Raw genomic sequence first — 129,031 nt, 5'->3', positions numbered from 1 at the left:
TACAGTAAGAGCAATTGGACGCAGGTTTGTAAAAATTAAAAACATTGCGTTTTTAAAAATATAAAAAAAAAAACATTTTAAAGGGGAGTGATTAAAACTTTAAGAAAATAACCACATTCATAATCACCGCATTCAGAAACATCCGATCAAAATATAAAATTAATAACTTACAAATACCCCTTTAATTAAATTGCTTTATTTAGTTAGCCAACATGAAAATAAGGAAGTTTGCAATTGACTTGCTTTTTCTAATTGCTGTCATTCTCCTGCAATGAAAGCTTTTATCTTTGATGGTGTACAGCTTGTTTCCATAGAGCAAGGCCACTAGTGTTTACCCCAGACCCTTGACCAAGAGTGCACAGTAGTTACATTCCAGGCGAGAGGTTAACTCTTAACATCCCAGTCAGCTCTCTCCAGCACATTGATTTCTCTAGAGAAGTTATCTGCTCACCTCTCTCAGCTCCTGACAAGCTGCTGTTATATATTTTGCTCTGAAAGCTGCTGGCTCCTGATTTATCAAGTCTCCTTATTACAACTCTTGGCTCTCACTGTCTGGAACTTATTCAAATCCCCTGTTATCTCTATTAGTGCTGAGCGCAAATGCTCACTACTAGAGTTTGCATCGGGTGCTCGGGTATGCACTGAGTATAACGGGGGCTTGAGTGACATGCTCGAGTCCCAGCCCTGCATTTTTGCTGCTGTTAGCCTAAAAACATGCAGGGATTGCCAGTTTTTAGCAGGCAATTCCTGCATGTTGTTGTTGTTTTTTTTTTTCTGTCTAACCGCTGCAAAACATGCGGGGCTGGGACTCAAGTATGTCACTCGAGCACCAGCGATACTCGGTGCATACCCGAGTACCCGATGCAAACCACAGATAGCTGAATGTGTTCTAGCAGAACTTGTGCCGAGCTTTATAGTTATATTAATACTTCACCAGAGCTGTCAATCAAGGAGGAGAGCCCTCTATGCCAGAAACTAGGAAGTAAGGAGACTGCATAGCTCTGAGCTCCTAAAGAAACAACTTTGAGAATGCTCTAACTTGATTGGTAAATGCCATAAAAAAAACAACAAAAAAACAAACAAACCTGCAAGTCTAGCATTTTGAATGTTGTTTGCTGGTTGCCACTCCTACAAAAACCAGCCTAATCCCAGCGCAGTCTATGGAAAAATAAGAATGTTACAGGCCTTGGAAAATGGTAACCCACACACTTTTTTTTTTACAACTTTCTGAATTTTTTTTTCTTAACTTAAATTTAAAAAAAAAAAAAATTATACAACTTTGGTGTTGCCATAATTGTACCATCCTGGAGAATCATGATTCAGTATAATTTTAACCACAGAAAGTGTGTTGTAAAAAAACAACCCCAAAAAACATAGTGGAATTGCATTTTTTTTCACAACTTGCATATATGTAATTTTTTATTCCCATTTTCCAAAATGTTAAAATGAATGAAGTCATTCAAAAGTTCAAACCGTCCTCCAAAGAAAACAAGCTCTCATACGGCTATGTTGAGTGAAAAATGAAAAAGTTATAACGCTTGAAAGAAATGGAGGAAAAAATGAAGGTGCATAAAACAAAAATTGGCTACAGACAGAAGGCGTTAAAGAACCATCTATTCCGTTCCATTACATTCGTTTTCTCACTGTTGAACAAAAAAAGGTGTCGAGTGATGTATTTGTGCTACACTTTTTAGGCTAAAGTGGAAAATAGGTCAGTCAACAGTGTGGGTTTTTCCCCCCTGATAAACCCAAATTTTATAACAGTGCATTAATGATCAAAGGACCAGTTTTTATTTTCTTTTTTTAACTTTTCATTAATCCCTTTGAAAAACCCTTTTGTCAGCATTAGAGATGAGCGTTGTTCGACTCGAACTGTTCGCCAATCTCAAATTCGAGCTGTTTTGGGCGGTGTTCGAGGCGTTCGGCGAACACGAACAATTTGAAAAAAATTCGGCTGTTCGAGGTTATGTTCGATAACTGTTCATGCACCAAAATCATAACTGGATTTTTTTCTCCGTAATGCTGAAAATTAATGTTAATACGCAGTTTGAGTGTACAGCGGGGTGGGGGGAGGGGCAGGGGATGGATCTCTGCAGGAATAATGAAGATCTCCATTTTTTTTTTCTCTTTCCCGCATTTGCAGTGCGGAGGGGCAATCTGTCAGCCTATCAGCAGCGCACACACGGAGCGAACTGCTTTTTTTCACACAAGCAAGGGCATGTGTGATTGGCAGTGTATGTCACATGTCCTTGCCCTATAAGATCCAGCCATTTTCTACGTAGCCACCATTTTCTCACTGCTGCAGCTGCGTGTTATATGGCACCGCTGTTGCTGTGTGCGCTATACCTTGTTAATTTGAAGCCAATTTTCGCACAAATCTACAGATAGCTTGGGAGTAGGGAATAGTTGTGATTGCAGTCCTTTTGAATGATGCTATTAGTCCATCTATACTAACCTCCACCAGGTTGTAAATTAAAAATAATTTTTATCTGCATCTAGCTCTGAAAAAATATTTGGGCTTGTAGCAGTGTATGGGACTTGTTCTATTAATCCATCTATACTAACCTCCACCAGGTTGCAAATTAAAAATAATTTTTATCTGCATCTAGCTCTGAAAAAATATTTGGGCTTGTAGCAGTGTGTGGGACTTGTTCTATTAGTCCATCTATACTAACCTCCACCAGGTTGCAAATTAAAAATAATTTTTATCTGCATCTAGCTCTTAAAAAATATTTGGGCTTGTAGCAGTGTGTGGGACTTGTTCTATTAGCCCATCTATACTAACCTCCACTACCTGTGTATGTAATAAAATTGTTTTACTGCATCTAACCCAGCCAATACTTTTGGGCTAATACCACAGTTTGGCCACTCAGCTCTGCTCGGTTACCATCCATTGTTTTTTGTGCAAACAACTCCAGAGTTGTGAATTAGTTAACCACCAAAATGAGTGGAAAAAGGCCTGCTGCTGGTGGAAAGGGGAATAGGCGTGTTGGGAAGGGAAAAAAAGGTTGTGTCTGTGGGGTAGGTGTTAAAGCAACAGTAACATCTGCAGAAGAAAGACCATCTTCCAGCCAAACTAAGATGTCTACTTCTTTTAGCGGACAATGTGATAAGATCCCTTTCTTACGGCCACGCCAATCGCTACAAATTCCAGATGAGGCACAAAAACAGCAGGTGCTTCAACGGATATCAAGTGCTCCTTCAAGTGGGCTCTCCTCCACCTCAACTTCAACATCACAAATACTCCAGTCCTCAGAGGTTACACCCCAATCGCACTTGCTTCCTCATAGCTCCCAAGTCTCCAGCTGCCCGTCCGAGTATGGGGTAGAACAGATGGTTGAGTCTGCAGAGCTGTTTACTCATACTATAGCATAGGAATCAGAGGTCGGCTCCAGAGCTTTTGTGAATCCAGACGAGGAAATGATCTGCACTGATGCCCAGAATCTTTGAGTCGGATCCAGGAACAGACGCAGAAGGTTCTGACCATAATGTAGACCCTCGTTCCCAAACTGTAATTCCTGTTGGTGGAGACAATGAGGAAGACGATGATGAGACTCAAATACCTGATTGGAGCTACAACTTTAGTTTTTTGTCAGGGCAGGAAGAGGTTGGCTCTGAGGACGACGGGTGTGATAACACAAAGGGTGATGATGACGAGGTTGGAGATCCCACTTACTGTCAACCCACAGTCAGCCAAGAGATGAGGTCAGCAGAGGAGGTGGAGGAGGATGCTAGTGACGACGAGGTCAGGTTGCGCCTTTCTGGACAGAGACGTAGTACTGTACACACGTCAACAACTGCATCCTCAAACACAACTCTGCCTCTGACCACAAGTCGTGGTGGCTCTTCAGGTCGCATGAGTGGTAAGCCTTGCATAGCCTGGGCATTTTTTCAGATCGATAAAGGTGACCCAACTTGTGTTACCTGTAACATTTGTCAGCAAAAGCTAAGTAGAGGCCAAAAAATACATAGTTTGAGTACTTCATCCATGAACCGGCACATGGATATGAAGCATAAGTTGCAGTGGGAAGCTCACTGTGCTACAATGCGGCCTAGCCGGCCGGGCCAACCACCGTCTGCCACATCTTGTGCATCCGCGGCCTCTTCATCCTCTGTGACTGGGGGGACAGCAGTCACACCTGGTTTGGGACGCAGACCTGCCACCTCTTTACCCGCAACAGCCAGCGTGATTGGCAGGTCATCATTTTCTTTGGAAGTGGAAACACCCATAGGCGGATTATAATGAGGGCAATCCGGGCTACCACCCGGGGCCTCTGGTCTCAATGGGGGCCCGGGGCTCCGAGGGGGCTATGGCCGGATTGCCCTCATTATATGTGTGGCCCCGCGGCACATACCGGCAGACAGTGGCGGGGGGGGCCCCCGGACCACTCCCCCAGCAGCGGTGCTCGGCCGCTGCTTCTTCGGCCGGGCCAGCACTGCAGCAGTTAACTTCCCTGTGTGCTGGCCCGGCCGCGTCACTGCTAGGAGACACGGCCCTGTGTGCGGCCGTGTCTCCTAGCTGTGACGTCACGCAGTGCGCGCCCGGCCTGCACTGCTACTTACCACCGGAGAGGAGCAGGAGCCAGGAGGACTGGAGCCGAGCCGGGGGATGGTGAGTGTGTGTGTGTGTGTGTGTGTGTGTGTGTGTGTATGTATGTATGTATGTATGTGTGTGCAGGCAGATATCATTGTGTGATGTCTGTTTATATGTATTTTTATGTTTCAAATGTGTTTATGCGTGTATGTGTATGTCTGTATATGTTTGTGTGTGCGTGACTGCATGCGTGACTGCATGCGGCCTCCTGCGGAGTATAGATGGCGCCGTGCGGCCTCCTGCTGTCTCTGGAGGGGGGGCCATGCGGCCTCCCGCTGTGTATAGATGGCACCGTGCGGCTCCCTGCTGTGTATAGATGGCACAGTGCGGCCTCCCGCTGTCTAGATGGCTCCGTGCGGGCTCCCTGCTGTGTCTAGATGGCACAGTGCGGCCTCCCGCTGTGTCTAGATGGCTCCGTGCGGCCTCCTGCTGTGTATAGATGGCTCCGTGCGGCCTCCCGCTGTGTATAGATGGCTCCGTGCGGCCTCCCGCTGTGTATAGATGGCTCCATGCGGCCTCCCATTGTGTATAGATGGCACCGTGCGGCTCCCTGCTGTGTATAGATGGCTACGTGCGGCCTCCCGCTGTGTATAGATGGCACCGTGCGGCTCCCTGCTGTGTATAGATGGCTCCGTGCGGCTCCCTGCTGTGTATAGATGGCTCCGTGCGGCTCCCTGCTGTGTATAGATGGCTACGTGTGCTCATTATTGAGTCATACAATTAATGTAAGGCTATGTGCCCACGATGCAGAAATGCTCCGGATTTTTTTTGAGCGTTTCTGCATCTCCCTGGCAGAAAAAACGCATGCGGATTGTACATGCGTTTTTCCTGCCAGGGACATGCGGATGTGAAGCGTTCTTCACATGCATTTCCGCATGCGGGTTGACAAGCGCTTTCCAAGCGATTTTAGCATCACTTGGAAAGTGCTTGACAACTTGGTCACACTATATAAATCCATGCAACCGGCATGGATTTATATAGTGTGACCGTAAAAGAATTGTAAAAAATAAATATATACTTACCTTCTGATGGCCTGCCGACGTCAGCGGTCGCGTGACCCGTCACATGACTAAATGACGTCACGGCAGGTCCTTTTCAGACCATCGCGAGCTGCCGGCAAGCCAGGACGCATCGGATAAAGACATCGGGGGCCATCAGAAGGTAAGTATAATATTTATTTTTTATTTTATTCTTTTTTTACAGGTTCTATCTCCTCTTCTCCAAACCCGGGTACCATCCGCACATTGAAACACATGGATTCTGCATGTACAGATTCAGTGATGCGGATTCCATGCGTTCCAATGCAAGTCAATGGCGGCGAAAGTGCCGCGCTTCCGCAAAATAATTGTTAGTGCTGCGGATTTTTCCGCAATGATAATCCGCAGCGGAAATTTCCGCAGCATGTGCACAGCACATGCGGATTATCATTGGGGAACATGGCAGACCTTCTACCAAGCGTTTTTTTAAGCGTTTCTGCAGCGGAATTGCCGCTGCGGAAACGCTTAAAAAACGCGTAGTGGGCACATAGCCTAAAAAAAAATTATTATAATTAATATTGTGCCAAATTAATTTCACGTGAACTATCACATGATCTATCACAGGGGATCATGTGACATGTCACGTGATACATCAGGTGTGTGTGTGTGGGGTGGGGGGCCCGCGCCTTCTAAACTGCCTGGGGCCCTTGCTACTCTTAATCCACCCCTGGAAACACCAGCTGGTGTTCAGCGCTGTCCGACATCGATAGCACCACCTTTGGATCAAGGCAACCTAACATGTCCGCCTGCATCTTACTCACAGAACGGCAGTTTGCCGGGGACACCCTTCTCAACCCCGTCTAAGCACAACAGCCAGCCCTCGGTCCCTCCGATGTGGACAAGTTAAAGACCATTTCCTCCTAGCCATGAGAAAGCTAAGAGGTTGAATTTCACCATCTGCAAGCTCTTGGCTACAGAAATGCTTCCTTTCCGCCTGGTGGACACAGAGGATTTTCGAGACCTTATGTCCGTCGCAGTGCCCCAGTACCAGATGCCCAGTCGGCACTACTTCTCAAAGAAAGGTGTGCCTGCGCTCCAACAGCATGTCGCACACAACATCACCGCTTCTTTGAGAAACTGTGTGTGACAGGGTGCATTTCACCACAGACACTTGGACGAGTAGGCATGGACAGGGCGTTACATGTCGCTGACTGGGCACTGGGTAACTATGGTGACAGCAGGACAAGGGACTGCTGTCCAAGTCTTGCCGTCCCCACGAGTTGTGCGTCAATCCTCTTTATCTCAAAGTTCCTCCACTGCTTCTGCCTCCTCAACCTCCTCTCGGTCCTCCACCTGCACCCAAAGCCTGTCTGGTCATGCCACAAGCTTTCTAACTGCGCAGAAGGGATCCTGCACACCTCCTTACTATGCTGGCAGCAGGGCTCAACGTCATCAGGCGGTTTTTACTTTCAAATGTCTGGGAAATGTGAGTCACACAGCTGAGGAGTTGTGGTCAGCTCTGGAGAACCAGTTTCATGAATGGTTGTCTCCACTGGACCTGAAACCAGGGAAGGCCGTGTGCGACAATGCTGCAAACCTCGGTGCGGCCCTTCGCCGGGGCAATGTCACACACGTGCCTTGTATGGCTCACGTGTTGAACCTGGTTGTCCAGCAATTTTTAGCCCACTATCCTGGACTAGATGGCCTTCTGCAGAGGGCACAGTCGCTGTGTGCTCACTTCCGCCGTTCGCATCCCGCAGCTCAGCGACTTACATCTCTACAGAAGTCGTTGGGCCTGCCACTTCACCGGCTAAAATGCGATGTGCCTACCCGGTGGAATTCAACTCTGCACATGTTGCAGCGACTGTGGCAGCATCGACAAGCCCTGGTGCAATACGTTCTGATGTATAGCCTGGGCCAACGAGATCCAGAGGTGGGGCAAATCACGCTGGAGGAGTGGTCTCAGATCAGGGACCTATGCACCCTTCTGCTCAGTTTTGAAATGGCGACGAAGATGTTTAGTGCTGACGATGCCATTATCAGCATGACTATTCCGGTGATTTACATGCTGGAGCACATGTTAAACAGAATTCGGAGTCAGGTGGTGGCACAAGAGGAGGTGGAGGAAGTAGAGGAGGAGGAGTTGTATGTGGAAGGGCTAACATCTGCAAGGTCCAGACGGTCGGCAGCACCAAGGCTGCAGGCATGTGAGGGTGGGGGGAGATGGTTTTACCAGGGGGCATGGTAGCAGCCAAACTAGTGAGGAAGGTGCAGGAGCCCAGGAAGAAGTGGAGGACGAACTGATGGAAGACTCATCAGATGAGGGAGACCTTGATCACAATTCTGTTGTGCGAGGTTGGGGGGAGAAGGCAGAGGAAGGAAGCATGATTGTTACCTCGCCACCAACACAACAGGGACTTGGTGCTCCTGGATGCGCAAGACACATGAGTGCCTTCTTGCTGCACTACCAGCAACATGACCCTCGAATTGTGAGAATTAGAAATAATCCTGACTACTGGGTTGCCACACTGTTAGATCCCCGGTACAAAAGTAAATTTGCAGAAATTATTCCTGCCATAGAAAGGGATGCACGCATGCAGGAGTATCAGAAGATACTGTTGCAGAATCTTGCATGTGCTTTTCCACAAAACACCAGTGGTGCACGTAGTGAATCTCACAGTTCCAACTTGCCAACCGTGGGACCGTCGAGTGTTCAGCACTCAAAACATAACTGAAACACAGTATCTGCTGGTAACATCAATTTTGCGGAATCATTTCACCACTTTTTTAGCCCATCCTTTGCAAGGCCACAGGAGACAAGAAGTCTGACACATAGTCAACGCCTAGAGACGATGGTACAGGAGTATCTCCAAGTAAATGACGCGCCCCCTGGGCCTGTGCTGTGCAGGGGATACCCGGAGCCGGATCGCTGGGGGTTGTAGTCCTCCGTGGCGGTGACCCGGTCCGTGCCCAGGCCTGTCAAACCAGTGGCAGTCTTAGGTAATAACAAATGTCCGACTACGCCACCCGTGGATTGCGATCAGTGGGGACCGCCGCTGCGCTGCAGACCGCTGAGGCTGATGTAATTTGCGCAGCCGAGTATGGGATAACTCCCCACGGGAGAAGTATTGCCTCAGGGAAGCTAGTGTGGAAGATGGGAGTGATGGTGTGAGTGTCCCAGGACTGATGGTGCTGGTGCGGCGATGAAACACAGAGACGTGTGGTGCAGTTCAGGGTCTTTACTGATGGTATAACGCAGACCCTCCCGGGAGTACTGGTTAGCAGTAGGGGCCTGGTCAGTCTGTAAGCAAGTAGGATCTCCCCTGGCCAGGTGGAGTTGTAGGCCTCCCCGACTATCTGCACTCTTTCCTGGCTACCTTGCTCTATGCGGGTAGAAGTAGCCCACGTCCCTGAGTATACCGTGTGGTGCTCACCCGTATGGCCGGTGACTTGGGGCCTTCCGTTAGCCTCCGCTTCACGATGGCGGTGCTGGTCCCTTGCTTGTGACCGTGCCTCCGGGCTTCTAAGGCCAGAGGACATGGAATCCCCTGCCGGTTGGATTCTGCTGCTGGACCTGGATGTCCCCACAGCCTCGGACTCCGTGTCCGGGTTTAGTGTCTTCAGCCAAGGCGAGCTTTCTAGCTTCCAGCCTCTGGCACTCGCTCCTGCTCCTACAGAGCTCCTGTTGTCACTTTCCCTGTGTCTGCTGTCCTCCAGACCTGACTGCGTCTCTGTCTGGGACTTCACTCTGACTCTGACTGCTCTGCTTGTTCTGCAGGCTCTGTCTCTCCTAATTCCGCCCCAGACCCAGTTTATAAGGGCAGATTCCTCCCCTCCCAGGTCTGGGTGGGCCGTGTTGCATGCTTAGGGCTCCTGACCAGAGAAACCTCCCACTTGCTCTCAGACATAATATTTCTATTACTGTGGCAACCAGACCCCTGGGGTGCCACATAAACATTGAAGCCATGACTGTGTCACTGGACCCTTGCTCTTTTTGGGCTTCCAATCTGGATAAATGGCCGGAGCTCGCCACTTACGCCTTGGAGATCTTGTCATGCCCCGCAGCCAGCGTTCTGTCTGAACGTGTGTTCAGCGCTTCTGGTGCTGTGCTGATAGATAAGCGCACGCGGCTCTCCACTGATAATGTAGACAGACTCGCGTTCATAAAGATGAACAAATCATGGATCCGAAAGGACTTTTCTACCCCTGTGTCATCCTGGGGAGAGTAAAAGCTTGATGATTTGTTAAAATTACCTCACCAACCGTTTTAAGCTTTCAAATTACTAATCATGTTTATCTGTATCTTGGCTGGAAAATAATTTGGGCCTTGTAGCAGTGTGCAGTACTGATTCTATTAGGCCATCTATACTAAACTCCACCAGATTTAAAATTACTAATCATATTTATCTGTATCTTGGCTGGAAAATAATTTGGGCCTTGTAGCAGTTTGCAGTACTGATTCTATTAGGCCATCTATACTAAGCTCCACCAGCTTTCAAATTAATAATAATTTTTAGCTGCATCTAGCCCGGAAAATAATTTTGGGGCTGCTAGATGCGCAACACACATGAGTGCCTTCTTGCTGCACTACCTGCAACATGACCCTCAGATTGTCAGAATTCGAAATAATTCTGACTACTGGGTTGCCACACTCTTAGATCCCCCACACTCTTCGATCAACCTTTTCATTTTATTAAAGAACAAAAAAATTGTCATTTTTGAAATTATAAGCATTAGCAGGTTATTAGAAACTGAAATCAAACCGTTTTCAACTCAAAACTTTATTGTAGGTGATGTTACATTTGCACATAGGACCCCTTGTTCGAAAGGAGCTTCTGAACTCTCTCGTCCATTGAATTTGTCAGGTTTTGGATGGTTTCTGCTTCAATTGTTTTGCATGAGGACAAAATACCCTCCCAGAGCTGTTGCTTAGATGTGAACTGCCTCCCGCCATCATAGACACTCCTTTTGATGATGCTCCAGAGGTTCTGAATGGGGTTGAGGTCAGGGGAACATGGGGGTCACACCATAAGTTTGTCCCCTTTTATGCCCATATCAGGCAGAGATGCAGATGTGTTATGTGCAGCATGAGACGGTGCATTATCATGCATGAAAATGATCTTGCTGCGGAATACACGGTTCTTCTTCTTGAACCATGGCAGGAAGTGCTGTTTGAGAAACTCCACATATATTATGGAGTTCATTTTTACCCCTTAAGGGATCCTAAAGGGGCTGACAATCTCTCTCCCCATGATTCCAGCCCAAAACATTACTTCACCTCCTCCTTGTTGGCGCCATAGCCGTGTTTGCATGGGGTGTCCATCAACCAGCCATCCTCCACTCCATCCATCTGGACCATCGAGCGCTGCACGGCACTCATCGGTGAACAAAACAGGTTTGAAGTCAGTCTTCATGTATTGTTTGGCCCACTGGAGCCGTTTCTGCTTGTGTACAGTGGATAGAGGAGGTCGACAGGATGGCTTACGCACAGCTGCAAACCTCTGAAGGACCCTGCATCTTGTTGTTCGGGGGACGTTGGAGGCACCAGCAGCTTCAAAAACTTGTCTGCTGCTATGACCAGGCTTTTTTGCCGCTGCTCTTTTAACCTGACGTAATTGCCTGCAGGAAAGAGTCCTCAATTTTCCCTCATCAGCACGCACACGTGTGTACTGTGAATCAGCTACATACTTCTTGATTGTGCGATGATCAGGATGAAGTGTCTTGGCAATGTTGATTGTAGTCATGCCTTGACCTAAACACTCCACAATTTGTTGCTTCTCAGCAGCCGACACATCCTTTTTCTTTCCCATTTTGGCAGAAAATGTAGGCTGCTTAATAATGTGGAACAGCTTTCTTAAGTAGTCTTGCCTTTCATTGGACACACCTGCCAAACTAATTAGCACAGGTGTCTGCAATTGCTTACAGTGATATAAAGAGCCCTGACACACATCACCATTAATGAGTTTAACTGACAAACAAAAAAATTCTTTCCTTATCACTCCTAAACACTTTTTGCATAATAATTTGGAACACAGTGTACATGTGCTTTTCCACAAAACACCAGTGGTTCACGTAGTGAATCTTACAGTTCTAACTTGCCAACCGTGGTCTGTATGGAGTTGTTCAATAAAGGGCCCAAAATTAAGATAACATAGACGGGAGAGGTCTCTATGAATACGAATTCCTAAGTATTTGATACCCTGTGAGGGCCAGGCAAAGGGAAAGTTGGACTGGATGGAATCCTGTATGGATTTGGGGAGGGAGACATCGAGGGCCTCAGACTTCGCTGCATTGATTTTAAAATTTGACCATGTAACAAAGTGATCTATTTCAGCCATAACAGCAGGGATGGATATATGTGATTGAGTGATATATACTAGGACATTATCAGCAAATGCAGAGCACTTGTACTCGGTGCCTCCCACCTCAATCCACCTAATATTGGGGTTATGGCGAATTGATGAGAGCAGGTGCTCCGTCACTAAGATGTATAAGAGAGGGGACAGAGGACATCCCTGTCTGGTCCCATTGGGGATTATGAATGGTGATGAAAATGTTCCATTTATCTTCAGCCTAGGAGACGTATTGCGATACAGGGCCGTGATTTTGGCTATAAAAGGGTCCCCTAGACCCCTACCACAAGCTTTTTAAGAGAATAGTATAGGGCGTGCCAGGAGACACTATGGAATGCTTTCTCAGCATCCAACGAGAGTATCTAATTACAAATTTTTAACTGCATCTAGCCCAGGAAATACTTTGTGCCTAGTAGCAGTGTCTGCTAGTCAGTGGATTATCCCAGCTGTTAAGCAAGCTACGCCACCTGTAGTTTGGACACTTCATTTTTTCAAAGGAAATGCTTCGGGCCCCCTGGATACTCGGTGAAGAGCATCGGGAGGCACCCCAAGGCACAGGGGCTGGGACTGGAGGTAGGACGCCTTGCGGTGGACCGCCAAGCTCGATCCTTATAAAAGCTTTTTAACTGCAGCAGCTTTAGTGGACACTGCTGGAACTGGAATTCCCGTAGCTGCTGGCATCAGACTTGCCCTCCAATAGATCCTTGTAAAAGGATTTAAAGTGTACTCATTCAAATTAGAGAGACAGTTCAAATTAAAAAGCTTAGAGCTGCCTCCACCGCAGTGGGGCTCGCTCGACCCACCAGCGGACAGGCACCAGTATTGGGAGAGGGGGGCTGGCCGTCAGGGTCCACCGCAGCTCTGGCACAAACCCGGCGTCACGGAGGTTGCACGGGCAGGAACGGACTGGCCGTTTTGGCTTCGCACTTTTTTGGTTTTAGAAGGGCATGACATGCCTATATCTGTGTCTGCCCCTCCTTTTACTCCTCCACCTCTTTTCTTTTCGCATGACTATATGTACTTGTCACTTTTCCATGTGGTAGTTGTGTCTTCTGAGCACTTTGTCAGCTTTTGGACATCTTTTGAAGTGTTTACTATGTGTTTTCTATGTGTTCCTATGTGTTTTTGTTTGCCTACCATTGGTTTTAACGGTGTTCGACGAACCGAACCGAACTCGAACACTACGGAGGTGGCTCAACACTAGTCAGCATTTCCCTAGACTGACCCGCTGTAAACTGGGAACAATAAATTACACTTGCATGTAAAGATAAGAAACTTTTTATCTTTCCTGTCTCTTGAAAGTTTTGCTGTGTTGTATATTGTTTGTTGGTCGCTGATTAAATTGTAATGTTGGTCCGAAAACCAAGCTGAGAGCGGAAGAGCTGCGTTACATAATGGAACATGGTGCAACTTTATATTTTGTAATGGAATAAAGTCTGCCATCTTGATAGTCTCTATGAGAAAGCCACCCCCAGAAATCTCTGCCAGATGCTTATGTCTGGGAGAAAAAACAATCTGAGTGTGTATTAGGACATGTCGAATCAACAACTTCCCCTGACGAATCAACAACTTCCCCTGACGATCAGTCGGCCAGCGCCCCACATACACATTAGTGTCAGTTGTGCCCTTTGATATTGGCAAGTCCCCCCAACATTAGTCTGTGTATGGTGGCCTTAAAGGGGTGGCCTGACACCTATAATGCCCTATTATAAATATCTGTCTTTAAGTCCTAACCACTTTTGTAATTTGCTTTATTATAAATTTCACTACAATGCTCCCTATGTGGCTAATCCCTATGTCTGTCATTTTCTTTACTTCCTGTAACAGTTAGTTTGAATGGAATCTCAAACCAGACATCACAGGAGGAAGGTTCTGCGCTCACTTACCACTGCTTTGTCACTGCCATTCCCTGACGACGTCCTGTTGCTGTAGGAGTGATGGAGAAGTGACCGCAGCTTCAGTGGCCACCGCCACACTTATGTCCTGGCAGTGCACATTTTCAATGGTCGCTGCCACAGTTCCTGCTTTGGACACTACAGTCTCTTTCCCTAAAATGAGAAATCTCAAGGGGTGGTGATAGAAGTAGTGTGAGTGACAGCCGTGCTGTCTCACAGCTTCTATCACCGCCCTCAAATGAATCATCAGGGGGGCAGTAATAGAAGCAGGGTGAATGACAGCAGCTATCACTGCACTCAAAAGAATTGTCATCATAGGGCGACACTGCTGTCACTCACCCTGCTTCTATTACCGCTAGGCCTCTTAGCCTTACTTCTATACCAGGAAAGATCTTTGAACAAATTATTAAACAACATGTATGCAAGTACCTTTATGAGAATGAAGTGATTAACCGGAGCCAGCATGGGTTTGTAACTAATAAGTGACGTCAGACTAACTTAATTTCCTTCTATGACAGAATCAATGACTGGGTGGATCAGGGAAACGCAGAAGATATAATATATCTTGACTTCAACAAAGCATTTGACAAAGTATCTCATACCATCCTTATTGAAAAAATGACCAACTATGGAATGGACAAGGCAACTGTTAGGTGGATTCATAACTGGCTTAGTGATCGGACCAAAAAAGTGGTCATAAATGGTTGCACATCCAGTTGGAAGAATGTCTCAAGTGGGGTACCACAAGGCTCTGTCCTGGGCCCTGTGTTGTTCAACATCTTTATTAATGATTTAGATGAAGGAATTGAGGATAAACCGATTAAATTTGCTGATGACACAAAGCTAGGAAGGATAGATAATAACAGAGAAGAGAGAAAGGATTCAAAAAGATCTAAACAAAATGGAACTGTTGGCAGCAACTAACAGAATGTTTTTTAACAAGGAGAAATGCAAAGTCCTTCATATGGGCAATAAAAATTAAAAAAGCATATACAGAATGGGAGGAATAGGGCTAAGCAACAGTGCATGTGAAAAAGACTTGGGTATGCTAATAGATCACAGACTAAACATGAGTCAACAGTGTGATGCAGCAGCAAAAAAGGCAAACACAATTCTCGGTTGCATTAACAGAAGTAGAGTCTAGATCACGTGAAGTAATAATCCCCCTCTACTCCTCTTTGGTCAGGCCTCATCTGGAATACTGTGTCCAGTTTTGGACACCACATTTTAAAAAAGATATAAAAAAACTGGAGCAAGTTCAGAGAAGAGCGACCAGAATGGTGACCGTCTGCAAACAATGTCCTATGAGGAACGGTTAGAGGATTTGGGAATGTTTAGCTTGCAAAAGAGAAGACTGAGAGGAGACTTAATAGCTGTCTACAAATATCTCAAGGGCTGTCACATTGTAGAGGGATCTGCTTTATTCTTTGCACAAAGAAAGACTAGAAACAATGGGATGAAACTGAAAGGGAGAAGATACAGATTAGATATTAGAAAAAACTTTTTGACAGTGAGGGTGATCAATGAGTGGAACAGGCGGCCACAAGAGGTGGTGAGTTCTTCAATAGAAGTCTTCAAACAGAGGCTGGACAGACATCTGTCTGAGATGGTTTAGTGAATCCTGCATTGAGCAGGGGGTTGGACCCGATGACCCTGGAGGTCACCTCCAAATCTACCATTCTATAAGCAGGAACTGTGGCTGCAACCATTGAAGAGGGCTGCTACTGAAGATGCTGGCGGTTATGTCTTCACCCCCAGTGACAGTATCTGTGGTAAGTGACCAAAGTGCTGCCCCCCTGGAGATGTCCTGTTTAAGGAAGGGGAGGGTTCATAGGAGCTGTGGGAATGTGACTGCAGAGCCAGCCTCATGTGATGTCCTGTGTGAGACTCCTCAATCGAAGCATCACAGGAAGTAAAGTAAAAATAACAGATGTAGGGATTAGTTGTATAGGGAGAAGTGTAGTGCAGTTTATAATAAGCGAATTACATAAGTGGTACTGGTTAGGACTTAAAAAGAAAGATTTTTATTAAGGGCATTTTAGGTATCGGACAATCACCGAGTAGGACCATCCGCTCAACTATAAAAAACTCCAAATCTATTGGTGACCAAGATGCAAAGCAGAAAAAGTAGACCTACAGGTGCATCTCACTAAATTATCATCAAAGTTCATTTTAACCCCTTTACAACCCAAGGTGGTTTGCACGTTAATGACCAGGCCAATTTTTACAATTCTGACCACTGTCACTTTATGAGGTAATTACTCTGGAACGCTTCAACGGATCCCCCTGATTCTGAGACTGTTTTTCGTGACATATTGTACTTCATGATTGTGGCAAAATTTCTTCGATATCACTTGCGTTTATTTGTGAAAAAAAAGTAAATTTGGCGAAAATTTTGAAAATTTTGCAATTTTCTAAATTTGAATTTTCATGCCCTTAAATCAGAGAGATATGTCAAACAAAATAGTTAATAAATAACATTTCCCACATGTTTACTTTACATCAGCACAATTTTGGAACGAATTTTTTTTGTTTGTTATGGAGCTGTAAGGGTTAAAAGTTGACCAGCGATTTCTAATTTTTCCAACAAAATTTACAAAACCATTTTTCTAGGGACCACATCACATTTGAAGTCACTTTGAGAGGTCTTTATGACAGAAAATACCCCAAAGTGACACCATTCTAAAAACTGCACCCCTCAAGGTGCTCAAAACCACATTCAAGGACTTTATTAACCCTTCAGGTGCTTCACAGGAATTTTTGGAATGTGGAAATAAAAAATGAACATTTAACTTTTTTCACAAAAATGTTACTTTAGACCCAATTTTTTTTATTTTCGCAGGGGTAACAGGAAAAAATGGACCCCAAAATTTGTTGTGCAATTTCCCCTGGGCATGCAGATACCACATACAGTACAGACCAAAAGTTTGGACACACCTTCTCATTTAAAATTTTTTCTGTATTTTCATGACTTTGAAAATTGTACATTCACACTGAAGGCATCAAAACTATGAATTAACACATGTGGAAATATATACTTAACAAGAAAGTGTGAAACAACTGAAGATATGTCTTATATTCTAGGTTCTTCAAAGTAGCCACCTTTTGCTTTGATGACTGCTTTGCACACTCTTGGCATTTTCTTGATGAGCTTCAAGAGGTAGTCACCAGAAATGGTCTTCCAACAATCTTGAAGGAGTTCCCAGAGATGCTTAGCACTTGTTGGCCCTTTTGCCATCACTTTGCGGTCCAGCTCACCCCATACCATCTCGATTGGGTTCAGGTCTGGTGACTGTGTAGGCCAAGTCATCTCGCATAGCACCATCACTCTCCTTCTTGGTCAAATAGCTCTTACACAGCCCGGAGGTATGTTTGGGGTCATTCTCCTGTTGAAAAATAAATGATGGTCCAACTAAACGAAACTGGATGGAATAGCATGCCGCTTCAAGATGCTGTGGTAGCCATGCTGGTTCAAAATTCCTTCAATTTTGAATAAATCCCCAACAGTTTGACCAGCAAAGCACCCCCACACCATCACACCTCCTCATCCATGCTTCACGGTGGGAACCAGGCATGTAGAGTCCATCCGTTCACCTTTTCGGCGTCGCACAAAGACACGGTGGTTGGAACCAAAGATCTCAAATTTGGACTCATCAGACCAAAGCACAGATTTCCACTGGTCTAATGTCCATTCTTTGTGTTCTTTAGCCCAAACAAGTCTCTTCTGCTTGTTGCCTGTCCTTAGCAGTGGTTTCCTAGCAGCTATTTTACCATGAAGGCCTGCTGCACAAAGTCTCCTCTTAACAGTTGTTGAAGAGATGTGTCTGCTGCTAGAACTCTGTGTGGCATTGACCTGGTCTCTAATCTGAGCTGCTGTTAACATGGGATTTCTGAGGCTGGTGACTCGGATAAACTTATCCTCAGAAGCAGAGGTGACTCTTGGTCTTCCTTTCCTGGGACGGTCCTCATGTGAGCCAGTTTCTTTGTAGCGCTTGATGGTTTTTGCAACTGCACTTGGGGACACTTTCAAAGTTTTCCCAATTTTTCGGACTGACTGACCTTCATTTCTTAAAGCAATGATGGCCACTCGTTCTTCTTTACTTAGTTGCCTTTTTCTTGCCATAATACAAATTCTAACACTCTATTCAATAGGACTATCAGCTGTGTATCCACCTGACTTCTGCACAACACAACTGATGGTCCCAACCCTATTTATAAGGCAAGAAATCCCACTTATTAAACCTGACAGGGCACACCTGTGAAGTGAAAACCATTTCCAGTGACTACCCCTTGAAGCTCATCAAGAGAATGCCAAGAGTGTGCAAAGCAGTCATTAAAGCAAAAGGTGGCTACTTTGAAGAACCTAGAATATAAGACATATTTTCAGTTGTTTCACACTTTTTTGTTAAGTATATAATTCCACATGTGTTAATTCATAGTTTTGATGCCTTCAGAGTGAATGTACAATTTTCATAGTCATGAAAATACAGAAAAATCTTTAAATGAGAAGGTGTGTCCAAACTTTTGGTCTGTACTGTATGTGGGGAAAAAACACTGCTTGGGTGCACGGCAGGGCTCGGAAGGGAAGGAGCGCCATTTGGATTTTCGATTGTAAAATTTGCTTGAATAATTAGCGGACGTCATGTTGCGTTTGGAGAGCCCCTGATGTGCCTAAACAGTGGAAACCCCCCACAAGTGACCCCATTTTGGAAACTAGACCCCCTGGGAACTTATCTAGATGGGTGGTGAGCATTTTGAACCCCCAGGTGCTTCACAAATTAATCCGTAAAAATGAAAGTTTTTTTTTTTTTTCCACTTTTTCATTTTTATGAATGAATTTGTGAAGCACCTGGGGGGGGGGGGTCCAAGTGCTCACTATGCATCTAGATAGGTGCCTTTGGGGGTCTAGTTTCCAAAATGGGGTCACTTGTGGGGGAGCTCCAATGTTTAGGCACACAGGGGCTCTCCAAACGCAACATGGTGTCCGCTAACAAATTGAATGGAAAATCGGCTCAAATTTTTAGCGGACACCATGTTGCGTTTGGAGAGCCCCTGTGTGCCTAAACATTGGAGCTCCCCCACAAGTGACCCCATTTTGGAAACTAGACCCCCAAAGGCACCCATCTAGACGCATAGTGAGCACTTAGAACCCCCAGGTGCTTCACAAATTGATTCGTAAAAATGAAAAAGTGAAAAAAAAAATACTTTTTTATTTTTACGGATTAATTTGTGAAGCACCTGGGGGTTCCAAGTGCTCACTATGCATCTAGATAGGTGCCTTGGGGGGTTTAGTTTCCAAAATGGGGTCACTTGTGGGGGAGCTCCAATGTTTAGGCACACAGGGGCTCTCCAAACGCGACATGGTGTCCGCTAACAAATTGGAACCATGTCGCGTTTGGAGAGCCCCTGTATGTCTAAACATTGGAGCTCCCCCACAAGTGACCCCATTTTGGAAACTAGACCCCCCCCCCCAAGGCACCTATCTAGATGCATAGTGAGCACTTGGAACCCTCAGGTGCTTCAAAAATTGATTCTTAAAAATGAAAAAGTATTTTTTTTTTCCACTTTTTCATTTTTACAAATCAATTTGTGAAGCACCTGGGGGTTCCAAGTGCTCACTATGCATCTAGATAGGTGCCTTGGGGGGGTCTAGTTTCCAAAATGGGGTCACTTGTGGGGGAGCTCCAATGTTTAGGCACACAGGGGCTCTCCAAACGCAACATGGTGTCCGCTAACAATTTGAGCCGATTTTCCATTCAATTTGTTAGCGGACACCATGTCGCGTTTGGAGAGCCCCTGTGTGCCTAAACAGTGGAAACCCCCCACAAGTGACCCCATGTTGGAAACTAGACCCTTCAAGGATTTTATCAAGGGGTATAGTGAACATTTTGAACCCAGAGGTACGACACAGAATTTGATAACATTAGGTCATCATATTGAATAAGTTGTCATTAGTCTTGAGCGCAAGTGCTCGCTACTTGAGTTTGCATCGGGTACTCGGGTATGCACCATGTACTGCGTGTGCTCGAGTGACATGCTCGAGTCCCTACCCCGCATGTTTCACGGTTATTAGACACCCAAAAAAAAACATACGGGGATCGCTCGTGCATGGCAGGCAATCCCCGCAAAGTTTTTTGGGCTGCGAAGCATTAGGGGCGGAGACTCGAGCATGTCACTCAAATACCCACGATACTCAATGCATACCAGAGCACGCGATGCATACACAAGTAGCAAGCACTTACGCTCAACACTAGTCACCATATCGTCATCTTTTTTTCTTACTTTTGAAAAAAATCCCAACCCCATCACAACCCTAACCCCAACCCCAGCCCTAACCCTAGCACAACCCTAACCCTAGCACAACCCTAACCCGAGAGATTATTTTTTACGCCGTTCCTCGTGCGGTATAAGTAATTAGACGACTTTATTCTTCGGGTTGGTGCAATTACAGCGATACCAGAATCATATGGGGTTTTTATGATTGACAGCTGTCACACACTAAAAGACGCATTTTTTGTAAAATCTAGTTTTTGCATCGCCATATTTTGAGAGCTATAATTTTTCCATATTTTGGCCGACAGAGTCATGTGACGGCTTGTTTTTTGCGGGATGAGTTGACGTTTTTATTGGTGCCATTTTCAGGCACGTGACTTTTTTGATCGCTTTCTATTCCGATTTTTGGGAGGCAGAATAAACAAAAAACACCAATTCAGGTATTGTTTTTTTTATTTTTTTATTCTGTTCCGCGTGTGGTAAAATTTGATAAGGTAGCTTTATTCTTTGGGTCAGTACGTTTACAGCGGTACCACATTTATATCGTTTTTCTATGTTTTGGCGCTTTTACATAATAAAAGATATTTTATAGAAAAAAAAAATTTTTTGGCATCGCTTTATTCTGAGAGCTATAACTTTTTGATTTTTCGGATGATGGAGCTGTATGGCAGCTTGTTTTTTGCGGGACAAGATGACGTTTTCAGTGGTACCATTTTTATTTATATTCGTTTTTTTGATTGCGTGTTATTCCATTTTTTGTTTGGCAGTATGATGATAAAGCATTGTTTTTTGCTTCTTTTTTTTTTTTACTGTGTTTAACTAGTGGGACAGTTTTATAGGTCAGGTCGTTCTGGACGCGGCGATACCAAATATGTGTACTTTTATTGTTTGTTTGCTTTTTTTTCATAATAATATTTATTTTTGGGTACATTTTATTTTTTGTGGATTATTTTTTTTATTTTTTTTTTAAATATTTTTACAATTTTTTTTTTTAATTTTTTTTTTCACTTTCTGACAGTTTTTACACTTTTTTACTTTGTCCTACTGTGAGACTTTCACTTTTTTAATTCTGATCGCCTGCATAGCATAGGGATGGAGCACCATCCCTGTGCCATGCAGGCAGTCAGCGCTGCACAGTATGAAGATTGTTTGGTGATGCACTGCGCATGACCAAACAATGTTCCTGCTGCCTGGTGACCCGGATGTTGTCATGACGACATCGGGTCGTCATGGCAACACCCGGGAAGCCCTGTCAGACAGCGCTGGAGGCCGGAAGAGGAGGTGAGTATTGCGATCACCTCCCCTTGCCACCGCAATGCTACGATCGACTTCGATCGCAGCATTGCGGGGGTTAATGTGCCGGGAGCGGTGCGGGACCGCTCCCTGCACATAGTACCGGGTGTCAGCTGTGACAATCAGCTGACACCCGGCGGCGATCGCGCCCGCACAGCCTGTGGTCAGGCTCTTAAGTCCCAGGGCACAGACGCGTATTAGTACGTCATGGGCTGTAAAGGGGTTAATTTACTGAGATAATGACTTTTGTGTTTTCAGTGGCCGTAAGCCATAATCATCAACATTAACAGAAATAAACACTTGAAATAGATCTCTCTGTTTGTAATGACTCTATATATGAGTTTCACTTTTTGTATTGAAGAACTGAAATAAACTTTTTGATGATATTCTAATTTAGTGAGATGCACCTGTATATAGTGGTGCACTTTGGTGTTACATTGACTGCAAAGACTTTCCTATGAGACCTTGCTAAGCGATCTTTTTGGTTCCTGAAAATCTAATGGTAGATGGCACAATCAGTTGGATTGCACTATAATAATCTCCTTTTTCTAGTTTGCACCTTGGTCACAATGTGCAAATAGATTTGTTTTCACAATTGCAAATGGTTTGGATCCTTGGTGGATTGAGATGTACTATTTTGCAGCAATTGTGAATTAACCCCTTAATGACCAGCCCAAATTTTTGAACTCTGACCAGTGTCACTTTTATGTGGTAATAACTCTGGAACGCTTCAATATATCCCATTGATTTTGAGATAGTTTTTTCGTGACATATTGTACTTTATGATAATGGTAAATTTAAGTTGATAGGTTTTGTGTTTATTTATAAATATATCAGAAATGTGACGAAAATTTCAAAACATTTGCAATTTACAAACTTTGAATGATTATCCCTTTAATACAGATAGTCATAGCACACAAAATAGTTAATAAAATTTCCCTCATGTCTGCCTTACATCAGCAGCATTTGTAAAATGTTTTACTTTGTTAACATTTTAGAAGGTTTAAAAATGTAGTAGCAATTTTTCATATTGTTTTTTTTTTTACAGGAAATTTACAAAACTTTATTTTTTTTTGGGACCTATTCAGTTTTGAAATGACTTTGGGGGTCCTATATATTGGAAACCGACAAAAGTCATACCATTTTAAGAACAGCGCCCCTCAACATATTTAAAATATTTTTAACGTATTTAAAATGGCTGTCAGGTAGTTTATTAACCCTTCAGGTGCGTTTCAGGAATTAATGCAAAATGACATGACCGGAATGAAAACATTTATTTATTCGGTCTCCCATGACAGCACCACGAGAGGATCCGCCCATCAAGGACAGGAAACCTACAGGTTAAAAAGGGCGGCCCTCTCTTCCCGCCTCAGTTTAGGTTTCCGGTCCATGATGGGAGACCTCGCAGGTTTACCTGCAGAAGTTGGACTCCTGTCCCAGAGAGGGCCACAGCATGTGGTTGGAGCCGGTCCGTCCCGGTCCTCTGGAGATGCCACGGTAGGGCTCAGTGGGGCGCCTCCATGAGTGTTGCGGCGGGCGCGACATCGCCTCACGGGGAGGTAGATGTCCGCCAGGTGTGGGGCCGCTAGCGGGCTTCCTTCCCCCACTACAATCGCAGGAGATCCAGGTCGCGCCAGCGGGGCACGTGACAGGCGCGGCCTAGTGATGTGACTTCCGGTGCGCCGGGCAGGAAGTCCCTGTGACGTCACCGGAAGGGGCCGGAGTTCGCGCGCATCCAGGAAGTGCGCGTGAGCAGCAGAACGCCGGGTGAGTAAAGGACCTGGCGATGAACCCACCTGGCAGGTTGAGGCCACCTGGGGAGGAAGACCAAGGAGCAGTTAACGCCCTCCTGGGTACAAAAAAACAAAAAAAAACAAAACAAAACAAAAAAAAACACCCACCCACACATGGTACCGGTATGGCCAGTATATAAAGGGTCTGGTAACATACAGAGGTGCTTCCCAGCCCATTACTACAGTGTAAGCTATGGGAGATTCACAAGAGCTGTCACCTAGGCAACAACATCTGCTGCAGGAGCAGCCCTCTGGGGAGCCCTTACAACTAGTGGCGCAGCGTCATTCCCGGGTCTGGTCGTTCAGCTAGAAAAGCTACCACTAAGAGCAGGAAGGACGGTCCGGTGCGGCGTGATTCCCCGCCAAGCATGTTGGATTCTTCTGCTTCTACGGTACCAAAGGTTCTGTGGGGTGAGTGGAATCTTCGTGAAAGTTCTACTAATGTTTCCTCCTTCTTTCTATCTATAACTTTCTTTTAGAGCAAGAAATGTTCCTCAAAATCCAAACACAGAGAATGTGCCTTATGTAGCTGTCCACTCCCTGATTCATATAGCAAGAGGTTATGCCAGCTTTGTTTTAGCAAGGTGATATCGGAGGAGACCCCATATTTTTCCCTAGGCCTAAGAACTTTAATAAGGGAAGAAATAGGCAAAGCCTTGCAGGGTTCAGAGTCTGGGCATATTCCTCAAGAAACCCAGCCGGGTTCAGACTCTGAACTATCGGTCGCCTCCTCCGCCTGCTCTTCTTCTGACAGTGAGCCAGATAGACAGTGCTTCCCCCTGAAGGAGGTCGATGCCCTAGTAAAAGCCGTCCGATCTACAATGGGGATAGTGGACTCGAGGGTAGAGAAGTCAGCTGAGGATGTTATGTTTGGTGGTCTGGGACTAAAGAAGAGAAGGGGCTTTCCGGTAAATTCAAAGGTGAAAGACCTCATTGATAAGGAGTGGAGAAAGCCTGACAAGAAGGGTAGTGTTCCTCCATCCTTTAAAAGAAGATATCCATTTGAGGATGCTATATGTTCCTCCTGGTTAAAAGCACCCAAACTGGATGTTGCTGTTACCAAAGCAGCGAGAACTTCCCTCCCGTTCGATGATATGGGTGCATTGAGAGACCCCCTGGACAGACGGGCTGATACTTTCTTGAAAGGGGCATGGGAGACAGCTGTGGGAGCACTGAGGCCAACAGTAGCAGCTACCTGCACGTCCACAGCTCTGATGGTTTGGCTTGAACAGCTAAACAGTCAGTTGAAGGATGGGACTTCTAGGAAAGACATTATTTCTTCCCTTCCACTGGTTCAGGGGGCGGCAGCCTTTCTTGCTGATGCATCTGCGGACTCAGTAAGGTTGGCAGCAAAATCAGCAGCACTGTCAAATGCGGCTCGGCGGGCCTTGTGGATTAAATGCTGGCCAGGGGATTTACAGACTAAATCCAGACTGTGCACAATCCCGTGCGAAGGAGAATACCTCTTTGGTCAGACCATGGATGACTTATTGGAGAAAGCTGGGGGCCCTAAGAGGGGGTTTCCATCAGTACCTCTACCCTCCTTTAAGAGATCGTTCCGGAAGAGGAAATTTTTCCGGAAAAGATATTTCAGGGAGCAAGACAAGTCTGACGAAAGGGGTCGAAAAGGTAGAGGTCTACTCTTTGGTCCGTCTCCAAAAATTGAGCAGAAGCCAGGGGATACACAATCAGCCTAGGTGGGAGGGAGATTGTCATTATTTGTCCCAGCTTGGGAACAGATTTCTCATAGCAATTGGATTTTAACCCTGATTAAGTATGGTCTTAAATTTCAATTTAAAGCATTGCCTCACAAAAGATTCATGGTTGTTCCCTCCAGTTCTTCCCCAGAACGCCAGGCTGCCCTCGTTTCGGAAATACAAGCCCTAATAAGAAAACACGTCCTGATTGAGGTTCCGGAGGCTGAAAAGGGTCTCGGTTTCTACTCCCCGCTCTTCTTGGTTCCGAAACCGGATGGAAGTCTCAGGACAATCATAAATCTGAAATCCCTGAATAATTTCCTTAAAATACACACCTTTAAAATGGAGTCTTTAAAATCCGTAATAAAGTTACTTTTTCCCCACTGTTATATGGTAGTGCTCGATCTCAAAGATGCGTATTACCATATCCCAATTCATAGTGACTATCAGAAATACTTGAGGCTGGCCATTGAAATTGACGGGGTGGTTAAACACTTTCAATACACTGCACTCCCCTTTGGTTTAGCTATAGCCCCGCGAGTTTTTACTAAAGTAATGGCGGAAGTTATGGCCCATGCAAGAGAAAGGGACATTCTAATTATCCCTTACCTGGATGATCTCCTGATAGTGGGGAACTCGTTTGTTCAGTGCGAGACCCACCATAAACTAAAGACGGGGGGGGGGGGGGGGAGGGACCAAGGAAATAGGTGGGATGTGAGGCAAGCAAGGGGGAAGGGGAGAAGTGAATATAATGAGGGTGGAGAGGGGGGTGGGGATAGTACAGTTAGATCGTTAGAGAAGAGTAGGATGCTAAATAACCCCAAAGTTTTATCTTGCATGCTGACCAACGCAAGAAGCCTGACCAATAAGGCGGATGAGCTGCAGGCACTTATATCGGAGGAGAGGTATGACATCGTAGGTATAAGAGAGACTTGGCTAGACGATAGCTACGACTGGGCGGTAAATTTATTAGATTATAGTTTATTTAGAAGGGACCGGAAACAGGGGAAAGGCGGAGGAGTCTGCTTATATGTAAAGTCATGTCTAAAACCCAGACTAAGGGAAGATATAGTAGAGGGAGAAGAGGGGGTCGAGTCCATGTGGGTAGAGATAGAGGGGGCAAAAAATAATAATAAAATATTACTAGGGGTCTGCTATAAGCCACCAAATATAACAGAGGAGAATGAGAATCTGCTATTAGGACAAATAGACAAAGTAGCAAAACATAATGAAGTGATTGTAATGGGGGATTTCAACTACCCGGATATTGACTGGGAAACAGAAACCTGTAGATCTCAGAAAGGAAAAAGGTTCTTGACAAATATTAAGGATAATTATCTCTCCCAACTAGTGCAGGAACCAACGAGAGGGAAGGCCGTGTTGGACTTAATATTGACTAATAGGCCTGATAGAATAACTGAGGTACAGATAGGGGGGCACCTAGGTAATAGCGACCATAATATTATCGACTTCAAAATGCCCTTCAGTAGGGTTATCAATAAGGGAACAACAAAAATATTAAACTTTAGGAGGGCGAAGTTTGATCAGCTGATAGAAAACCTTCAACTTATTGACTGGGACAAAGTTCTTAATCAAAGGAATACGAATAGTAAATGGGAAACCTTCAAAAGAATTCTGAATACTCAGTGCGAGAGGTATATACCGTATGGGAATAAAAGGGCCAGAAATAAGAGGAAACCAATATGGTTGAACAAGAAAGTAAAAGGGGCATTAAATAGCAAAAAAGAGGCATTCAAGAGATTAAAACAGGAAAACAGTAAGGAAGCACTAATGTGTTACAAGGAAAAAACGAGAACCTGTAAAAAACAAATAAAAATAGGAAACAGAGAAACGTATTGCTAGGGAAAGTAGATCAAATCCCAAACTGTTCTTTACGTATATAAATAGTAAAAGGATTAAATCGGATAATATTGGACCGATAAAAAGTGAGGAAGGCAAAATCATAGAGAAAGATGAGGATAAAGCTAATCTATTAAATAATTTTTTTTCGACAACTTACACAAAGGAAATCGAACTAACAGGAGAAATGAGAAGTGACAAGCTTAATCCTCCACTAAGTATGACTAATCTAACCCAAGCTGGGGTACAGAAACGCCTCAGTAAGATTAAAATAAACAAATCACCAGGACCTGATGGCATACACCCACGGGTACTAAGGGAACTAAGTAATGTGATAGACAGACCGTTATATCTTATATTTAAGGACTCTGTTGAGACTGGGTCTGTACCACTTGATTGGCGACAGGCGAATGTAGTGCCAATATTCAAAAAGGGAGCGAAAAGTGACGCCGGAAACTATCGGCCGGTGAGTCTGACGTCCGTTGTGGGCAAAATTTTTGAAAGCTTCATTAAAGAGGCAATTACGGAGCATCTTGATGCTAATAATCTTTTAATCCTGAACCAACATGGATTCATGAGGAATCGCTCCTGCCAAACAAACCTGATTGACTTCTACGAGGAGGTTAGCTCTCGAGTAGATCAGGGGGAACCAGTGGATGTCGTGTATCTCGACTTCTCAAAAGCGTTCGATAGCGTGCCACATAATAGGTTGGTATACAAAATGAGAATGATGGGGCTGGGGGAAAATGTCTGCAAGTGGGTAGCTAACTGGCTAAAGGATAGAAGGCAGAGGGTGGTTATAAATGGAATATACTCAGATTGGGTAAGCGTCACTAGTGGGGTACCACAGGGGTCTGTACTAGGCCCAATGTTATTTAATATCTTTATTAACGACATAGTCAACGGGATAAATAGTAAAATATCAATATTTGCAGATGACACAAAGTTATGTAAAACAATTAATACAAAAGAGGACAGTGCAGACCTACAGAGGGATTTGGATAAGCTGGGTAGGTGGAGCATTAAATGGCAAATGAGGTTTAACGAGGAGAAATGTAAGGTCATACATATGGGAAGGAAAAATGGAAGTCACCAGTACTCACTGAATGGGAAATCATTGGGGAATTCAGAGATGGAGAAGGACTTGGGCATCTTGATTGATAGCAAACTAAATTGGAGTGCCCAAAGTCAGGCCGCTGCTGTAAGGGCAAACAGGGTAATGGGATGTATCAGAAGAGGTATAGCTGCAATGGATGAGAACATTGTTCTTCCACTGTACAAAGCACTGGTCAGACCACACTTGGAATACTGTGCTCAGTTATGGGCCCCAATATATAGAAAGGATATAAATGAGCTTGAAAAGGTACAAAGGAGGGCAACAAAATTAATAAAGGGAATGGAGGGACTGCAATACCCAGAGAGGTTGGCAAAACTAGGACTATTCAGCCTGGAAAAGAGAAAGTTGAGGGGGGACATAATAAATGTGTACAAATATGTTAGGGGACAGTATAGAGAACTTGCCCGGGATTTGTTCAAAAGGAGGGATATTACAGTAACAAGAGGGCATTCACTAAGACTGGAAGAGAAAAGGTTTCAGCACCAGCATAGGAAGGGGTTCTTTACGGTAAGAGCAGTGAGAATATGGAATTCACTGAGTGAGGAGACGGTAATGTCGGATTCACTACACCAGTTCAAGCGGGGATTGGATGCATTTCTAGATACCAGGCAGATTTCAGCATATACTTAAAAATAAAATAGTAGGTTGATACAGGGATTTATTCTGACTGCTGGTTTCAGAGTCGGGAGGGAATTTTTCCTCAGGTGAAGATTGGCCAAATCATTTGGGGTTTTTGCCCTCCTCTGGATCAACTTTAGCAATTACAGAACTAACAGGTGGAACTTGATGGACGTAAGTCTTTATTCGGCTTTACAAACTATGTTATGTTACTATGCGGGAGACCATGTCGGTCTTAAAGAGCTTGGGGTGGTTTCTAAATTTAGAAAAGTCTAGCCTATCTCCACTCAAGGTACAACTATATCTGGGGGTCATATTAGATTATAGGAAACAGCTATGTTATCTTCCAGAAGAAAAAATTGATAGAATCCGGGGGTTGGTAGCACAGTGTATACGTAAACCTTCTATGTCACTCCGTAAGGCCATGTCACTGTTGGGAACCTTCACCTCCTTTTTTCCTGCGGTTCGTTGGTCACAATTACATTCAAGAGCCTTTCAGTGGGATGTGTTGTACAATAACGCAGCTTTGAGGGGCATCTAGACCGTGAGTTTACTCTAGGTCCTCGTGCCATACGGTCCCTTCGTTGGTGGTTACGACAAGACAATCTTGTTAGAGGGGTTCCCTGGGAATGTAGTCCAACTGCAGTCTTGTCCACTGATGCAAGTGCTGCAGGTTGGGGAGCTCACTTTGAAGGGAAATTAGTGCAGGGAACCTGGTCAAGCAGTGAGCGACAGTTGTCATCAAATGCTAAGGAGCAGCTTCTGGCGGTGAAGTATGCGTTCAACGAGTTCCTTATATATTTTCAGGGCCAGCATGTCCGTATACTCTCGGACAATCAAGTCACGGTAGCTTACATAAACCACCAAGGGGGAACCCGCTCAAGAGACTTGATGAGGGTAGCGAACACACTTCTGCAGAAAGCCGAAGATCATTGTTCCTCTCTTTCGGCTACTCATCTAAAAGGGAAGGAAAACATCACAGCGGATTTCCTCAGCCGTACTTCTGTAAAAGAGGGAGAGTGATCCCTAGATACGCAAATATTCTCCAGAATCGTAGAAATGTGGGGCCTTCCGACTGTGGACTTATTCGCAACAAGGGCCAATCGGAAAGTGGTACATTTTTGTTCCTTAGACCCCAGAGAGGGACCCCTGGCAGTGGACGCCTTCATGGTTCCCTGGAGATTCCCTCTGGCATATGCCTTCCCTCCCATGATCCTGCTCCCAACAATGATAAGAAAGATCAGGGCAGACCGGGCCAGAGTGATACTTATATGCCCCTTTCGGCCCAAAAGACCATGGTTCCCTTATCTCCGGAAGATGTCCATATCGGATCCCTGGGTTCTTCCGGAGATTCCGGACCTCCTCACTCAAGGGCCACTTTCCCATCCTCCAGCCTCGAGTCTACATTTGACGGCGTGGAATTTGAGAGGGTGTTATTGACCAACAAAGGATTCCCCGCAAATGTAGTGAATACTCTCCTGGCTAGCAGAAAACCTGTTACCACCCGTATTTATGCCAGGACCTGGAGAAAGTTTCTGTCCTTTGCAGAAGTTAAGGTGGAGGAGGCGCCCCCTATTGGGAAAATTCTGGAATTTCTGCAGCGGGGCTTGGAATTGGGTCTCACTACCAGTACCTTGAAAGTACAGGTGTCGGCGTTGGGAGCTTTATTTTCTTCCAATATTGCAGATAACTATTGGATAGCCCGTTTTATAAAAGCTTCCTTTAGGTGTAGACCCATTACCAAAGTAAAGATGTCTCTCTGGGATTTGAATTTTGTCTTGGATGCCTTGACCAGTCCTCCTTTTGAGCCACTAGATTTGGTCTCCCCCAAAATTATTTTCCTAAAGACGGTCCTGTTAGTAGCCCTAACTTCAGCCAGGAGAGTCAGTGACCTACAGGCCCTTTCAATATGCCCTCCATTTACGCAAATTCTGGATGATAGGATTATATTAAAACCTGATCCAGCCTTTCTTCCTAAAGTGGCCACTCGATTCCATAGAACCCAGGAGATAGTTCTCCCGACTTTTTGCTTCCCGCCCAAAAATCAAAAGGAGGAGAGGCTTCACACTTTGGACGTTAGGAGGTGCGTACTAAAGTACTTAGATGTATCACGTGGGTTTAGAAAGGATAAGTCCCTATTTATATGCTATCGGGGGGCTAGAAAGGGTTGTAAGGCCTCAAAGGCTACAATCGTTAGATGGATCAAGGAGGCCATTTCCCTTGCATACTCCTCGGGGGATAATGAGATACCACAGGGGTTGAGGGCGCATTCTACCAGAGCGGTATCAACCTCCTGGGCAGAGAAGACAGGGCTTTCCATTGAGGAAATTTGTAAGGCTGCCACTTGGTCTTCTCCCTCTACTTTCTATAGGCACTATAGATTGGATCTGGGTGGCTCTGCAGATCTCACTTTCGGGAGAAGGGTGCTTCAAGCTGTGGTCCCTCCCTAATTTCCTTCGTCTCTGTAATTCTCTCGTGGTGCTGTCATGGGAAACCGAATAAAGCCTTAGTTACTTACCGGTAACGGGATTTTTCAGAGCCCATGACAGCACCTTTATATTCCCTCCGTTCACTGGTGTTGTGCACTCCCGTAGAGTTGATTTCTTTTTGGGCACCCTTGCGGGAAATTGATGAAAAGTAATGTACTTAATGTGATTATGTTTTGTTATAACTAACCTTGGCGGTACTCTCATGCTCTGTTAACTAAACTGAGGTGGGAAGAGAGGGCCGCCCTTTTTAACCTGTAGGTTTCCTGTCCTTGATGGGCAGATCCTCTCTCTCGTGGTGCTGTCATGGGCTCCGAAAAATCCCGTTACAGGTAAGTAACTAAGGCTTTTTACCACCTAAATGTTTCTAACTTCTGAACAGGCCACTATACCTGGAAGACTTTAAGGTCGTTATGTGGCCATAAATCGCCATGGCAAACATCAGGAGACCACCATCAAGATCTCAGGCTGCCCATGGGGTTAAAGAGGGAGCCCCCGCACTCTGTTAACCATCTACATGCTGCAGTCACTATTGACAGAAGTATTTAAGGGTTAAATGGCCAGGGGTGTTGCCAACACTGATCACGGCTGATGCAGCAAGTTATCATCTCTAGTGTACAGCTGATCGCTGGTGGATTGTCACCCGTCAGAGGATGCTAGTCTCTTGTATCACAGGTCAGTTTTAAGTCGTATTGCGGTCATTAAGGAGTTGATAGAAGCACCTCCACTTTTACTTATTGCAGGAGGGGGGGGATAGAACATTATTGGAAGGTTTATTTTCCCTTATACTTCTCATATTATGGTATGGACATGCTTGATGAGCTCTTTGAAAAAGACCAAAAGGAAGTATTCTTGAGAGCATCCTCAAAGCCTCTGTTCATCATTTCATGCGGTTGTGTCTCCACCCTAGGAAACAGCATTTTAGAGGCCTGTGAGCAGCGTAACTAGATACATGTCATTGTGAAAGTAGAAACAGGAAGGGCAAGGGGCTTCTGATATTATGTGAACACTCAAAAGGCAAAAAAAAAACAAAACCCAAAAACTAGAGCGCTAGAGTGTACATTATTATACTGGCAGTTTAGGCCATGCATCATTTATAAACCATGTCTGACCATGCTATTCCTGTATTAAAATGATGACTGTACCTTTAAAGTAGTTGTTCCCTTTCAGCAAATGAATATCCCCTGCTGCAGGTTATCGTACAGAAGGTTTACTTTCTTTCACCACTGGCGAGTTGCCGCCACTCCTCCCGGTGACGCTGTGGCAGACACTGTGTGCTCAGCGGCTCTATGCACTCAGTGCGCTCTATTAGTGAAGAGTGCACTGAATGGCTGCACACGTGACGTCAGTGACGCAGTCATTGCCAGATACATAGAGCAGCGGCGGTGACTCGCTGTAGGACCTGATGAAGGTGAGTACGTTATTTCTTTATAATTACCTACAGCCAGGAACATTAATTTACTGAAAGGGAACAGCCTATTTAAGGATGACTTGTAAAAGTACATGTTATTTTAGAGTTATTAATGCCTGTCACATAAATCACTCAAAGACCAGATGTAAAAGCGCAGTACAATGAATAATGCGGGAACATGATGCCTACCAGTTGTTAGCACCTCTTTATGCAAAACTAAGAGGCACTAGAGCATACATGTCAAAGCTGGCCCGCAGGGTGAATTTATTTGGCCCTCAACAACAGAACCACCACCCCTATGTGGGGCCCGTTATTGTATATGGAGGACTAGGTGGGGCCATTATACTGTATACTGGTTGACCTGTGACTTTGTCCAAGTTTTTCATTTTGGCCTCTGTGTGTGTTTGAGTTTGACATCCCTGCCCTAGAGCCTTTTAAAGAGGTTACCCAGAATTTTTTTTTTTGCATAACTGCAAGAAAGCCTCCCAATGGTCTTTGGCTTGTGTCTGGGATTGCAGGGGGCTCTCTTGAAACGATATGGTCACCTTAATGGACAATTTTTTTTTTATTTGCATGCATGTACTTTTGGCTAAATTAAACATTTGCACTGTTTGCCTTCTATACACTCTGTTGCTGCTGCAGAATGAGTTAATGAATGATCCATCAGTGAGTTTGGCCTGAGAGGTGTTTTTTTTTGATGAGCTGATTTATGACCACATGTTGGGTTGTGGTTATAAGAGACAGATAAAAGTGTTGCAGACTCTACTTCAGAGCAAGCTCACTGATGGGTACCCTACTAGAGATGAGCAAAAGGACTCAAATTACTCCCGGTCTAATGTCCTGTTCAGACCTCCATGGTAGTGTTCACAATCCATTGCCTTGTATCCTGTGCCGCGTACTAGACCCCCAGATGTCGCATGAGGCAGAGTAAGCATTAGAGGCTCCCAGGATGCCAGGCAAAAAAGTGAGCGGTCATAGAGGGCTGAACTGGATGGCGGACCAGGGTAATGGAATCTTTTTGCTTATCTCTAATCCTTAGTTAATCTCTTTTTGCAGACAAATAGCCTTAAATGACAAATGGTACATATTTTTTTTTTTAATAAAACCCAACTGCATAAAATCAGAGTCTAAAATATATTCATTTATTGAAAAAAACAAAATGTCTCCTGAAGGTGTCCATATACTTTAAGGGAATGGAACGGAGTTTCAACACCATATCCGACCTGTGGTGCTGGCCGGCAGCAGCTACGCTTCTAATCAGCCCCATATTTCTTGCATAGGTGCACAATGACTTCATTGTAGCTCCTGCCACCCACCGGTGCCATCCTCTGACAGGTCAGCAGCTAGATCACCGCGTCACTACGTTTCTAGTAGATGTCCGTTATGTATTTATTCCGACCTCTCTCCAGGTTGTTGGTTTCCTGCCAGAGTCCGGTCACCAGAACACGCTCATGTGGGAAACCCATAGACTCTGATAAGAAATGGTATTTATGTTTCCACAGACTACAGCAGACCTCTGTTATCAGAGGAGACAGAGCCTGATAGGAAAACAATAGCAGAGAAGCAAGATAAGAGGGTCCTCTCATTAATGCTGGGGCCTGAACAAGAAGTTTCTAAAATCAATTAAGGCCCCGTCACACTTAGCGACGCTGCAAAGATCCCGACAACGATACGACCTGTCAGGGATCGTTGTTGCGTCGCTATGTGGTCGCTGGTGAGCTGTCAAACAGGCGGGCTCACCAATGATCAGGGGAGCGACATCGTGGAAAGAATCTTTCCACGATGTCCTGCTCCTGGTTACCAGCCTGCTGCAGAAGCAGGAGCAGGCTGGTAACCATGGTAAACATCTGGTTACTAGGGGCACACGCGCACCTAGTAACCCGTTGTTTATCATGGTGACCACTCTGCTACAGTGAGCGGGAGGTTACCGCTCACTTTAGCAGGCTCGTAACCATGATAAACAGCGGGTTACTAAGTGCGCGTGTGCCCCTAGTAACCCGATGTTTATCATGGTTACCAGCCTGATCGCTGCTCCCGCTGGTCACACACAGCGATGTGTGCTGACCAGCGGGAGGGCAACGACCAAAAAATGGTCCAGGACACTTTGCAGTGATCAGCGACCTCACAGCAGGGGCCTGATCGCTGCAAAGTGTCACACATAGCGACATCGCTGGTGAGGTCGCTGTTGCGTCACCAAAACCGTGACACAGCAGCAATCTCGCTATGTGAGACGGGGGCTTAATGGAAACTGCAGTATTTTATTAAATGTTTAATCTCACAAACATCCTGTATATGGTACAAGGAATGTTCAATAATTTATGTACCTGAATATCAAAAAGTTTTGAAAACACAACTATTTTTCAATGACTTCAACACTTATCCCCCTTTGCCTCCAGTGATCAGATGCCCTCAGAATAGAAGGAGACTTCTTGCTACTGCAAGAACCCTGTTACTTCCTCTTTGTCTGCATTATAATCAGGAAATCGTTCCCCACACAGACATTTCTTCAGGTTCTGAAATAGAAAGTAATGACTGGGAAATGGGTCTGGACTGTATTGTGGACGGTTGAGCCCCATGAAGTCGCAGTCCCTGATAGCAGCTTGTGCTTTGAGAGACTTGTGAGCTGGCGCATTGTTGTGAAGCAGCAACAACCTGCCGACAACTTCCCACGGCGTTTCTCACGTAATATTTTCACCGATGAAGCATAGGTGTCTCCAGTAAGTGTTGTCTTGTGTGGAATGAATTCTGGTAATAAATCTCCTCCTGTCCCTAGATATTAAATTTAGAACTTTTGGCTACACTTAGGGAATATGGTGTGTTGCTCTACCTACCGTAAGTTACAGTCTGATTTAACATTGGTGGAGGTAAAAAAAACGCAAGACGATCAATTTCTTCCACCTTCACATAAAATACCACAAAGGTTTCTTCTCTGAGTGTAATGGCTAGGGCGCACTAGAGAAGAAGCTCAGCAGGACATGTGTCGTTTCTGCAGTCTAAGGCTAATAAATTCATAATGAAAATATTTACAACCATAGTGTCAGCCCCAAAACTCCTTATACAGTCCTAGAGTAGACGTAGCCCCTTATAAGAAAAAAAAAATCCCTGCATTTGTTTTTACTTCCTTAGTTTGCAGAATAAGCATTTTATTACTTATGCAAGTAAGGGAGTGCCAGAGTGCTCTCATCCATCTCACTATATTAATATAAGGGTGTGGAGCAAGTGGCCTCTGCAGGAAGGAGAGAGGCATGGGAGCACACCCGCACTGGCACTGTATGCGCACACTCGCTCAGCTCCAGTGTCAGTGATTCAATTTGGGCAACGTTGGAAAGCAGGCGCTGTCAATCAACATAAGGGGGTTGAGGTGCATGGCATGGTAAGCAAGGGAGTACAATGGTGCACTGAGCCTTTGGTCATGCCAGAAATCCCAAATTTCTGAAATACTAAGGGCATAAAAACTATTACAAGGGTGATTTCTTTAGGGACCAAGTCCCTCACTTTAATTCTGTTTTTATAATGGCCGTTGTTTTAGTTCATACAGTTGCATGTAAAAGTTTGGCCACCCCTGGTCAAAATTACTGTTATTGTGAACAGTTTAGCAAGATGAAGATGAAATGATCTCTAAAAGGCCTTAAAAAGTTAAAGGGAATCTGTCACCACTTTGGAGTTATCAGATCCCTACTATGGGCATACAGGGTATAGAAAAGTAAATCTATACATACCTGTATGGCCCATGGTAGAGGTCTGCCTAGCACTCTGAAAATAGATGAGGCCCACAAAGCAGGAGAAGGTTATAGGAAGATGGCAAAGGATTTTCAAGTTGCCCTTTCCTCAGTTCAAAATGTAATTAAGAAATGGCAATTAATAGGAGAAGTGGAGGTCAAGATAAGGTCTGGAAGACCAAGCAAAATTTTCAGTGAGCTGCTCGTAGGATTGCTAGAGGCGTAAATCAGACCACCCGCTTGACTGCAAAAGACCTTCAGAAAGATGTAGCAGACTCTGCATTTGTGGTACATTGTTCTATTGTTCAGAGACACCTGCACAAATATGGCCTTCATGGAAGGGTCCTCACAAGAAAACCTCTCCGGCTTCCACACCATAAAATTCAGCATCAGAAGTATGCAAAAGAACATCTAAACAAGCCTGATGCATTTTGGAAACAAGTCCTGTGCACTGATGAGGTTAAAATATAACTCTTTGGCCACAATGATCAAAGGTATGTGTGGAGAAAAAAAAAAAAAAGTCACAGAATTTCAGGAAAAGAACATTTCACCAATTATTAAGCATGGGGGTGGACCAATCATGCTTTGGGGTTGTGTTGCAGCCAATAGCACGGGGAACATTTCACAGGTAGAGAGAAGAATGGATTCAATGAAATTACAACAAATTCTTGATGCAAACACAACACCATCTGTAAAAAAGCTGAAGTTGTAAAGAGGATGGCTTCTACAAATGGATAATGATCCTAAACACACATTAAAATCCACAATAGACTACCTCAAAAGGCGCAAGCTGAAGGTTTTACAATGCCCTCACAGTCCCCTGATCTGAACATCACCGAAAATCTGTGGCTCACAGAACTGGAAGAAGTTTCCAAGGAAGAATGGATGAAAATCCCTCAAACAAGAATTTGTAAGACTCTTTTCTGGCTACAAAAAGCATTTACAAGCTGAGATACTTCAAAGGGGGTGTTACTAGGAACTAACCATGCAGGGTGCCCAAACTTTTGCATCAGCCTACTTTCCTTTTTGTAATTTTTAAAAAGAAAAAATGTCAATTTTTTTTTTGCCCAAAATACAAAGGAAATGTGTCATCTTTAACTTTAGGCCTTTCAGAGATCATTTCATCTTCAACTTGCTCAACTGTTCACAATAACAGTAACTTTTACATGCTACTGTAAATATAAAATTACTTGAATCAATGATGGGGAAAGCGGGCTATTAACCTCCAAGTGAAAAATTGTTTTCCCATGTGAAGCATTTTTCAACAGGAGGAGGCTGATAGACAGATCTGTTCACTTGCTTCCTCCATGTGCAGTCATTTTGTGGACAGAACTATGCAATCTGTGAGGAAGGAGAAGAACTTGTAATAGTTATATATGTAATTGCTACACAATCCTGTTCCTTTTTTTTTTTTAAAAGCGCAAAAAGTAACAAATGACAAATTATACACAAAACACTTAAAGATCAAAAAGCTTACAAAAGTGTGACATGTGAGAACGTCCGTGAGAGGCACCATTTTACAGCTGTACTTCAATACAGTCATCTGAATGAAGCCTAAATATTTAGGTCTTAAATGTTAATATATTCAGAAATCTGTTACAGATCCGCTTTAAAAAGGACTCCGTTTGAACAGTCATCCTGTGCTGACAAAATCCCGCTGCTCGGTGCTTCACGGCGGGGCCAATCATTAAATACACCTTCCCACCTGCTTGTTTTCTATCGTTACCCCCCATCTTTGACAGCTGCGGCTTCATATGGCCAGAGAAGGTGGAGATAGATGGAAAACAGGCAGGTGGGAAGGTGTACTTAGATGTTTGGCCCCGCTTTGAAGAACTGAGCACCTGTACTTTGTCAGCACAGAATGACCGTTAAAACAGAATCCCTTTAATAGATCTTAGACCTGGTGTGCATACTTTGATAATCCATGCCAGGATGGCTGTACAATCTGCTCTGAAAGTGTAACCTCAATTTCTGGCCATCTAGCTTCTCAGTGTCTCTCCTCCCTTCTGCTGAATCTCCACCTACCTAGCCAATTGAGTTTCTCAGTGTCCCTCCTCCCTGCTGAGCGCTCTCTACTTAGTACAAGTTGCAGCTGTCAGGCTGGGTGGGCAGAGACTGAATACACTGACTCAGAGAGATCTCTTACTATATCGAGTCTCATAAAATGATTATCTCAAAGGGAACCTGTCACTCGATTCAAGTAGGCAAACCACGGGCAGCATGAACGAGACTGGCTACATGATTGCAACTCCAGTGTTTCAGAGAAAACAGTTTGAAGAGCATGCCAGAGACCATAGGACTAGACTAGTTTGGCGCCACACCCGGCTGGTTTCTCCCAGCACCGCTCCAGTTGATTGACAGCTCTCTCACATGCATGTACATAGGCTCTTTGAAAAACTCCAACCTTTCGGAAAAAAATTCTGTTTTAAGTGCCCATGTACATACATGTGAGAGATGTGTAGATCATTTGGAGCAGTGCTGGGAGAAACCAGCCGGGTGTGGCGCCAGACTACTCTTTAAACTGTTTTCTCTGAAACACTGGAGCTGCAATCGTGTAGTCGGTGTCATTTATGCTGCCCGTGATTTGGGTAGCAATAATCTAGTGGCAATTTCCCTTTAATATCAGGGATTATAAAGCCATTCTGACATGGATTATCAATGTATGTACACCCATCTCATCAGGTCTGAGATCTATTTTTAGAATACATAGTTTATTTTTATGAACTCTGAGGCCAGATTTGCTTTAACCGGGTCCTGGATCAGTCCAGCGGGAGGTAAAAGTCAATCATTATCATGAAAAAAATCTTCACATCAGACTGAAAATCAGGAGTTTAAACAAATTTATTTGAGAGTAAAATAAACAATACAAGGAAAGAAGAAAAAGAAAAAAAAAAAATACATGACCTTTTTGGAAAAAAGTATTGATACATTACCATACTAAACTGTGACACAAAGACCTGGAATTCAAATCATTGAAATGTAAAAAGTTTTGTTTAGAAAAAAATATTTAAAAATTGTGTGTCAAATCAGAATACTAAAATGGGAATAAATTTGTGGGCACAAATGATTAGTAGCCGGAGGTCCCCCATCATGTAGTCGGTGATGGTAGGTGGGGAGTTGTGCATTGCTTACACACTGAGATCATCTGTTGAGTAAAGCGAATGGATCCAGTAATACGATTCATCAAAGTGCAATATCCTTCACATTGGTTTAATACGAGAGGAACACGTTAGTAATTATCAATATCCAGTTAAAGTGTTTACAGCATTATGTTCAAAGCCTAAAACCAGAAAACAGGCAGCAGTCGTTCCCCCCCGACCTCGCGAAGCTGGGATACAAGTAGCCGTTAGGAAGGATTGGCCAAAAAAACAAACAAACGAAGAAGATCACTGCATGTTTCCGATATGGATCAAAAGGTCAAGTGAACTTCGCCTCCACCAAATATCTCATCTGAGAGTCACGGGAAGCCAGGAACTAAGTCAACTGCAATCAGTTTTTGGTTTTGAATGAAAAAAGGAGATTAATTTTCTTTTAAAAAAAGCAACATAAGAGGTGTCTGTAACAGCTAATACATAAACACAGCGGCCATTACATATCAGGGCGCGTGGTACATTGCCAGGGGCACTTTAATAACGTCATATTCCAGGCTGTTCTAGGTGACAATCCCTGTAATTTGCTTCATTCACAGTTGCTAAATTTTTGAGATTTTGGGGGTCAGTAGAGATGAGAACAAGGAGATGTTACATTTCCAATAAAACAGAGATGAATTACTTCTTTAGCGTGGAAGACTCAAAAGGTTTGCAAACATGGATTTCTACATCCAATCAATTCATGGATAGGAAACTTTAAGGATCACACGAGAGACTGCAGCACATTGATTGGCTATACAATACAAATGTGTGGCGGACAGGTCCCAGTCGCTGCGTGACCCCCAACGGTATAATGGGGGAATCTCAGCTTTGTGAAATTAGAAAAAACATTCCAGGTTGTCAAAAACAAATGGTACCTAAAAAAAACAAGTTACAGACTATATCCGTCAACTCAACTCTGAAACCAGGATTATGCCAAAAATGTGTACCTGTGGCCTACAAATAGCTCAAGCAATCCAGTCTGTGGGGGAAGGGGTCAATTCCAGCAGCCTATTAATGTGCTCAGTGGTGGCACTAGGCCAGTGATATCACCATTCTGTCATGGCACCAGTGCAGTGATATCACTAGCTCAGTGGTGGAACTAGTCCACTGGTGTGGTGGCACCAGCCCAGTGGTGTGGTGGCACCAGCCCAGTGGTGTGGTGGCACCAAGTGAAGTCATTGGCCCAGTTAGTCTACAACCCATGGCTCTCCAGCTGTTATGACACTAAAACACCCAATGTGCCTATAAGACCATTGACTGATCTGGTCTAACCCTTAGTATGGCTGCCATCAGCAAATATGTAGGTGACAGGAACAAGCTTTAAAATAAAACTGGCCGTTAGTAAATGCAATAGTCTATTGTCGTTTGCATTAAAGTGGATTATGACTGAAGGTGCATTCAGATTTTGGTTATTAAGACAAAGTCACGCAGTCTTCTTCCTAGTGTAGCTGCTTTACTTCCAAAGGAATGTATACGTCTTAATGATTATGGTTTACTATGTGGATTAGGAAGGAGGGGGTGATAGCCCCCCAAACAGGAAAGGGCTGGATTAGGGAGAAGGGGGCGATAGCCCCACCATAGTTGGTTATTCTCTGATGTTAGCAGTCATATAACGTGTGCACTGTTCTGTATGAAGTGAATGCACCTTTGACTAAAAAGTTCATATTCGTCCTTTAGAACAGGAAAGGGAATGGAAAAAGCTGTGCAGACAGATGGACAAAGGAGAAAGAATGGTCTGGGTATTCATTCCATGTCTTTAAGGCAGCAGCAGTTCCTAGTGATATAAAAAAAAGAACACAATTATGCCAGCAAATAGCCGTATTTAGATATAATCTGTGAGCGAGAACCGAATGGACTCTGGGAAAGCACTCGTTAGCGGGCTGGCTAGGAAAGGTTTACGGTCAACACTTGGAATCGGAAGCAGCTCAGTGCATAGGAATGGGAAGGGCTGCCGGGTAAAAGGGACCGCAATGGGGTTTCGTCATTCCTCTGCGCAGTGCAGAAGCCCGTTATTTACAAGAGACATGCGGAGGGAAGCCATCTTCAAGGGAGGGAGCGCAATAAGCAATGTACAAGCAAAATAACCATAAAAACAGAAAGAACAGGAAAGGTGACAGAAGTGACAAGGAACATCTACATGTGAACGGTTCGGAGTGACGAGCTGCTGGACACACAGGTTAGCACCTTACATGGAAGGAAACGTTCCTGGGTTAACCTTTTCACAGTCAAGCTACAACTAGTGGGTTCAGTTATTGTGGGTTCTTGCATTCCTTTATATAAAGAAAAAAAAATGATAAACAAAATACGATGGGGTACATTCTAGTGGTTACTGAACTGACTCTTAGAAACATGACAGTGTTCCAGCAGCGCTTTAGGACTCGCTCTTTTTCTTGTTCTTCTTCAGGAAGGAAGGAGTGCGGAATTTCTTCTTCTTTTTAGAGGGAGATTTTCCTGGAGACTCATCGCTGCCGGCATCTGCCGGTGCAGCATCTGCGGCTTGGCCGGCCTCCGCCTGTGCTGCGTCCTCCGCTGCCGGCATTGCAGGAGGAGGAGGCTCAATGTTCTGAGGTTCGGGATCTTTAGCCTCTTCGGGAGGAGAGGTGGTGGCCTCTGCGTGGACCTGAGGGAGGGCTTCCGCAGAAGCCTTTTCTTCTTCATTTGGTTTTGCAGATGCTGGGAAGCAGAAGGATTCGGATGGCTCGTCTGGAGTCAGGTCGGGAAGAGTCTGCTTAAGGGTTGCGGCGTCACTGTCGTCTCGGTAAGTCGGTTCATGCTGAGATTCTGGAGAAGGACCAAAATGCACACAAATCAGTAACAGCCGGCGCGTCGTAGGCTCGACACAGGAGAAGACAGAAGCTCAGGAACGTTATTACACACTCGCAGACATTTATATCTCATTACCAGGGTGCAGCATCACCACCAGGTAACAAAAAAGGATTTTATTATTAATATAAAGTCCATTTCCTTTTTTTGTTATGTCAATTTAATCAGGAAGTGTGTAATACATTCACTATATGTATTTCAGAAAAAAAAAGGGAAGAAGCCGACAACTCCCACCTTGGTGTATGTTAAAAGCCGGTTATGCTGTCATATATGGAGAGAAAATCATTTAGGCGTGTCTTAGATTTACTAATCCGATATTAGATATTAGGGGTGACTAATAATTGGACGCGTGATGAGATTGAATCACTGATGTAGGATTGTGTTAGTTCTCGGTCCCCCTCCATCAGTTAGGGAATAGATGGGGGGGCGTTAGAAATCACTGCATATTCTATGTGGTCCTTAGCTGCCCCTATATAAAATTTAAAAAAAATAAATAGAAGTGGTCTCCTTTATACCAAGCACCATGCCTGATAAATTATACTCAAATCATGTTGCAGTTGTGCCTTTAGCGACGATCTGATAAGCTGTACGCCCCAAAAACTCCTCCTACAGCAGTGCAAGCAATGACCAGATTTCCATGCAAAACGCCACTATAAGGGTAGTCAATCAGCACAAGATGACTGTACAAACAAAGCACAGGTGCTCCTTGCAGCCTTGGTGTGGATAAACATTTCAGTGCACCTTCCCACCTGCTTGTTTTCCATCTCTCTATTAAGTAGTTGGGATGAATTACTCAGCCGAACCTAGCCCGAGCTTTGTTTGTACAGTCATTTTTTGAGCGGACAGACTGCCTTCTAGGGTAAATCCCCATGGGACGTTAACACTGTGGACCATCTGTAGCGGATTTATCGCAGGGAAAATTGCAGCGTTGTGTCAAAGGTCATCATCACACCTAGTACCGATACAGGGTGGTGAGTAGGGGGTTCTGTTACCTATATTGGCTATATTGAGGGACCCCCATTTCTAAAAACCTTTAAAAAAAATGTAATTTTCTAATATACATTGTGTGATTTCCTCACTATTTTTAAGATCTCTGCTTGCAGTCAGTGAATACAAGCGTCATAACTAGGGCGGCATAGAGGCTCTTTGTAGAGCTGCAGATTTTGGCTATGACGCTATATCTGTAGATATCACTCCAGCAATGTACAGACCAGTCTCCGCGAGATTTATAGATACAGCCGAGGATGAGAAGAACCTGTCCTGACCGTGACAAGCTGACAGACCAGCCCCACAGAGCTCGATACACGGCCGTGATAACTCTACTTCTGCCAGTTGGACAAGACAGGATTTCTGGATGCAAAGAAAAGTTTTTCACAGACAGAAAGCAGAGATCTTGAACATGGAACTGATACAAAAGTACAGTAGGAAAAAAACCAAAACCTCTTCACTGACATCTGCGGCCAAAATGGCTCTACATATTAAAGCACCCAAAGCAGGTAAATGGTAAGACCTGAGATCCAGTCATACCGACGACTGGTAGAACTGTACGTCTGATCCGCTCAGTCAGCCGCATACAGACTAAAGGAGATCCTGCGGGGTCATAAAAGCCCAAAACCCAGGGATCTCCACCATAGACCCTGACTAGTATATCCCGTGCCTCCTCCACGATAGGCAAAAATGCTATTCTTACTCAATGAAGAGGAAGTTTGCATATTTAATTTCCCAGAGGAGCATGCATGGTGTATAAGTCTCCTCACTCTGGCATGCTAGGCCTGGCTTGTCATTCTCCACAAGGAGAAACGTTACCCCTTACCCCTACAACAATGGGAATAAACAGGACACCCTTTCAAGAATTTGTCAGACAAAAAAAGAAGAAAAAAAAAAAAAAAAAAAAAAAAAGAGCAGCAGTGGACTTAAAGGGGTTGTCCGGTCCAAATTGATAAGTCTGCAGTCACTCTGTGAATTCATAAGTCTGCAGTCACACACAGTAACTTATCAGTTTGGACTGCACAACCCCTTTAAGAGGTGAGTAAGGCTCTCTAGATTTCACCATGTTGGCACACAATTTTTTTTTCCTTCACATTCTTACAGGAAAGCAGAAAGCTCTTTTCTGTACAGTGGAGCCTTCCATCAAATCAGGCTGCCCAAACAGCAGGCAGCATGAATCCGGCCCCTTATCCTGAAACGCTCCGGCATTTCAGAGAAAACAGTTTGAAGATCTGGCTGGGAACCATAGTTGGAGTTGAGACCAGTCCAGCGCCACCAGTGGCTCCTGCAGATTAGACAGATTGATTATTTTTGGTCAGAGTTCTCTCCGACGAACATAGAATCGCACCAGGACCAATGTATGGGGCCGTGCACATATCCAATTTTTTCCTCGGACAGTCTCTCCAAGAAAAAGTAAATAAAAAAATCACGAATGCATCTGATATTTGGCTTGACTCAGCAATGCAAGCGAGTCCATGATAAAAAAACAAACAAACAAAAAAAAAACAGACTACACTCGGATGACATCTGATTGTGGTCTGATTTTCATGGACTGACACAGTGGAGAAGATGGAAAGAAATGTCTCCATCTTCTCCATTGTGTCAGTCCATGAAAATCAGACCACAATCAGATGTCATCCGAGTGCAGTCTGATTTTTTTTTTTCCCATGGACTCTTTTTCCATATTCTCTTCATCTGAGAAAATCAGATCACACTATGATCAAACTCTGATAAGAGTGTGATTAGCATAATTGGATTGATTTTCTCGGGTGAGAGAAAACACGGTTGTGTGACCCTAGCCTGAGATTGACCTGCAGCACCAGACACATACATCTCCTGTGAACAATTACAGGTGGAATGCAGCTGTAAGCCATGTTCACACTCTGCGGGAAATTTCCGCTGCAGATTTGGTCATGAACAGACAACACACAACTGCACGTGTTTCTTACGGATTTCACCCTACTCTATTATAAAGCACTGAACAGGGAGTAAACCATCAAATATCAATGGACTATCCTACGTCATCAATATTAAAATCTCAGAAAAATCACCTTATAAACTAAATCCTTGATTTATTGGCAGGTAGTTAATTGAAATTAAAAACAGAGATGCGATAGAATGAAGCAAAGCACATAAGGATATTGTGGGGAAGAAGTAGGGGCGAGCGGGAGTAGGGCTGAAAGAATGAGATGATACTTACTATGGTAACAGGTATTCTTTAGCATATCCATCTCCTGTTTGTTTGGCAGCCACAAGAAAAAATAAAAATAAAAAAGAAGCACAAGTAGGAAAAAAAAAAAAAAACTAATGCATTCATCGAAGATGTTTTATAGTCAAATGAATAGCTGACGACAACAATCTTGAGATGATGTAGGCGAGAAGTGCAGAGGTGAATGCAGATAACTCACAGACATATGACCTCGATATGACGAGGGGGCAGGGTGCACACACAACAGTGCCGACTGCACAGACAGGGGGCCGCCCGAGGGGATGGCGGGCTTTTATAGAATATACATATTGCTCTAATCTTCGTCTAGGTTCACTCCACCCTTGTGCATTAGGTCTGTTCAGCCATTGACTGGTATGTCAGGCAGTCTACACCACAGTAGCCTACAGATTTTTTATCTAAAATTTGGTATTGGTTGAGTATGGGTACGTTTGATATAAATTAGGAGGTTTTTGCAGCATATAAACTTATTGTAGAGGCACTTAAAGGGGACTTCCCTAAAACCTTCCATCAAAGATTGTACTTTAAATAAGTGTAAGTGGTTTTAAATGGTTTATACCCCTTTAAATACATGCAATAAAAAAAGCAAACAAAAACAAACTAAAAACCTACTAATGCAAAAATAGTCAAGAATCTCACATCAGTCTTATATAGTGTGAGCAGTGGGTAAGTGCACAAAGTAACCGTCTCATTTCCGCCTATTAGTATGACTGATGCACTACAAGCGTTGTGTGTGACCGGCATGTCTGGCTATGTAATGTAGTAGGAGCAGAGGGAACTGCCGGATAGGATCTGTACCGCCTCACTGCCGCTGTGGACACATTGCAGAGCAGGTGTAAGAAATGTATACACATCATAACCTAAAGGGGACATAGGTGAAGCTCTCAAAACCCAGACAGACGTGATCAATAGTAACATCCGGAGGTCTGACAAGATTACACTGGGGGCCGTCTCTTCATAGGACAATCCTGATTCATTATAGCAGTTTCAGTCTCTAGAAAATAACGCTGTGACCCCCTCATATACCGGGAGCGGCAGACATACCTTCCTCTTGCTTGATGGGAGTGCTGGGGGGTGTGCGGATTAGGGAATGGTCAAGAGGAATATCCTTCTGTTCCGTCAACTCTTCTGGGGGTCCTAAAGACAGAAAATTTTGTATTATAGAATATATGATATCAGCACTCTGTATAACGAAGAAAACTGCACATTAAAGCTAAAAGATGACAGATTTCCAGACCCCAAAATCCTCCAGGAAAAAAAAAGAGCAAATATATCATATTTATATAGAGGCACTATAGTTATTGACAGCAGAAAATAGGAAAAATGCATTTCCAAATACATAAAACTTCCCTGTTCATGTAAAGAAGGGATCAATATCATTAATTTTAATGCAGTGGGGTTGAAAATAAAGGTAATATTTATGGTGTTTCTCTGCAGCATATGGATAAAACACAGAGCTTTACTGCACCCTCCGATGCGGCTTGCACACACTCCCGCGCCCCCTCCGATGCGGCACGTGCACACTCCCGCGACCCCTGCGATGCGGCACGTGCACACTCCCGCGCCCCCTCCGATGTGGCGCATACACATTCCTGCGCCCCCTCCGATGTGGCGCACACACACTGCCGCGCCCCCTCCGATGTGGCGCATACACACTCCAGCGCCCCCTCCGATGGGGCGCGCACACACTCCAGCACCCCCTCCGATGTGGCGCACACACTCCCGCACCCCCTCCGATGTGGCGCATACATATTCCTGCGCCCCCTCCGATGTGGCGCACGTGCACACTCCCGCGCCCCCCTCCGATGCGGCACGCGCACACTCCCGCGCCCCCTCCGATGCGGCACGCGCACACTCCCGCGCCCCCTCCGATGCGGCACGCGCACACTCCCGCGCCCCCTCCGATGCGGCACGCGCACACTCCCGCGCCCCCTCCGATGCGGCACGCGCACACTCCCGCGCCCCCTCCGATGCGGCACGCGCACACTCCCGCGCCCCCTCCGATGCGGCACGCGCACACTCCCGCGCCCCCTCCGATGCGGCGCACACACTCCAGCACCCCCTCCGATGTGGCGCATACACATTCCTGCGCCCCCTCCGATGTGGCGCACACATACTCCCGCGCCCCCTCCGATGCGGCGCAAACTTCGGGCCTGTGACCTGCAGCAGGACAATCAGCAGGGTACGCAATTTATATATACAGTACATTTTTTTTCTCAAGATAAAGGAAAACTTTAATTCCGATATTACCAATTGTGACCTGGTGTCTTGCCATCAGGAATTTTTTTTTTTTTACATGGAAATTTTGGGGTCTGGAACAAAACAAGAATGAACAAAACATGACAAGTTACTTAATTAACCTTCACCAGGATTAGAAGATCTAACTGCTTCGCCAGAACCAGGATCCACGATGTGTGGACACCTTATGACAGATACAGTGTAGATGGATGATTCATTTTGCAAATCACATGAGAAAATCTTATCAAAAAGGAGATTTAGTAGATTGTAGAAGAAATCTAGAAGATTTTGGCAACTGCCAGAGATTCCCCACACCAGATTCCCAGAGGTGTAATCAGCAACAAAAGATATATTGGTGGCACGTGGGCCCTTGGTGAATATACCTGCAGTCTCAGGCCCAGGATTAGAGCTGATGTTTAGAGCTCGGATGACGGCCGTGTGAAATTCTCTGTGTGGAGACTCCAGATTGTGGGTCTTTTCTAGAGAACCATCCATATCCTCCCCTAACCCTTGAGTAGACACCTCAATCACAGGGAAATTGTCACGTTGTTTCAGCACTTCTTGTGGTACACTAGTTGTCCGAACCGTGGCCTGATCTTGATTTTGGGCCAGTTCTACTTGACGCTCTGTAGACCTTGTATGGGGACCTCTCAAGTCCATACATAGAGCTTGTTCCTCCATAATGCCGCTACTTGGGGTGGAAGCAGCTAGGATGTATATAAATAAGGTAAACTCTGATAAGAGCCAAAAATCAAATCTACTCACTACAACTGGTAAACAGCACTTAACGGGTTAATCCTATCTCGTATATTCATGGCTTATCTGCATCAATCTCGATAACTGAGCCCAGTCATGTGCAACTGTCACTGGGGAGGAGGTCATGCAGAGTGCGTGACTATCCATTCATTTTCGGAGTTCTGAAAATTGCCAAGCAAGATGGGAAAGCCCCCTTCCAAAATAGGACCACCTGTTTAAAAGGGGTTCTCCAGGAATGTACTAAACAAACGGCAGCCCATCCTAGTAATGAGTCAGGACGGGCAGCAGTATGAATTAGTACAGCTCCCGAGATCGGTGTCTCAACTGACAGAAGCGGTATCGCAAGCACACATACCAGTGAGCTGCAGAAGTGTCTGATGGGAGAGGTAATAAATCTTGACTGAGAATAAAAGATTTTTTTCTCAAACCCTCAGTGCAGAGTCAGCCAAGGAGAAGATTAATTTCTTCTCCAGTCTGTGTGTGCTTACGATACAGTTCCTCTGTCAGTTGAGACAGAGGTCTCAGGAGCAGTGTTTCTTCAGACTACCTGTCCTGACATGTGACTAGGACATGCTGCTGTTTGAACACGTACAGTGGGTACAGAAAGTATTCAGACCCCTTTAAATTTTTAACTTTGTTTCATTGCAGCCATTTGGTAAATTATAAAAAGTTCTTTTTTTCTCATTAAAAAGTATACTCTGCATCTTATCTTGACTGAAAAAAAAAACAGAAAAAGTAGAAATTTTTGCAAATTTATTAAAAAAGAAAAACTGAAATATCACATGGTCATAAGTATTCAGACCCTTTGCTCAGTATTGAGTAGACGCCCCCTTTTGAGCTAGTACAGCCATCAGTCTTCTTGGGAATGATGCAATAAGTTTTTCACACCTGGATTTGCGGATCCTCTGCCATTCTTCCTTGCAGATTCTCTCCAGTTCCGTCAGGTTGGATGGTGAACGTTGGTGGACAGCCATTTTCAGGTCTCTCCAGAGATGCTCAATTGGGTTTAGGTGAGGGCTCTGGCTGGGCCAGTGAAGAATGATCACAGAGTTGTTCTGAAGCCACTCCTTTGTTATTTTAGCTGTGAGCTTAGGGTCATTGTCTTGTTGGAAGATGAACCTGCGGCCAAGTCTGAGGTCCAGAGCACTCTGGAAGAGGTCGTCATCCAGGATATCTGTACTTGGCCGCGTTCATGTTTCCTTCAATTGCAACAAGGCGTCCTGTCCCTGCAGCTGAAAAACACCCCCATAGCATGATGCTGCCACCACCATGTTTCACTGTTGGGATTGTATTGGGCAGGTGATGAGGAGTACCTGATTTTTTCCACACATACCGCTTAGCATTATCACCAAAAAGTTCTATCTTTGTCTCATCAGACCAGAGATTCTTATTTCTCATAGTCTGGGAATCCTTCATGTGTTTTTGAGCAAATTCTAGGCGGGCTTTCATATGTCTTGCACTGAGGAGAGGCTTCCATCGGGCCACTCTGCCATAAAGGCCCGACTGGTGGAGGGTTGCAGTGATAGTTGACTTTGTGGAACTTTCTCCCATCTCCCTACTGCATCTCTGGAGCTCAGCCACAGTGATCTTGGGGTTCTTCTTTACCTCTCTCAACAAGGCTCTTCTCCCACGATTGCTCAGTTTGGCTGGACGGCCTGGTCTAGGAAGACTTCTGGTGGTCCCAAACTTCTTCCATTTAAGGATTATGGAGGCCACTGTGCTCTTAGGAACCTTGAGTAATGCAGAAATTCTTTTGTAACCTTGGCCAGATCTGTGCTTTGCCACAATTCTGTCTCCGAGCTCCTTGGGCAGTTCCTTTGTGCTCATGATTCTCATTTGGTCTGACATGTACTGTGAGCTGTGAGGTCTTATATAGACAGGTGTGTGCCTTTCCAAATAAAGTCCTATCAGTTTATATAAACACAGCTGGACTCCAATGAAGGAGTAGAACCATCTCAAGGAGGATCACAAGGAAATGGACAGCATGTGACTTAAATATGAGTGTCTGAGGAAAGGGTCTGAATACTTCTGACCATGTGATATTTCAGTTTTTCTTTTTTAATACATTTGCAAAAATTTCTACATTTGTTTTTTATTTTCAGTCAAGATGGGGTGCAGAGTGTACTTTAATCAGAAAAAAAAGAACTTTTTAGAATTTACCAATTGACTGCAATGAAACAGTGAAAAATAAAAAAGGGGTCTGAATATTTTCCGTACCCACTGTAATTCAGGGCTATTACATTACATTCTTGGAGAACCTCTTTAGTGTAGATTATGGTGTAGATTAACCAAGCCATGTACAATGCATTTTAAATGTTTTTTTTTTCCCCTACAGTAGCAGTGCTTGACCCTGATAAATGTGCTTTCAATGACAGGCAAACAATTTGCCCATGCCTATGGTATACTGGGAGCATTTGATAGGTGCCAAAACACCACTGAAAACACATAAGCAACCCACAATTGCATGGCGAGAAGCCAGTGGACTCTCAGAGATAACTGTTCATGGACACTCCAACAAGATGTCGGCTGTATACTACTACTGGTGTAGCTTCTGATGGCATGGGCACAGCTCCTGTGTCATCCACAAAACATACCATTGTATTTAGTAGGTGCTATAACCGAGGTTGTGTTTTGGCCCTTTCCCATCAGGAGAAGACTACACTACAAAATGTTAAAAGAAAAAACCAAAACAAACTTTAGGAAATGTCTGTATATGCCTTCCCATAGCACACTGTATTTTAGGCTATGTGCCCACGATGCAGAAATGAAGCAGAAAATTTCTGCAGCATTTCAGCATCTCCCTGGCAGAAAAAACGCATGCAGATTGTGCATGCGTTTTTCCTGCCAAATACATGCGGATTTGAAGCGTTACTCACATGCGTTTCTGCATGCGGATTGACAAGCGCTTTCCAGGCGATTTTAGCATCACTTGGAAAGTGCTTGACAACTAGGTCACACTATATAAATCCATGCAAACAGCATGGATTTATATAGTGTGACCGTAAAAGAAGGTTTAAAAATAAAAAAATAAACCTATACTTACCCTCTGATGGCCCGGCGTGTGTTGCTGCGCTCATTCCTGGCTGCCAGCTGATCGTGGGACACTACACTGAAGGGCCAACGGTCACATGACTGACGTCACCGCAGGTCCTTCAGTCCTGCCCGCAAGCACAGGGAAGGAGACCGGGGGCCATCGGAAGGTGAATATAATCTTTATTTTTTATTCTTTTTTTTACAGGTACAATGGTACCCAGGTCTGGATGAGAGAGTCTCCTCTCCTCCAGACTTGGGTACCATCCGCACATTGAAAAGCATATAATCCGTGAGTACAAATGTACTGACACGGATTATGTGTGTCTCAATGCAAGTCAATGGCGGCGATTACGCTGCGCTTCCGCAAAATTAATGGACATGCTGCGGATGTTTGAGCGCAGCATAAACGCTGCGGAAAAATCCGCAGCATGGGCATTGACCGTGCGGCTTGTCATTGGGGACCATGGGGGGCGGATTACCATGCGTTTTTGAAGCGTTTACGCTGCGGAAATTCCGCAGTATAAACACTTGAAAAATGCATCGTGGGCACACAGCCTTAGAGTGTCAGTATTACAATCAGGGGGCTTTTCTGTACTTTATACACTGTCTGCAAGAACCCACCTTCAGCATCTCTCTGCTTGCGCTCCACTTCCTTGCGATACTCTTCTAGCTCTCGGTCCGTCAGTTTGTTGAAGGGGTTTGGCCCAGCCATGCCGACTATAACCCTTGGCTGGTACTCCTTCTCGATAATTGCCTTTGAAGCAGTTATCAGCTCTCCCTGGAAAAGTATTAAATCACAAGGTTAAGAACATATGGTACAATTAATCAGGAGATAGAAATCATTTTCAGCATTACTATAAAAGCAGTATTCATACAAGTGTATATAATAGTAATCTATCTATCTATCTATATATCTATCTATATCCCCAAATCCCAAAAATACAAAACAAAAACATTTTGATTTTGCATTATTCTCAACTAAGCATGTGGCTGAATGAAAGGCGGACTGTTCAGTAGATCATAGGCAGCCACTATCTGGTGCCGAAACCCGGGATTGTCACATTGTTATTGGTGAATATTTCAGACACTCTAGGACAATACACTGTTGGTTCCACGTTGATTCTGCTGCAGTAAAGCATCAGCAGTTCTATATTACAGAGATGAAAAACATCTGAACAACTGCTTCTTAAAATTATAAATTGGTAATTATCTAAATCTCTGCCCTCTTGGGCGAAGTAGAAGACCCACGTACAAGAACAGTTCTTGGGCCCTTTGCTCTCCATGGGCACACAGCATCCAACTATGCCTCAAGGATATCGCAAATAGGTAAATCCCTTACGTGGCGTGCTGTCATGGTGCTGCCGACAATAAGCAAACAAAGCTTTCTCCTTCATGATACTACAAATATTCACGAGTGTGCATTCACCAAGTCCGAACAGTATATATTGGGGTAAATACTAACAGATGAACAGAAGGCTCCAACAAGTGCCATGCAAGAGCGACAGGGCATGTCTAGAAGCATGCAGCTTTAAGACGGGTGGCTTCACTTTCACGATGATGCGTGAAATGAGCAACAGTGAATGTACAGAGGAAGAAGTGGTATTTATGCGACTGTCGGTGCAGTGTACGGTCATCGTGTAAAGAGTCACAGACTCCAATTCTATAGAAAAACCATTATAGTGCAGGAGGGAGCACTGCGTAGATGACCAGACACTGGGAGACAACACCTCACTGTATGATCACATTACATCCCACACTGTAAAAGCACCTAGATATGAGCAGCGTGGGTCACGTCTGGTCTGTGCCGCTATGCCATGTATTTAATAAAATTTCCACCGACCCTGCAATTCCCTACAGTGGTCACGTGCTGTCTACCCACATTATCGCTGAATCCCTGGCAGCAGGGTGTTGTTGCCCTATACAGCATCACTGCAGAGTGGCTGCAGCAGTCGTGTCCGCTGCAGCAGTCGTGTCCGCTGCAGGGAAGCAAAGGATGGCAGCGCCAGCAGGATCAAGAGAATACTTCTTACTCTAAGCCATCTCCTCCTTTAATACTAGGAATTATTTTCGCTTATGAGCTGCGTATTTTTGTGTCTTTTTTTTAACATTACCCACATCACAGAGCTAGAGCTTGTCAAATGAGTCAGACATATCTCATCTCCGTCTACCGATGAATACGTACTTCTGTAACTTCCATCAATTAACCCTGAACAAGCGTAGATACGCCATGCCAGCGTTACACAGATAGTTAGGATAATTCCACATACACTATAAACAATTGGTGTTAATTTAACGTGAAATGTCATTATTAAAGGTCTCCAATGTCCTCCCATTCTAGTCTCCGCAGCTCTTCAATGTCCTTCCTATTCTAGTCTCCGCAGGTCTCCAATGTCCTCCCATTCTAGTCTCCGCTGGTCTCCAATGTCCTTCCTATTCTAGTCTCCGCAGGTCTCCAATGTCCTCCCATTCTAGTCTCCGCAGCTCTCCAATGTCCTTCCTATTCTAGTCTCCGCAGGTCTACAATGTCCTCCCATTCTAGTCTCCGCAGCTCTCCAATGTCCTTCCTATTCTAGTCTCCGCAGGTCTACAATGTCCTCCCATTCTAGTCTCTGCAGCTCTCCAATGTCCTTCCTATTCTAGTCTCCGCTGGTCTCCAATGTCCTCCCATTCTAGTCTCCGCAGCTCTCCAATGTCCTTCCTATTCTAGTGTCCGCAGGTCTCCAATGTCCTCCCATTCTAGTCTTTCCATGTCTACAGTGTCCTCCTATTCTACTCTTCGCAGGTCTCCAATGTCCTTCCTATTCTAGTTTTGACACGTGTCCACCGAGCTGTATTCACACAGCAATCCTTTCTGCGATCGTCAAATATTGAACGTTTTTTTCCACAGGTGAAACATGTTAACCGTGCAGCCAAAAAGGTTCTGGAGAAATCAGATAACCTAAGAGATCCCTAGAAATAACCTATCTTGTGACAATAAAAGGGCGTTACCAAGATTAAAAGTGGTCTAATAAGTTACTGATTTCTGGGGGGGTCAGACTGCTGGGAATGGTCTTTGTAGAGCCCCCTCTGATTGGAGTGAAGGTCGAGCATGCGCCCTTCCACTCCATTCATGCTCTATAGGACTGCTGGAGACAGTACAGTGGTCAATCGAGTACAGGTGTTTGGCTATTGCAGACTAAGCCCGATGCTCCAGACCCCCGACGGCCCCCCAGCAATCAGTAACTGCTAAACCTGATAAAATTTGCAGTCTAGGAAAGCAATGGAACCTGAGGTCCAGATTCTGAAGATGGAACCGTTGATCCAAGGATTTTTTCTGGAGCCATGATGGAATTTTTTTGGGGCAAGTAGAATCCACCTCATAGGGGTTTTTTTGCCTCTCTTTTGGATCAACATAGTAAGATCAGATGAACTTGATTGACTGAAGCTTTTTTTTTGCTCGTTTTAAACCCAATCAACCCGGGAATCATGAAATGCATCCATTAAGCTTGAAATGGAGTTGAAAGGTTTACTAAGGGTGCAACCGCACTGCAGACATGTACAGTGGTGGTGGTGCTACGCCACTAGCTTATCCCATGCTGAAAGGTTTATAAGGGGTTTTCCACTTTCAGGAAATGCTCTAAAATAATATGCAGATCAGGTATTCACCCTCCCCAGTTCTCCGGGGATATAACTGTATTATTGAGTTATAACTGTAGAGGTAATATTACGTTGATTTGTGCCGTCTATCTCTGCTTGGCCGCTAAGCTCAGTGATGATGTGCGCTACTGACGGGGTGTCACCGCTGCAGTCAGAACACGGAGACCCCAGCAGCGGACAGCGTATGCTTGACACAGGGAGCATGCAATGGGGAAGAGGAAAAAAAATCCCCCAAAAATAAAACTACTCTTTTAAATACCCATCATGTAAGAATAAATGATACAAATGGGTGTGCATATACCCCTCCAAGAAGAAGCACAAATAAGGGCTGTATATACCTTTCTAACTGAGTGGATTTTAGCTGGACTAAAGGTCTGCTCTGACAGATCGAACCCATCAATAGTTTCCGAACAGTCGGAGAGAGGAGCATCCTGAAACAGCAAATTGAGGAGACACAGCAGACCAGAGCTGATATACAGCGTATAACACGAGCGAGGACATGCAAGACGACATGGCGGGAATGGGGGGTGGAACATGCGCGTAGCAGACAAAATGTGAACTGATGACTGCAAAAGGTTCAGACATGGCTGATGAGGGAAGGGGGCGAGGACTGGACTGCATCCAACACACGGCCTAGTCCTGTATGCGCCAATACTCTGAACTAGCCGACAAACAGATTGCATATCACGTTTCAGGACGAGTGATTGCACTTTATGGCGGATAGCTCTGCAGCTGCAGTAAATGTTATATTGCCTCCTGTCATCTTATCGGACGGCAGTCTGCACAAAATGAACTTTTCTAATTATGGATGGTTAATGGAAAAAAAAAAAAAAAAACCCACAACGGATGAGATCAATATCCTAAGGAGATGGTAAATGATACAATGGAGGATTGTGCGGAGTAGTTCAGGTTTGCAGGGATCTATAGCTCTCTGTACTACATATTTGCCAGTAATGCCCGGGGTTGACAACGTCACATTTTTCTGGTCATCTGGGGGTGCAGACAACGGCTGGCAAATATGTCACATGTCAATATTTAAAAGCATGAAACCTGCCGATGGGTGCAAAAAACAGAAGTATATAGAGACCTTTGCAAACACAAGTGTTTTTTTCAGATGACATCGGTGGAGTCCATGAGCCGATTGCAAAACTAAAAGTGCTTCCTAACTTCCCAGTACAGGCCATGATTGTGCGGGTGGTCTCACCCCTTCATCACCTGGCACAGCCTTTTTTTTGTGCTTTCGTTTTTTCCTCCCCTCTTCTTCCAAGAACCATAACTTTTTTCTATTTTTCTATCAACATTAGGACTAGTGTTTTGTGGGATCAGTTGTAGTTTTTAATGACGCTATTCACGTTACCATACTGAAAAAAAAATTCTAAAAAGTGGGATGAAATGATGAAACAATCAATAAAGTCTACTTTTATTTGGGGCTTTGTTTTTACAGAGTTCATTGTGTGCTAAAAATGACCTGCAAAACATGATTCTCCGGGTCAGTACAATTATGGCAATACCAAACAACCCCCAAAAATATATATTTATTTTTTACCATTCTAGTGGCTAAAATAAAATTCAGGACTTTGTAAAAATAAATAAATCTCATCATTTTCAGAGACCTGTAGAAGCTTACATTTTTTTGTCTGCTGAGCTATACTTTTATTGATCGCATTTTGTAGGTACACGTGATGCTTTTTGGTGGAAGTCCAGCAACCAAAAATGACAACTCTGATATTTTGCTCATTTTTTGAGTGTTTCATATACAGTTTAAATTTTATATTGTGAAAGATTGGACTAATACAGACAGTGATGCCCAATACTTTAACATTTTATTTTATTTAACTAAGAAAGAAAGAAAAAAAAAACGATGGGCAATTTATTTTTCGGTCTCTCTTGGGAGACCTGAACCTGTAGCTGTTCCATTTCTTATACTACGCACTTCAATAACTCAGCGCAGCTGTACATAGCGCAAGTGACATTCTCCAATGAAGTCCAGCCACAGATTACATGTCATAAGAGAATTAATATGACCGCCATGGGGCCTTCAGCAGATAACCTATTGGTTCTCTTTGATCATGTGGTGGGGGAAAATGGGGCCACAATCTGTACATTAAAATGATTGACAGCGGCATTTAAATGGCTGAGCAGAAGCCGACGTCTGCCCGGTATGTCCCTGTACACGACTTGATATATTTTTGTCAAGTGGTTAAAGGGCTTGGCCCAGCATATCAACAGAACAGGCAAAAAGTTGATGTGTTGGGGCCCCGATTGTTCCCGAGAATATGACCAAGTCCTGTAAACCATGGATGGAGCTGCACCCAACCGCCGCTGCACCAAAAAGAGGGATATCCTGCTGCTGGGATCAGTGGGGGTCCCAGCGCTAGATTTCCTCAGAAATCAGCACCTTTTTACTGCAACAGTTATTGCCTTAGATTGTGTGCTTTTTTTTTTTTTTTTTTACACTGAAATAATGGCGTCCTCGAGGGCCTGAATCAAGGGACACTTCTCTACATAATGCTGCAGAAAAGGTCCAAGCTGATGGACTTTCCCGATGTAATCATGTGCCATCCCAGGTTGGCCACATTTCTCCGCTAAAGCCATTTTAATTCTTAAATCTTTCCTTCACTGGTGAAGTTAGAAGAGTGATTGATTAGTGAGCACAGTTAAGAGGAAAAAAAAATACAGATCTTTGTTATTATTCAGGGTCACATAATCTACCCCCCCATTTCTAGCCACCAGCAGGGAAGGTCATTAAGAAGCTCCATCATGCATGGCATTCAGCGATGGTGCCAGAAGCCTCCGTCGTCGCGGCCATGCTTGTACCACACACCAAAGCCACTGGTGACTATTGTTATTCACTACGCAGGTTTGCAAAGTAAAGAAGCCGCCTGGTGCACTTACCTTGTACACAGATAGTCTCTGTTAATTAAAAAATACCATTAGAGTGATGGAAGAAGACGACTAGTTACATCGCACATATGTAAAAGGTTAGAAACTCACCTGTGCAACGCTTCTGTCCACCACCACGCCACAGAGGACCTGGGACTGAGGGCCGGCTGTTTTGATGTCTTGCAAATTCTGCTCTCTTATCTGAGAGGAGATAAAAGAGGCAAAAATCAATATAATGAGTGCAAGAAAGATCCAAAACCTAGCACTCCTCTAAAAGGGATTGCTCAGCAAAAAGCCCACTTTCACCATCCATTACATTCTCGGTTTGCTTATGGAAAATTTTTGACCCTTGTTTGAAGAAGTTTTATAGGAATATACAGCCTCCCCCCTGCCATCCCCCCACCTCATGTACATGAGACTCTGCACACTGAGCCCTATTACTTCAGTGCACTGACATACTGGCGTTGCCTGAGTGCAGACCTAAAGGCATGAAAGATTTTTTCCATTTCTCTTTTCTTAGTCCTTGTAGCGGTGTCCAACTAAGAGTGGGTTCTTTACTAGGAGGACTAGCTCTGTGATCACTTTATAGGAATTTGAGAGCTGCACCAAAGGCCTGTGCTTAGTGACAGGGCTGTGGAGTTGGTAAGCCAAAACTTTGACTCAGACTCCTCAATTTCCATGACACCGACTCCACGACTCCGACTCCCTCATACACGGCTCATGTTTAAGTGATAAATTTACTGTACCACAGATTCATCTCAGCTAAAAGTCTAGACCCTTAGATCAGGGATAGGACAGACATTTATAGGACATTTCATAACTTTCCCAAATTCTTCTGAAAAAATATTCCCCACAAACTGCACTGAACTACTGTACCCAATTTATTATATATTTTAGGAGTTGGAGTCAGTCAATTTTATACTGACTGACAAAATGGGCCCCGACTCCAACTCCACAGCCCTGCTTAGTGATCTAACTGTGAACTGCGCCAAAGGGCTGCGCTCAGTGACCTAACTGTGAGCTGCACCAAAGGCCTGCGCTCCGTGACCTAACCGTGGGCTCCACCAAAGGCCTGCGCTCAATGACCTAACCGTGGGCTCCACCAAAGGCCTGCGCTCAGTGACCCAACAGTGAGCTGCGCCAAAGGCCTGCGCTCAGTGACCCAACAGTGAGCTGCGCCAAAGGCCTGCGCTTAGTGACCTAACCGTGAGCTGCGCCAAAGGCCTGCGCTCAGTGACCTAACAGCGGGCTCCACCAAAGGCCTGCGCTCAGTGACCCAACAGTGAGCTGCACCAAAGTTGTGGTGTTCCCCTCTGTACACTACGTACTTATGTCAGAGCTGATAACAGCTGGTGCGGAGTGTCAGATGATCTGATACTGCTGACCTATCCTAGGAGTAGGCTGTCAATATAAAAGTAGTGAACAAGCCTTTTAAGGCCACAGTATGTCAATTTAAGCTAAGGAAATCAGCCTTTGCAAAGCATAGGGTAAAATCTGACAAATCTGCAACAAATTAACATTTGAAACATGTGGATTTTGATGTGGATTTGCCACAGATCTGTGACAAAACTATGCACAATGCACTTAAAAACCTTTGCATTTGATATTGCAGAAACTAGACGAAATAACGGGCTGAGCACCATCCAATGCAGCAATGTAGAATGGTGGAAGACGATATTTACCTTGTTCCTCATTTCTTGCACTTCTTTGGGGTCTGTGTTCAATGGGACAAACAGGCTAGGGACAGCAGAGGTGGCAGATCTAAGCCCTTCCTCTTTAGTCCACTGTAAGATGAAGAACAGTTAGGTGGTCAGGAGCGGCTCGTGTCCGCAGACGTACACAGCTCAGTCATGCATTTCACAAGTCAGATAGGAAAGTGAACCAATGATCATGCTGCTGGAGAACTCAGCGGGAGATCTGGCAAAACAGGAAACAGAAAGCCCCGATATTTACACTGGGCGGTGCTGACCGCTGCGAGTGATCACACCGCGACCTCCGAGCGCTGGGTGGGGACTTCAAAAACAGAATTTGGACGGATATCATCCTTTTATTATTATTAGGTCTGACTTTAACCCCTTACTGCTACACAACATTTTCTGACTGTACAGCTGAAGGTTCGCAGTGATACTCAGGGCAAATATTCATAATTAGTAAAATGGAGCTTTGTACAGTCATTTAATATATCACGACGGTAAGTTATCTTCATCCGGTCTCTCAAATGCAAATTTCTAATATGTTCTGCAAACGATATGTTCTTAGAAATACGTTCGGGTGAATACAACCCAATTCTGCTCAGTTAAAGGGGGGTACTTCACAAATTACCTGGAACCTACAGGGTTCTGATTAAAGGTGGCTTGACTTCATCTGACTCCATAGTTCCCATAGAAGTGAATGGAGAGTGCCACGTCTGAGCATGGTCACCTTTCCATTCATCCACCACTTGGTTATGGCAGCTGCTGGCTGCTCCACCTTTATCCTGGAGTCAGATCTGAGAAATTAAGACCGACATTATTTCCAGACTTGTAGTCCTCATACCCCTGTTGACCTGGGAGTCGCCACATCCAGGTGCAGATCAACAAGGGTTGCAACATGTCCCATAGGATGTAACATTGTATCAGTGCTAGGGATGTGGTTGGACAAGGAGGCAGGAAGCCAGCTGTCATGGAGTGATCATCTCCTGATAAAACGCTGATTGTAATTGAAACAGCAAAATATAATCTATCAAGGAACCTATCGCTGTAATGAGGCTCCACTACATCACGTTGCTCTCAAATTACACTGCAAAACCCTGCCGACAGATTCCATTTAATCATCCCCTCCCCCAAATAAAAACGTATCCCCTATCGGATGGATAGGGACTAACCCTTTAAGCATCTATAGCATATATAACAATTTGGAAATTTCCATTTGAGAAACAAGAAAAAATGAATTAACTAGTATGTTTGTTAATTATGACATTGGAGAATCACTTAAAAACTTCAAGCAAACTAACGACAATTGTCTAAACTACAGGAGGCGCCTGAGGTTTCCTTTTTATTGGCGAATCATTTTTTCAATAGCAATTAGCGCAACTTCTGCGACTTGTCTGGAGGCTCATGGGATTAGATGAACACTACCAACAGATCATTGATTCAGTTTCCCTACGAACAACAAAAAAAAAAACAACCAAAAACAAAACAGTAAAGCAATGTGGGAAGCAGAAAATAAAAAGACTGCAGAACACAATACAAGTCATTCACCGGGCTCCATCCTTTTGCACGGCCCGTCCAGAGAGATATCTGGATCCAGAATCTCGTAGGACCACTTGGTGCAAAGGGGATTTATACTGTGATTGTGTTTAGCGAGAGGGCAGCACCAACAATTTGCATAAAAAATAAAGAGAACAAATACAAAGAAGCTACAAAAAAAAAGCAAAAAAAAAAAAAAGGAGAAAATCGGGGGATTTTAATTTTGAAATCAGCCAAATCGGCGCAACTAATAAGCCCGAGCTTGTTTTCTAATAGTGGAGATACAGATAGGAGGAGACATGAGAAGTGAGGTTGTAAAAGAAAAAGCAGCGACGGTCCATGGAGCTTAAAAGGAAACCTGTCGCATCCCCAAACCGCTATTAATCTGCAGGTTGCAATGCTATATAGCCACCTTACTGAAAGGGCAACTATCGGGAGGAAATAAACTGTATATGTTATGTCACGCCTCCATGACTGGAAGCAGGCAGCAACTTGGAGGAATAAAGTTAATTTTCTGCCCCTGGTCGCACTTTAAAGGGGTATTCCCATCTCCAAGATCCTATCCCAATATGTAGTAATATTATTATTATTAGCAAATACCTCCAATCAGAAATGTATATTTCTTCTGATTTGCCATGTTGCTTACCCCATGTGCAGGGCATTGCAGTAGCTTAGGTATCCATGGTTACGACCACTAACAACTAGCTCAGTATTGAGTGGTTGTAATCATGGATACCTAAGCTACTGCAATGACCTGCACATGGGGTAAGCAATATAGTGAATCAGAAGAACTATACTACATTTCTAATTGGAGGTATTTGCTAATACTATTATTACACCTACTACATATTGAGATAGGATCTTGGAGATGGCAATACCTATTTAATTATGGCAGCCAGACAGCACAGGGATGCTTTTAACCTGTGAATTGACTATATATCTACTAGTTTATAACCAGAGATGGGTCCAAGAAGATGGGCCTGCTTCTATCAGACATTTATGACACAGCCTATCCTCTGTTAGACAATCCCTTTAAGGATTTACTAAAAACAGCCATGACAGTTCCTAGTGGGTATTCCAGTTGTAAAAAGTATTCACCTATACAAGGAATCAGTTCATCAGCTGGGACCCCCAGCAAATGACAGAACGGTGGGTCCCAAATTCCCTGTATGAATGGTGGCTCCATTCACTGCCCATGGGACTGTTGGAGATAAATGAGCACTATACTCCGCTATCTTTGGCAGTCCCAAAGACAATGATCAGAGCGGTGCTGGACATGTTTCACCTCTCTCCATTCAGGACCTGAGTCCTGGAGATCCGTGGAGGTCCCTCCAGTGAAACCCCCACTGATCTACCAATTATCACCAATCCATCATATTGTTGGAAAATTTTAAAAAAGTTTTCACATCCAGAATACCTCACCAAAATGGTACAACAACAACTTCTCCCAGACAGGACACCCCTAGAGGAAACGTCTACTCTCGATCGACAGATTATAAAACATGATCCATTCCAAATTAATTGTAGGTCCAGCCATTTATAGCAATGGATTCTTTTGGGACACTATATAAAACTTGTGGTTATTCTTAGCTAGAAACCAGAAATAATCTGGATTTCAGGTAGCGTTGATTTGCATTAATGATGAGCTGATCCAAGACAAAAACAAAAAACCCAAACAGCTATATAAAAGGGAAAATGGGGAGGGGAAATAATAGCAACATTTCAATAATAAAGAAAATGATGAAAAATGGAGTCAGGTCATACTCACTTTCATATCTTCATAAACCATTACTGCGCCTTATTTTTTTTTTCATATAAAATGGTAAACACATAAATGAACCGATAAAGAAATGGCACATTGTGGTCACTGGCTCCTGCTCCATGTAAATAGGAGAGCCGGACTGGGAGATGACCATTCAAGGATTTCTTTTTATAGGTGTTTACACCCCTCCCCTTCCTCATCTGCCAATCAGAGCTCAGCAGTGTCAGACTGCGAGTGCTGTGATTGGCCGTGTCGGGGAGGTGTGAGAGCACACGCCCCCAAAGACGAATCTGAAGAAACGCACAGCTGGACTGCAAGGAAGAGATTTCACATACTGCGCTCCAGAACAAATGTGAATATTGATGCAATGGAGCGACACAGTGTAACATGGAAAAAAGTGTTAGAATTGGTGGAGCTCTGGGATTTTTACAATTTTTTTTTTTTTTTAACAAGTGACATGTCATCTAAGTGAACTTAGAGCACCATCTAACACTATGGTGACCTTCCAGGTATGTGGATTGACAGCTGCAGCTGTAATATGGTTGATTAAAGGCACCCTGCCAAAAAACAGTCTGAAGAGTATAAATTAATATATTGGGAGGGATGGCTTCTGGTCAAAAATTGCCAAAACTATAGTGGGCGAGACTAATCTAAATATTAGAAGCAAACTCAAAACCAGGGCACCCCATGATACTACAGCTGCAGCTTATGCACCAACATGGAAATCCTTTTGATGATAGGCGTATGCTCCGGTTGATTCTTAGCCCTCTTGTATCGCTTGAATGGACATTCCCTTTAATTACACAAGAGAAAATGCGACTCATGGACAACTTCTGACACAGGACATACAACAGAACGTCAGCAAGACGGAAAAAACATTAGCGTGTGACATACAGAAGAGCAATAGTCTCATTGGTTTCGGAAAATATTCAAAGATAAAAGAACATGAACAGCAGGGAACGAGAAGCCATTAGATGTCCTCTGGTATAGAGTACGTCTAAGTAATGACAAATGCCAGCAAGGGAATCCATGTACACAGCTTTCACCAAGGTTATGAGCATTCATTTCTGTTTTCAAATTATAGGGCAGAAAATATTAGAACATTAGTTGGTTAGTTTTTTTTAACCTTGCCCTCTCCTAAAAAATATAAAAAAATAAAAGTGTATAAATATAAAATTATAGATTATAATTATATATACAAGCAACCAGATTATAGCAGGACAGGCCACCATATACAAGCAACCAGATTATAGTGTGGCGCCCCTGAGGGTTCAGTCGCCACAGAGGTACTGCATCTCACCCAGAGGTGTGGTATCTCACTCAGGTAAGGATAGAGTGCTGCCGGGACCCTAACACCTGCATCCAACACTACACTACTCCAGACCAGCAGGAGGGGCAAGATGCGTCGCTTTCCTGCTGAGCCCTGTCCCTGGCTGGAGTGAGGGGAACCAAAGTAGGGGGAACCATGTAGTGGGTGTGGGTGGAGGAAGTAAATCAGGGGAGCACTTGTTGGGAATAGTATAAAGTGGGAAGCCATCTTGGGAGTGAGAGCAGTCAGTGAGATCAGTCTGAGAGGAGAAGTAGTGGGAGCAGGAGTTCTGTAGGAGCTAAGGAGATAAGGTAGGGTTGGCCATGTTGGATTTCAACATGCTTGATCTTTGTGAGGACAGTACATAAAAATACACAACTGAACCCAACGGCACAAAAAGAAAAAAAAACAAGATGCCATATATTTGGACCATTTTCATACTTCTAAAAATATCCAAAGCTGCATGTGTAAAAAAATTCTACATTTTTTTAACATTTTGTGATGAAAATATATACTACTACTTGTGCACGTGTTGTTATCCTAGCATTTGAGCTCCTTATCATGCACGGATTTGTGCAAAATAACAAGAGTCTGATTGTAGCTTTCTAAATGGAAAATAAATGATAACATTTATAATTCGAGTAAATTACACTGATGTACTTACTAATATTAAACGTTTTACAATGTGGACTGTAGCAGATGCATTGTGCAAAAAGCAGCACTAAACTTTCAATATAGAGCAAAATTTGGTGTTTCTTATAGGAAAAATACATCCAGTCAAAACTCTACTGCAGTTTCTTAAATGAAACCATCCGCATAGCCACCATCTGCTACTGCAGCTTTGCTCGCCGTACAGTCCACCTCTGAACTACAGTTCAGCAAAAAGATTAGCAGGACCGTGGTCCAGCGGCCACGCCAGTAGTTGGTGACTGCTGCACCAGAGCCCTGCAATCCTCTTCCTAACGGCCGGCATCCTCGGCGCCTCTTCTGATTCTTGGGCCCGGCACTGTTGTGTCAGATTGCGGCACACATGACATCATACAGCATGAAGTATCAGGTCACTGCAATGAGGGCTTAAAACCTGTGCCGTTATAAGGGCGAGTTTCAGTTCAGGAAAATTATACTACAAAAGGAAATAATAATCTGACTTCTCACGTTCAATTGTAGAAATGATGCCTTAAAAGGGAAAAAGATAAATAAATTTTAAAAATTATAAATTTCCCTTCTCCGTTGTCAGACTTGTTGCTAGGTACACAATGGGGTTGCTATACAGTTTTCCTTACCATCAGCCTTTCTTAGATTAGTCAGGTCTTTAGTTTGTCTAGTTTTCTGTCTTTTATCATATTAGATTAATTCGTGACTGCTAATTTTACCACTTAGATGTATAAGAGCCTGAGAGGCAAGTAGCCCTTCATCTTGGTAGTGAACCCCAATGGGGACAGTGATGATAAAGGTCTGTAAAGTGCTGTGGAATTAATGGCGCTGTATAAGCAAGTAAAAGAAATAAATCTTAAAGGCAACCTGAGTCGATTTGTGCTGTCTAAACCCCGGGCAGCATGAATTAAGAGTTTAATAGCAATCTGACATTTCAGAGAAAAAGATCTCTCCCCCCCCCCCCACGCCGCTCTAGGTGATTTACAGGTTTTCGGTCGTGCGAGTTAACACGAAGAAAGATCTGTCAATCATCTTGGGTGGAGTGGGGAGAAGCCGTAGTAGTCTCGTGTCTATGGTCCTGGCCGGATCTGTAAACTAGGAGCAGCCAGGCTCCGACTCATGCCGCCTGTGGGTCTCTAACAAAAGCCAGAACCCCTTCGTCCATCTCTTAAAAACAAAAAACCTTATCTAAGAATTTTCCTTAAGGTGGTATCTATAATGAAGTGTTGGCTGCACTTCAGTTATGGCGCCCCAACGTCTACTGCCAGTTGTCATTGTCGGCCATCTACTGACATGCAACGTTTCATGCAGAAGGAGGCGGCTGGCGTCAGGGACTTGAAAGCTTTGGGAAAATGCACCAGAAAGGGAAGAAGGGAAAGTGACAGACATTAGACCACAGGTTAGCAATTAAACTGCTTAAGAAGTTAACCCATCACAAAAAGCATAAGAAAGCGTCATATATTTGCGAGGTTGTATATTCTGTTAGTAGCAATTAATGGTCTTGCAGACAAGACAGAAAGAAGATGGCGATCTATAGTCTTAAGCAGTTTCGAGCAGACTACAATAAAGGTTTTTCTACAGACTATTCCACTGTAGGAAGGTTACGAGGAGGAAATAGAGGAGTGGGAAGGAATCCCACTAAGGTATTCCAAAAGCTTCCAAGTGCCAGTCACCTCAGGTTGCTCTATATCAACTATGAACAGTAAGGTAGGCACAGACCAAGCAGTTGGTTATACAGCTTGGCACGCAGACACCGGACGAGAGAGACTGCAGCAAGGGTTTCACGTGATCGTGTGTAATGTTCGTCCACACCTTAGTCTTCGACTTGGGGCTGCCTCCGTTCTGCCCTTCATCTGGGGCTTCGTCTGCTCTACCAGAGTTCAGCCACTTTGTCTTCTCACGCTGCTGTTTCTGAAAACTGTGTCTGAGAGGAGAACATGTGCCTGAGTCACCATCACTGCCGAACGAATAGCCGGTGACGCTGGCTGGGATCTCAACGTCACTGTATTTTTTGGCCTTGTCTCGCAGGGCAGGACATCTATAGGGGTAGCCAGTTCTGTATCCCTATGGGAGAAGCAAGACAAAGAAAACTGTAAAACATAGTAGATAAAAGGTGCTTCCTATAAACAGGTAAGGTCGGTCAATACTCCCTCACCCAGCTCCTGCCTATAGTGTCATCTTCTTACACCCTAATATTTTGTCCCCCACTTTTATCAGAAAGAGCAGTCTGCTGTGTTCTCCATACAGTATAAAACATATACCATATGATATACAAATATTTACTTTTTTTTTACAACGGCAGTCAAGGATGTATGGCCATATAGTGATGCACATGTCAGGAGACTTTGTAGGTGAGCACTCTTGAGGGAAGAGTAAATCAAGATTACGGAAAAAATTGCACTTTTTTTTTAACTTTTTCTTTTAAGAGCCATATCTTGGCTCATAAGTAAACAAAAATTACATCAAAAATTAGTGTGCAATGGTGACATTCTCCCCACAATTCCACTTGTCAGTGATTGAGGCTTCCCAATCTCTGGGCAGCATGTATCAGAGCCTGGCAGCACGACTGCAGCAGTGGAGGTTTTTTTCCTGAAATGCCAATGAAGCAACAAAGTTTGAGGATCCGGCCAGTGACCTCAGACGTGAGAGAAATGACTAGCCCAGAGCCTCCCCTTCCTGGCTTCTCTGCCTCCCCCACTTTAGTTGATTGACAGGTCTTTCCTATACACAGGGAGAGACCTGTCAGTCATGGGAACAGAGACACGAAAACAGACTAGTCACATCTATGTAAATGGTTCCCAACAAGCCCTTCAACTATGAATCGACTGGCAGGTTCCCTTTATTAAAAATAAATAATTGATCGGAGGCCCGTAATTTTTTTATTTATATTTATATTTATATTTATATATATATATATTTATATATATATATATATATATATATATATATATATATATATATATATATATATATATATATATATATATATATATATATTTTTTACCTCTTTGTGAAGACTTTTATTGATACAATATTAGGGTACAATTTTTGTTGAAATTCTGGGATTTCATTTTTTTTTCCTATTAGTGTTTACCGTATAAATTTATTAATTTTATATTTCCATAGATCAGACTTTACAGACATAATACCAAATGTCTTCTTTGTACACAGCATCGGACATGTGATATACATGTACACCACATGTAGAGAAGTGGTTTAAAAAAAAAAAAAAAAAAAAATTCAAAATGGCAAATGTTTTTTTTTTCCCCTTTGTTAACATGTGTCTTAAAATGCTATCAAAATTGTTGAAATTTGCCTCTTTTTGTAACACTTTGCTTACTAGATTATCCAGCATTCGCATGAGGGCTTCAAATTCTTGCTCTCCAACAAGCCATTTTGGATGTGCGACAGAGTCGCCAGACGGTGACTCAGGTGAACGAGACTTTTTGTATTTGCTAGGATCTAATAGTACCAAGTTGTCTGGTCCCCCTGCACTTGCGAGAGTGCGAACCTAAGGCAGGAAAATACTTTGTTAGGATCTAATGCAATATACAAATAAAACAAACAATCTCCATCGTCATTGCATCATCTGGTATATAAGAATTTTCAGTATGCTCCCACTTGTTTAGCTGTGTGCCCACTATGCGTTTAAGCATTTCAGCAGCGGCAATTCCGCGGAAGAAACGCTTAAAAAAAAGCTTGGTAGAAGATCTGCCATGTTCCCCAATGAGAATCCGCATGTGCTGTGCACATGCTGTGGAAATTTCCGCTGTGGATTATAATTGCAGAAAAATCCGAAACACTACCAATTATTTTGCGGAAGCGCTGCGTTTCACTGCATCTGTACATGCGGAATCCATGCGTTTCAATGTGAGGATGGTACCCAGGTTTGGAGAAGAGAAGAGGAGACTCTCATCCAGACCCGGGTACCATAGTACCTGTAAAAAAAAGAATAAAATAAAAAATAAATAGTATACTCACTCACCTTCTGACGTCCGGTGTCCTTGTCTCGGCTTGCCGGCAGCTAGCAGTGGACTCAAGGACCTGCGGTGACGTCATTTAGTCAAGCGACTGCTGACGTCGGCAGGTCCTTTAGTCTACCGCGAGCTGCCGGCAAGCCGAGACAAGGACATTGGGGGCCATCAGAATGTAAGTATAATATTTTTTACTCTTCTTTTACGGTCACCCTATATAAATCCATGCTGTTTGCATGGATTTATATAGTGTGACCAAGTTGCCAAGCACTTTCCAAGTGATGCTAAAATTGTTTGGAAAGTGCTTGACAACCCGCATGCGGAAATGCATGTGAAGAACGCTTCACATCCGTATGTCCCTGGCAGGAAAACGCATGTACAATCCGCATGTACAATCCGCATGTACAATAAGCATGTACAATCCGCATGCGTTTTTTCTGCCAGGGAGATGCAGAAACGCCCAGGAAAAATCCGGAGCATTTCTGCATCGTGGGCACATAGCCTTTGTCTCATGTACAGCACAACACGTCATTATCTAAGAAAATCAGATATCAGACCTATAAGCGTTACAAGAATTACCTGGATCTCACAGGCAGACACAAGGTTGTGGATATAATAAAAAGCCTCTTCTACAGTTTCTCCCATAGTTACGAGTCCGTGGTTTCGGAGAATAAGTACCTTTAAAAAAATATGTTATATATAGATATAAATATAAACGGAACGGGCAATTCTATGGTACAATCAAATTATAAGAAATATTCACTTTGCTTCTGGGACCCAAGTTCTTCTGTATTAGCGTCTTCTCCTCCTCATCGACCAGTATGCCATGATAGTCATGATAGGCCACCTCTCCGAGGCACAGGGACTCCGGAGACAGCGGCAGTAAGCCACATTTCATTGCAGACACCTTGGAGGGAAAGTTACAACTTTCACATATCAGCTCCAAAAACAGAGCAGATATTCACAACTGGAAGCTATGGTTTCTGTGAATTTTTGTTAGACCTCACAAATATGGCAGCAGAAAGTGCATGGAGCCTGTACAGAGGCATGTAGCCATGGCCGTGTGCGCTGCTCACATCTGCGCAAAAGGGACTACACTTCCTATATAAAGGATGGCATATTGCTAGGAAATGCAGCCACTTTATGACCTCTGGGACCCCCAACAATCCTGACAATGAAGGGGCTATAGCGCTAACTTGGCACCATGTCTCCTCCTCCATTGCCCCTGTACAGTAGTGGCCCAGGTGCTTACACACAAAAAAAAGACACTAGTATAAAAACACAACTAAAGAGGTAGAAGAGCGCTGCTCTCCATACTTACTGCAGCCCCCGCAGGGGTATGGATATGGACAATGCACTTCACATCAGGGCGGGCGGCATAAATAGCAGAATGCAGTGTGAACCCGGCCTTATTCACTCCTAGGTTTGTACTGCCACGGTCCACTATGTCACCTTGAAGGTTGACTTTTACCTAAAACATTGAACAGAAAAAAAAAAAATATATATATATTGATGTCATCTGTTTTGTAACACATCTGTTATGCATACATATGCACACCAAACAAAATATGCACACAGTGTATATATTACACACAAACATTATATATACACACATATGCATATATAAGCACACTAACCAAAATATATACAGTGCATACATTACACATACATATATGCACACCATGTATATATCATACACACACCTATACACGCTATGTATTTAGATATTACACACATATATACAGCTGTGCTCAAAAGTTGACATACCCCGGCAGAATTTTTCCTTTCTTGGCCTTGTTTCAGAGAATATGAATGATAACAAAAAAACTTTTTCTCCACTCATGATTATTGGTTGGGTGAAGCCATTTATTGTCAAACTACTGTGCTTTCTCTTTTTAAATCTTAATGACAACCAAAAACACCCAAATGACCCTGATCAAAAGTTCACATACCCCAGTTAATACAGTGTATTACCCCCTCTAACATCAATGACAGCTTGAAGTCTTTTGTGGTAGTTGTGGATGAGGTTCTTTATTTTCTCAGATGGTAAAGCTGCCCATTCTTCTTGGCAAAAAGCCTCCAGTTCCTGTAAATTCCTGGGCTGTCTAGCATGAACTGCGCGCTTGAGATCTCCCCAGAGTGGCTCAATGATATTGAGGTCAGGAGACTGAGATGGCCACTCCAGAACCTTCACTTTGTTCTGCTGTAGCCAATAACAGGTCAACTTGGCCTTATGTTTTGGATCGTTGTCATGTTGGAACGTCCAAGTACGTCCCATGCGCAGCTTCCGGGCTGATGAGTGCAAATTTGCCTCCAGTATTTGCCGATAAGGTGCTGCATTCACCTTTCCTTTAACTTTTACCAAGCTTCCTGTGCCTTTGTAGCTCACACGTCCCCAAAATATCAGCGATCCACCTCCGTGATTTACTGTAGGAATGGTGTTCCTTTCATCATAGGCCTTGTTGACCTCGCTCCAAATGTAACGTTTATGGTTGTGGCCAAAAAGTTAAATTTTGGTCTCATCACTCCAAATTACCTTGTTCCAGAAGTTTTGAGGCTTGTCTCTGTGCTGTTTGGCGTATTGTAGGCAAGATACTTTGTGGCATTTGCACAGTAATGGCTTTCTTCTGGGAATCGACCATGCAGCCCATTTTTCTTCTAGTGCCTCCTTATTGTGCATCCTGAAACAGCCACACCGCTAGTTTTCAGAGAGTCCTGAATTTCAGCTGATGTTATTTGTGGGTTTTTCTTTGCATCCCTAACAAATTTTCCTGGCAGTTGTGGCCAAAATTTTTGCTGGTCTACCTGACCATGGTTTGGTTGTTACAGATTTCCTGATTTTCCATTTGTTAATCACAGTTTGAACACTGCTGACTGGCATTATCAATTCCTTGGATATTTTTTTGTATCCCTTTCCTGTGTTATACAGTTCAACTTCCTTTTACTGTAGATCCATTGACAATTCTTTTGCTTTCCCCATGACTCACAATCCAGAAATGTCAGTGGCTGGATGAAAGATGCAAGAGTCTGTCTGGATCCCAGAAACTCACTCAGCTTTTATGTACACACACCGATTACAAGCAAACAGGTCACAGGTGAGAATGTTACCTTTAGCAGCCATTAAAACCAATGTGTGTCAAATTCTGTGCATGTTATCAGGCCAAAATCACCAGGGTATGTGAACTTTTGATCAGGGTCATTTGGAAGTTTTTGGTTGTCATTAAGATTTAAAAAGAGAAAACACAGTAGTTTGACAATAAATGGCTTCCCCCAACCAATAACCATGAGTGGAGAAAGTTTTTTTGTTATCATTCATATTCTCTGAAACAACGCCAAGAAAGGAAAAATTCTGCCGGGGTATGTCAACTTTTGAGCACAACTGTATATACACACACACACACACATAAAAATAAATAGACAGTGTATATTTTACACACACACACACACACACACACACACACACACACACCTTCCCATGCAAATATATATTATATAATAAATTTAAATTATATATATATCTATCTATCTATATATTTTTTTTCTTGACTATGAAAAGTGTACATTCACACTGAAGGCATCAAAACTATGAACACATGTGGAATTACATAATTAACAAAAAAGAGTGAAACAACTGAAAATATGTCTTATATTCTAGGTTCTTCAAAGTAGCCACCTTTTGCTTTGATGACTGCTTTGCACACTCTTGGCATTCTCTTGATGAGCTTCAAGAGGTAGTCACCGGAAATGGTCTTCCAACAATCTTGAAGGAGTTCCCAGAGATGCTTAGCACTTGTTGGCCCTTTTGCCTTCACTCTGCGGTCCAGCTCACCCCAAACCATCTCGATTGGGTTCAGGTCTGGTGACTGTGGAGGCCAGGTCATCTGGAGTAGCACCCCATCACTCTCCTTGGTCAAATAGCCCTTACACAGCCTGGAGGTGTGTTTGGGGTCATTGAAAAATAAATGATGGTCCAACTAAACGTAAAACGGATGCTGCAAGATGCTGTAGTGGCCATGCTGGTTCAGTATGCCTTCAATTTTGAATAAATGCCCAACAGTGTCACCAGCAAAGCACCCCCACACCATCACACCTCCTCCTCCATGCTTCACAGTGGGAACCAGGCATGTAGAGTCCATCCGTTCACCTTTTCTGCGTCTCACAAAAGACACGGTGGTTGGAACCAAAGATCTCAAATTTGGACTCATCAGACCAAACCACAGATTTCCACTGGTCTAATGTCCATTCCTTGTGTTCTTTAGCCCAAACAAGTCTCTTCTGCTTGTTGCCTGTCCTTAGCAGTGGTTTCCTAGCAGCTATTTCACCATGAAGGCCTGCTGCACAAAGTCTCCTCTTAACAGTTGTTGTAGAGATGTGTCTGCTGCTAGAACTCTGTGTGGCATTGACCTGGTCTCTAATCTGAGCTGCTGTTAACCTGCGATTTCTGAGGCTGGTGACTCGGATAAACTTATCCTCAGAAGCAGAGGTGACTCTTGGTCTTCCTTTCCTGGGGTGGTCCTCATGTGAGCCAGTTTCTTTGTAGCGCTTGATGGTTTTTGCAACTGCACTTGGGGACACATTCAAAGTTTGCCCAATTTTTCGGACTGACTGACCTTCATTTCTTAAAGTAATGATGGCCACTCGTTTTTCTTTACTTAGCTGCTTTTTTCTTGCCATAATACAAATTCTAACAGTCTATTCAGTAGGACTTCTGCACAACACAACTGATGGTCCCAACCCCATTTATAAGGCAAGAAATCCCACTTATTAAACCTGACAGGGCACGCCTGTGAAGTGAAAACCTCTTCCGGTGACTACCTCTTGAAGCTGATCAAGAGAATGCCAAGAGTGTGCAAAGCAGTCATCAAAGCAAAAGGTGGCTACTTTGAAGAACCTAGAATATAAGACATATTTTCAGTTGTTTCACACTTTTTTATTAAGTATATAATTCCACATGTGTTAATTCATAGTTTTGATGCCTTCAGTGTGACTGTGCAATTTTCATAGAAATGAAAATACAGAAAAATATTTAAAATGAGGCGTGTCCAAACTTTTGGTCTGTACTGTATATACACACACACACAGGGTGGCCCAAAAGTAGGTGGCCAGAAAATAATAACATTTATTTTGATTTATATATAAAATTATATTTACTAACACAAGCATAACAGACAATTAAATTTTATTCTGAACAATAATACAAAAGGCCTTAAATTTTATCAACGCCGGTGCTCAAACTGTTTTCCATTACAATTTGCACAGCTTTGAAGTCTGCCTCTTATGTTTCGACAAACTTTTTTGCACAAGTCTCTTTGGGTATTCATTTCTTATGTAATTTTTCAAATCACTGACACTTTTTGGTTTTCGACTATAAACTTTGTCCTTGAGTACTCCCCAAAAGAAAAAATCCATTGGGGTCAAGTCTGGTGAACGTGCCGGGCAATCAAGTGGGCCTCTTCAGCCAATCCATTTATTAGGAAAGGTTTCATCAAGATACTCGCGGACTACTCTTGAATAATGTGGAGGGGCCCCATCTTGTTGGAAATAAAGGTCATTTGAATTAGGCTGTTGCTGTAACTGGGGAACAACTTGATTCATTAGAATTTCGAGATACTTGTCTCCTGTGACTGTTCCATCAAAAAATATTGGTCCTAAAACACCAAAACTTGAAATAAACACCACAAACATTGACACCAGGCTCATTTAGTTGTTGCTCTAATGTTAAATGCATGTTCTCATTATACCAGTAAATACAATTATGTCTGTTAATATGGCCGGAGAATTTGAAAGAAGCTTCATCACTCCACATAATGTTATCTAAAATTACTGGATTTTCTTCTATTTCGTTAAGCATAATCTCACTAAATTGCAGCTGCCTGTCTGGATCATCCTCCAATAAACCATGAATTAGACGTGGACGATAAGCTTTCCACCCAATAGATTTCAGGATTCGCAAGATAGAAGCTTGTGAAATTCCCAATTCCATAGAGGCTCTTCTGGTGGACTGTTTTGGACTCTAAACAAATGTTTCAGCAACAAGTTGTTTATTATCTTCTGTACAAACTGTTTTGGGTCGACCAGTTTCACTTTACACCATGTTTGATAAATCTCCCCCTTCACAATCTTATTACACTTTCTGTCCACCCACATGTATGTATGTATGTATGTATGTATGTATGTATGCCAATTATATAGTCTCCATAACAGATTTATTGTTATAGAGCAGGCATTGAAGAGCCAGCTAAGCGCAGCCTGGATTTGGACAGCTTCAGCTTATTGCAAAGTTAATGGACTTCAAAGAGAAAACTTACCAAACTGGAGGCGGTAACTTCACTGTAAAGGAGCCCGAAGGGAACAATAAGGAAGTGTTCTTGCTCTGAACTCACTCTGACCTGCAGAAGACACAGGACACGGGGTCACAAACATTTTCTTAGCCGCAGGAATCTGATTGCAGTTTACAACGTGTCTAGAATAGTTTGTGCTTAAGTAATTTTAATTTTCTTCTTTAAAAGTGTAATTCCAGTAAAATCATCATCTTACAAAGTCCAAGTGCCATGACTGACATTGCCATGGATGGGTGTACAGAAGGTTAAAAAAAAAAATAATTTAGATTAAAGGGCTTATCCAGCACTGCTCACAGCACAGAGAGACAAGAGGTGCTACTGACACGGCGGCAGTCACACACCTGCCTGGTCTCACACACCTGTCCATTAATTACATTAGGATCTGTGCACAATTGGATCAGACTGCCCCAAATTATCAGACGATTAGAAGGTGGAAGTTCCTGTCATGTAAACATTACCAAAAGAGAGGAGGAGACACAGAATAACACCATGAAAGAAAAACCTAACACTATAAATCCAGCTTAAATTCCCAAAGGAAGGAGGAGAGTGTTATAGAGGTTTTCCCATCTCAAAGTGAAGGCTTATCGCCAGAATATGCCACCATCACATTATTATTTTTGGGCGTCCTCTGGCACCCCTCCAATTAGTGCTACATTCTCTTCATTCTGAGAATCAAGAGGGTCCTTGGGGTGGGACCCAAATTGTTCCTATAGTGATGGGATATCCTTGATGTATTTTATCACTTCATGAAAAGGGAGTAGAGATATGCTCTTCACCAAGAGGGCGTGGCTCATAGGGTAATGAGAGGCCGCCGCGAGACACGCCCCCAGAGGCCGCCGCGAGACACGCCCCCAGAGGCCGCCGCGAGACACGCCCCCAGAGGCCGCCGCGAGACACGCCCCCAGAGGCCGCCGCGAGACACGCCCCCAGAGGCCGCCGCGAGACACGCCCCCAGAGGCCGCCGCGAGACACGCCCCCAGAGGCCGCCGCGAGACACGCCCCCAGAGGCCGCCGCGAGACACGCCCCCAGAGGCCGCCGCGAGACACGCCCCCAGAGGCCGCCGCGAGACACGCCCCCAGAGGCCGCCGCGAGACACGCCCCCAGAGGCCGCCGCGAGACACGCCCCCAGTAAAGAGCAAAAAAATTAGCACTAAATAAGAAAGCCCATATCACAGGAAGGATGGAGGATTTAACTCTCACAAACGGTATACTTAGGAGAGCAGTGGTAATAAAACGAGAGCAAAAAATTGCACACTTGATTTGTGACAAATCCTCCAAGTTGCATTGAACAGATATTTTCGACTTTTAGGGATCATGCAGCAGCTATCATTTTCTGGCTTTGACAAATAGTAATGGACTATACTAGGTGAGAATCTCACAGCAGCCTCCCTGTAAGAAAATAAGAGGCACTGCAGAACCCCTTTAAGAATAGCGGCTGAAAAGAAGTAACAACTTTTTTAAAGTGTATATTTATTAATATTATATTTCTCTAAATCCTGGCTCGTAAAAAGTAATAGGTCTTACTAATTAGGGGAAAGACAATGAAGTAAATGTAAAAAAAAAAAAAAAAGAAAAAAAAAGTGAAATAAATCAGAGTGATGGCAGAATAGACAGCACAGCCGTAGTTTGGTTCTCCTGTGACTGAGGAATGAAGTGGAGCGACTTCTTACAACGACCTTCGTGTTTTCATTTGACTTTCTCTAGATTTGCAACGAGGACTTTGCTTTACAGCCTTAAAAGCAGTGTTGGCTGCACTCCATGATATAAAACATGGACATTTCTAAAACTATCATTATCAATGTATTCACTTATCGAATGATAAAGCATGTGTCTTCATCGAAAGGTGTAACAAGGTCAAAAGGAAAGGGGCAGAACGTTTTTTTTTTTTTATTTTAGCTATAAAAAGTTTCCGTCGTAACTTGGAGCACACTGTGCACTTTATAGTATAATTTCACGGTCTGAAAACTTTTGACGCCTCATGGAGACATGTCAGAAGTTTTGATCAGTGGAGGTCCAGGTCCTAAGACCCTCCATCGATTGCTAAAATGGAAAGACAGAAGCACTTACTATATGAGGGCTGCTCCCCTCCGAGGATAAATGCGATAGAAAGTCTATGAGCCCACCTTCAGTCTTGGAGGAGAGCAGCCCTAGTCTGGGGGCTGCAGTAATGGAAAGAAGCACCCAGATCCCCAGCAGTTTCTGACATGTTAAAAGCGGTGAAATCATTACATCTATGTCTGCAAAAGGGGAAAAAAAAAAGAGTGCAGTCGGCAGTGACAGATATGTTAATATTCTGATACTTACAGTAATGTGATTGTAGATCAGTTGAGACCACCCAAACAGATCAGCTAATCGATAAAATGCCGCCAGCTTACATCTAAGCAGTTTCTCTCCCTTTTCATAAGCGATAGAGTCGGACCCTCTCAGATCGTTCACGGGGGTCACCATACCCAAGCCTGCAATCAGACACACCGGGGGGTTACACACCTTCTTGAGCAGGAAATATACAAGCAGCATCGCAGAGGAGAGAAGCCAGTCAGTATCGAAGCTTTCACGGGCTAGAAAATGTGTTTGTAATTTGGTCTTGCAATTTTTAATTTTACTGAATAGACAGACCTGCATAATTTATACCAGCAGCCTCTCATTACCCACAGTTATAGATCTCGTGAAGTGACCTTGCTTTATCTGTGTCTGTCAATACTGCAAAATGAAAAATGTGCTACGCAGGAAATGGATCTGAAAAATATGGACCCCCCCCCCCAATCTAACTTAGCTCTAATGCACTTGATAAAAGCATGCTGGATCTATATAAAGAACCCTCGCAAATCGCACGTGGAGTATTTTCTTGGCAAGATTAGTATAAAAATTTACTAGAACTGAGTGAACACCCGTGAGACACCATGTTCATGGACAAAGTGCTCCTCTACCCTGCGTAATAACGTTGTGTGTGCCATCACATATTAGAAAGCTCCAGAACTGCAGTTTCCCACGAACATAAAGAAATTAAAAGGGAACCAGTCTCCTCGGAAAATGCCATTTACCTACAGATACAGGGTTAATTTGCAAGTTAATAGCGTTTCAATCCTATCCGGCATCTCAAATTGCGGCTACAAGGACGACATGAACTTCTTTCTTCCGGGGAGCCGCCGGCTTTCAGTCATGGGCTGTAGACACGCCCCCGCACTTTGATTGACAGTTCACTATAACAGCTGGCACTGCATTGTAAAGTGCCTGGGTGTGTTTACAGCCCATGAATGAAATCCAGCTGTCAATCAAAATGCCAGGGGTGTGCTTACAGCTTTGACTAAAAGCCGGAGGATCCAGGGAGGAAAGAAGATTATTTTCTCCTGATTGCCGCACTTTCAGGAAGAAATTAGTGCAACACTATTTACCTGCAAATAAAGCCTATATCTGTAGGTAAATAGCGTTTTCTGAGGACACTTAATTCTGATAACCCCTTCACGACATACATGTACATCATGCCGTTTCCCTGCCTTTTTAGCATGCAAGCCGCATCTTTCCCCGAAGATGGCCGATTTAACAGTAGCAGGTGGAGCAGAGTGGCTGTTAATCTGCCAAATGCCGATATCAATAAAAGGCGATCAAAGCATCGTATCTATCTCAAAATGGTATAAGTAAAAACGTCAACTAGGGGAGCAGAAAAATAAGCCCTTACACTGCCCCATATCCCCCCCCCCCCCCCAAAAAAAAAAATGAAAAAGTTACAGGTCTCGGAAAATGGGGACAAAAGCTAATTTTTTTTTTCTTCTTACAAATGTCTTAAATAAAAGGACCCAAAAACCAATTGTGTTATTGAACTTTTTTACTATTTCAACACACTTGGAATTTGTTTCCCATTTTCCAGTACACTATGTGGTAGAATGAATGGTGTCATTCAAAAAATACAACTCGTCCTGGACAAAACAAGCCCTCTTATCTCTATGTAGACTGGAGAAAAGGAAAAAAAAAAAGAGTTATGGCTCTTGGAAGAATGAGAGCAAAAAAAGAAGAAAAAAAAACAAAAAAACGACAAGCAATTAAATTCACAGCATATTGCAGAAGTTATGGAGGTTAGGACTATCTTTTGGTGAGGCCATCTACATCTTTGGAGCCCACCAGAATCAGAGGATTTAAGGGGCCACTTGAATTGGGAACAAAGTCGCACAGTTGCTGTGCAAAACAGATCAATGTAGATTTATGAAAATGAATCAGAAATTTGGCCCCCACTGGTCTGATATTGATGGCCAATCCAACAAATTTTTAACTTTTAGGTTTTGTTCCCAAGTTTGTGAGCAAAAGCAGTTGTTCCCAATGTATTTCATAACCCAAATTCATGCAGCTCCCCAACACTGACTATTTACATAAAGAAGGTAAAATCCGGTGCCACATGCGATAAATCCTTTTATTCCAAAATTAAAAGTCACAACATGTCCCTAGGAGGGGAACAACTGGACGCGTTTCGAGGACACAGCCCCTTATTCGTCAGTATACAAATGAATTAAAAAACAACACATTTATAATAAAAACTGTGACCACCCCTAAACATGTGTGATAGATTAGTATACAAATTAGGATATTAACTCCTACTTAGACAAGATTTGCGTGCAGCGAATTCTCATAAAATATTCAGATATAAACTTAAAAACAAAAAAAAAACAGAAAATAAATATGTAATAGATTTGCCTTATAAATGCACAGAACAGAACATGCATATAATATTGTAAATGCAAGCATATATGTATAATTTAATAAAAAATCATTAGATCTGATCTATAATTCATACCTTGCGGTATCTGTGCATTTAATTTCAATATCCATAATTTTTCTTTGTTATGGAGCATTTTTTCCCCAATTACCGCCACGATGGGGACGTGGTACTCTCTCTATGCCTCTAATATTTAATGTGCTTATATTGCCCGCATGTACCTCCCTGAAATGTTTGGAGAGACCTGATAACCTGATGGATTTTGAGGCAGGATTTGCTCCTGTAATATGTTCTGATATTCTTGCTTTAAGGGCTCTGGTAGTACGGCCTATACAATATTTTGAACAGCTGACAAGTTGCCATATAGACAACATGGGAGGTGTTACAGTCTATATAAGACTCTGTCATATTTTCTACCCGTGTGTAGATCAGAGAAACTTGAACCCATAGCGACATACTTGCACATACAGCATCTATTTTCACCACACTTATACATACCGACATATTTCAGCCAGGTGGGACTTTGTACTTTATTATCCAAAAATACGCTGGGTGACAAGATATTGCGTAGATCCTCACCTTTCCTTGAAACCACCCTACAGCCTGCTTCCAATATATTAGACAATTTGTCATCCTGATATAATATGGCTGTGTCCTCGAAACACATCCAGTTGTTCCGCTCCTAGGGACATGTTGTGACTTTTAATTTTGGAATAAAAGGATTTATCGCATGTGGCACCGGATTTTACTTTCTTTATATATCCTTGCAAGTGTATGCTGGACACTAATCCGTGAGCCTGGGATTTCTGAGAGTATCAGGTGATATGAGCTAATTATCTTTCTTCAGTCTATTATTTACATCCACCCCTCTTTCTTTTTCAGGGTAACATTATCACGCACTCACTTAAGTTTAATGCCGCCATCCCGCCTTGCGGAGCTGATGGGTACACACTTGGTACCGTCGTGGTCATGAAGTCCGCTATCTGTTGTAGGGCCAGCAGACCAGTGGGGTTTTTTCCTTTCTTCAGCTGGTCTTGGATCATGGTTTCCAGTTCATCACAAAATGCCTGAAAAACAAATAAAAAGGTGTAAAAAAAACAAACAAAAAAAAAAAAACCACTAAGCAAAAACAAATTCTTCCTTTCTAGAGATTAGGATTCTCTGCATAGACTCCTATGGATATGGAATATCTTGTGTCTAATGTACCCCTTGGCTTTATACCACGGCCACAACCCCTGCGCTCCTCCAATACTGAATTACTCTAGGTTTCTACCTACGCGCTAAATGGCTTTTGCCCAACAGTTCTGGTTCTTTTCTATCCGGTTTCCGCTGCTCATAACTTCATGTAATTTCCATACAGGTGAGGCAGGGGAAGGATCATAATGGATGACGACAGGTTATGGACCCTGCAAAAGCGGACACTAATGTGAACAGAACATCTGTAGAGAGCTACTGAGGCATAGGTAGTGGACAACAAAAGTGGTTTGGTTTTTTTTTTTTGCTTACTGGATCCAGTAACTGATCCGTTGATTAGCCTTCCAGTACTGGATCCAGTACGCAAGAAACAGATCCGTTACAATGAAAGAAAAACAGATTCATGGATCAGTTTTCCATAGACTTCAATATTTAAAAAAAAACAGATCCAGCGGAGATTATTTTTTTTTCAAAATAGACTAAATAGTTGTGTCTGTACAACTTTTTTGCAAGTGGATTACTGCTGGATCCATTCTAATGGATCACTACCGGCCATGTGACCATTGCCTAACTTTCATTGGACAACCTCCGGAGAAAAGAAGTGGATTTATCTGCTTAACTACATAACATAACACTATCAGAATTTTTTTTGTCGATCGTTCACTTTCAAAGGTAATTTCACACATGGCGTTTTTTGAAGCGTTCTTTCCCAGCGTATTTTGCGCAGCGTACTCTGAATGAAATATGCAGTGTTTTACCATACGAGCATAATTAATGAGATCTGTGAAGTCTCATGCACACGCTGCGGTTTTGTTTCCACGCTTATTTCGAACCCAGCTGCGCTTTTGCCAAGACGTAGTGCGTCAATTCTTCCAGCGCTTTTCATCCTCCATTCGAATGAATGAGTAAAAAGCACAAGTAAAAACGGTGCAAGGAAAGAAAAAAAACCACGTAAAAATCACAAAAAAACCCACAGATTTTAATGCAATGACCTTTTTTTTTTTTTTTTTTTTTTTTAATGGAGTAAAGAAAGGAAAAAAAAAAAATATCAATATAAACCGACGTCACCAGCCCCTCTCACCTGCTGATGCAGAAGATAGCGGAGCTGAAATATCCCTTTAGAGGGTCATTCCCGAAATTGAGCTATTACCTACTCACATCCATAGCTTGCAGATCTGTTGATGTGCGACTGCAAAGAACAGCGCTCTGAAATGCCTCCTCCGTGCTGCACATGCACAGCACCTTTCCATTCATTCCCTATGGGACGGCCTGTGAAAGCCCAGTTTGGCCAATAAGCCATTTCTAGGGATCCCACAAAGAATAAATGGAATGGTGGTCCGCACGTGCAGCCCCCGCCGTATTCAGTGAGAGCTTTGTTCTCTAGCAATCCATATTTTAAGGTTAGGAATAACCCTTTGAGCGGAGTTCACATGATAAAAGTTGTGTGCCTCGAAACAAAACCACGTGTTTTATTGTGAAATGCTGTGGAGTTGCAATGGTTAATTGTTGCACTTTCGACGTACAGATTTTTTTTTTTTTTAAAAACAAAACATTTTTTAAAGGTACGGTCACATGTTGCAAAAAAATGAAATCTGCGGCTTCTGATACCATTTTTTTGTATTAATATTCGCAGCAGTTTGTGAAAATGTAGATTTTGCTGCAGAAATGCAAAGTTGGGCCTATATGGTTAACCTGTATATAAACCAAAACATCCAATAATCGCATCACAATTTAGAGAATTGAAAACTGTAAATTGAAAAGCAAGACGTGAGTCCTCCCTGCGCTGATTTCTGCACAGATCGGCCTTTATGCACCAACATTTAATGAGAAGTAAGGGTATGTGCACACGATGCAGAAATGCTCAGGATTTTTTCCTGAGCGTTTCTGCATCTCTCTGGCAGGAAAAAACGCATGCGGATTGTACATGCGGTTTCCTGCCAGGGACATGCGGAAATGAAGCGGTCTTCACTTTCATTTCCGCATGCGGGTTGACAAGCGCTTCCCAAGCGATTTTAGCATCACTTGGAAAGTGCTTGTCAACTTCACACTATATAAATCCATGCAACCGGCATGGATTTATATAGTGTGTGAATGTCAAAAAATAAATCTATACTTTACCCTCTGATGGCCCCCGGTGTCCTGCTTCATCGGTCCCGGCTGCCGGCAGTGAAGACTTTAGGACCTTCCGACGTCAGCGTCACGTGACCCGTCACATGACTCTGACGTCAGCGAAGGTCCTTCTTCATTCAACCGCGAAGTGCCCGGGAAGCCGGCAGGACGCAGCGTGGGCCGTCAGAAGGTGAGAATATATATATTTTTTATTTTATTCTTTTTTTTTTAATGGTACCTGGGTCTGGATGAGAGTCCTCTCATCCACACCCGGGTACCATCCGCACATTAGACCGCATGAAAAGCGCATCAACATATACAGTGATGCGGATTCCATGCGGTCTAATGCAAGTCAATGGCGGCAAAAGAGCAGCGTTTCCGCAAAATTAATTGACATGCTGCGGATTTTTGACCGCAGCGTTTACGCTGCGGAAAAATCCGCATCATGGGCACAGCACATGCGGATTTCCATTGGGGAACATTGCTGCCCTTCTACCATGCGTTTCCGCGGCGTTTACGCAACTGCAAAAATGCCGCGGAAACGCATGAAAAACGCATCGTGTGAACTCAGCCTAAAAGTCACGCTGCTGCCGGGACCTGCAGGAGATCAATCACTTTAATTAAGATGCTTCAGATTCCAGATTTATTCTCGGCTATACAGTGTCCAGGCGACAGTAATGTCAATTAAATTCTTCAAAATGACGCGACTCATGCCTATGGCTTCCGCCCCAACCGTGTCTATGCCGATATTCACTGAAAGTATATTATTTTGCCGTTACCCTCATTCTTTGCTCTACAGACTGTAGATCGAATTCCAGAAGGCGTCTTACTCACCGGGCTCTGAAGTATCATGGAGACCCTCTTCTTCTGCTCCATCATGTTGAAGTCCTGACGAAGGTCCGGCGCCATGTTTCTCTCCCTCAAATATTCTGGGTTGTTCTCGTCCACGCGGTCAAAATACTTCTCTTTATGGGGGGCATTTGTTGGGGGTGGTGAAGTCACCACCCCTGCATCGGAATCACCATTCATAGTTTAACTTTATCCGACCCTGGATGAAGACAGAAGAAAAAAAACATATCTATATAAATAAAAATGTAAATGTTCGTTTGTTCAAAATCTTAAATCTCCGATTGCTTTGAAATTTTGACACAACGTTGCATTCGCATACAAGCATGTTTTTATATACCTACTATGTTTTTATATACCAGCTGTTGGACGTAAAAGCAACACAAAGAGGGAGTGTTATGAGCTCAGTCCCAGGCTGACTCTCCCCGGCCGCCCAGCATTCTCCCCCACTTAATGACATCTCATTCATAAACCCTTCTCCCTCTCCTTCATTCGCCCCAGCTGATGCTTCTTTTTTTTGCCCCCCTTGGGGATTGGGGGAGATGGGGACATGAAGCTTGCCAAAATTAATTTAATAAAAAGCGAATTACAAAGCGAGTAGACCTCTAATATGGGCCATACAGGTAAGTATAGATTCACATTTCTATCACCTGTATGCCCATATTAGAGGTCTGATAGGTCCCAGGGGGTAACAGATTCTCTTTAAATATTTTAGAAATGTGCGCTCTTTTCTTTCTTTTCCATTTAACCAAACTGAGCCACAGTAACGCGTGGCCGGGTACAGCTAGTATTTGCATAATTAAAAAAAAAAATTATCTTTATAAGATTTGATTATATGCATACAAAAATTGCATGCTTCAGGTACAAGTACAGCTGGTAATACATGATATATAAGTGGGCTGAACTTTGGTTCAACAGACGTCCTCATACACTCCAGCTCGGCCAAATGTATATTTATTTTCAATATGGAGAAGAGAAAGACGCTGACGGACATTTTATCTCCCCTGAAAACAAAAGAATCAATACTGAAATTACAACACCCCAATAATATCTGTCGGAGTGTCAGGAGCACCATGCACACACATCAGATCGGCCGGTCCCACCAATGTGTACAGAAACCTGAAGGCCACATTCAGAGGGCAATTTACAGTAGATATAAGACAATGGAGTTTTTATTTTTGTTTTTTATTTTTTAGAGTGTCTGTTCTCATAGGGTGCACTTAGTACTGGACGGCCCGCCTAATCTAATAGTAGGGGCGTAACTTATAGGCTGTAAGCCAAATACTGCTCACTGCCCAGGTGTGAACAGCGCCCTATACAAGCCTCTTTGTGTGCAATTCTAATACTAAGCAATCACCCCCTCCATGAAATTGTAGGTTGTGAGTTATTGTCTCATCAGTATTTTGCACCTGTATAGCCACCATCTTTGTTATATGGGTTTGCTGCACCCTGGTAGTGCATTAAGTCTGAAGAACTGAGCAGGCAAATACTACTGCTTTTTTTGCGTCGTTTTTTTCTTGAACCTTGGGGGAATTTTAATTCTTCTTATTGTGGATTTGCCTTTCTGTGTCCATCTGCAGCAAAACTCAAGATGAAAACGCTCCACCGCCATCCTGAGGACACATCGTATATACACAAGGGGTGAACCCATTAGGTGACTTGCACGTTTCGATGGGTGATACTGATTGCAACCTCTTACCACTTTTGAAAAAATGTGGGAGTGAAAAAGTTCTGAAGACACAACAGTGCACTGGGCTACGATGTTTGGCTACTGCTCCAAGTTTGGCACTTATGTTACAGATCTCGGCATTTCGAGCATTTTTGTTTTTTCTAAAAGGTTGAACAAGTAGTGACGCCATAATGGAAGGAAGTGAACCGTCAAATGTTCATTTTACATAACACTGTGACTCCACTCTTTGACAAGAGTGTCCATGAACATATGCCCCGAGCTTGGCAAAGAGGTGCCTATGTCTGCCAAGAACTTCCCCTGGGAGGTAAAAAAAATAATATAAAAATATATATTTTATGTATATGATCCACTGCTTTTTGTGGAATCCAATTTTAGAATTTTCTCTGTACAATGCCCTGCTGTCATCCACCCGGAGCTGTCTACACTGACTATAGACACTGAGCGTGATGTGAACACAGCACAAGGCCCATTTTTTTGGTTTGCACATCGCTGACTCAGCCGGCACTGAGGCACATCTCCACCTCCGCCATCACAATCCATGAAGGCAGAGTAACGAACACGCTCCATGGTAACTTAAAAGGATTATCTTTAAAAGGAGAAGATAATGGTACTCAATTACAACAGCATTTTATTAAATATAAATTGAAGCAATTAAAGGGCTTTCTCATGCAGAACACACACTTTACTGGAACGATCGGGAAAATTGCATTACAGCCACGAGATAAAGGTCAAGTCAGACGAGAAGCTGAACACTCTGGGTTACCACATTAATACAGCACTTAGGGGAGGGGAAAAAGCAAAAATATTCTACTGATTTGGGGGATATCCAGTGATATTACAGCTGTAGTGGGTGCACGGATGTATAACGCTTTCTTAAATTTGGCTATACACCTTCAGCCAATCGCCCGTTTTGCAGATTTTTGCAGGGAATGAACCACGGTCGGACACCAATCCTGGCGTTTCCAAGCCTCCCCTTCCTGGTCCTCTGGACTTCTCAGCCTCCTGTGATGACTGTGTCCAATGTGACTGTCCCAAAAGATGAGAAATCATTGCAAAAAGGCCAGCGAGAGATCGGCACAGGAATAGTCATGCATTTGCCAGGGGAGGACAGTATAGTATTTTTTACTTTATATGCAGCACCAAAAGCGTCGAAAAATCTGCACTGAAATCCATATGATTTGGTTTGCTAGAGCGGTTATTGATGGAAATATTTCACAGAATTTTGGTCGTGTCTCAAAGTGACCACAATATGGTAATCCGTGGTCCCCCCTTAACAAATGGATGCTCACCCCTGCAAAAAACGCTGCTCCGAGGCTTCATTAGTGATGATGACTGATCAATGGAGCTAACAGCTTACTCTTAGGACTAGTTCACATCAGAACCGTGTTGTTACGATATTGTCGTAGTACTGCTGGAAACCAGTAGCCAAAGGAGCACAAGCAGGAACAACAAGCGGTAGTAAAAGTTCTTGGAGATAGCAAGGAGTTTGTAGGAAACAATCATTAGATGAACAGAACAGCCTGGGTAAGAATGTTCAAGGGCTGGAGACTGAAAGCAGGCCAATAGCTAGACACAATACTCAAGCAATGAGTGAGAGGTCTATGCGGCTTTAAGTAGGCCCAAACAAAAAACCAAGATGGATTCCATAGTTTCAGAACCCGCCATCTTAGTCAACGGCATTTGCAAAACACAACAGCAGCCTCCAGTGGTAAGGAGTGAAACTGCAGCACAATATTAAAGTGAACAATAGCGGCCACTAGTGGTCAGACTGTAGAAGGGCAACAGGAATCCTGACGCGTGTACATTTTGGGTGAAATCACATCTGCATTTCTTAAGGCCCCCCATACACATTAGATGAAAATGGGCCAAAGAACGGTTGGCGGTCAGTCGGAAGAACAATCGTTTGGCTGCCCAAAATACATCTCGGACTGCGTTGGCCAGTACATTTTTTTTATGCTGTGTTTATCAAAATATACATGTCCAAAACAGTTGTTGGTCACCATGAGTCAAAAGTAAAGATCATTCATTCCATTGCAATCGCCGATTGGTTGTTACGCTCAAAATCGGTCATTTCGGATGACTCCTCTCAAGGATGGACATATTGTTGGTGCAGCCTGTGCATCCGCACAGGGGTCCAAGAGGTAAGGGGGCCCATTTCCACCTCCAAAACCTGTTGAAGTGTGCATTATGATGAACTACTGGACTGTAAAGGGCCCACATACTGTTCTTGCACAGGGGCCTCGTCTGTCTGAGCCCGCCAGTGACTCCTCTAATGTGGTCCTGCTCTGTCAAAGTTAAAAGCAGTGCCGCCACCGAGTCTCCGAAAGCAGAAGTGGTCCTTGCCTTAATGCATGGCATTTATAATGAAAAAGACACGCCATTAAAATGCAATACAATACTCTGGCCTCCTGCAGACAAACCGCAAAAAAATGTCAATATTCTTCAGCCATTATGTCATTGGGTTTCTTCTACAAAGCAATCATTTTGCAATTTTCTCATTTTTAGGGAAAAATGGAAACAGATGTTCTGGATAAAAGTGGTAAAAAGTGCAGAATATTCCAGAAAAAAATGCTGGCAGATATTCACAAAATGTAAAAAGATTCGACTTGCTGATTGCGGTGGATGTGGTTACAAGTCAAGAGGCTTTCCTATACCAGCAATAGTGAAATCTGCGGCTTAAGTAGAGTGTCCTGCAGTAGAGGGAAGGTTTCTCTCTGCAAAACACTGCAAGAGGCAGCACGGTAGGCCTCACTAACCCAGTGGAAACCTCCTCTACATAGGCAAAAGGGTGCAGTCTAACCGGCCCAAACTTCACGTGTACCGAAAAAAAACAACGCACCATTCCCATAAGATCATCAGGGAATGAGGTGCCAACGTGAGACCTTCTTCTGCCACGGTGCATGTGGCTTTATGCCTCCTACTCTCATGGATATATTATATACGTAGGGATGAGGAAGCAGCGCTGCAGATTCCAGGCCTCAGAAACGACAACCCCATGGCTCTCACTCATTAGGGACACTGGGAGAGCCAAGCAAAACGTGCTGCCATTCTGCCTCAATTTCTGCAAAAGAAAGGTCGTCGTACCTACCACACAACATATACTTTATGGAACAGTTTGGCCAAAATGTGCCAAATGTATCATTGGCGGGTATCGTTATTCTACTAAAACATATTGGCATGAAGGTAGGCCAATCAAGAGGTGGAATAGATAGCAAAACAAAAAAGGCTAAGAAAACCAACAAAAAGTGACAGTTTTCTGAGCCAAAGTCAGAAGTGAATCCAAAAGGTGAAAAAAATAAAAATAAAAAAAGAAGGATGTATAACTTCTCTTTACAGCTGGATCCATTTCTGGCTTCCAACAATGTTGATGCCGCTGTTCCCAATGGGTGATGCGATGTTGTTGTGTCAAGTAACCGCTGCAGCCAATCACAATGTCATGTCACCCAGCGGCATGCTCATTGCTGGAACAGCGCAAGTATACACAGGGTTCATTTTCTGTAAGGCACATACACAGGGTTCATTTTCTGTAAGGCACATACACAGGGTTCATTTTCTGTAAGGCACTGGGCTGATTAAGCAGGGGATGTCCAGTAATAAGTGCCGCAGACCGTAATGGACACATTCTCCAGATAGCAGACTGATTAATAAGAGATCCACACATCTCCTTACACAGCTCCTCCAACTTCCCAAACATCTCCTTAATCTTCTCACGTGTACTTACTGCCTCCCACAGCAAACAGCGCACGTAAGCTCCGAACTCTGACCCGCTAAATACCAAGCGAAAAGTCAGAAAGCCTCGTCCCCAGCCTGAACGTCATCCACTTCACCTCTTCTGTGGGTGACACAATAATGGGCGAACTAAACTATTCACAGAAATACAAAAGTGATCAATACATACATACATTATATATTTTACTCATTTATATAGCACTATCAATTCCACAGCACTTTACATATATACACAAATATATATGTGTGTATTGTATATAAATTATGTGTGTACATAGATTAGTATGTAGTGTGTATAATATATACATTTTTTTTATTTTTTTACACATACATACTATATCTATAGATACAGACATCTCTATCTCAGCAAATTTTTAAAGAAAAAAAAGAATAAAAAGTCTAGACTGCAAGATCCGTCCGGCCGCTGTAAAGTGCATCTCTGAAATGCTGTAAAGAAGCCTAGTTAATATTGCTGCCCTCAAATCATGCACACAAACAGGAAAATAAACCCAGAACAACACAGATTAGAAAGAGGGCTACGTCCCACAATTCCCTTTAATGAGTTGCTGAACGGCAGACAACTTTTTCTGATCTGGAACAAACCTTCGGTGAAAACTGTAGAGTAAGGCTATGTTCACACATCACATTTCAGTGTTTTTTGATGCTTTTTTAATGCAAATTTTCAGCAGCGCTTTGCAGTACCAACAAAATCTATTAAATTCCAGAAATCTCATGCACACATCAGCTTTTTATTGTTCAGGATTTTGTGCTTTGCCTGTTTTTTGCAAAATAGAGCATGTCACTTCTTTCAGCGTTTTTTCACCCATCGGAAGTAATGGGTGGTGAAGAAAAAACAAAAAAAAAAACGCACCAAGAACACGTGTCAAGTTTTCAACCAGAATAAGATTTTTTTTTTTTTTCCCACTGAACGTTATGCACATGCAAAGCAGAGACAAAAAGGACAGTAAAAAACACACCAAAAAAGGGAAAACAGCAACAAAAATCCTGAACAACCTCCTGGCAAGAGATCAGGATTTGCTGCAGAAAATGAACGCTGAAAAAAAACCATGATGTGTGAACATAGCCTAACAGGGAACAGATGGAGAGATTAATGTAATGCGCAGAGATCTCCATATAGGATATCATCTTTGCCGGCTTATATCCAAGGTAATGCCGTACACCGCGGCCATCACTTCATCTCATCACTGGTGGCGGTTTTTCTGTGATACCCAATAAGAAGGCGGCACGTTCTGTTCTGTGACCTCAGGGGGGGGACAATTACTAGGTTACAGATAGAAGAGGCTTTAGTCATGGTGCAGTCATTTTAGTAGCAGATTTCCTAATTTCACGATGCACTTTGAAAATCTGCAGTACGCCCCTCTTTTTGTACAGTAAAACAAATTCCAGTTTATTTACCACTTTCTACAAACTTTTTGTTCCCCTGGATTTCCTTGCATGCTCCTGTGGCACCGGCTTACGTGGTCACTGTCCCCTGTGCAGTGACAGCTGCGGCCTGGATCACATCACAAGGGATTTCAGCTATTTTTGCTATGTGGCCAGTAAATAGATGCCGCAGCACTGTGCGCAGAACAAATAAGATAGGAACTCCATTCAGGGAGCCGTAACCACTTCAGCTTCTACAGTCTCATTAATACCTGACCTCGGGTAATGCAGAGCTCTGGGAGGGGGTCAGGATTTGGCAGCGCTGGATTAATGGGGGACTGGAGGACTTTTACTTCCCTCAGTGATAACCCATCCTAAACTCTGCTCAGCTCATTCTCCTCCCTCCATTCCTTCACAAGTATCCATACACCTCCCTTATGTAACCCCAGCGTTACACATGACCCTCCTATATACTACTATACACATGGCTCACATATCACTGACATTCCCTTCGTCATGCCATTCTTGCATCTCTGGCCTCCAGTTGAGACCTCAGTGATATTTAACCTCTGTTCAGACTGCATTCCCCCGTCAGAGATAGGCGATGACCCCCACTGCCCTGAAGAGGACTAAGCATTTCTTTTTTTAACCGAACGGCGGGTGAAAAAGTATTGAACACCAATTTTCAAAGTAAATCTATTTCTAAAGGTGCTATAGACATGAAGTTCTCACCAGATGTCGGTAACAACCCATCCAATCCACACAGGTAAAGAAGTCAAACTATAGATGTCCATACATTATGTGTAATAAGAAATGACAGGGGAAAAAAGTATTGAACACATGAATAAAGTAAGGTGCAAAAAGCAATGGAAAGTCATGACACCAGCTGAAATCTATCAGTCATTAGAAAGCAATCCTGCCACTTAGTAAAAAATAATATCAGCTGGTTCTACTGATGGCCTATAAAAAGGTCTCATTTCCAAGGTGCCACACAAGAAACACCTCATGATGGATAAAAACAGTGAGCTGTCTCAAGACCTTCACAACCTTGTTGTTGCAAAACATACTGATGGCATTCGTTACAGAAGAATTTCTAAACTACTGAAAGTTCCAGTGAGCACTGTTGGGATCATAATCCAGAAGTGGAAAGAACATAATTTCACCATAAACTGGCCATAAAAGGTTTCAGATAAAGGAGTGAAAAGAATTATCAGAATTACCATAAGAGTTGTCCAAGAGCCAATGGCAACTTTTTGAGAGCTACAGAAAGACCTGGAATCAGCAGGTACAATTGTTACAAAGAAAACTATAAGTAATGCACTTAATCTCTATGGTCTGTATGGATGCTCACCATTGCTGAACAAAAAGCATGTTCAAGCGCGTTTAAAGTTTGTTCAACAACACTTAAACAAACCTGTGAAATATTGGGAGAATACAGTCTGGTCAGATGAGACCAAAATTGAACTCTTTGGATGCTATAATACACACCATGTTTGGAGGCCAAAAGGCACTCCATATCACACCAAAAACACCATACCAACAGTGAAGTTTGGAGGTAGGAACACCATGGTTTGAGGCGGTTTTTCAGCATACCGCACTGGCAAACTTCCTGCCATCTACCAGGATGATGAAAGGAGGGTGGACATTTCAGTAAGACAATGATAAACACACAGTCAAGGAAACTGTCAGTAGGTTTCAGAGAAACAAAATAAAGCTGGTAGAATGGCTCAGCCAATCACCTGACCTAAATTCAATAGAAAATGAATGGAAGTAACTAAAGTTCAAAGTTCATAGAAGGAGCCCACGCAAGCTTCAGGATTTAAGGGGTTTGTGTGGAAGAATGGGACAAAAATCACACCTAAGCAATGCCTGCAGCTTGTTTCTCTATACAAGAGGCGCCTTGAAGCGGTCAGAACCAACAAAGGCTTTTGTACGAAGCATTAAATAAATTTTAGTAAGGCTGTGTGCCCACTATGCATTTTTTAAGTGTTTCCGCTTGGTAGAAGGTCTGCAAGGTTCCCCAAAGATAATCCACAGGTGCTGTGCACATGCTGCGGAAATTTCCGCTGCGGATTATTGCGGAAAAATCTGCAGCACTACCATTTATTTTGCGGAATCGCTGTGTTTTAGCCGCCATTGACTTGCATTGGAACGCATAACATCCGCATAACTACACGTGCACATGCGGATATTATGCGACTCAATGCGTGGATGGTACCCGGGTCTGGAGAAGAGGAGACTCTCCTCCAGACCTGGGTACCTTAGTACCTGTAGTTAAAAAAGAATTAAAATAATAAAAAAAAAATAATAAAAAAAAAACCTTACACTCACTTTTCCAGCGCCCCCTGGTCTCCTCTGAGTGGCGCTGCTGTCTCCTTGGCTTCCGGCGGTGGTCTGCAAGGACCTTCCGTGACGTCATTTAGTCATGTGACGGTCACGCGACCGCTGACGTCAGCGGTCAGGTGATGGTCGCGTGACCATCACATGACTAAATTACATCATGGAAGGTCCTTTTTAGAGCACCGGGAGCCGCCGAAGACCCCGGACGCATCGCTAAGGAGGCTGGGGGCCATCTGAAGGGGAGTATAATGGTTTTTTTTTTTTTTTTTTTTTTTTTTTTTTTACTATTGATGCTGCATTTGCAGCATTGCAACTTGGTCACACTATGCCGGTTGCATGGATTTATATAGTGTGACCAAGTTGTCAAGCACTTTCCAAGTGATGCTAAAAATCTCTTGGAAAAGCGATTGACAACCCGCATGCGGAAATGCATGTGAAGAAAGCTTCACTTCCGCTTGTCCCTGGCAGGAAAAACGCATCTACAATCCGCATGCGTTTTTTCTGCTAGGGAGATGCAGAAACGCTCAGGAAAAATCTGGAGCATTTCTGCATCGTGGGCACATAGCCTAAGTGTGTTCAATTCTTTTTCCCTGTGTCATTTCTCATTACACATAATTTATGGTTTCTTTGCCTGTGTGGATTGGATGTGTTGTTACAGACATCTGGTGATAATTTCATGTCAATAGCACCTTTACAAATATATTTATTTAGAAATAGAAAATAGCACCAGACATGCAGGACACGCTTTTGGTGCACGAACAGTTATCGAACATAACCTCGAACAGCCGAATTTTTCTCAAATCGTTCGGGTTCGTCGAACAACTCGAACACCGCCCAAAACAGCTCGAATTTGAGATTGGCGAACAGTTCTAGTCGAACACCGCTCATCTCTAGTTAAGAGGTAGTGATTTTGCTAAAATATGTCATTTTGACTCAATTTTGCAAAATGCACAAAGCTGCCAAGTGTACATTGTACACGCTCCCAATAATAAATTACAAAAATTGCATTCGTCGCACCCCGCAATCACACACTGCTTACTAATGAGACATGTATGGTCAACTCCAAGTGTGTTTGAGTGCAGGTAATATCGTGGGACCCCCTAAACAAACATTAAAATAAACAACTTTTGAGCAAGGTGTCCTTTTAAATTAAAGCTCAGCCTCCTTTTCTCGCTCTATCCATCTATCTATTCAACCAAAATTAAAGCAGTTCCCATTAATGCAGACTATGAGAGCTCACACCGAACACTGACGCTGTGTAATCCTAGAAGAAAGGCCAGTCAGTGAGTATGTCAGGCAACCAATAAGATCAGCAATGGAGGTTTACGACTAGAAGCGTGACAGTAAATTCTTACAGACAAGTACATATGTAGACAAGGTACATCTCCGCTCCTGGGAACCACTTGTCTGGGCGGCTCCACTATTCAGATGGCCCTGGCAGGTTTTCATGGCCGGCTACTCGTCTATGACGGCTGGCAGTCTGAGAGGACTGGTTTTCAGAAGATCACTTTGTACAATGCATTGTTCAGCTCCTCACTCCGACTCCTAAGATACGGAATTCTCTCGGCCTGCCCTACTTTTCCACTTTCTGTGCAGCTGCAGATTATTAGTCAGAGACTGAATTTCTTTGCAGAAAACAAAAATAAGAGACTTTTGCAATGCAGCATGGAAGAGCCGGGCAAAAGGCCAGACCCACTACATCACCGGGCACGGGAGACCGACTGAAGCCCAAGGGAGCGGGATTGGAAAGGTTACATGTCTCATCCGAATATTCTCACCAGCTCAACACAGTGCTACAGACAACACAAGTCTGTGCTGGTACACACTCTTCCAGCTAAGGGGAAATCAGCAGAAAGTCACCTATTGGTTATATTAGGTTTTTACTGTGAAATGTATTTTATTTTTCAAATGAATATTAAAAAAAAAAAAAGATAGAAATCTTGCAGTTATTTTCACACTGGCCACTTTATATAGAAGTATGAATTGGGATTCTCTAATCTGGGCAAAGGTCATAGTGAAGAAGAGGAGGAGGTGAGCTGTGACATCACCTATTGTGAATGGTGGATCCTGTGTTATCTGCTGTATATAGAGGTGTTCTCGGAGGAGGAGGAGGTGACCTGTGGTGGACCTGTGTTTTCTGCTGTATATAGAGGTTATCAGTCATTGTACAGGAGGAGGGGAGCTGTGACATCCCTTATTGTGACTGGTGGATCCTGTGATTATAATATATATATGTATATATATTATATACATATATATATTATATATATATTATATATGTATATATACACACATATATACATATACATACACACACAGTTGTCATTTTAATCCTGTCCGTGATAATGAAACTGCTGAAAAGTCTTCTGTACAGAACATGGAGCACGAATAAGTAAGCCTTGAAGCCAATGTGAAAATTTCAGATTGTTCTTTAAATTGACAAGGATATGTAAAGTTGTAAAAAAGTAAAAAAAAAAAAAATCTAAAAAGAAAAAACACTTTAAAGAAAAAAATGTATTTAGCGTAAAAACCTGATTTACACAATAGGTCATTTTGTAATGACGCATTCCCTTTAAGATCTTCTGATATTTGTTTCAGTAAATTACAGCGTGTAATATCCATTAAATTAGCTCTGAGCACCTTTCTCACAATCCTGATCTTTACAGTTCCTCTATTATTTCTCCAGGAAACATACAAATAAATTGACACAAGATGTCAATCATGGGAAGGACTTATACTTAGTCTGACATTGGCCAATCAGTCCTGGCAGTGTATTACTGAAGGTAAACATGGTGTAACACAATGCTCAATACATTCAGTCATTTACAGCTGCTGCTCTCCTGTGCTTCAAAAGGAGATCGGGACGCCGCGCCTGCAGAGCGCTCAGTGGTCAAGAGATCAATCTGGTCTGACGAAAACACACTGAGCCAGGCAGCGGGAACCTTCTCTGTGGGCGTTTACTTCTTCACACTGTGACGTGGACGCGTTTTGATTGGCCAAGGTCATAAAAGGGGGGAGAAAAGCAAACGCCCACAAGAATCTTTTTTTTTTTTTTTTTTTTCATAAATGAACAGAACACATGAAAATAAATGTAATACATCTTAGACAAATCTACTTTTTCTTTCTGGACTGAGCTTTCTCAATTCCCAGGTAAAAAGTAATCTTTAGTGATTACAGTTTTTCCTATTCCGGAGAGAGATGACAGATAAAGCTCATAAAGTTACAGTACATGGAACTTGCAGTAGAATGTCTGTCGGCCTCTAGCTCCTCCCTTCTCCATTGAACTTTAAAAGCACTAGTTGCTTCTTATCTCAATAATGAGAAAATCTGTTTTCACTGAATACAGATTTTACACATGAATCAAGAATTAATCATTAATCAAGGAGGAGAAAGAAGCAGATTTCAGCCATATTATAAAGTTGCTTATTCCCACGTGTGCTACTGATTTATGAAATAAAAATTAAAAAGACGGTTACTCTTTAAACAACAGACAACTTACTATTTTTCCATTATTCTATAGAACCAGTGAAGTGGATTTTTGAGGGCAATGAAATATTCATACGCTTATTTTATTCTGGAGGTTATGAATAGTTTATTGGGATGTACATGACTGAACAAGCCAGCCAGCAGGAACAGAAATCGCAGGCCTGATGTTTTGTTCCTGGGAACAAGTTTTTCTCATTCACACACTGCGACATTTTCAGTACATGCTGTATCCTTTAAAATGACATTACCAAGACAGCGGCAAACAGAAAATGACTAACATGGAAAAACATTAAATTTTACATCACATTGTTGACTAAAACTAATGGTGCTTACAACTAAAATCCAGGCTCGGAGTGTGGGAGGGAAGCGGGGCATTTGAAGGAAACCCACACAAAACATTTAAACACCACAATTCTGCTCAATTTTGGTGCATCACAATTTTACATTTTTATACTGAACACATTGCTCACGTTGGCCAGGTCCGCCCTTCTTAAGGTCACAACAGAATATCGTGATGATAGAGCGGTAGCATTACTGTTCCAGGTGACCTCAAAGAACCACAGATTAGGTAATGTGATAGACCTACTTTTGCAAAAGCTTCTTAAAAATACACATTCCACTTGCAATTTATTTGTAATGATGCAGTGGAAATCAGTTCAGACTTCTAGGAAGGGGCTTCTTAAGACGGACAGAATACTACATGGGACCCCAATGTAAAGGATGAGGGGAGATGAATAAATCGATCATTATAGGGGGTTGTATGATATAGTGACAGTAGTGGGAGCTTAGTAATGCAGCTCAGGCATATCATATTTTTTATAGTCACAACAGCTTGTCTTTGGCTGGAGAGTTGCAGATTGTACAATGTTCGGGCACGTGCAACACTTACTGATTATTGCAATTTAATTTTTTTTTGGGGTGGGGAAGTGTATTAAAAAAATAAATAAAAATAAATAAATCCTGCCCGTGATTATTTTTTTCTTTACAACGTTTATACTTTGGTATTGCCATGTCCATAAAGGTCTGATCTTTCAAACATGCTTATTTTTTTTCCTTTTTTGAGTATTTGTTTTTTGCTCCCCTTCTCCCTAGAGCCACAACTTTTTTTTATTTTTCCCTCAATATGGCCGTGTGAAGGTTCGTTTTTTCACAAGACGAGTTGTAGTTTTGAACGTCACCATTGGTTTTACCATATAGTGTACTGGAAAACGTGAAGAAAATTTTTTTTTACCATGTTCACTAAATTATATATCTGCCATTATGAGTTTGCAGATACCAATAGTGTGTATAGGTTCTATTTAAGTAGTGAAAGAAAAATTGAAAATTAGTAAAAAAAAAAAAAATTAAATAAAGGCGTTATTTTCCGAGACCCGTAGCGTCTCCATTTTTCGGGATCTGGGGCCAGGTGAGGGCTTATTTTTTTGCACCCTGAACTGATGTTTTTATTGATACCATTTTGGGGTAGATCTGATGTTTTGATTGCCTGTTATTGCATTTTACGGCAATGTTGCAGCAACCAAAAAACTAATTCTGGAGTTTTGATTATTTTTCTCGTTACGCCGTTTAACAATTGGATTAATTTATTTTATGTTTTGATACATCGGGCGATTCTGAATGTGGCGATATCAAATATGTATATTTTTGATTTATTTATTTTTTTATTTTGAATGGGGCGATTTGAAGAGAGATAAGATATATATATATATATATATATAGATATATATATATATATATATATATATATATATAGATATAAATAAAGAGACTTGAAGCTGCGATCTCCTGATCGCTTGTGCTACACATAGCAAGGCTAGAAAAAATCATCATCTCCTGTAAACGCTGGCCACAGGGCGGCACTCATAGCAGATCTGCAAAGACAAGCACAGGGGTCTTCTGCAGATCCCCATCTGTCATGCCAACCCATTGGCGCCCTGCGATGATGTGACGGGGAACTGATGGGCGAGGTTTGTGACGCGCTTCCTGTAAGCATGAGTTAAATGCCGCTGTCCGAGATTGACAGCGGCATTTAAACATGGCAACAGCCGCGGGTGGATGGCGATTCCATCCGTGGCTGTTAGGGCCACATGTCAGCTGATCAAGTCAGCTGTCATGTGCCAGAAAAGTTGCGGGCTCAGCGCCGGAGCTTGCATCAAATGCCAGGACACAACCTATGACATACTTATATAGGTCTTAGGTCATAAAGAGGATACATTTCAACTTTTAGGTGGAAAAAAAAATATTTTTTTAAAGGCCCATGTTGAATTTTTGATGCTGCACCAAAAACACAGCATCTCACAGGTCCAGCAACGCAGATGGGATTTAGAGAAATGTCCTGCCCACTGTGCTTTTCCTTAATGCAGCATAAACTGGCATGCAGTACGTGTTTCAAATCCACAACATGTCAATTTCTCTTACAAGTAACAGAAGGATATACGGACAGAGCTCATCTTGATGAGACCAACCCCTTTGAGTAAATAGTCATGGACAAGTTCTTCTGTATATGTCCAAAGACACACTGATAGGGAATTTAGATTGTGAGCCCAGATGGGGACAGTGACGATAATGTCTGTAAAGCGCTGTGGAATTAATGGCGCCATATAAGCGAGCAAAATAAAATAAATAAAAAATAAATGAGAAAACAGACAAATAATTTAGGACAATTGAAAAGCCATCATTATTGTGGCTTGTTTTTTTCTTTGGTCGGGTCAAAGAATTCAAAGGTAAGTTTGCAGGGTTTTTTGCAGAGTTTATGCAGCAGAAACGCTCAAAATTTTTTTTTTTTTTTTTACAAGTTTTGATTGAACTCTTGGTTCTTGAAGAGTTTCTGCTACACTTCTAATAGAAAACAAATTAATTTTAGAATTAGTTAAATGGGTTGTCCAGGCTTGGGGCTTAAGTCTTGTGAATTCTCTCAGTATGCACTGTCAGGATGCTCCAGGCAGGAGCGTGACTGCAAGTATGTGATCTGCATACAAGCGGTCATGTACCGACTAGACGTGTGCAACCTGACTCAGTACAAAATAGTATAATATACACCAATCATGAGTGGGTAGTATAGATCACACAATGTGTGTAGATATAGGTATGTGTACCTCCTATTTATTACTACCCTATATGGACTATATGCGACTCCATCGCCAAAATATAGAACAACTACCAGAGAAAAGGAGCGAAAACGGAATCCACAATTCTATAGCAAAAAATAGTCAATATTTATTATGATAAAAAGATCAGACATACACAGAGATCAGTGCAGCAACACAAAAGGGCAATAAAATCAACAACAACCCTCTCCACATGTAACCCCAATAAAGGACCCATTAAGAAAGTTATCCAAAGCTTACACAGATCCTATATATTTATTACATCGTATATGATGTGTAGATTACCATTTAGGGGAGGCACATGTTGAGAGAGGCGCCCCTCTCAACATGTGCCTCCCCTAAATGGACCCCTAGCAGCCTCACTGCCCTTTGTGGATCGTATGTGGAAATTGGAGAGTTGTGGTAAGCATACAGTGGTGACATCTATGCTCCCTGTATTTATTTAGCGCACCGCACGTGGTAAATAGTAGTGTGATATGGTGGATGATTCATATATGCATCCATCATACATCAGTGAGGGTAGTCTGCTTATATAGTGATTTACTTCAATGCTGCACTTGTAATCTACACATCATATACGATGTAATAAATATATAGGATCTGTGTAAGCTTTGGATAACTTTCTTAATGGGTCCTTTATTGGGGTTACATGTGGAGAGGGTTGTTGATTTTATTGCCCTTTTGTGTTGCTGCACTGATCTCTGTGTATGTCTGATCTTTTTATCATAATAAATATTGACTATTTTTTGCTATAGAATTGTGGATTCCGTTTTCGCTCCTTTTCTCTGGTAGTTGTTCAGTACAAAATAGGCCCGATAGGTCTAGTCAGAATGTGGCTTGTAGTTACATCATCACCCGCTGCTGGAAAATCCTAATTGCACGCACTGAGGATTCACAAGCTTGTAGTCACAGAGACTGCAGACTTGAGCCCCAAGCTTAGACAACCTTAAAGGGAACCCGTCACATCCCAGTTGCTATGTACACGGCCTCCATAGTGTTGTTAGTGATGCAATGTGCATCACTAACAAGCTTTTTTCATTAAAATCGGTGGTAGCATAATGATTTTATAACATTATATATACTTAGATCCTACCTGTTATATTCAGTCATAGGGGTGTGATCCTGCTATTCAGTCATGGGCAGAACTGCATCCAGTCACTGCTGGCATCGCCCATGTATTTGAATACTGCTCCGGCAAGGTTGCCTCTAGATCGGAGGGGATTTTTTGAGGCCCTCACTCCAGCAACTACGATCTAGTCTCCTCAGCAGTGAAGCGTCTAGATCAGAGGTTAAAGTGAGGCGCACAAAAAAATCACCTCTGATCTAGACACTTCACTGCTGGGGAGACTAGATCGTAGTTGCTGGAGTGAGGGCCTCAAAAAATCCCCTCCGATCTAGACGCAACCTTGCCAGGAGCAGTATTCAAATACAGGGACGGTGCCAGCAGTGAGTGAATGTGGTGCTGCCCATGACTGAATGAGAGAATCACACCCCTATGACTGAATACAGGCAGGTAGGACAAAGTGTATATAATGTTATAACATCATTATACTACCACCGATTTTAATGAAAAAAACCTAGTTAGTGATGCACATTGCATCACTAACAAAGCAATAGGGGCAGTGAACATAGCAACTAGGACGTGACAGGTTCCCTTTAAAGGGAACCTGTCACCAGAAGTAACACTGTAAATCTGGTGATACGCGGTTAATAGCATCATTATGCTGCCCAGAACCTACAGGCAGCAGAATGCAGCAGGGAGAAAATGTACTTTATTCTCCCTGCCAGCATTCGGTTTCAGTCATGGGGGCAGCACAAGTTCAGTCACCACTCTGTGTATACAGAACATCGGCTGTAACCGTGCCCCTGAACCTGACCGACAGCCGCCGATCTGTATACTCAGAGCAATGACTGAACCGGCGCTGCCTCTGCCCCCATGACTGAAACAGAATGCTGGTGGGGAGAATAAAGTTAATTTTCTCCCTGGATCATTCGGCTGCGTGCAGCATAATAACGCTGTTAACCGCAGATAAACCGCATATTACCAGGTTAAAAGTGTTACTTCTGGTGACAGGTTCCCTTTAATGTCCAAGCTTATGGAGTGTGTGGCCTGCATTGGGCAAGTTTTCCCTGTAATATCACAGTAATCAGTGGTACAACTTAACTACTTACTAACATTATCCCCCACCTGCACATCAGCTGTAAAAAGCAAGAAATACCATTATGGAATGGAAAGTATCCATCATGTGTCAGCGGAGGCGACAGGTTAATGGTCCTCGGTGTTTAACCCAGTCTAGAGTAATCTATATATACAGCACATATATCATTCCGGTACTGCCTGACACCGCTCTGAACCCAGAGTATAAGCCATACGTCAGCTTTTCTGTTAAAATATGTACGATTATTCCTGAGCCAAGTGCACGAAACACCATACAGATCGCAGCTGTGCGCACAATCAAATCCACCAAATAAAGTTACTAATACAAGCAGGTAATAAATCCCTATAAATGACAGGAGACTGCCATTGATTGTGTGGGGACATTTATTGTGTTTGCACCCAAAATTTTGAGCAATTTGCAACATTTCCAAGTTGTAAATCTGACCACAATGGTGCAGTGTAAAGAACATGACTAACACAAACAAAGAATTTCCTGAAATGGTTTCCATTTGGAAAACCTTTTAATTTTTTGAATGCCTCAAAAAGCAAAGCTGTGTATGAACGTAGCCGTAGGGGTTTATTAACACTGGGTCGTATGGCATGAAATCCCATTCACAGCACCATTACCAAGATGTGTTTTTATAAGAGGAAGAAAAAGAAAAATCAAAACAGAAAATCCTTCTAACTAAACTACATGGCAGCCAGCCCATGATTTATAAGCTATGTATCCGTACTGGAAATTAACCATTTGTTTGCGTGATGGGGAAAAGAAGAGGAAGGAAGCATCAATCATGTCCTCTGTAGTGATCTCAGTTTTCCAAGCCTCCATTTCCTTCCCAGTGAAACTATAAAGGAAGGCAATAAATGGACATACAATTATACTTTTTTTTTTGGCAAAGATTCAAGCATCACCTGATTTCCTACTACCCCCCTATTCATCTGTAGGAACACAAGTATTAATTAATACATGCAAGGATGGGCAAACTGCCGAACACATTATGAGCTGGTTTGATAACTCTTTAATCACTATATTATTAGTGACCTAACAAACTTTTCTTTTTTTTTAGATGTTCAGATTTCTCAAAAAAGCCTATATACAAGCTCTTGTTTATAGCCCATGTTCACAAGGGGTCCTTTAAAAAAAAATTATATAAATATACAGTACAGACCAAAAGTTTGGACACACCTTTTCATTTAAAGATTTTTCTGTATTTTCATGACTATGAAAATTGTACATTCACACTGAAGGCATCAAAACTATGAATTACCACATGTGGAATTATATACTTAACAAAAAAGTGTGAAACAACTGAAAATATGTCTTATATTCTAGGTTCTTCAAAGTAGCCACCTTTTGCTTTGATGACTGCTTTGCACACTCTTGGCATTCTCTTGATGAGCTTCAAGAGGTAGTCACCAGAAATGGTTTTCACTTCACAGGTGTGCCCTGTCAGGTTTAATAAGTGGGATATCTTGCCTTATAAATGGGGTTGGGACCATCAGTTGTGTTGTGCAGAAATCAGGTGGATACACAGCTGATAGTCCTACTGAATAGAGTGTTAGAATTTGTATTATGGCAAGAAAAAAGCAGCTAAGTAAAGAAAAACGAGTGGCCATCATTACTTTAAGAAATGAAGGTCAGTCAGTCCGAAAAATTGGGCAAACTTTGAAAGTGTCCCCAAGTGCAGTTGCAAAAACCATCAAGCGCTACAAAGAAACTGGCTCACATGAGGACCGCCCCAGGAAAGGAAGACCAAGAGTCACCTCTGCTTCTGAGGATAAGTTTATCCGAGTCACCAGCCTCAGAAATCGCAGGTTAACAGCAGCTCAGATTAGAGACCAGGTCAATGCCACACAGAGTTCTAGCAGCAGACACATCTCTTCAACAACTGTTAAGAGGAGACTTTGTGGAGCAGGCCTTCATAGTAAAATAGCTGCTAGGAAACCACTGCTAAGGACAGGCAACAAGCAGAAGAGACTTGTTTGGGCTAAAGAACACAAGGAATGGACATCAGACCAGTGGAAATCTGTGCTTTGGTCTGATGAGTCCAAATTTGAGATCTTTGGTTCCAAGCACCGTGTGTTTGTGCGACTCAGAAAAGGTGAATGGATGGACTCTACATGTCTGGTTCCCACTGTGAAGCATGGAGGAGGAGGTCTGATGGTGTGGGGGTGCTTTGCTGGTGACCCTGTTGGGGATTTATTCAAAATTGAAGGCATACTGAACCAGCATGGCTACCACAGCATCTTGCAGTGGCATGCTGTTCCATCCGGTTTGCGTTTAGTTGGACCATCATTTATTTTTCAACAGGACAATGACCCCAAACACACCTCCAGGCTGTGTAAGGGCTATTTGACCAAGAAGGAGAGTGATGGGGTGCTACGCCAGATGACCTGGCCTCCACAGTCACCAGACCTGAACCCAATCGAGATGGTTTGGGGTGAGCTGGACCGCAGAGTGAAGGCAAAAGGGCCAACAAGTGCTAAGCATCTCTGGGAACTCCTTCAAGATTGTTGGAAGACCATTTCCGGTGACTACCTCTTGAAGCTCATCAAGAGAATACCAAGAGTGTGCAAAGCAGTCAAAGCAAAAGGTGGCTACTTTGAAGAACCTAGAATATAAGACATATTTTCAGTTGTTTCAAACTTTTTTGTTAAGTATATAATTCCACATGTGTTAATTCATAGTTTTGATGCCTTCAGTGTGAATGTACAATTTTCATAGTCATGAAAATACAGAAAAATCTTTAAATGATAAGGTGTGTCCAAACTTTTGGTCTGTACTGTACATACATATAATACATGAAGGACAATCATACATCCAGTATAGATGGAGAAATGTGCTGCCAACTTCAATGATACAATGATCCACATGAAAGAGCAGCTGATGGGCGGCGTGTTTCCATAGGCCGATGAAGAACAAGACTTCTTTATGTGCCTGTAGACCAGACCTGAGGGCCACATCCGGCCTTCTGGCTGTTGCAGGCCAGCCCGTGGACCGAGACAGCCGAAGAGCTGAGAACACTGGCCAAAGAGCCAAACCATGCGGCCGCCCTTCCCTGCCCCGATTTCACCACTATCTGCATCCTCAGGATGCAAACAGCAGTGAATATAATGGTGGAGGAGGGAGCCGCCAACCCTTTCTGCCACTATTCAGCGTGTGCGACTGATCCGGCAGACATGATGACGGCACCATCTACAGCACGTTTAGGTAAAATAACATTATGTGTATTGACAGCAAGGCGAATCTTTTTTTTTTTTTCCTTTTATGTATGGAATCTGTGTCTGTGCTCATACGGTATATAGGGGGCTATGTGAGGACTTATACTGTTTGGGGGGGGAAGGTGGGGGACTCGCTGTATACAGGGAGGCTATGTAGGGCTCATACTGTATATGGGAGCTCCTACTGTATATAGGGAGCTGTGTGTGGGCTCATACGGTATATAGGGTGATGTCAGCATACTTCATTCTGCTCAATATTGTGATAACATTAATTATTTTATATTAATTGTAATAATAATAAACAGAATTTATTTCAGCCTATTGGTTCGGCCCTCCACAACAGTCACGGCCCCTCAGGAAAATTAATTGCCCACCCCTGCTGTAAACACTAATGTCTCATATGTACCTTCTTATAAAGTGCTGCAGAGCAATAACAATTAATAATTTTTTTATTTATTTATATAGCGCCAACATATTCCGCAGCACTTTACAATTAAGCGGGGACATGTAGACAATAAATTCAATGAAGGTAAGACAGTTTAAACAGTTACATCAGTAGTGAGGTCCCTGCTCGCAAGCTTACATTCTACAAGGAAATGGGGGGACACAATAGGTGGAAAGTGCTTGTTATTTCAGGTCTAGCAATTGTAAGAGATTTTCATATAAAACTGCATGATCCCGTCATGAGCTCGTATGTTTAAGCGCAATAATCAAGTATTGAGTGCAGTTATCTGGTGCATGGAGGGTGTGGAGACAGATGAATAGTAGGGAGCAGCTCCTGAATAATATTTAGAAGGAGGGAACAGGGGAAAGTTACTTTACTGAGTTGAGGTGGTAGGCTTGTTTAAAGACATAGGTTTTTAAAGCGTGCTTGAAGATGTGGTGGCTAGGCATCAGTCGGATCGTCTGGGGTAGAGCATTCCAGAGAACTGGTGCAGCACGAGAGAAGTCTTGGAGACGGAGGTGCGAGGTGTGGATTATGGGGGTTGTCAGTCTTAGGTCATTTGTAGAACGGAGGGCACGTGTAGGGCGATAGAGATGAGATATAAGGCGGTGCAGAACTGTGGAGAGCTTTGTGGGTGAGAGCGATGAGTTTATATTGGACCCTGTAGCAAATGGGTAACCAGTGTAATAACTGGCACAAGATGGAGGCATCGGTGATGCGGCTGGACAGAAATATGACCCTGGCTGCCGCATTCAGGACGGATTGGAGAGGAGAAAGTTTGGTAAGAGGGAGACCGATCAGAAGAGAGTTGCAGCAGTCTAGATGACAGTGAATAAGAGCGACAGTCAGAGTTTTATCAGTTTCAAAGGTGAGAAAAGGTCGGATTCTGGAGATGTTTTTAAGATGCAGGTGACAGGAACGGGTGAGTTATCTGATATAGGGAGTAAAGGAAAGTTTAGTGTCGAATATGACCCCAAAGTAGCGGGCGTGCTGCTTGGGAGTTATGGTTGAAACCTCCAAGGTCATTTCAATGTTAGGTAGAGTTGGGTTAGTAAAGGGGAGAAACACAAGAAGTTCAGTAAAATGATGTTTGGCGTATATCTGCTTTTCTATGTCCCGGTCATTACACGTCAGATAACACTCCGTATTCCTGGCTGGGCAGACTGGTCTTGCAGCAATCTATGCAGGCTGTCACTCAAAGACAAATGTGTCCTGGTGAGAACGGATGAGTCTATACCAGGTCCTCAGTTATATCAATAGCACTATACACAGGTTTACTCGTGATCTGAAGAAGCCGGGGCAGCTCAGTCCTGTTTGTGTGAACGCTGGAAACCAATCCTTGGTATGGAGCCAAGTAGCATTATCAGGAAAAGTTCACAAGAAACATTAGAAAAATATTTTTCTAGCTTCCAGCACTTTAAATTCCTAGAGTTGTGTAAAAACATAGAAAAGAAAGCTAAAAAGTAGAGCAAAAGCCACAGCCCTTATTTTCCAACGTGCCTGCGACAATTTTCTCAATCATCGCTGCCTCTGGGCGACGCTGGCATCGCCTGCTACAAGCTTGGCACGTTGGACAAGTTTAGCTCAGAGCGAGCACTTCTCAATATGTATAGGGCATAGGAGTGAACAAAAAAAAAATATATATATGCAACCATGTGTAGCATAGTGAGAAAGCAGGGCTGTGGAGTCAGTAAGCCAAACCTCCGACTCCTCAATTTCCCTGACCCCACAGCACTGGTCACTACTCAGCGTGTATATAAAGCGCAGCACAGATTCATCTCAACTAAAAGCAGAGATACTTCGATCAGGAACAGAACAGACAATTATAGGACATGTCATAACTTTCCCTAATTCTTATGAAAACATTTACAGCACATCCTGCATTGTACTACTGAACCCAATTTGATATATATTTTAGGAGTCAGTCCATTTTATACCCACTCCACCTCCACAGCCCTGTGAGAAAGGTTTACCAAAACCTCACTAGCTCCTAAACCCAAGATGCAGCACTAAAGGATATTCCTGGAGAAATGTTATCACACATGATAGACCCCAAATGATTTAGAGGTTAACGCCTAATAGCAGAGATCCCCACAGATCTCCAAAACAGTTGAATGTAAGCGGGTAAATAGATGGATGATAGAGGAGTACTTAAGAGCTGAATGTTTACATGGCCCAGATGTTACACAGATTTTGGCGCAGTTGATTTAAAGCCGAAAAGAAGTGTGGAATCCAACGACAATCCACATACTGACCCGGATCTCGGGTAAATCCTCTGAAATGGTAATGGGGCTAATCCTCATTTAGATCTGCAAACTGAGAATTTTATATCACTGTGTGGGCATAACCTAGGGAACTCGTCAGTAACCCTAGCCCAGAGTAAGCGATAAAACACTGCACTGGACTTGTAGTCCATGGCTCCTGTTTGCTTGTTCACGTCCCTGCTTTTTGACTGAAAGTGGAGAGCAGAGGTGTTGTTGTCAATCAAGAAGGATGGGAGGCAAGGAGTAAAAAAGAGCCATTGACTGCAAGTGCACCGATATCCCCAACTGTGCACTTGTGAACCTAATTTGCCCATCAATACCAGTCCAGTTGGTGCTCTGGCACTGTAATCACCATCTCTCAATGTTTTGCAATGCCCTATGCCTCTACCTCTGGTTGAGCAGGAGTACTGTTACTGACCATTTTTTTTACTTAAAGGGAACTTAATAACCGCAGCTTTCATACTCCTGGTCACCCAGGACAGGGAGCGTATGTACATTACATTATTATGTGACTATGTGTCATATAAATGTATTGGTTAATATGTTCTCCCACTAAATACACTTACTACGTCTCCAGGGGATGGTAAATGGATGATGGCAGGGGGCCCTACTAATCATAAGGGCTCACAGTCCCCTATATGAGTGGAGTGGTAGTGAGCATGAGCAGCTGCCTCTGTATTAAAGGGGACCTGTCAACAGGTTTTTGCTAGGTAATCAGAGCAATATAATGGAAGGGCAGAGACCCTAATTCCAGCGATGTGTCACTTGCTGTAGTTTCAATACAATCAGTGTTTTATCAGCAGATTATCACTGCAGGACTAGGTGTTGTGTGCCAGACAGTCCAGTTTATCTGTAACCCCTGCCCTCACCACTGATTGGCAGCTTGATGACAGTGTACACAGAAAGCTGCCAATTAGGGCAGTGGGCGGGGTTATACACTGCTCAGCATTCATAGCACTGCTACATCTACAGCACAGATAACAGGAATTGCACCAAGCAGCCCAGAAATTGAAACATTGCTGGAATCAAGTTATCTTTCCCTACATCGTGCTACTGTCAGATTTCATAGCAAAAACCTGCTGACTGATTCTTTTAACAGTATATTCACTGAGAACAATAATTGACAATTTCCACCAGTGTCAAAGAAAGTATAGAGAGTGGTAATCGCATATAATCACAAACCCTTCATTCACACAAGGGACTCGGACGCCCCTACTCTCCTGATTAGTGGGGGTCCCAGTGGTCAGACCTCCAGCTAGTACACATTTTACACCTCTCCTGTGGATTAGTGATAGATGTAATTAGTGAGAAAACCCTTTGTAACATTACTGTGTGTGCCGAGTGTCTATACAGACGCATCCTCTAAACCAGGGTTCCCCAACTCCAGTCCTCAAGGCCCACCAACAGGTCATGTTTTCAGGATTTCCTTAGTATTACACAGGTCATAATTGCATCACCTGCACAGGCAATAATTCCATCACCTGTGCAATACTAAGGAAATCCTGAAAACATGACCTGTTGGTGGGCCTTGAGGACTGGAGTTGGGGAACCCTGCTCTAAACTACGATGACTTCTCAGACTTCATAGAAGTTGTGTTTCTCTACAATGCGTATACCTCAATAATATGGAGTCCTGCAGAGACAACATAAGGCTATGTGCACACAAAGCATTTTTGATGCTTTTTTTTTCACGGCGGTTTTTCCACCGCGAAAACGCTTGTTAATAGGTCTGCCAGCTATAGCAATGGTAATCCTGATGTGCTGTGCACATGATGCAGAAATCTCCGCTCAGGATTGCCACTGCGGCAAAAACTACAGCATGACCATTGTGATGGGCGTTTCCGCCGCAAATTCACGCCCATTGACTATAATTGAACCGCATCAAATCAACAGATATAATATTTATACCTACGGATTTGATGCGTTTCAATTAAAGCCAATGACCGCCACTCCCGCTGATAACCCCACTCGCCACCACTACAGGGCAGTGGGAAGAGCGGAGGCTAAGCGCCAGATGTCACATCTTATGGATGCGCCATTTCTGGGACTGCTGAGGGGTGATATTAGCCGCGGAGGGGGCTAGTATTTATGAACCCTTCCCTGGCTATTAATATCAGCCCGCAGTTGTCTGTTTAGCCTTTTCTGGTTAGATTTTATAGGGGGACCCCACGTCAATTTTTTTCTGGGGTCCCCCTGTAATCTAGCCAGTAAAGGCTAAACAGACAGCTATGGGCTGATATTAATAGCCAAGGAACATTGTTGGCTAATGGCCCCTTCCCCGGCTACTAATATCAGACCCAGCAGTCGGCTTTCCCTCTGCTGGTTATAAAAGTGACGCGGGAGCCCACGCCATTTTCAAAATTTTATTTTAGGCTCTTTGCGCCCAATTCAGACTTACCAGCGCTTTGGACGCATATTTTTTTGCTGCGCCCAAAACTATGAATTCTATTGAACGCAGGTAAGTCCACGTGTTCACTGAACCATGAATCTTTACTGCATTCAATACTTTCTAGTGGTTAAATTTCTGTTGTGGAGACTAGCGACTCCACAAGAGAATTTGACATGCTGCGGTCCTGAAAGACGTGCTGCATGTCAGTGTCCACAGGTGGTCCACAGCCTCTGATGCACGCATAGTGGACATGGGATTTCTAGAGATCCCATTCACTATGCTGTAACATCTGGACGCTGTGGGTTTGACACTGTATAAACACGCAGCGGCTCCTAATCATGGCCATGTACCCAAACTCACCCACAGCATGTCAATTTCTGTAGCGGACACGATAGTCTCCGCTGCAGATTTGGACTGATTGAAGTGTCATTATATGCGGTGGATTCACATGTACAAACAACAAAAGTGCGGCATTAGAACACCGCGTTTTGGACACAGCAAAAATATGCTGCCTGCAAATCGCTGCCGAGTGCTGCTCGTGGGGACATAGCGGCTAACGAAACAGCTGTGAGCTGTAAATAATAGCCAGGGACCGTGTTTGCAAAAGGCACCTTCCTAGGCTAAAAATAGCAGCTCACAACTGCCGCATAAATTACATGAATAGAAATGCTAATTAAGATTGGGTTTTCGGGATCAGCTGACACCTAGCTCTTTCGCTTGGTGATGACAAGGTGTCAATCAGACCTTTTCATGACCAAACCTAATTAAAGAGTTAAACAAACACACAGACACAGAGCAAACACATTATTTTAAATACAACAGACACATTCTTTAATCGTTTAAATTAACCAATATACTCACCCCAGTTCTGACAGTAATCCAAGGGTTTAAGCAATGTCCCACCAAATAACGTTATTTAGCTCCAAAAAGCATTCATTTATGTACAAAAACACTTCAAAAAACGCATAAAAAACGAGCGCCATTTCCGCAGAGTTTTTCCTGCCAAGGAGATGCAGAAACGCTCAGGAAAATTCTGCTTCAAATCCTGACTGTGCGCACATAGTCTAAGGCAGAACTTTTGCCCTGTGCCACATTTTATGCTCCATGTAGGATGCTTTACCAAGGAGCCCTAAACAGACAATGGAAGGGTCGGTAGGACCAATACAGGATGTCAGGCGGATGGCAGAATGCTGCCTGCTGAGCGAGGCTCATCCGCACCTCACTACAGGTCAGTTCCTGTAAGTATCCAATCTTGGTTCTCGTTTACAGCACCAAAGTTTGGAGGAAACACTTTTTTTTTTTTTTTTTTTTTTTTTTGGATTTAAAGACATTTTTATTCACAAAGCTAAATCCCAACTCCATGGTCATGGTTTTCTGCACCTTATTGCATTGGGCAAATAATTGACAAACTATGGAATGTGTAAATGACGGCACATTATTCTGATCTTCTCCTTAAGTTTCCTGAGGCATAATGGCAAGCACATTCTACACATCGTCCAGACGGACCCTTAATAAGAAGTAATTTGTTGTTTGCCTTTTATTGTAAGTAAACCATTAACTCTGGACACAATGGAACTGGAACCTTGTAGTTTGGTTTAATGGGTTTGCCCTTGGAGATATTTGTAGCAGCTTCATGAACTGACAATCACTGGTGAAACACTATGGACATTTACAATATCTTCTTCTGCATACATCTCCTGGCATATTAATAGAAGAATGCTACATGTGTGACCTATACTCTTGATCCTCTCTTGTAGATGCATGCCGGCTCTATAGCCAACTTCTCCAATACATTTAGGCCGTCGTGCAACAATGAGGGACGGACACACTGTTTATAGCAAATACGCTGTGGTCAGATGTTACTTTTAAAAAAGGGACTGGTCATTATTTTTTGGCTAAGCCACCAGCAGGATGTTATGTAGCCGGGGGCATGCAGTGCACTGTTTTGAGCTACAGCTGCACAATGTACATGTGCCTGACACAGCTGGGTCATCTCTAGTAACTTATAGGTTCTTCTACACCATAATGCGAAAACCATCCAGTTTTAACATGGACATGTTTGGGACACTAAGGTACAAAAGCAACTTTGCTCACAACACAAGTTGATCAGCCAGCGACAGCCTGCAACACACTGCAAGTAAATGTGGTCATGCTGCGATCTGCAAGGTACTGCAAACAAGATGCAAAAACCAAACAAACAAAATCTAAAGGTTTCCGACTTGCTTGTCGTTGTACCTTGCGGACTGCAATGCAACCCCAAATACTCGCACTAAGCTGCAATGTAGAAATGGCATAGGGACATCTTTGGTCACATGACCTGCGTCACAACCAAAGTCACCGTGCAGCCCCAGCCTAAAACTCAGCTGCATAACTACATGCTGGCATCTTAGCCACCCAAAAACTGATGAGGTTTAAAAAGGGTATGAAACTAATTGTAACCAGTTGATATGCCTCCATTACCTGGTGTGAAGACTATGCTACTTGTACATTTGTACCACAATGCAATGCAATGGCTCTAGGGTTCATACAACATGGCCCACCTTGCACGGACTGCAACACGCGGCCGGCTTCATATATATATTTCTATGAGATTTGAAGATGCACAGCCAGTCTGCACGAGCCCTTGGACATATTTCCTCCATTGTGACAACATGCTGCAGCCGCCACATAACATCAAGTCACAATATTTTAGTCATCACTTAGGATGGACAGACACCAACAGGCAATACGGGCGATTTTCAACAGCATAATGAAGGCTTTTTCACCCCTAGGTCATTGCCTTTAAGAGGAAAAAAAAAAAAAAAAAAAAAAAGCTAAGCTAATCCTCTTCAATCCCTGCACCTGCATTACTAATCAAACTGAAATATCTCTAAAGATATACAACCCACACGTATACAGCTCAGAATCCATCCCACACTCAACTCCTATTGATTCACACAAATCAACACACACCATGAAATGACAGGTTTTTGCAGATCCCAGTGACAGTCCACAACAGAGGTCTACAGTTCTCTACTTCCGACAGGCCGCTGTACACACACTGCTGTATAAACACTAACTACAGGCATCTTCAGAAACATCTCAGTCTTAACTCTCTATATACACAACTCAAGTACACAGGGACTTATGAAATGTAAATCCATTAACAACTTTATTTCTTCTATCTGTTGCTGCACTCCTAAGAAATTAGTATTTTCAATCATATGCAAATGAGGTCTTAAAGGGGTTGTTCCCTTTAAGACAATTTGTTCTGCTCAGCTGCAATTTGTTAAAAATTATCAAACTGCACAGTACTCACCTTCCCTAGGTCCACCGGTGAGTCTCCACCACTACTCCTGGTTCCTGTCATTGGCTCAGCCCAGAAGTCAAGAGCACAGCAGCTTTACAGGGGGTGTTCAGTCATATTAATTTTAATTTCATAAAACAATAGTACACATGAAAATAAGCAATATCTATGTAGATTGGAGGAGAAGCTAGAGGCAGAAGCCTCCTCCCTTCTACATAGAACTTTATGAGCACCAGCTGTCATCTCCTACCTCACTAATTTAGAAATCTGTCTTCACTGAATACAAATTTTACAAGTGAACTGAGAATGAAAGATCAGTCCAGGAAGAGAAATAATGGATTTCTCTGATAAGACATATTACAAAGTTGCTTATTTTGACCTATGAAATGAAAATTAACACCTTCTAACACTTCATATTTGTGTACGAATGAAAAATGCTAAGTATTCAGGAATGCATTAACAGATAAAAGATATAAAGGTGTTGATGGATTTACACTGCAAAGACGTTACTGACAGATTCCCTGTAAAAATTGAGACTTCTAACCAGGGGTGGATTAAGAGTAGCAAGGGCCCCGGGCACATAGCCTTACATTAATTGTATGACTCAATATTGAGCACACGTAGCCATCTACACACGGCGGGAGGCCGCACGGCGCCATCTACACACAGCGGGAGGCCGCACGGCGCCCCCCCAGAGACAGCAGGAGGCCGCATGCAGTCACGCACACACAAACATATACATACACGCATAAAACACATTTGAAACACAAAAATATATATAAACAGACATCACACAATGATATCTGCCTGCCTACACACACACACTCAATCACACATACACTGTGTGCAGAATTATTAGGCAAGTTGTATTTTAGAGGATTATTTTTTATTATTGATCAACAACTATGTTCTCAATCAACCCAAAAGACTCAAATATCCAAGCTTAATATTTTTGGAAGTTGGAGTGGGATTTTTTTTAGATTTGGCTATTTTAGGAGGATATCTGTTTGTGCAGGTAACTATTACTGTGCAGAATTATTAGGCAACTTAATAAAAACCAAATATAATCCCATCTCACTTGCTTATTTTCACCAGGTAAACCAATATCAGTGCACAAAATTTAGAAATAAACATTTCTGACATGCAAAAACAAAAAAATTAGTGATCAGTATAGCCACCTTTCTTTATGAGGACACTCAACAGCCTTCCATCCATAGATTCTGTCAGTTGCTTGATCGGTTTTCAATCAACATTGCGTGCAGCAGCCACCACAGCCTCCCAGACACTGTTCCGAGAGGTGTACTGTTTTTCCTCCCTGTAGATCTCACATTTTATGATGGACCACAGGTTCTCTATGGGGTTCAGATCAGGTGAACAAGGGGGCCATGTCATTATTTTTTCTTCTTTTAGACCTTTACTGACCAGCCATGCTGTGGAGTAGTTGGATGCATGTGATGGAGCATTGTCCTGCATGAAAATCATGTTTTTCTTGAACGATACCGACTTCTTCCTGTACCACTGCTTGAAGTTGTCTTCCAGAAACTGGCAGTAGGTCTGGGAGTTGAGCTTCACTCCATCCTCAACCCGAAAAGGTCCCACAAGTTCATCTTTGATGATACCAGCCCATACCAGTACCCCACCTCCACCTTGCTGGCGTCTGAGTCGGAGTGGAGCTCTCTGCCCTTTACTGATCGAGCCTCTGGCCCATCCACCTAGCCCATCAAGAGTCACTCTCATTTCATCAGTCCATAAAACCTTTGAAAAATCAGTCTTAAGATATTTCTTGGCCCATTCTTGACATTTTATCTTATGTTTCTTGTTCAAAGGTGGTCGTTTTTCAGCCTTCCTTACATTGGCCATGTCCCTGAGTATCGCACACCTTGTGCTTTTTGATACTCCAGTAACGTTACAGCTCTGAAATATGGGAAAACTGGTGGCGAATGGCATCTTGGCAGCTTCACGCTTGATTTTCCTCAATTCATGGGCAGTTATTTTGCGCCTTTTTTGGCCAACACGCTTCTTGCGACCCTGTTGGCTATTTGCCATGAAACGCTTGATTGTTTGGTGATCACGCTTCAAAAGTTTGGAAATTTCAAGACTGCTGCATCCCTCTGCAAGACATCTCACAATTTTGGTCTTTTCAGAGCCCGTGAAATCTCTCTTCTGACCCATTTTGCCAAAGGAAAGGAAGTTGCCTAATAATTAAGCACACCTTATATAGGGTGTTGATGTCATTAGTCAACACGTCTCCTCATTACAGAGATGCACATCACCAGATTTACTTAATTGGTAGTTGGCTCTCAAGCCTATGCAGCTTGGAGTAGGACAACATGTATAAAAAGTATCATGTGATCAAAATACTCATTTGCCTAATAATTCGGCACACAGTGTACACACTCTCTCATACACACCATCCACCGGCTCTCCTCCAGTTCTCTTGCTCCTCTCCAGTGCAGCACTGCAGGCCGGGCACGCACTGCGTGACGACACAGCCACGCACAGGGCCGTGTCTCCTAGCAGTGACGCGGCCGGGCCAGCACAGGGAAGTTAACAGCTGCAGTGCTGGCCCGGCCGGAGAACAAGCAGCGTCCGTGCGCCGCTGCTGGGGGAGTGGTCCGGGGGCCCCCCGCCACTGTCTGCCAGTATGTGCCGCAGCGCCGCACATATAATGAGGGCAATCTGGCCATAGACACCCCGGAGCCCCGGGCCCCCTGGAGGCCCGAGGCCCCGGATTGCCCTCATTATAATCTGCCTATGCTTCTAACTGTTGCAGCTTGTACATCGTTCGTGTGCAGTTTACCAGGATTTTTTATGATTCTTATAACTGGTGATCAGTATTTTGCACAACTTTGTACAGTATTTTCAATTCAGTCAAAAACGCTATACAGAAATGTTTTTGATTATGTTTTAAGGAGCATTGAGAGGTCCAGATTGAGCACTACAGCTGAGGGGTTATAAATAAGTTTCCCGTGAACAAAACAAGTGTCTTATAGAGGATTTTCCAATAAGCTACAATACCAACTGTAATGAGAATATCCAGGAAGGTAGCGATATAGAGAAGCTTCTGCAATCTCATGCAACTAGAAATGAAGACACGATACAGAATGTGGCAACACTATTGGCTCGTGAAATGAACAGCATGCAGCTTTCAATGAACTTACTGTAAACAGGTTCTATTTTTGCCGTTCTCCCACTACCAAACACCATCTTTACTCTCCTCCCCCATCAGCTGCTTTCCCACATTCCATACCATATGTCGTCATACACTTTCCTTCACTATACCGCGCAGGGCCTAATTCACATTTGCTTTCTTCAGCCAGATCCATATTGTAATGATGAAGCTATGGGGGAGGGGGAAACCGCTTTACTTTTATTCTCCTGTCTAACTTTCTGCTGCTGGGATACAGAACAAGTTCTTTATCCCTGTTAGGTTACATAGCACAAACGGACAAAACAATGGTCAGGTGGCTCTGTTCACCTTCACTGCCATAAATAAGCTAAAATTAATGAATTGGGCCTGATTAGAAGAGCATTATGTCATATCTCTATTGTTGACAGGAACAGGTTTGAAAATCCGTAGAGATATATATCTTTTTTATCATGAACAGCTTCCATTATATATTGTCTTACATTTAGGCCTATATATATTGGGAAAACTTTCCAGACTTTGATTCATCAATTGTGATTTATTGCATTCATTTTTGTCTTGTGGTATTCACAAATGTTTTTTTTGCACCAAATTCTTCATATTGGCGCATATGGTTGAAAAGTTTGATGCAAAATAAAAAAATGCTCTTTTTCTTATCACCAGTTTTTACAACTTTTTAGCACCAAAATTGCAATTTAAAAAAAAGTGCAGAATTGAAAACTCCTCCAGAAACCTTACTCCAAAGTTGAACTGGATTGTGATGCTCAAAAAATAAAAAAAAATCATTTGGTTAAAGTCGCATTTCATGAATCTGAAAATAGTAAAGCCACTAAAGGGGCGGCACATTACCAGTACTTCAGAAAAGTGGAGAAAAGGCAATAATGAATCGGGGCCAAAATATATATGGTGTTCTCTGGGCACAATATAGTAAAAGTTTCTGTCAATAGTGTGCTTATAACTTAAAAGGGTTGTCCACTACTTTTTATTACCCCTCAATGTATTCCTTCGGGGCCCCTAAGGGTTTTTGTATGTACCCTGTGTTGCAGTTACTGCCTGTGAGAGGCGCTATCACTGGCCGCTCACAGTTATCACGTGACCCCCGGCTGCAGCCGGCTCGGACATCCTCTGATGTCACGTCAAGGTTCCGGTTGCAGCCGGGGGCCTCTGTCTTCTGCGTTTCACGGTTGATGCTGGGCTGTTGGTGGGGTTACCCCGCGCGTCACACCCAGCATCCACCTCGCACTCTCCCTCTCCTCATTCACTGGGAAAGCGCGCAGTGGATGCTGGGTGTGACGTGGGGTAACCCCACCCACAACCCAGCATCCACCGCGGGGACCGCGTCACTGATGTCACGCCTCACTTGATGTGACATCAGTGGCGGGTCAAGTGATGCCTGGGAGCGGCCAAGGATAGCGCCACTCACAGGCAGTAACTGCAACACAAGGTAATTACAAAAACCCTTAGAGGCCCCGGGGAAATACAGAGTGTGAGTGTGTGTGTGTTAAAAAATAGTGAACAACCTCTTTAACAGTAATATTTTCACCTCACTATACTTCCCCTTTACCAATATAAAATTACATTACGTCCAGCATGCATCTAAACTTTTCTTGATGTGATCCATAGTTACCGATTCTCATTCTTACTACTAGAGTTGGCAAAAGCTCTCTGAAACACTCCCAATAAAGTCTTCATCTTCTTAATATATGACTAAGGGTATGTGCACCCATTAGTGATTTGATGCAGAAATTTCTGCACCTCTTGGCAGGAAAAAAGCGGAGACAAAAATGAGCATTTTTGCAGCGATTTTTACTCATGTTTCTGGTGCAGATTTTCCCCCACTCATTAGGGTATATGCACACAAGTTGTGTTTTGCTGCAGATTTTTATGCAAATTTTCAGCTGCATCTGGCAGTACCAGCAAAGTGTATGAGAAACCAGAATTCACTGTTCCTACATGTTGCTTTTTGTTTGCTGCGTATTTTCAGCGATTAGAAAAACGCTGAAAGGAGTGACATGTCACTCCTTTCAGCGTTTTTTCACCCATAGGAAGTAATGGGAGTATGAAAAACGCTACAAATATGCAGCAAAAACGCAACAAAAAAACGCACCTGCGTATTTTGCTGCGTAATTGCAGAGTTTTTGATGGCAAAATAGAATGGGAGTCTTTCCACAGAACTTTATGTGCATTACTAGAGACAGAAGAATCGTGAAAAAAACGCTGCAAATACGCAGCAAAAAAAACACAGCTAAACCTGCGTTTTTGACACAGCTAATCTCCTGCCATAGAAAAGTTATGTGCAGATTTCGGTGCAGAAAAAACACAACGTGTGCGCACATACCCTTAGTATGGGTGAAATCTGCAGCAAAAACCCTGAATTAGCATGTTGTAGATTTAAATCTGCACCAAGTCTGCAAGTCACAAATAAGCAATGTGTGCATGAGGATTCAAGGAATGCATTCACTTTGCTGGCATCAGGAAACCCTTCAGGTTTTGTGACAAATCTGCACTGAAAATACGCAGCGAAAACGCAATGTGTGCACACAGCCTAACTCTCGACGGCCTTAAGAATGTCAATGAGACTACTGAGTTTGGGCAGAAGACCCACAGTCAGTCTGGAAATCACATTCTGCATTTAGACATTTGTGAAACACAGTACAAGTTTGGTTCTAGGCATATGGCCCTTTTAAAGAAAGTGAAATTTTTTTACGAAACGTTCACAATGGTATAAAATTAATTGAGAAATACTCCTCTACAGATGCCACACTACTCAGTGTGCTGCCATATCCCAACCAGTCCCACTATCCTGTATTCATCTCCTCCCACACTATCCGATCATTTACTCACCAAGCATGCCTCCCGCTCAAAACCAGAGACGAATCGCAGATCTACGTCACTCCAGCTCTCATGTATACAACTGACCACATTTCTACAGCCCACAAGCTGCTGCCATAATTAAAGCTTCATACTCCAAAAATGACATCTTGACGCAGACACGTGATCTTCGCATCAGATTACCACTAAGACCCCCACTGTGGCCAATGATTGTCTGCAGTGGTCACATGCCCATGTCTAAAAGTCATCGTTGAAAGCCAGGATTCACAAACCAGCAAGTGCCTGTAAAGCAGGGAAGAATCAGCAAGGTGAATATTACTTATAAGACAAGTAATATACCAATAAAAGCTGTCTAGGTGCACTGGCTTTCAGGGAAGGAAAGATTTGACAATTATACAACTATTGCTATAATTAATTTCCGCTTTCCCCCATATGCAGTGGAGAGTAATAACAGCAGCGTGCTATGGATTTCTTGCAGAGCGATCTGCAGGAATATAAACCATTACACCAGCTGTGAGCGCTCACGGTATCCTCTGCTCATCTCCTCCCACACAATCCGATCATTTATTCACCAAGTATGCCACCCTCTCCCATCACCCGAGTAGCTTATGCCACCCTCGCCCATCACCAGAGGGGAGTCGCTTATGCCACCCTCGCCCATCACCAGAGGGGAGTCGCTTATGCCACCCTCGCCCATCACCAGAGGGGAGTCGCTTATGCCACCCTCGCCCATCACCAGAGGGGAGTCGCGTCACACCAGAATTTTTTTGTATAGAACATGAACCACAGTCATACAGCCTACAATCACGATGTAAAACAACCTGCTGCCATATTTACAGCCTCACACTTTATTTAATGTGGCTGCAGGATATGTTGGCACACTATTAACTGAGCCTTACAGGTCATCTAGACAAGCTACAACACACCTACAAACCAGCAGTACTGCATGAATCACTCCGTACATGCCCAACTGGCAGGCAAGAGAGGTTGGATGCGCAAATGTGCCAAGTCACAAGTGCCGTGGCCTCTGTCGCTTCAATCCTGCTGCAACTGTGCATGTCGTGCATCACAGGGTATCAGCCCTCCAGTACAAAAACCACTGGTAGTGATGCCAAATACTGTGCCAGTGTCCGTGCAGAACAGCTGATTGAGCTTAGACAGTGCCAGTTTGAGCGCTGTCAGATAATGACAGAGCACAGTATGCAAACTGAGGGGGTGTACTGAAGCTCCCCTCATTTACATAACTTTTTTTTATGCCAACTAAACCACTTTCCTACAGGTATGATTGTTATAGGACACAATCCTTTTAACTGTAGTGTGCTGGAGCATATTGCAACAAACTTCCTAAAAGGGAAACACTTAATAAATTTGGCGCATCTTTACTGTACTTGACAGAAATTTAAATCTACACCTGTTATGAGCAGGTACGGATTTTTACCAATTTCTGGCGCAAGGTGCCATCCCACCTAGTTTTCTCATTTTCAAGAAACTTGATATAGTTGTGAAGCTGCATTTTTTTTGGCTACCCCATCTGAGAGCCGCATGATGGGGTGTCCTGGATCACGATTCAGTGATTTGTCACTTACTGAGCTGTTTGCTGCAGTTTTGATAAAATCACAGTATCTGCTGCAGATCTAGCAGTTCTCTGAATGCTGTATAACCCAACCCACACTACTGATTGGCAGCTTTCTGCCTATGCACAGTGTACACAAAAAGCTGTCAGTCAGTGGTGGGGTAATACAGAGCTCAGAAATACGGAGGACTACGTGGCAGCAGGTTTACTGGTGGTCTTCTAATGATATAATCACTCTTAGAAAGAGATCAAAACTACACCGAGCAGCCCAGTAAGTGACATATCTCTGGGATCAGGATCTCTGCCCCTACATCATGCTGCCCTCAGATTAGGTGGCAAAAACCTGGCAACAGATTCCCATTACTTGACCAACTATTTTAGAAAACAAAATATGGACAATCGTGCCAAAGTTCCATATAACCAGTCATAACGACAAACCCATGCCGCCAGGCCTCTGGTTCATTGCATCTCACTATTTGCATAATCGGGGAAACTTCTTCCAGTTTGTGGTCATAATTCCCTTAAGACACAACACAAGCTTTCTGCAGCTATTGCACTCAATGATCCAGTACCACATAGATCACCTGCCGCCAAAGCTCCTTTATGTCACCATACCCACTCAGTGTTATAGATGGATGCCCCAGGGTTCATCTATGACAGCAGGTTCTGCATGTCACCAAGTGCTCCTCTTCCAGGTCAGACTTTGAATGCCACCTCAAATCCATTGAAAGCCACCTCTTGTTTATTTACCCGGCGTACACCACTTACCATTTTATGTTCACCTCAATGCAGTTTTTAGATGCCACAATGCTTACATCTACTAAGGAAGCCTCTGTATGCCACCCTGCATTCATCTCTCAGGTCAGCGTCTGTATGGCACCCTGAAATATACTTGCTCTGCAAGCCCTGAATGATACCTTGCATCAGTCTCTCTGGGCAGCCTCTACATGCCAAGGTATTCTTCTCACAAGTCAACATACCACCCTATGACTATCTCCTAGTACACCCCTTCTGCTCATCTGATTGTGCAGCACTTGCATACATCTTCTAAAACAGCCCCTGTATGCCACAGCAAACGCAGTGCCATTATTGCATGCCACCACGTGTCTTTTCTTCTAGTACAGCCCTTGCATACCACGTCATATCCATGTTGGCCACTTTGTGTTCATCTCTTGTGTAAACACATGCTCCACATCCCATGCCCAGCACATAGATGAATGCATGGTTGCAGCCAAAAGCTGCACTAAGTCAGCCTCTGCATGACAACCCGTGCCCACCTTGTAGTGCAGCCTCTGCATGCCTTCTAATGTCCATCTCATTGTGCAGTCCTTGCACTCCGCCCTGCAGCCCCCCACTCTAGCCCAGCAGTGCACGCCGCCCTGCAGCCCCCCACTCTAGCCCAGCAGTGCATGCCGCCCTGCAGCCCCCCACTCTAGCCCAGCAGTGCATGCCGCCCTGCAGCCCCCCACTCTAGCCCAGCAGTGCATGCCGCCCTGCAGCCCCCCACTCTAGCCCAGCAGTGCATGCCGCCCTGCAGCCCCCCACTCTAGCCCAGCAGTGCATGCCGCCCTGCAGCCCCCCACTCTAGCCCAGCAGTGCATGCCGCCCTGCAGCCCCCCACTCTAGCCCAGCAGTGCATGCCACCCTGCAGCCCCCTCTCCAGCCCAGCAGTGCATGCCACCCTGCAGCCCCCTCTCCAGCCCAGCAGTGCATGCCACCCTGCAGCCCCCCACTCTAGCCCAGCAGTGCATGCCACCCTGCAGCCCCCCACTCTAGCCCAGCAGTGCATGCCACCCTGCAGCCCCCTCTCTAGCCCAGCAGTGCATGCCACCCTGCAGCCCCCTCTCTAGCCCAGCAGTGCATGCCACCCTGCAGCCCCCCACTCTAGCCCAGCAGTGCATGCCACCCTGCAGCCCCCTCTCCAGCCCAGCAGTGCATGCCACCCTGCAGCCCCCTCTCCAGCCCAGCAGTGCATGCCACCCTGCAGCCCCCCACTCTAGCCCAGCAGTGCATGCCACCCTGCAGCCCCCTCTCTAGCCCAGCAGTGCATGCCACCCTGCAGCCCCCTCTCTAGCCCAGCAGTGCATGCCACCCTGCAGCCCCCTCTCTAGCCCAGCAGTGCATGCCACCCTGCAGCCCCCTCTCTAGCCCAGCAGTGCATGCCACCCTGCAGCCCCCTCTCTAGCCCAGCAGTGCATGCCACCCTGCAGCCCCCTCTCTAGCCCAGCAGTGCATGCCACCCTGCAGCCCCCTCTCTAGCCCAGCAGTGCATGCCACCCTGCAGCCCCCTCTCTAGCCCAGTAGTACATGCCACCCTGCAGCCCCCTCTCTAGCCCAGCAGTACATGCCACCCTGCAGCCCCCTCTCTAGCCCAGCAGTGCATGCCACCCTGCAGCCCCCTCTCTAGCCCAGCAGTACATGCCACCCTGCAGCCCCCTCTCTAGCCCAGCAGTACATGCCACCCTGCAGCCCCCTCTCTAGCCCAGCAGTACATGCCACCCTGCAGCCCCCTCTCTAGCCCAGCAGTACATGCTACCCTGGCCCCAGTACATTGCAGCTTCTCTGCACACAGCTCCCCCCCATACTACACCCTGCAATGTACGACCACCCAGCCTGTGCGAGCAGCACTGCCCCCTTAGCATCTCTGGCCTGCACGGTGCCCACCGCTCTGCCGGCCATTACACAGCATCCTCGCACTGTCACTCACCGCCCGAGTGTCCCCTGCGGATGAGCTCCGTGTCCCTGGAGAAGCTCCGTGTGATGTTTATCGCAGCCGCCTCTCCCCTCCCTCTCAGGCGAAGTAATATGTCGGCGGCGCCTCTCCCCCCTCAGCTGGGATTGTACGGGGCAGTGCGCATGGCCGCCCCCCGGCTCCGCCTCCGTGCGCTGTCACCGGACACGGCGCTCCCGCCCTCCTGCCTCTATTTACTTCTGCGTCTCACAGCGATCACCAGCGCCAGCGCGCAGCTCCCCCTGCCGGCCGCGCCTACAGTGCTGACAACACGGGCGCGGTTTTGCAGGTTCTAAAACCGACAGCGCCTATTGGCTAATAGAGCCGAGCTCAGAGTATGCTGCGCTGTGATTGGCCGGAGGGAGAAGGCGGGAAAGGGATGGATGTGACGTAGCAGAAAAGGCAGCACCGTGACATTACCATTCATAGCGTCTCACTCAGTCAGTGCCGCGGAGCTTGTAGGTCGTGTTTGTGGGCGGCGTGAGGGAAGGGCAGACTGGGCAGGGCCCCAATCCACGAAGGGGCCCCTGCTCCAGCACCCCCTCCTGTACAGAGGAGGTACAGCATTACTTCTAGGCAGTGACTGTGTATGTATATCCATTTCGCATTTATTTTTTCCTCCTAGAGCCATAACGTTTTTATTTTCCGTCAGTATGGCCCTATGAGGGCTTGTTTTTTGCAGGATGAATTGTACTTTTGAATATCACCATCCATTCTACCACATAGTGTACTGGAAAACAGGAAAAACAATTCCAAGTGTATTAAAATTGCAAAAAAAAAAAGTCCAATCCACAATTTTTTGTTTTTTTATTTACCGTGTTCTCTAAATGCTAAATCTGACTTGCCATTATTATTCTCCAGGTCATTGCGAGTTCGCAGATACCAGACGTCTATAGGTATTTTATATTGAATTTGGAGAAAATATTCGGAAAACTTAAAAAAAAAAAAAAAAAAAAAAAAAAAAAATCAGAATTTAGCTATTATTGCTTTTTCCGAGACTCATAATGTTTTATTTTTTCTTGATCTGGGGCTGGGTGAGGGCTTATTCTTTTGCGCGCTGAGCTGGCGTTCTTATTTTGGGGCAGATACAATGTTTTGATCGCCTGTTATTCTATTTTATTTCAATGTTGTGTCGGCCAAAAAACCTGTAATTTTTATGTTTTTTCTCATTACGCAGTTTACCGATCGGATTAATTTGTTTAATACTTTGATAGATCAGGTGCCTCTGAACACAGCGATACTACATATGTATTTATTTTATTTTAATTTGTTTTATTTTTAATGGGGCAAAAGGGGGTGATTTTTAACTTTTTTTTTTCTTTTTTTTTTTACTGCACTTAACCCCTTTACCCCCGAGGGTGGTATGCACGTTAATGACCAGGCCAATTTTTACAATTCTGACCACTGTCACTTTATGAGGTAATTACTCTGGAACGCTTCAACGGATCCCCCTGATTCTCAGATTGTTTTTTCGTGACATATTGTACTTCATGATTGTGGTAAAATTTCTTCATTATCACTTGCGTTTATTTGTGAAAAATATGGAAATTTGTCAAAAAATTTAGCAATTTTCAAAATTTTAATTTTTATGCCCTTAAATCAGAGAGATATGTCACCCAAAAAAGTTAATAAATAACATTTGCCACATGTCTACTTTACATAAGCACAATTTTGGAACCAATTTTTTTTCATTAGGGAGTGTTATGGACACCCTCTTTGTTTTAAGGAGAATTTTGGAATAGACAGCAAAGGGTCTTCACATTGCCAGTGAGATTCAAATTAAGATACTTCATTGATGAAGGAAGAGAGACAGAATACATGTGACATGCATTGTCAGCAGGTAGAGTCTTCTGGTGTGGCAACAAAGACTCACCATATTTATTAGCTCGACTGAACAGAACTTCATTGTTACAGAAAACCGAAATAGACTTAATAGTAACAAATTTCCCTTGGCCCAGCGTACACTTTCTTGTCAAGGACTTTACAGGAAACAAGTATCTTAGTCAGACATTCCACAATGTAAAATTAGAAAACACTCAAGCAGACTTCAGACATAGCAAAAATATAAATTGTTTTTTTCTAAATGAATAATGATATCTACATATTAAAAAAATTAACCACAACAACTCCTCCCTTTTTATTATTTTTCAAAACAATTTATTCATCAGCTACTTCCCCATGCTATAAAAGCCTGGAGGGGACGAATCCTGTTCACTGACAAATATCTTGCTTTTAAATCTCATCATACATGTTTATAGAAGAAGTGGCATTATATTTTGCAGGCCTGTGATGCTTAATCTTGTGTGTTTTCTTGCTTAGTCTCTTAATAGCAAAAGTGTAGTTACTTAAGTAAAACATTTCATTCAAAGTCACTGGAATAGCTAAATAAGGCATAGTATTGGAGGATATTGGACTATGGGTGCATATCCCACAGTTCTTAGGACGGTCATTAGAGTTCATGTATTGGAGTAAGACTTGGTGATGCTTTATCAGTTTGTTATCCCAGTTCTCTTTAAGTACTTCATGGAGAGTTAGGGCAAAAGGTACGGTTGCTATCACCATAGTCCAAACGAACAGGGTCATCATCTTTGCTGCTGGGGTTCAAAATCTTTTTACAATGGCTGGCGTGGATCCAAGTGTCCTTGCCTTGAAGCTTGACCAAAGTGGCAGTGGTTAACAGCACTTGGAATGGTTCACTGTATCTGGGCTCCAGTGGTCTCCTCATATGTCTCCTTACCACGACCCAGTCTCCTGGTACCAAAGTGTGAGTGCCGCTGAGGCAATTGGGATCTGGGATAGAGGAAAGAACACGATTATGAGTAACAGTCAAATGTTTATGCAACTCCAGAACATATTCAGTGAGAGAACCATAGGAGGCCTGCAGCTGCTGTGGGAAATACAACTCTGTCTTAGGGACACTACCAAACAGTATTTCATATGAGGACAGCTTCTCCCTCCCCCTTGGGGCGGTCCTCACTGAATACAATGCTATGGACAAACAATCTACCCAGGACAAGTGTGTTTCTTCCATGCACTTTTGAATTTTTAGTTTCAAGGTACCATTGAGACATTCCACCTTCCCACTACTTTGTGGATGATAGGGAATATGTAAAGCCTGTTCTATCCCAAGAGTGACAATGATTCTTTTCATTAGTTCCCCAGTAAAGTGGATTCCTCTGTCACTTTCTATAGTTTCGGGCACCCCATATCTACAAACCACTTCACTGATCAATTTTTTAGCAGTAGTTTTTGTGTTTGCTTTAGCCACCACCCAAGCTTCTGGCCACCCAGAGAAAAGGTCAATGCATACCAGGGCGTATTCATAATTACCCACCTTAGGTAGCTGTATGTAGTCCACCTGCAGTCTCTAAAATGGGTTATCTGGTTTTGGTGTGCATTTCCGTGGGACTTGAATAAGCCTACCAGGGTTATGTTTTGCACAAACTAGACATTCTTGAACATACTTTGCAGCCGTATTCGGGAACCCTGGGGCACACCAGTTTTGTAGCACCACTGCACACATAACACCCTTTGAGTTATGCACCGGAGAATGTGCAAGGGCAGCCATTATGGGGAACAGGCAGCGTGGAAGGCAAATACCTTTGTTTACCTGCCATACCCCTGACACTGTGTTATGCACACGCCCGGACTGACTGGCGTGTGCGTGTTTAGTGATCCCACTGGACCATGAACCGGAGAGTGCCTGGAGGGGCGTAACTAAGTATCTACCCGATCCGACCAAGGTCGCACAACTGCTAACGACGCCAGTGCACCAGGGAGGAACCGAGCAGAGGGACCAGGTGCTACTCCAGGTCAGACCCCGAACACGGCTGTTGATCCACACCGGAGAATACAGGAACAGGCAGGTTAGGCTTGCACACTGACTGGTGGGTATAGGCAGGCACGGCAGGTATGCAGACATGCGGGCACTGGTAAGCACGACTGGTATGCAGGCAGGGAGTACTGGCAAGCACGGCTGGAGTGCCGACAGGGAGGCACTAGCAGGTTGGAGCACAGGCTGGATAAGGTCCAGTACAGACTGGGACTCAGGAACAGAACTGCAGATGCGGTAAGCAGAGCAGAGCGAGGCCGCCTGGAGCGGCGAGCAAAGGCAGAGCAGAGCGAGGCCGCCTGGAGCGGCGAGCAAAGGCAGAGCAGAGCGAGGCCGCCTGGAGCGGCGAGCAAAGGCAGAGCAGAGCGAGGCCGCCTGGGGCGGCGAGCAAAGGCAGAGCAGAGCGAGGCCGCCTGGGGCGGCGAGCAAAGGCAGAGCAGAGCGAGGCCGCCTGGGGCGGCGAGCAAAGGCAGAGCAGAGCGAGGCCGCCTGGGGCGGCGAGCAAAGGCAGAGCAGAGCGAGGCCGCCTGGGGCGGCGAGCAAAGGCAGAGCAGAGCGAGGCCGCCTGGGGCGGCGAGCAAAGGGGACAGGGCTCTGTTCACACGGAACAGACAGGAAGGGAAAGGCAGAACCAGATACACACAAGATACTTGCAATGAAGTAGCGAGTGGACAATAAACTCAAACGGAAGTACAGCGACAACGAGTAGGAGTTAGGTGCAGGTTCAGACTCTGCAGAAAAAGGGAAGGTACGGACATAGAGAAAAACAGGAAACAGGCTAGGAGAGTGTTCAGACAGGAACTGAGTGTTCAGACAGAACCTGACACTGCAGCGAGATACAGGAGCGAGTCTGGGTATGCGGCCCCCAGAAAAGGCGGAACGAACAGGCTAGGAGCTTTTTCAGACTGGCCTGGAAATACAGCCTACAGGAAGGCGGGCAGACAGGCAAGAAAACACAGACAACAGGTCTAGGTATGCGGCCCCTAGAAGGCAGGACAAACAGGCTAGGATACAGTTCAGACAGGAACTCCTACTGAAAGAGATACAGGAGCCAGTCTGGGAATACAGTCCCCAGAGTGGTGGAAACAGACCAGAATAGAACAGGACCTGGCACCTTCAGAGTCAAAGAGAACACTGAATGAAAGCGTTGCTCAGGCATCAGCTTCCAGGTGAAGCTGGTTTAAATATCCAGTGACGGACAGCAATAGGCTGAGGATGCATTAGGGGTGTGCCCGCAGCAGCTACAAGAAGCAGGAAGTAATCGGGCCGCCGCCCTAAGCAGCCAGAACAGAGGCAAACAGATAGCATGGAGGGAAGCCAGGCTAGTAGACTGGACCGATGATCAAGCTTGCGATCTTGCATAGTGGGAGATGGTGCCCTATGCAAGAACGCCGCCAGGTATGCTACACACTGACTGTACGGCGCCCGCTTTGACCCATGCATTCTGCTCGTGGGGGGGAGCCTGGGTCTGGAAGACCTGCAGCAGTTCGAGGTCCAC

At 43.7% G+C, this 129,031-nt stretch overlaps 1 protein-coding gene across 15 annotated transcripts; it reads right to left on the bottom strand.

The window, feature by feature from the left end:
- Positions 1-38,909: 38,909 nt before the first annotated feature.
- On the bottom strand, positions 38,910-123,953 carry ADD1 (adducin 1). Of its 15 annotated transcripts, XM_073647447.1 has the most exons (19): positions 123,678-123,951; positions 83,911-84,124; positions 80,678-80,840; positions 77,373-77,524; positions 75,035-75,115; positions 70,048-70,197; positions 69,490-69,633; positions 69,306-69,404; positions 68,093-68,263; positions 66,472-66,816; positions 59,483-59,584; positions 57,912-58,001; positions 57,813-57,830; positions 55,256-55,348; positions 51,903-52,059; positions 47,876-48,199; positions 46,299-46,391; positions 45,228-45,261; positions 41,859-41,998 (listed from the first exon to the last, which is right to left on the bottom strand). In XM_073647447.1, coding segments are annotated over exons 2-19 (2,412 nt in total). In that variant the 5' UTR covers positions 84,106-84,124; positions 123,678-123,951; the 3' UTR covers positions 41,859-41,997. The 15 variants fall into 15 exon arrangements, with proteins under 15 accessions (XP_073503486.1, XP_073503503.1, XP_073503494.1 ...); XM_073647385.1 differs by lacking the exon at positions 45,228-45,261 and having other exon boundaries at positions 38,910-41,998; positions 123,678-123,953; XM_073647402.1 differs by lacking the exon at positions 45,228-45,261 and having other exon boundaries at positions 38,910-41,998; positions 66,565-66,816; positions 123,678-123,946.
- Positions 123,954-129,031: the final 5,078 nt, after the last annotated feature.

The sequence above is a fragment of the Phyllobates terribilis genome, unplaced genomic scaffold, assembly GCF_046119375.1.
Source record: "Phyllobates terribilis strain yellow unplaced genomic scaffold, ASM4611937v1 Scaffold_1__5_contigs__length_1240528914, whole genome shotgun sequence".
Taxonomy (NCBI): Eukaryota; Metazoa; Chordata; class Amphibia; order Anura; family Dendrobatidae; genus Phyllobates; species Phyllobates terribilis.
This window is presented reverse-complemented; position numbering and strand designations above follow the sequence as displayed.

Excerpts from the sequence above, each read along its gene's own strand:
- ADD1 (XM_073647385.1), bottom strand. The coding sequence starts at position 84,105 with ATGAATGGTGATTCCGATGCAGGGGTGGTGACTTCACCACCCCCAACA. Across the intron at positions 70,198-75,034 it reads AAGTTACCGCCTCCAGTTTG|GTAAAAGTCAACCTTCAAGG; the intron begins GTAAGTTTTCTC and ends TCAATGTTTTAG. Across the intron at positions 58,002-59,482 it reads TGCAAGAAATGAGGAACAAG|ATAAGAGAGCAGAATTTGCA; the intron begins GTAAATATCGTC and ends ATCTCCTCTCAG.